General features: G+C 45.9%; 4 protein-coding genes across 10 annotated transcripts; 3 read left to right on the forward strand and 1 right to left on the reverse strand.

The window, feature by feature from the left end:
- Positions 1-4,371: 4,371 nt before the first annotated feature.
- On the forward strand, positions 4,372-14,628 carry trim105 (tripartite motif containing 105). Of its 5 annotated transcripts, none has more exons than XM_035411246.1 (7): positions 4,372-4,481; positions 5,095-5,394; positions 8,121-8,216; positions 8,633-8,866; positions 10,811-10,830; positions 11,885-12,000; positions 12,365-14,628. In XM_035411246.1, exons 2-7 carry the CDS (start codon positions 5,122-5,124, stop codon positions 12,916-12,918), a joined length of 1,293 nt encoding a protein of 430 aa, XP_035267137.1. In that variant the 5' UTR covers positions 4,372-4,481; positions 5,095-5,121; the 3' UTR covers positions 12,919-14,628. The 5 variants fall into 5 exon arrangements, with proteins under 5 accessions (XP_035267137.1, XP_035267138.1, XP_035267139.1 ...); XM_035411247.1 differs by having other exon boundaries at positions 4,387-4,481; positions 5,114-5,394; XM_035411248.1 differs by having other exon boundaries at positions 4,411-4,500.
- Positions 14,629-22,046: 7,418 nt separating this feature from the next.
- On the forward strand, positions 22,047-77,395 carry flt4 (fms related receptor tyrosine kinase 4). Of its 2 annotated transcripts, XM_035409390.1 has the most exons (30): positions 22,047-22,483; positions 50,692-50,788; positions 51,974-52,251; positions 57,484-57,605; positions 58,214-58,385; positions 60,544-60,683; positions 60,830-61,001; positions 61,526-61,643; positions 61,733-61,908; positions 62,733-62,901; positions 65,762-65,903; positions 66,602-66,710; positions 67,346-67,705; positions 68,205-68,351; positions 70,084-70,215; positions 70,997-71,103; positions 71,660-71,795; positions 72,028-72,132; positions 72,222-72,335; positions 72,489-72,577; positions 72,905-73,037; positions 73,240-73,334; positions 73,741-73,863; positions 73,987-74,098; positions 74,330-74,429; positions 75,005-75,110; positions 75,441-75,565; positions 75,898-76,018; positions 76,162-76,247; positions 76,876-77,395. In XM_035409390.1, exons 1-30 carry the CDS (start codon positions 22,426-22,428, stop codon positions 77,069-77,071), a joined length of 4,140 nt encoding a protein of 1,379 aa, XP_035265281.1. In that variant the 5' UTR covers positions 22,047-22,425; the 3' UTR covers positions 77,072-77,395. The 2 variants fall into 2 exon arrangements, with proteins under 2 accessions (XP_035265281.1, XP_035265282.1); XM_035409391.1 differs by lacking the exon at positions 70,084-70,215.
- A 1,091-nt stretch (positions 77,396-78,486) lies between these two features.
- On the reverse strand, positions 78,487-104,024 carry ergic1 (endoplasmic reticulum-golgi intermediate compartment 1). 2 transcript variants are annotated; one of them, XM_035409394.1, is made up of 10 exons: positions 103,949-104,024; positions 95,555-95,616; positions 91,472-91,544; positions 89,213-89,307; positions 83,593-83,717; positions 82,598-82,702; positions 82,335-82,395; positions 81,732-81,832; positions 81,158-81,280; positions 78,487-80,728 (listed from the first exon to the last, which is right to left on the reverse strand). In XM_035409394.1, the coding sequence occupies exons 3-10, from the start codon at positions 91,519-91,521 to the stop codon at positions 80,621-80,623; spliced, it is 768 nt and encodes a 255-aa protein (XP_035265285.1). In that variant the 5' UTR covers positions 91,522-91,544; positions 95,555-95,616; positions 103,949-104,024; the 3' UTR covers positions 78,487-80,620. The 2 variants fall into 2 exon arrangements, with proteins under 2 accessions (XP_035265285.1, XP_035265284.1); XM_035409393.1 differs by having other exon boundaries at positions 103,833-103,985.
- Positions 104,025-110,540: 6,516 nt separating this feature from the next.
- dusp1 (dual specificity phosphatase 1) lies at positions 110,541-114,369 on the forward strand. The gene is made up of 4 exons (XM_035411449.1): positions 110,541-111,287; positions 111,604-111,752; positions 112,110-112,329; positions 113,122-114,369. The coding sequence occupies exons 1-4, from the start codon at positions 110,879-110,881 to the stop codon at positions 113,475-113,477; spliced, it is 1,134 nt and encodes a 377-aa protein (XP_035267340.1). The 5' UTR covers positions 110,541-110,878; the 3' UTR covers positions 113,478-114,369.
- The last annotated feature ends 10,051 nt before the right edge of the window (positions 114,370-124,420 follow it).

The following is a 124,420-nucleotide window of genomic DNA, read 5'->3' on the forward strand; positions in this document are numbered from 1 at the left end:
CGCAAGTGCTGATCTCTGCCATTAATTAAGCCTTGGGCTATTTCAGGCAATGAGGTGCATGAGCAAAACTAATACTGGTGATGAAAAATGCTTTGTCGGTTCTAATTATCTTCGGGGAACAGTTCCTCTCATACATACTGACTGAAGGTGAGGTTGTCAGCCTTTCGGCTCATCTCCATCTCAATGGGAGCACAAACAAAAAAACAAACAAACAACAAGCATTTACTTCCTGTTGATGGCCCTATTACAGATTTTGTTTTGTTGCATTTCATAGATTCACATTGTTTTCCTGTGGCAGTAAATATTACATATGGCACATCACAGCTTGTAGAGGATATAAAAATATTGCAAAATTGTAAAATAGGATAGAATGCAGAATTTAAAATGTCACGGCATTTCAGATAAACATTGTGAGACGTTTATTGGGACTAACTTGTGTCTCCACTACCACCTTTCACTTGTATTTACAACATATCAAGACCATCATTTTATTAATTTAGAGACATTTAGGGATGAATTGTTACTTACAGATCGCGCACAAATTATTGGAGTCTGACAAAGCTATCATAAAGTACTTGTGAAGCAGCTTTCTCATATAAAACTGAAATATTCAGAAACACCTCCTCTATGAGATAATACTTTCTTGGAAAACACCTCTATTACAAAATGAGTATTGTCCAATTTCCTAGGAAGTATACAATTACCCTTTGGCCATAACCAACCTAAACCTTTGATAACTACAAGAAAGTCACTTGAATCGATAGGTAATTGAGGTGTTTCTAAGCATTTCAACTGTAGTTTTATGTGTTTGACCCTGTTCCATTCAATTCAACCTCAACTGTCCTCTAGCACCTCTGTTCGCCATATAATGACTCTGGTGAGTTCAGGTGTGTTCCTAGGTGGACTACAAATCCTTCCATCGGGACATTGTGTTATTTTGCTTTGTTGTTTTTCCTTTGTTATTTTTGAAGGTAACTCTGGGTGAAATTTTATCTCCGTGGGATACGCTATTTCGACACTTGGTCTCAGTCAGCAGACTCAGAGCCTCGAAGCTCAGTGTTTAAAGCCGGAAAACGCAGCAAGCCTTTGAAGACTAGATAAGATTTAGATAGCTTTTGGTTAGGTAGTTAAGGACCGGAATTTCTGGCCTATTTGCAGTAGACATTTCAATGACTCATTTCCCTTTTGTTTACCTTTTTTCCTGTTATCGTCTGATCTAGACTGGGTCTTAACAACCATGAAGAAACAACAATAGGTTTTACTAAGGGACTGGGAAATGATAGGGTGAACAGGACAAAAAACAAACAAATAAAAAGCCAAACTCTGTTTAGAACCTAGCTACGCTTATACATCAGTCTTCCCCATTACTTGTTCCTAGATCCAGCAAACAGTACAAACGAAAAGTCTAACAGAGTCAGGCACCCAGGCTAACTTGTCAATTCAATTGGCTGCACCTACAGGCAAGGTCTAAACCCAAATGGGCAGTCAGCCAAAATAGTATGTCAACAAAAGCACAGATACTTCCCTTTCTCTCAGCTGCTAAGACCCTTTCCCTGTCTCTCTATTCCTCAAAATGCTACTAGGCCCTGAGGTGAGACAGGTGAATCTTTATGCTGGGCTCCTCAACTGTAGCTAAGCCTCTTTTACTTCAGAATAAATTTAGAACTCCCGTAACACTTTCTATGAATTTGTAACTATAATATTCATTAGGTGTTTGAAAGTAAATTCTGTTAAAACCAAAATAATTGAATATAGCCATTGGGGGATTTTTTGTTATTTTATAATACAGACAAATGCAAGCTCTAAACACAAGGTTATCCACAATTTTCAGTTAAAGCACATGCATCAAAACGAATACAATATAAAACATTTCTAGATTCTGCCTGAAACAGGTCATGATCATTGAACGTCACTGTCAACAGACACCAACCCCATCACTTCAGATCCAGACAAAATATCAGTGGTACAGTTCTCCTGGCATAGGAGGTGATTTAAAACCCAACACCATTTGCTGTGAAAAGCCTTATTCACTTGGGACCAACAGCCAGGAGGCGGTCTGAGTTTTTCCAGACATATACAGAGTTTATTTCTGACGCAGTTTTATTTATAAGGCGAACAGGCGATCAATGGTTTGTCCCATCCTCTGTAGCGCTTTGGCAAATAACTTTCCAAATGCTGGTTGTCACACATCGGTGACGCCCCAGGGAGAGAATAGCTAGACACGGAGAGATGTGGGAATTCTGTTCTTCGTCAGAGTTTTATTAGAGAGAGTCAGTTCTTAACACAAATAAACAAACAAACTCAAATCTTCACCGTTCACCCACATGGGATCCTGACAAACGTAGTGAGCTAAAATAAGAAAGACAGAACAAATCAAAGCTTTTCAGCAACATTATTTGGGTTGGTCTTAATCTTTCTCAGCACAGGGATTCCTCAGTCTCAGACACCGCTCCCTCATCAATATCTGAATCACCATGGCGTGGGTCACAGAATTGCTTGTCGCATCTTGAAAAGGGAATAATGACAACCCTGCCATACCTGAACCCCTTTCTTAAGCAGTCAGGCCTAATCTGTGACCGTGACCCATTCACACACCTGCATTGTCTGCGTACAGTCAGAACTGCATGGGGCGCCAGGATAGGAGAAGACAGGAGAAAAAAGGAGAAGGCATGCTGAGATGGACACACAAGAATGGAGGGGGAAGCAGAACTGCAAATGCCAGCTGCTGCCCCAGTAACTCCGCCAATCGAGCGGAGCATTTCAATAAGGCCAGTTCCCCCGCATCGGAGAAATCACAAAGAGAAAGTTGCTCCAGGAAATGGGAAATTTATGTTTTCAATAAGTGGGATTTATTGGGGGGTATGAGGGGAAAATCTTAGTAGCACAAGTAGTTTAGCTTAGGCGCCCTAGGGAGAAGAAGTGAAAGGTCTAATAATGGCCTGATAAGACAGGTCCCCAAATCCAACAGCTGGCTCTTCTGATTCGTGCTCTGTTAAGGCTGGTCTCCTCCAAGAGCAGTATACGAATCAATCCCATAAATATAGGGATTACGCTTCCTTATCAGACACAGTGCTTGGGTTTAATGCCCCTAGTGCCCTTAGTTCAAAATGCAGGCCAGGCATATTGAGGCTGAGCCATGCATTTCCTTCACTGCCACAGCAGCTTGTGACTGACTGGCTGACTGTCTAGCTCACTCAACCGGTCAACTGTGATGTTTCCGTGGTTCCCATACACAGTAGTCAACCAGTGGACCATGGTCTGTAGTCTGAGGTTATACACGTGCACATTCTTTCAAACGCATGCATGCACACACAATCTCACACACACACACACACACACAAGCATGCATGCACGCACGCACACATGCACGCACGCACGCACACACACACACACACACACACACACACATTCCAAAGCAAGGCACTAAATGGTCAGGCTCCAAGCTAAATAATATTAGTTCCACATGTTGGGAAAACTTTCTGAACAAATATTTTAAAATGTTATCCACATTTGTTATTTTTAGTCTAACAAATTTCTTTCAGACTTGAATCGCTTGCTCATGTAAAGAAAAGTTTTGACAATTTTCAGACCGCTCTAAGTACTTAACATTTTCACCTAATAAATTGGGCTTGCCGTGAAGGATGATTCACTGGGGAGTAAATGTAATGAATTGTGGAATGCAATTTAATGCACCAAAGCTTAGATGACATATTTGTCCACTCACTTTGGAGAGATGTAAATGCTGACATACTCTCTCAAGGAACAGAGCCTGTTTTCACAATGTGTCTCATTATTTGCTGGCTGGATTGTTTTCAGTGGCTGTCGGCTGTAGCAAGAGGTAATGTAATTGTGTAATCATGCAGTCACAATTATTCTTTAACAGTCTGCCCAAGTTTTTCTCTTTTCTGCAAACACTAAATGACCCGTTGAACAGGTTTTAGCACAGCAGCGTCCTCTGCAAATTCATGAGAGCACAGCCAAGCGTTGTCTCACAGTGTGTGCCTCTAGACGCCACTTCTTTTTACTCCACAGTCTAAGACCCTTGTACTATCAAGTTTTATTATGTTTTATTATGAGTCTTTTCATAATGTGACCATGTCTTGACAAAACACTTTCTAAGTGTTATTCCTACAGGCTACTGTGTAATATATGGATTATTATTATTATTATTCTTGTTGTTACTTAGTAGTATACGACCAAGTAGTAGTAGCAGCAGCAGCAGCAGCATTTACGGCACACCTTGTAAAAAAATGAAAGAACAGTGCCTATATCCCCATGATCACAAGCCTGCCTTACATAAGCGGGACAAAGGTATCCGAGCCGTAGTCCAATAAATACGAAGCAGGCAGATAACGCAGCTTCTTATTGGCTCTGAGGTTTGTCAATCCTGCTAAATTCAGACTTCCGGAAGTAAAGTAGATTGGAGTAAAAACACAGGGCAGGGTGCTGGACCTGAACTTTCTCCTGTGGATAAAAATAAGGTATCGAAGTCAAAATAACATAAGTATACAGAGATGAGTAGATAACTTAGTAGATCACCAGGCGTATCTTTTATATTTAAAAACATGCAATTGTTGTCGGTATGGCAGGCTATTTTGTTTTTAGGCTATGTTTGCGCTTGCCAATAGCATGTCCGCGTCAAACGGGTTGAAACGTCAGGTAACTTTGGAAAAAAGTAGTTAGCTTGCTAGCTGGAACGACTAGCGAGCTGCATAGTTAACCTTGGCTGTGGTGTTTACGAAGGATAAATTAAATGTTGGGAGAACCACGCTGAAACTCTCAGTCAGTGCGGGCCTTGTAGTTCGTTATTGTAGGCTATTCAAACAATGTGATTTGGTGTGACATTATACTGGTGTGACATTTTATTAAAACTGCCTAACACACGAACAGCAACTTCGTTCTTGCCAAGTGCAAATTCTGATTACAGCTGTTGGCAGTCAAGTGGGCTCTCAGACCAGTCTACTCTTAAGCAAAATGTTAATTAAAATAAATGCAAATTTTGTGTTAATGTAAATGCCATTTATCAGACATGATGCATGTCTTAAACTTGTAACTTGTTGGTCCTATGCCGACACCGACCTCGACGCCTGACAGGATTCGTGGGTTGACGCAGGGTCCACCATGGCGAGCGATAACAAGAAGCCGTCGCTTAAAGAAGACCTGACCTGTTCCATCTGCTACGAGCTCTTCAGCGACCCCGTCATGCTGGCATGCATGCATCACTTCTGTCGGGCTTGCATCTCCACATACTGGAGGGGTATCCGGGGTACCGTGTCCTGCCCGCAGTGCAGGCATGAGTTCCCCGACCGGCAGCTCCAGACCAACTTCCTCGTGTCGGGCATGGTGGAGAAAGTGAGGGCAAGCTCCGGCGAAGGCTACCAGAAGAACCTACAGGTGAGCTCCGTGCCCTTGCTGGTTAAAAAGGTTGCCTATCGACTTCTCCAATTCATTTCAGATATTCATCAGTCTGGCCAGACGCAGACATGGTTTTTTTTTTCTTTTTTATGTGCTTGATATTTGTGGGTTCAGGCCTGGTTTTTGCTATGCTTTTGCTGTTTTTGGGCTACCGTGTAAAGCGTCTTTGTGACAGTTTTCTGTAAAAAGCGCGATACAAATAGAAATGGATTTGATTGGATTTGACAAAGACATGTACCGCAAAATGTACTTAAAATATGTGTGGATGGAAACAACTGAATATGCTGAGGCCAAATATTTTAAGTACTTTCCTGTGCCATCTGTTTGGAATCCCCCATCAACCAATGTACTATATATATGTTCCTACGAATGTTTGCACAGAGATTTTTCAAAATCCCCACTTTCATGGAACTTAAAAATCGGTAACTGGTAAAATTCTTATCCATCTGAAATTTCTGTAATTTTTTTTTTTTTTAATTGTTTTTTTTTTTGTTATTCCCAAGAAAGTATTTTGTGTCTATGCTGATGTAGTTTGCTAGTTGACACTGGCCATTAACGGGAGTCTGGGTTTCTTTTGAAGTACAAAGTAAACCAAAGCAGGTGAAAGGAATAAAGTCTATCACCACGTAAATATTAAAGTAGCTATTTCATAACAATTTCAGTCACCAAAACAGTGGTGTACTGCCTAAAATTTAGATAAATTGTGCCTTTTAGGGAGTGTGTTTTTACAGTGCGATTGTCCATGTCCAGCACAGGGTCTGTGGGCTGAGGTCACCGAATAGCTCTGTCTGTTTACAAAGGACACAACTCAGTAATACCTATTTGGCACGGAATGATGGGAAAATCTACGAAAAAAGAAAGGGTTTATGTGGCTCTCTTTTTAACATAGTGTTAAGCATCGTCAGGAGGTCCTCTTCACAATAAATCTGGCAGTATTTCAGCATTTCAAATGTATGCAAGTTTTCACAACCACTGATGTAATAATTAATTATTTGTGTTTCACTGAATTTCTCAAAAAATTATTGGGTGTAATCCTTTAGCTTGGCTATTTGGTTTCACTTGTTTTTAACTGGCCTTCATTAAAAAGTTGGAAAAACTCCACAGGATTTAGAAGCTTTTAACCCCCGTCACCAGTTGGTAAAGCTCTTAAAATGCAAATCAGATGTGTAAATAGCAGGAGGGCTCTGGCTTGTAGGCAGTCCCCTAACATTAGCAAGCCCGATAGCCACTCTGTTAAAAGGAGAGATTTGTGGTTCTTTAAACCCTTGCTACAGGCTGCAAGCTGTATTAAAAGCTCAGAAGTGAGTGTTCATGTGTTTTTCTCACTGCTCAGAATTCAGGAGATGGTCAGCTGTCTGCGATGTAGCTTGAAAGAACATTCCAGCTGCTGGAATTTTTATTACTGCGAGGAGTGAGCCGAACAGTCAAGGTCTTGGATGACCACAGGGCCGCTTCCACTTCTGATTGGCCTGTCCAGTGGCTAATGGCTTGCCTTATTGATCTGAGTGGACATTTTCCACCAGATCTCAAACTGTGGATTCATACCACATGACACCACTGAAAAGCAAGTTCAGGGTTATTTCAGTAATTACTCTGTGAAAGGGAGCCATGTGTGTTTTGAATGAAATGTAAAGCCTCATTCGGATCTGTTTGAGTTCTGCATAATTTTAAGTGCATGTGGCACATATTTACTTGTAAAGAGTCATGTTTGGGGAATCTCTACCACATCTAGACTATTCCGTCCAAGCTTCTCGGGTTAGGATAGTTCCGCAGATTTTTTTTGGCTTATCACATGCCACGCAAATTCAAAGGAATGCTGTTGTTCAGATTTTTTGTGCACGCAGTAATTGTGGCTCTAGTTAACGTTTAGCAGGTCTTGGCATTTCTGTATTACTTGCTGTGTAAATGAGTTCCTGGTAAAGTCAATATAGACTTTGGTTTATATTGGTGTGTAACTAGATTCTTGCCTGTTTTTAGTAAATGGTGTTGCCTCATTGTTATCATATGACAGAAATTGGCTGGTTCCCTTTTTGGATAGCCGAAGGCAGTAGCTGACTCATCGACTTTCAGGTCACCCGCAGTGGAGTCAAGCCAATTGTGGCATGACCCTCTCGGGTTTTCTGGGAAATGGGTCCTGGAATCACCGCCGCCGGCCTGCATTTGTGTCACCGTAATCATTTTCGGTTCATGTCAAAACTGCGAACACCTCAGATGTAACTTTTTTTACCGGGCCTAATTCAGATCAATAAATAAAATTTGTTACGGCATCATCTGTAACTGGGGAGTGCTGAGCTGCTCAAATTGTCCTGTTTACATAGAATTTTATGTGTGAAACTGGATGTGCGAGGTCCCATTTGCCCTCAGGGATATGTTGTATGTACAGTAAGCAGCAGCACGCTCTCCTGTGTGAGCCTAATTTCACATACGAAGCTTTCATCTGCGTCTGCGCTCTGCTGTACTCTTCGGGTCTCTGAGGGCTGAAATGAGGAGCGTTTCACGCTTTTTCTCCAGGTGCGCGCACTTCAAACGGAGACCTCGAGCGGCACCGCGACCGAGAAGCGCTCGCGTCCCGCGGGTAACTGCTGGTGACTGTCCAAACCGCAGGAAATGGCGCGAAGCCCAGCCGGTCGCCCCTGGGAAACGCGGTGCAGATGTAGCCGTTTGAGAGGCTCCAGAATTCACGCGCGATCCCACTCTGATTTCAGAATCAGCTGAAGGATTCCCTGGAGTCCCACTGCGCCAAGCGGGAGGAGTACCTGAACATGATTCGCCAGGACAAAGAGCAGGTGGACACCATAAAGGTCTGTTCCATAGGGCTACTCCAGAGCATTAAGAGCCGTAGCGACTCGCTGTACTCTTGGCTTATGTGACAGGAGCTCTTAAAGTGTGGGTGTGCGTTAGTAAATGTTCCACGGGTTCAGTTTGGCTTTCTAAATCACTGGACTGTTCAGCTGCTGCTTGCATTCTCTAGGTGAACACATGATGTGCGTATTGTTAAAGGAGTCATTTTGAATTAAAATCATGAAAATTGGTGTCAGGAGTACTTCGCCTGGATTTCGTTGACGTTTCTCTCCCTCTATCTCTTTCTGGCTCTCTCTCTCTCTCTCACTCACGCCCACACACACTCTCTCTCTCACACTCACATTTACACACACACTCTCTCTCACTCGTGCTCTCACACACTCTCCCTCTCTCTCTCTCTCTCTCGCACACACAGAGGGTGGGTGCGGAGCTCCAGGCGCGGGTGCAGGCTGAGTTCCGGGCTCTGCGGGAGCTCCTGCAGCAGGAGGAGCAGGAGGTGCTGGGGGAGCTGCGGCGCGAGCAGGAGGAGCTGCTGGAGCGGGCGGAGCGGAGGCTGGAGCAGCTGCGGGCGGCCGTGCGCGAGGCGGAGGAGAGCGTGCGCGTGCTGCAGCAGGCTGCTGACGCCGTGGAGACCAGCGTGCTGCTGGAGGTGACCGCCCGCCTCTCAGAGAGGGCTCTGATTAAAGGACAGACCAGTGCTAAAGCGCATGTCAGCGCAGTGCGGCATCTGTGAAGACTGCGCGAAATCATACATGGCCATGTGAATGCACACACACACGCACACACGCACACACACACGCCTTACCACCCAGGATTTCTGATTCAGTCGCCTGTGACTTTGTGACTGTTTTACATCTTATAGTTCACACAGTACTACCGGAGAGCCGGTGACAATTTTACGACCTACAGGGCACACAGCACTACAGGAGAGGCAGTGACTATTTTACACCCTACAAGCTACACAACACTACAGGAGAGCCAGGGACTATTTTACACCCGACAGGCTGCACAGTACTACAGGAGAGCCAGTGGCCTTTCTACACCGTACAGACTGTACACGGCGCTACAGGAATTGGGAGGAAAGGTATCTCTCACTGATGACATTGGATACCTGGTAAATTGCTTGGAGGTAGAAAGGGATGTAAAGCCACCCACACCTGGCAGGATGTTATGTCCCTCCCGCTCTGGAGTCCAGCTCCGAAATGGCTCATGGACTGGTATAGGACACAGTAATCTGTGGCCATAGGACACATTGGGCACAACTGGCACATGCTCAGGAGCCAATGTACAACGTGCTCCGCGCTTTCATACTTTCTTTCATGCAAAGTCCAGGCAGACATTCTTGCAGGCAGCCCCCTCCCTCCTGGGTATCGGCAGATACTGTAAACCCACTTAAAATTCATAGGTGCGCAGACCCCCGGGGAGGCGGGGAAACGCTTAGACTATTAATGCCCCGCTAAAGATATGAAAGCCGTCGTCCATTATCTGCGTGGAGGCGCTTTGTGTGTGCGAGGGACAGCCTCAGGGTGGGGGGCGGCGGGGGGGGGGGGGGGAGCACCGGGCCAGTCTCCCCGCTTCGGTGGCCCACTTCTCCTCCTGCCTGGTTTACCTCCGCTTCACCCGACCGCACGGTAGCCTCACTGTGTGTGTGTGTGTGTGTGTGTGTGTGTGCGCGTGTGTGTGTGTGTGTGTGTGTGTGTGCGCGTGCGTGTGTGTGTGTGCGTGCGTGCGTGTGTGTGTGCGCGCGTGTATGTGTGCGTGCGTGTGTGCGCGCGTGACCATGCTCGGAGGGAGTCGGTTCAGTGGGAAACGGTTACATAAAAGAGAGCTTTTCGCACCGAGGGGTAAATTGGATGCCGCCACTGTGCGAAAATGCGCCTGAAAAATGTCAATTATCCCCGTTTTTATTCTGTAATGTTTTTGCACTTTAATTTCTCTGAGCTCTTCACCTGGAGCGATGTTTATTCAGTAGAGCAGGATGTTTGCTGTAAGATCAACGTTTGCTTCTCCTGCAGCCTAATATTCCTGGAGCCTTCAGCAGTGCTGACAGCTGGTGAAGCTCTTCAGAGCCAAAGAGACACATTAGTGTGTGTGTGTGTGTGTATCTGACTGTGTGTATGTTGATGTGTGAGCATATGTGAGGGGGTGTGTGAGCATGTGTGTATGTGTGTGCGTGTGTGAGCACGTGTGTGTTCGTGTGAGCATGTATGTGTGAGAGAGCTTGTGTATGTGTGTGCATGCGTGTGTGTGCAGGTGTGTGGGTTTGTGTGTTTGTGTGTGTGTAATATCCCTGTGTTGGGACAGTGTCTCAGATTCTAGGCCCATTGGCACGAGCTGTGACCACATCTCAGGACCCACTCGGGGTCAGTTTGGGTCTCCTCTCTCATGCTGCTGGCCTGTTTATCGAGCCGCAGTGCATTGTGGGGAAACTCAGTGTGCCGCTGCCTTCATGAATTTATCATATGGCAGCTCTCGATTCTGAAGCGAGTATGAACAGTGTGCAGTTACATAACGATTCTTTTCATAAATATGGCATGAATGCACGTTTATTGTATGAATGTTTGTTTAATCAGTTTTTTCCCTTCCCTTTTAGCTTCCGGAGGTGAATTTCAGGTGGGTGTCTCACGCAGTGGGGTGTGTAATTGTGGTGACACTATTTACAGCGGGAGAGAGAAAACAATAATAATCCTGAAAATATTTGTAATTGGAAAGCATGTAGCATGAAACCAGATTATTTTGTTGGGAAGTGGGGATAACTGGTAAGGTGGAGGGGGGTGGGGGGTTGGGGGGGTAGGGGCGGCTGTTTATTTTCCTGCTTTGTCGCCACGGTTTTGATTGTTTATGTACGCAGTGTGTTTTTCGCAAGATGGCAGCCGCTGGTCGATTGCACTTTGGACGTCTTTCTCTGGGAAACCTTTCTTTTCGCTTCTCAGTCTTCTTGTGTTCACCAAACGGGATGTGTTCGTTCACCGGATTAAATATAAAACATTTCTATCGGTTCCGTCTGTCAGCGCGCTGCCAAAACCGAGGCTGGCCTCGCTGTAGCGCTCAGACCGTGGCGCTCGGCGCTGTTTTTGGCGGAGGCTAATCGTTCCTTCTGCGTAAAACTGTTCATTACACCAGGAGAGACGCGAGAGGGAGATCCACGCGCCCGCACACGTCCTCAGTTAAACTCCCCGCGCGGAGGCGCGGAGTGTCGTAGCCGCCCGTTAGCCTTTCCAGAAAGTCTGTCTCGTCTCTGAAGTACCTTCAGTGATGGAAAATGGCGCTGCTTGGTCAGTGCCCCCCCCCCCCCAGCTCAAGCCTTTCAGACACAGAGCAGAGAGCAGCCTTTTTCGATTTGTGCGACCGCGGCGGACGCAGAAGCCATTTGCGGCGCCGCAGGACGCCTCCTTTATGATGCAGAGCGCGGCGGCGGCGGCGAGCGCGATCCCAGCGCGCGATAAGCTATCGCTCTTAAAGCCGCCGGTGGCGCCAAATGTCACCGTAACCTTTTTTACGGAGGCATTGAAAAGGCACCTCAGCGAAGCGGTTGCCCCGTTGCCGAGGGCGACGTTCGTTGGGGTATTTCTCCCGACGGCTGCCGTATGTGAGATCTGTGTCCAGCGCACGGGGAGGTTCGCTTTGTTTGATCTTTTTAAATTATTTTTTGTGGTCTTTTCTCCAGGCCCTCCCTGCAGGTGGAGAAGGGGGCGGAGTTTGACGTGAGCGCCTTCGCCGGCAGGTACTCCGGCCCCCTGCAGTACATCACCTGGAGGAGGATGTACCGGCTGCTCAGACCAGGTAAGTGGGTGTGTGGGTGTGCGGGTGTGCTGGTATCCTGGTGTCAGGTATACGGGCATGCAGGTATGCAGGCTCCACCCAGTACGGGCTTTATCACTCTCCCATGATTGTCAAACGCCCCCATTCAACCCACTGTTTCAAAATGCTGATGGAATCTTTATTTGTTTGTTCAGTCTATACTGAACATGAAAAACTGTAATGTGTGCAGCATTAGACAGATGCGGTCTTCAGTTCAAGTGAGCAATTCTGGGAAAGCACGTCTGTGGAAGTGGCATTGAGTCATTTGCATTGTGAGAAAGCAGCTCGGTTTTTAACAGGAAGTGAGTTTCTCGATGGTTTTGTTCTTTCGCCTCCTCGCCCTCAGCCCCCGCTGCTCTGACCTTTGACCCGGAAACGGCTCACCCGAGCCTGTGCCTGTCCCGGGACAAGACCAGCGTGGTGGAGTGCCAGGAGATGCTGCCGTACAAGCGGAACCCCAAGCGCTTCACGCAGTGCGTCAACGTCCTGGCGGCGCAGGGCTTCCCCTCCGGCCGCCACTACTGGGAGGTGGGCGTGGCCGGGAACGCCAAGTGGGACCTGGGCGTGGCGCTGGAGGCGGTGGACCGGCGTGCCCGGGCCAAGCTGAGCCCGGAGAACGGGTACTGGACGCTGCGCCTGCGCGACGGCGGGCGCTACTGGGCCGGCACGCAGCCCTGGACCCCGCTGCGGGTGGACCCGCCGCCCCGCGCCGTGGGCGTGTTCCTGGACTGCGAGGAGCGCCTGGTGTCCTTCTACAACGCCGAGAGCATGCGGCTCATCTACAGCTTCCGCCGCGGCCCCCGCGGCCGCGCCTACCCCTTCTTCAGCACCTGCGTGAGCGAGCGTGGGCAGAAGCCTCAGCCAATCAAGCTGCTCCATTTCCCCCAAGACCCCCTCTGAGCACCTCGCCTGACTGGCACGTCACCATATTCCAGACTGCTGTTTAAGCCCCCTACAGGCGCTTTCCTGCATTACATGCATTACACAGAGCTCCTGCGAGCCCCCTACAGGCGCTTCCATGTATTACACCGAGCTCCTGTGTGCCCCTACAGGCGCTTCCCTGTATTACACAGAGCTCCTGCAAGCCCCCTACAGGCGCTTCCCTGTATTACACCGAGCTCCTGTGTGCCCCTACAGGCGCTTCCCTGTATTACACAGAGCTCCAGTGAGCCCCCTACAGGCGCTTCCCTGCATTACATGCATTACACAGAGCTCCTGCGAGCCCCCTACAGACGCTTCCCTGTATTACACTGACCTCCCATGTGCCCCCTACAGGCACTTCCCTGTATTACACAGAGCTCCTGTGAGCCCCCTACTGGCACTTTGCTGTATTACACAGAGCTCCCGTGAGCCCCATACTGGTGTTTCCCTGTATTACACAGAGCTCCAATGAGCCCCCTAGAGGTGCTTTCCTGTATTATACAGAGCTCCTGTGAGCCCCCTACAGGCGCTTCCCTGTATTCTATAGCTCTGCTCATAGTGCCATCTAGTGGCACGTCTCTGGATAACACAGCGCTGGGGAGTGCACCTTAGCGTCTTTGTATTCTGCGGTTTCATGGAGGGTTTTCTGCCAGTCACGTCCTCCTCTCTTCCACTGCTTAACTGAGTTAAATAGCCAAGTGCATGTCTGTGCCAGCATGCCTCTCAGTTTACCTTGTGGTCAAATCTTTATTTATTTACAGCAAAAGCCACTGTTCTAATCCCTGGCAAGCGCTTCCTTGTTTGTTGAAAATATTTGAATATGCCAAATGGAGAAAATAATTGTTTTAATTAGCGAAGTTGATGTGACTGTTAGAGCAGTACACGTGTCTCTGCAGAGCTGAGTTGGAGTCCATCCAGTGATTCTCCACATCAACACCTCCCCCACACCTGCCCTTGGCAGGCATGCAGTAGTATGGATGTATGCGGGAGTTGTAGTCTTTTCCTTTACCATGCATCCATCATGTGGTGTGTAATACTACATGAGAGGTAGCATGGCTCAAGTGTGTTAGCGTCATAAATCTGAGGTAGATACCTGAAGTGCGTTAGCGACGTAGCTCACAGTATGGGCGATTGAGTGGGTTGTTCTCCTCACTGCAAAGCACTCTGGGGCTGTGTATCTACAGGTCAGACAAACATAGAGGTTATGGTTTATAGACTGTCGCTATGTTTCAAGACATTTAAGATGCATGTATGTGTGATGTACTTCTTGCACTTTGAAACCACTTTATGACTGGAAAATTCTTCGCTTTTATTCTCCGTAGTACACACACACTCGTTTGAGTCAAGCTGGTCTGCACTACACATTTTCCTACAGGAACAGCTTGATTCAGATTGGCCTTGCTGTAGTATAATTGCTTTTCTCAGTTAATCTCCCAGGTGAACTGTTCAACCATGGAAGTAGGGTTTATATTCAAGCAAGACCTCTATTTTTAAAAAATTGCTGATTTAATTTTCTGTAAAATAAATCTTACTGGGATCTTACTTTTAAATCAGATAATCTTGTTTTAACTGCACTTTTCTGAAAATAAATCAGTTATTCAATTATGCTCAGTACTCCCATGTGATCGATTAGAGAATGGTTGTAGTTTCAGAAAATAAACGAAAATAAACTACCTTCTGATGACTCAATTACTGTTTTTTTTTTACTTGAAAAGAAAATAGTGTGTGTGTGTGTGTGTGTGTGTGTGCATGCTCTCAGTAAAACAACAAAATTCAACACAAGTGGGCAGTGTTTCTGTGCTCACACACACACACACACACACGCACACACACACACACACACACTCCAGTCCAATAGCACCCTGTATGGCTCTGTCTGCCTCCACCCCTGTGACTCCAGGGCTGGGGTGACGATGGCATTAATGGCATGTCCTCTGATTCTCCACACCTGGAAGGACTTGAGCCTCACCCCATTAAGTATTTAAAAAAAAAAAAAATGTAATCATTTGAAAAGTAGGTCACAATAATGAGCATTTTAAATGCGGCCGTGCAGATCCCTTTGAGATTTCTTTGTCATCAAAGGGCTGCATTTCTTGGTGTTGCTTTAAATGTGATTTAAAACAGCATAAAACATCTGAGCTTCCACAGGTTTGTGTGCATCTCAGGAAATTTGTATATATTATACCACTTCTGATCCAGGGATCCCTATTCCAGGCTCAGATGCATCCAGGGGGGCTTCCATCATATGTTAAAAAGGGTCATATTAAAAATGGAGGTTTTATAAGGATTGGCAGATTGGAGGGGGAGCGGTTTTGAACATTGCAACCGCAGACCTGGGAGATTGAGATTGCGGACATGGGGGTGGGGGTGGGGGTGCGGGTGGGGAATGGGGGGAGGTTGTGCACAGACATCATAGGAGTTTGTCGATCGCCGGAGGGGAAAACGGTGGCAGTGGCCTGATTTTTACCCATCATGGAGGACAATTACATATTGCCACTATAGATTCTGTGAACGCGTAGTACTTGAGGTTGCATTTCTTTTCGCACACAGACTTTGAGTTCCTTCCTGCCTGATGATCAGCTGTGCATCAGAATATCTCTGGGCTCATGCTTGCTTAATGTGGGATGTTATTTGCTAGTATAATATTGGTGACAGGAGAAGACATTCTTCACCATAAAATCTTTTGCTGAGCTAGACCGCGTCCCGAGGTAGTTTCGATCAGATAAGGCCAACGCAAAATCCATCTGCGATTTCCTTTGTGTTCAGCTCGCAGTCATCAGCGTAGCCCGTGTCTGATTTGCTAAGGAAATGAGATACACATCCCATACAGAAGTGCGAATGGGGCCTTTGCCTCATAACACAAAGGAGAGGTATGTCAGCGTTCGGCTCCAGACGTGTCTCTGACCCTTCGCCCTGCCCCCCAACGACGGCGCGGGGGTGATGCGGTTACCGACGACCGAACCCTGCCCTCTAAGCCGTCAGCTCGGAGGAACGGCGGGCTAGCGGTTTGGGTGTCGTGGCTGGGGACCTGGAGTCGAGCCATGAGGCGATGGGTTCCAGTCCCGGGAGGAGCGCTGCTGGGGTGTCCTTGGGTGAAGCGCCGGACCGCTGTTTCCTTAGCGTATATCCAGCTGTTTGGCTGGGCAGCGCGCCAGGCCCAGCTCGAACCCGGCCTGGAACACGCCGTCTGCACAGCAGATGATGATGTAATGTCGTCACTGGGGCTGCATCTGCGGAACCTCCCGGAGGAACGCTATTGTCCGGCTATTAATAGTTTTGTTTAGATAATTGATTCGTTGAGTAGAAGTATTTACTGTACACGGAGAACCGTGAAGTGCTGTACTCCTTTTAAGCCTTGCTGTGTGGGTTTTGGGTCTTAATGAGTCTGTGTGAATTGTGTGGTGTGTGTGTGTGTGTGTGTTCATTCATCACTCCCTTAATGGTATATGATTATTTCCTGATGAAAAACATTTTTGTTCCCATGTGATCACTGCATGTGGGTTGCTGATGCTAAAAAAAGTGGTATTCTTGTCCCTTCCTATTCAATTTCATGGTGGTTCCTGTTCTCTTCATGCTGTACCTTACAGACCTTACACCTGCACCTGCTGGCACCACCCCCAAGACAGCATAAAAAAGGGGCGGAGCCATGTATAGATATATCGCAGTCTTTGGTCCTCCCCCACTGTCAGCGTAGCCCTCAGGCCCAGTGCCCTTGGCTTCTCTGCTGCCCCCTTGTGTCAGCTCCAGGTTGCATGCTGGCTGTGCCTGAGGGAGGCCTTGGCGGGTGTTTTTGTTTTCACTTGTTCGTTGTTGATGCGTTCTGGCAGGTCCTCTCCGGCGCGAGCTGCAAGGCCATCGGGGGAAGAGAACGGTGCACGTCATAACGGCACAAGGGAACTGGGGCACTGGAGCTGAACAACGAGCAACAGAAATGGCTACATCATATAAAACTATTATATCAGAATGTATGAAGGCAAAGCAACACCGGCAAAACAAGCGCGATCCCTGGCTCAGCGGCCTCAGGCTTGCTTTGATGTCAAAGGGAGGGAGGGACTAAGTATATCTCTGCACAGGTTGGTCTTGCGCTCCATGGGGAGGGTCAGGCTAAGGCACATCCTGTTGACGGTGGTCTTCAGGGGGCCAGGGACAGGACAGGGGGCTTAGGGGGGTGGGGGGGTTATTCACAGATCTTGCCTGTGCAGCCATGGTGACACCAGTGCATCCCCCCTGACACCACTCAGCACATCCATGCACAAACTCCACCACCCCCAACCGCCACCATTCACACGCCACTCTAAAACACACACACCACTCATATAATATACAGTTCTCACACAAGCCATACACACACAAACACAAACAAACACTGTTCATAGACCACTCACAAACACACACACCACTCACAAATATACACATCCATCCACGCACGTACACTCACATACTACCCCATGCCATCTCCAATGCTTTCTTTGACAGTTCCATCACTGACTATATGAACTGTTCCGCTATCCCTGAAATATCAGTTTAAGGCTTTAGGATTGGTAATACATAACACAGTTAAATACCAGCTGTCAGAAACTATGGAGACTTTCATCCACAGAATTATGTAATCGATGTTGAACAGATCATTTATTTGTTCAAACCGGTCTGAATCTCAAAAAGATTGTCACTGAATGTCCTATCTGAGATCTTGAACTGTAATTTCCCATGGTGATGATAACGTAAAACCCCCAAACCTCCACTGGCTCAATATGAATCAAACCTACGTTATTAATTCATAATTACATGAAAATTGTTTTATCGTGTTACAGATGATAGCTAGAGACAGCACTTTCCATTTTACATTTCAATTAGAGAAAAACAAATGGGAGGGTTGGGAATTCTGAAAAGAAATTAAATTGAAAACTTGAATTTAACCAAGTCAGACCTGCAGCTCATGTATGACCTGTAATAAATAATATGTGCATGCTGCCAGGAAAGGATTCTTACAAGAATAACAAAGCTGACACCACTGAGCCTTTTCTCTGTGTGGAAGGAAACCGCATACTGCTCAGCTTCCACATCAGTGATGTGGAGACACGCGGGATGTCCCCCCTTTCTTTTCAGCCATAAAAACGCAGAGGGGTAACACTCCATATTCATATCCCATGTATTAATCATTAAATAAGTTAATAAAACAGAATCAAAATGTATTCCAGTGCCTGTTCTGAGGTGGACACCATCAGTGCTAAATGGCTTTAGGACAAGCACTGGTGAGCTAATGCCAAAATAAGGTTGGGTCATGGATAAGAGCACTAAAACCTGGTTTTATGAGCATTCATTAGTCATTTATAGCACTCAATTTAGAACAGGGATGGCAATGCAGTGCATTCATCTGACAGGCAATGAAAACACAATAACAAAAATATATTGTATGTTAGCCATGGCTAATGAATGGTTAAACCTGGTTGTGAAATATGACCAATAAATGCATGCATTATTTTTCTTTTTTCTTTTAATGGTGGGTGTCCACTGCAGTCTAGAGCCTCTTCAAAGAGTCAAGTGGTCACACCTGGAGCTCAAGAGCAAGGCAATATGGGAGGGCAAGGACATGAACTGTGCAAAACTCCTGTTATCTCTGACACACATCCACTCTCACACACACATACTCACATACACACACACACACACATACATGCACACACACGCTCACACAGAGAATCACATATTCACGCACACACACGCTCACATGCACGCACTCACACACACAAACACACATTCATGCAGTGACATCTTCCTTCCTCATCCTAAGGAGGGGTCAGACAAACATAGTGCTGTTTATGCCTCTGAGCTGGTTTACTGCCCCCATGAGGGGGCGCTGGTCAGGATGCCGTGACACCCCGCTGATCGACCACTGTCACCCCCGCGAACCCCGCCTCCCTGCTGGAACAGGAACCGCTACCCCCCACCCTCCTGGCTTTGATCACTGTCAAGGGAATGTAAATCACACCACTAACTTCCACTATTAATATTCTGTCATCATGTGAGAAATAGCAGAAAAATGTAAAAACATATCTTTAACCAGATCCGTTTGGGTTAGATCTGCCTTGACTCGAATTTCAGAAAGCTGTCCAAAGATTCAATGGGAGATTTTATTTTTCTTCTCACTATTATCATAATGATCTCTTTTGTACATTCTAGAAAGCGATAAGGACAACACTCATCACGGGGTTCCATGTAGTGCGGAGTGAGAGTAGATCTTATGTCTTGTCGCGATAACAGAAATGCTTGAGCTTGACAGGAATTTATCTGAGAGCTTAAGAACAGTGCTTTATATTCCCAGGCCTGCTTATCTGGGCCATTTTAACATGGCTTAACTGGCTGCAAATGTGCCAAAGCTGTCTGCATAAAGCATCTCGCTCACAGGTCATGCTTCTTCTTCCAGGGATTGACTGTGCCTTTCTTTGTTACACGGCTCCAGAACCTTCCATCCCTCATAGGTTTTTACCAGACCGGAGAGAAGCCCCTTTGATAAGAGTTACAGTGTTTTTGAGTCGGAAAGCGTGAGTTGAGTCAACACAAGGTCAAAGGGAGATCAGTTATTTTTGCAATGTGATGCATTACAACCTTCATGTCCAAAAAGGAGAACATTTGTTAGGCATGCAGTTCAGGCACAAAACTTTTTTTAGAAGGTGCAGTTACTCCAGAAACCTGGGGCTAAAGTTTTATAGCCAGAGGGTTCATTGGTTTATTAGGAGAAAGAACCAGAGGTTTGACTCAGTTTGAATGATTCAAAATGAGAAAACTCCATGTTTGTGATATTATCCTGAAACCTCTATCACCCATCACTCCCATACCACACACTAGCCCCTATAATAATAATAATAATAATAATAATAATAATAATAATCCTCATCATCATCAAAATGGTCTGTGTATTATATTTATATATTTACTGGCCATGGGGTATATTCCAAAATATTATTATTATTGTTATTATTATTATTATATTATTATTATTACTTGCAATTGTCGTTGCTCTGGTCATGGTAGTAGAAGTAATAATAATAACAATATCCACTCCTGGCTGACACTTGAAAGGGGGCCATTTCCTACCCCCCAAGCCGAGCTCAAGGACGAGGCACTGAAACACTGCTGCTCCATCCGGCAGGTCCTGGGGTCAGGAAACACATTACAGGCTGACTCCACCCCCACCGCGGCAGCCTGGCCTGTTATCTGAGACTCCGCCCCCTCCATTAGACTCTGCCTCCTGCAGCCAGTCCTGCTGTGTGTGACCACCCCCCCCCCCCCCCCCTTCATGCACTCCGCCCCCTGCAACTGAGACCAATGTTGGTGACACCGCAGAAATCAAAATCTTATTGGTTTTCAGGCTAGGTTATGTCCATAACCAAACAAGAGGTTATAATAACTCAGTGTTGGGGTGGTGAACATTTATCCAGTACACACCCTTCAGGTTTAGTTATCATAAGCATCTGAACTGCAGTAGTTCAATACACACACTGCATTCTGGGGACTGTGTTTGTACCAGGGGGCAGAATGAAAGCTGTTTCAGTGACACCTGGAGAAACACTGGAAGGCTGTGGACTGATTTCTCTGAATACAAAAATGTCAGACCTTAAATTGGGAACCCTGGTGGGGCCAGAATGGAAGGTTCAGATTTCAGTCTGCCCTGTATGCCCACCCGTGGAATGTATTCAAAACTTACTCAGGGTTGTTATGTAATGTCACTAATTGAAATAGACCTGTATGTGGTCCGCACTTCCTGTAGGAATGTCAGACATGAAAATGCAACGCTTTCTTTTCACCTGAGTAACCTCCCTCGTGTGTTTGAAGTTTGTCGGAGAGGAACATGGCCTCCGACAGCTTAAAGAAACACCAAATTTATGAATTAGCCTGTGGCCCTGCAGGTCCACTGCCCACAAAAACACCCCACCAATGAACGCGGCCGGGGCCCAAATCAAATATGGACCTTGGGGGGCTTTTCTGAGAAAACATACAAATAGCTGTGGAATTACAGGGCTTGGTGGGAATCTGATCATTAGGTTCCCCAAAGCCTGTTGGGAAGATATCCGCAGAATCCTCCCCACACAAAGTAATAAAAAATAAAAAATAAATAAAATAGTTTATTCCAAGTTCCAAAACGGCCTGTTGTTTTTAAAAACATCAATAAAAAATTATTGAAGTAAACCAAAGGCTTTCTTTATGGGAGTCCTTGGTCTCCACATGGTTCTCATTCCGACCGTTTTTGAAGTCTCTGAAGAAGCGGGGAAGCCAGAGGGTTGAAGGCTGGGTTGGACAACCCTCCCACCCCCCATTTCTGTAGATTTGCTGGAAACGTCCGCTGCAAAGCCGGAGCTGAGCACGATGGTTCATCTTTCCTGTTGATAATTAGAAGTTTTTAGATGGAAGTGACAACAGATGACAGTTCCCCTTGAGGGACTCCATTGTTTCAAACGCGCTTTAACTTTTTTTAACTCGCGCCAAATGGGTGCCCTTCTGCGCCATACCCTCTGTTTCGAGGCAGCATACAGAACGTGCATGCACAAAATATGTATTTTTATTTATTTTATTTAAAGTATGATTAAGTATTTAAAAACTTAATTTTCGTAATGATGCGCTTTTCATAATTAGCCAATGGTTCTTGTTTCCTTTTCACAGACGTTTAATCAAATTCAAATTAACTACACAGTCTTCTCTGTAGACGCAGTCAAAGCTATTAACAAAAGTGTTTTCTTGGTTCTTAATTACTTATAAATGTGAACTGAGCTCGTGCACTCTTGTTAACTCCAAAACACGTACTGATTAAAATCCAAGCGTTTTATTTGTATTTAATTACATGTATTTATTTAGTACCAATTAATACACGTACATTTCAGTTTAAATTATTTACTTTGCTGTCCTCTTCCTCGCGTTGTTCATTTAGCCAACGTAGGCTACATACATTATCTTTTAACTGAATTTTGCACCATCACTTTATTTTTTATTGTGAAAATGGGACGATTTTCCAACGGTAGTCCAATATAAGTTGTCACCTAAAGCATTCTGACACTTGTTTTGGGTGTGTTTCGGCATAGTTTTACAAAAGTGAAGGAGGGATATGTTTTTCCTGTGGCGAGGAGGGAGGTTTGACATGGGTCTTTTAGGCAGTCCTTGAAATCCGCCCTGAGTTTTCTATACGTAAAGGGTGGATGTACGCCTCAGTCACGAGTAGTTAAAAAGGGGAAAAGGAAATCATTGTAAATCCATTCTGATCTTTAAAAAAAACATTTCCTTTTAACAGGAAAAGCGCTTTTCTTTTCGTTGACATTTCACACATCCTCTGCAAGGCTGCCGAGCAGACAGTCGCGTCTCCGAAGCTCACCTGAGTTTGGCGTCCGTCTGGGACAGTTACTTTTCATTTGCTTTCCCGCGTCTGACTTCATCAATAACAGAAACAGACGAGTTTAATATAAGATTTAAAAACATCCGAGGACTGGAAATCTGGAAATGAAGAGAGATTTTACGTTTTTCTGTCGGATTTGGATTGGGATCGCGTGTGTTTCAGGTTAGAGTGATTGTTTGCTATAGAGTATAAGGCTTCTTCATTTAAAATGCACGGGCAGTTTGGTGGGATATGTCCTGGCGCTCAGAAATGTGCTGAACTTCATTTAACTCTTTCGCGTAAGGCTGTATGCAACTTTTTTACAACTATATTTTCTACCATTTTAATACTGCTTGCTTGCTTGATAGTGATTATAGCTGCTGTTGTTCACTGTTCCGCTGGCAGGTACTAGTTTGATTTTACATGACGCAAAGAAGCTCATCCGTCTGTAAAAAGTGGTGATTAGATGAGTGAACAAGTCCACGTTTTGTTCCTCTTCCTTCTGTGATCCGTCTGTTGCGCGCTGGGTATATCACAAACCTATCAACTAGGAACTGATGTAATTACCAGCACTGCTTGTAGCATAATTTGACGTATTATTTAAAATAATAATTATGATCTTTTCCTTATTGTAATAACATTTTATACAGTTTGGCTCGAACAACTACCCTTAACGCTGCGAAAACGTTTATCATAGATCACACCAAGCTTTGTTTACGTTTAATTATTACAGACGTATGGGCAACTGGAAAACGGTTAACTAACGTGTAACAGTGGGAAAGTTATTACTTGTAATATAATATATTGCTCACATAAACTGACACGCACCAAATACGATCGAGCCACCGGGACTATTAGTTTATCAGAACTTTCTGAAATGAATAGATTTGATGCTGCAGAAAACTTAATGTGTCGGAATTAAAACATTTGAGATGGAACTGTTGATGGTCATTACATCTGTATGAATACATTGTTTGTATCCAAGCTTTGTCGTTCTGCCTTCACGTGCACTTGTTTATCAGTCTTTATGAACCTATGATTGATGATGAATGCGTTCATAAATAAGCCTACCCGTAGGCCTGTGTTACGAAGGTTAATGTTAGAGATATTCTTATTGATACACAAAGTGTGATACTCCTACGACGTAATTCCATATCTATGCCTGGAATGCCGTGTTTTCTAAAACGGCATGAAAAAATGCATATTAGCATCCATATCCAGTTGACTGTAACTCCCGCCACTGCTTGATAGTCCGGAGGAAGACACGGCTGCGTTAGGACAGCAGACAACGCCTAACTGTCAGGTGTCGCGTACAGTCAGCCGCTAGAGGGAGCCTTCACTTTATTCAAGTATTAGAAATGAATCTAATAAAGTACTAATTAGATTTTAGTAACTACGATATTACTGCTCAAAATTCTGAAAAGGACTGCTCAGGCGTACTAATTACATAGCACCTGTGATGCATATGTGATTTCAAAGCTTATTTAATTCAATATCTAGGTTTTGTGTGACAGCCCCGAATTAATTAATTGCCTCGGCATGTGGGAAACACTATATACATACACACACACACACACACACACACATATATATATACAGGTGCTTTAAACTGTCACATTCTATCTGTTCAACTGTAGCAATTCTGGGAAACAGTGTGGTCTAAAGCATTCGTAATTGTTTAAACATAAAAACTGGTTTTAAAAAATTGAGGTTATCTTAAAGCTGCCCCATTATTTCCACAACGCCCTCTCATCCTACAGAGGCGTCGATTTATCCCTGGCCTTGCCCATTTCAGTTGTTGCAACGACACTTATAGCTTACAGATCTTATGGCGCTCCTGTACCTGTCCACATACCTATTTTTCGCTTACATTTATCATCCCCCGAAATTATACCAGACCTAGTAAACATGTCGAAGAATATACCAACTACCATTACCAAATGCAGTCCATTTACCATTTACCATTTACCATTTGAGAGTGTGCATTTGATTTATTCGGCGCAACTCCATGGCAACTGCTTTTAGCACAAGAAGGACAATTATATTTAATCGAGAGATTCGCGTGATTTTTATTTAATGAGCAGACAACGATTGCAGCATTTCACAACTACTGTGTAATTAGCTGAACGTTGGACGCTTTTCCAATATCGGTTTTAAATGGAAACTGTGTTGAACTGTATTTACTGTGCTCTCGAAGGTAGACATCGAGCAGTAGCCTATTTTAAACTATACTATTCGATAAATGCTTTCGGGAACAAAACCTAATTAAGATATTCATCGCATAATCCCACGGAATACGCCTTGTCTGTTCGTGATTGCCGAGAAGCTGTTTTGTTTTCTGACGAGCAGTTGACAGGACAGTCGATGGAAGAATAACCAAGTCCAACGGCAACGCACCTGATTTCCTCTTTGAATAATCAGCTCTGGCAGGTGCGATTGATTCTTTGTAATTGGCTGTTTTTAAAAAAGCATGTCGTATTGGAAATGGGTAAATAACCATAAGACTTGCTTAGATTCCTCACTCAGCCAAGGCACGGAGCATAGATTGAAGGGACGCACTTGAAATCCGTTTACGCAGGTTTCGCTGTCTGTGTAACATGCGCAGCTCCTTTGCTGGATTGTAGCGGCAGCTGCGTTCACGCTTTCCGGAGGGCGATGCAGTGTACGTGCGTAACCCCGACGCAGGACACAGAACACAGAACACAGGACGCATTAGCCAAACGACGCACCTATAATTGAGATCAGCAGTTGCTTATTGGGGATCAAAGATAACATTGAGATCAACGTTTATTGAAAAAAAAAAAAACAATGACTTTTTTGCTGAAGTATGTACCAGAGGTGGAATGTCCGGGGGTAACAAAGTAAAAGTCCTGTCATGTGTTTTTTCCACCCATGAACAACTGATCAGACAGCTGATTTTACTAATTAGTTCTACCTCCTGGCTGAATAATTGTGCTAGTTAGAAAATCCAGGCGATTAGAACAAAATGCTGGGGAGGTCTTTTACTTCCTGTACCTGGATGTTCCACCTCTGAATGAACAGCTGTAGTTAATGAATGAGTAATGCAAAAAGAGCAACACCTTCTTTAAAGCAGTGTTCCTGCACATTTGAATAGGTTTGCTCTGACCTTTATATTGGCCTAAACATAGATTGAGTGTGGAAGTGAATTTCTGATATTCTGGTATATTCACCGCTGGTTATTTATTTCCAGGCCTAGGCTACTGAAGATTGATGATCCTTTTCGGATTTGATTCTTTTTGGATTTGAGAGATGTCGTTCTGAATGGTTATCCACTTACCCTCATACGATTTTAGAATGATGGGTGGAAAAACCGAAAGGATATAATTTGACTGATGGAAGCAGAATGCTAAAATATTTAAACGTTTCAACCTCATCTATATTCTGAGGGCTGACATTTTCATTATTGCGTTTACTAAATTACTTTGGTTTACAAACCATTTTCTACTTATCGGGCAACTTTTCACCGAAACTAGATTTTTGTACTGACTGTTGTTTGCATTTATGGAACAGTGATTTGTAATCAGAATTTGCTTCTGGTCAAGAAGCAGCTTTTACTGAAAATATGGATGGAAATGCAGGCATAATTTCTACATTTGAATTGAATAATTGGAGAGTCATTCTTCTATACTGTGTGTATGACAATGCAGCTGGCTGGTTAAAGGAGATGCAGTGGTTTCAGTCAATTTCTTGTGATGGCAAGAACTCATTATACAGTTAATGGATAGCATTGTGTTGACTGGAGGGCCAGTATGGCATAGTGGTAGTTACGTGTTCACATTCCAAATGGGGAATGGTATTGGTGGCACTGGATCCTGTACTTAAATTCTCTTTCTCCCTTTCCCCCCCAACACACACACACACACACACACACACACACATTGTACCCCACCACACTCCCAGCATACTATAGTAGGCTCTGTAGTACATATGTTCAGTTTTCAGTACACTCCCCAAATCTGTGCAGTGTTCAGTGTATTCCCTGGATCTGTTATGTGTTTAGTACTTTTCCTAGATCAGTGCGGTGTCCAGTGTGTCTCAGCAGCTGGACTGCAGTGTTTTTTATTTAACCAAAGCCCACATGGCGGAGTCTAGCAGCACAGAAATGACCTCACTGAGCTGGACTAGCACTCTGCACACGAGAGAACCACAAACACACACATACATGCACACGTGCGCAGACACAACCACACACTTCACATGGGGGTTCACCTCACCTGAGTTGCAGATGTGTTTGATTGGCAGGTGTGTATGAGTTACAGATGTGCAGAAGTGTTTGATTGGCAGGTCTGTTTGATTGGCAGTTTGCTGACAGGTACCTGTCCCTCCCCGATCTCCCTGATGTCAGTGCGTGAGTATTCAGTGGTGTGAGTGGGGGACCACTCGGCTCAGTCCGGGTCCCCATATCCCATCGGCAGAACTAGACCCCCTCTTACAGAGCCCAGAGACATGGCAGGGCAGGTGCCTCATTAACACAGCTGTCAATCAGAGCATCCTGGGGGGTGGGGGGGGGGGGGGGGTTGCCTGGGGTGACGCAGTAGGATTGCTGGTGGGGCCATATAGCCTCTGTCTATCACAGCTCCAGGGTTCTATAGCTATCAGATCTACAGCTATGCATCTGTGTCAAGATAGCTTTGCTGATTAAATCCATATGGGGGTTGCTCCATTTGTCTTGACCCAACCCCCCCACCTCCCCACACATACACACTTTCAGACTGTGCACAATTACATGTCTTTAATGATTCCTGTTACCTGTTACAACCCAGGAATTTGCGCAAGCAGACAATGCTAGTCCCAACTGTGCCCAGCAGCCACACAGGGTAATACACAATTAGGTCAGCCATAACGTAAGGTTGGGAGGGTTTCATTTACCCAGAACAACAGCATCTCTTCATGCAGCAGCACCTTCTGCTTGTTGATGGGGTGCCCACAAATTCCCATGTGGAGCATGTGGAGCGTCTTTCTCCTACTTATGTCTGTACAGCTAAGCTGGTTCCTGATCATCAGAGCCAGTAGCCTTACAGCACCACAGCCAGACCGGTCCAGGGGTACCTCCTGCTCCAGTCTGGGTTCCTGGTGTAGCATTTGGAAGTGCAGCAGACTTCAGCGTCCTGCCCCCCAAAACTGAAACCACCCCCTGCACCTTCATCTGCAGGGCACTGTATGAATACTGTGACTGAGGCATTTCTGCAGTGCTGAATGATCAAACATTTATTTCACAAGTGGAAAAAAAGAAATATGGAAACAACCGAGAGGAGATGAGCGCTAGCCGCGTAGCCGCCGCCGCGTCTCTGAGGCCGCTCGTGTGTTATCGCCACGGCTTGCTGGCGGTATTCCCCGGTGGGCTCTCCGCCCGCGGGCACGCCCTCTCAGCTTCGCCGCCACGATTAACGGTAATCTGCCACGCGGGGCCAGGGCGTCGCCTCCATTAAACGAGCCGCCCTGAGCGGAGCTCTGCCCTGAGCCGCGCAGATAAAGGCCGGCGTGGCGTTGATGCATCTGTGACCGCTGAGCCTGGGCCCACAGGGCTTCAAGGCTGCCACCATCCAGCCTGCTCTTACTGGGGGAAGGGCGGGCGAATGAAAGCCTCTTCCGGTTTATGGCTTTTTTGACACATTCAGTGCACGGCTCTTTTCCCTTATATACTGCCTTACGCTGGCAGCTTTGGAAAGAATTGTGTGTTCAATAATGGGGCAGAACGGGGGGGGGGGGGGTGTGTGGGGGGGCAGAGGCCTCAGGTCTCCTTAGCTGCCAGTTTGAGTTATCCGCTCAGCGCCAGGAAAGGAAGTAAAGGGGTGCCGGTGTGAAAATAAGAGGGTGCTGAGACGAGCTCCACCCGTCGGGGGTTCAGACAGGACGGCTAGTACGCCGCGCGCGGAGCCGGCCCGACGGGTGAGGACACGGCACGTACAGCGTGTTCCCGTGTAAAACACGTGGCTCTGCGTTAATGGAAAATCGGACGTGACTCACCCGAGAGTGAAGCCTCTAAAAACCGGAGCCCTGTGCTTTCCGTTGCTATGGCGCCAATCTGCAGGAAGTGACCGGGCCGGCGGTGTGCCTCTCGGCAAGGTCCGGCAGGGCGCTCTTGGTACAGCTGCCACGGGCTGCGCTGAAACGCTGACACTCTGTGACCCTTAAGCCTCACACACTGTTACCCATAAGGCCACTGAAATCGCATAATTAATAAGCGTAAATAACCGCTGAGGGCAAGCTACTTCCTGTTCTCTGATCTACGTGTAAGTGTAAGCACGTGCATTCAGGTCCGCTAAGGCGGGAAGGGAAGGGAGAAGGGGGAGGGGAGTCCTCCTGTCATACTGAATTAGTTTATGAGTGAGCTGTTCGGTTCCGAAAGAATATTTTTTTAAAAAGAAACTGCGAAAGTACATTTTTCTTGTTGACCACCGTGTCAACAGTAATGTTTCTCGATGGCGATCCATAAAAGAGCACAGAGGCTGTTGAAATACTGCAGTTTTTGTTCAGGAGCAAGGGTCCTAAATTATCAGTGATAGTGGCACATATTGCGTGTAATTACCCTGAGTTTCAGGGCTCGGGTTACACGGCCTCCGCTGTGAGTGAGAGGTAGGCCGCTTTTTCATCCTGGAGGCCCGCTGTGGGAGTGCCCAGTGTGTGGTGAGGGGGAGCTGGGGGGCCTGGCATCGGGGTGGTCCCTCTTTAGAAGGGGTCATGAGGTCTCTCCTGGCAGGGCCTGTCCGTGGAGGATTCCCATTTGGGTAAAACAGGGCCGGCTGAAATCTCCAGAACGGGTTTTGAGCTGCGAAATACAACCCGTTACGAACTGGCAGGGAAACGAAACATGATCTGTGGGGAATGAAAATTAAAAACACCGTTTCTGCCTTCTCTTTCTTATTTGGCTCATATTGTCAACATACGGACCTCAGAACTGATTGTTCCTCTGCTGGCTATTGGAGGTTAGTGTGTGCTGTTTCTCTACCTGTATTTAGATGTGAGTGTGTGTGGTTTCTCTACCTGTATTTTGAGGTGAGTGTGTGTGGTTTCTCTACCTGTATTTAGATGTGAGTGTGTGTGGTTTCTCTACCCGTATTTGGAGGTGAGTGTGTGTGGTTTCCCTACCTGTATTTTGAGGTGAGTGTGTGTGGTTTCTCTACCTGTATTTTGAGGTGAGTGTGTGTGGTTTCTCTACCCGTATTTGGAGGTGAGTGTGTGTGGTTTCCCTACCTGTATTGGGCTGATCACCGCAGACCGCAGGATGGACTGTGGCCATGCTGCATTGCGGGGGGAGGGGGGGGGGTGCATGGTGGGGTGTTGGGTTTCTCCAGTCAGTGATACTGCTCAATCTGTGAGGGGAGGGGTCAGTGGGGGTTCATGGGAAAGTGAGCGTTGGACAAGGCTGCGGAAATTGCCGGTTTCCCTGCGCCGCCCCCCTCCAATTCTCCCTCCTGGTGACCTCCTTCGAGAACGGACACAACACCCACACACCCCCCGCCCCCCCGCCCTCCCAGACTTTATTTGCTCCTCTTCAGAACTCTGCCGCAATCTCCAAAGTCGCTGACCAGCAATACTCCCACGTGCAGTCGGTCGCCCATTCACAGTTATCTGATCACAGGCCGAGGCCTTTCAGAAGCTTCACGCTCTTTATAATTGCACTTCCAGACTGAATTTATTTATTTATATGTTTCTTATCCCCAAGATCTTTCAATTCCATGGGCACTCTGAGCAGTGCAGAAAGGCAAGCAGAAAGCATTTAACTGGCCAGTCGATAAATAAATCAGTTCCATCTTTGTTTTGGTTCGCCCTGATTACTACCACATTGTCGCACCCCAAATCACATTGGGTGTTTTACAGAGGAAATATTAAAAATGTATTGTTTAAAATAAAGAGTGAACAATGTGGTGAACAACATTATTATCTGACCCTGTTGTGGGCAACTGAATAGAAGTCCTGCAAAATACTGGGATACTAATGACGTGAGAAAAAGGGATATCATGAGTTCTGGTGCCATTTCTGGCTGTCGGCCTGGTGCTTTGCAGACTGATTTGTAAGCCATGTACCATGTACAGACCGGTACAGAGCGTCTTTAGTCTCCCAACTTTTGTCAATGAGGGGCATGCCTCTCCTCCAGTCAGCACAAGCACTTGTACTATATAGTCTGTTGTGTGTAAAATAGTCACTGGCTCTCCTGTAGTAGTGTGTGCCCTGTAGGGTGTAAAATAGTCACTGGCTCTCCTGTAGTACTGTGTGGCCTGTAGGGTGTAAAATAGTCACTGGCTCTCCTGTAGTATTGTGAGGGTCGTAGGGTGTGAAATAGTCACTGGCTCTCCTGTAGTACTGTGCGGCCTGTAGGGTGTAAAATAGTCACTGGCTGTCCTGTAGTACTGTGTGGCCTGTAGGGTGTAAAATAGTCACTGGCTCTCCTGTAGTATTGTGAGGCTTGTAGGGTGTGAAACAGTCATTAACACTCCTGTAGTACTGTGTGGCCTGTAGGGTGTAAATTAGTCACCGGCTCTGGTGGGGAAGGTTGTGATGAGGTTAAGAGCTTGCAACTGCAGAGCTAAAGGTTTAAATCCCAGTTGGAATATTGTGCCCCTGTGCCTGGTATCTCAATTACTTCAGTAGTCTATGTAAGGATATAAACCTGCATGAGATATTGCAAATGAGAACTTCTGCTTAAGATTATACATATAGAATTATATACTTCAAATCTTAAATGTAAATGAAGAGTAAATTTAAATTAAATCTGCGCAAATTATGAATGTCATACAGTAAATGTTAAAGGTAGTGGTTGCACTCAAAAAATGTAAAACTGTTTAGTATTTTCATAGGGTGTCTGACATTTTCAGAAATCTGTTTTGGCAGTTCTGTCTCACACAAAAATGACCTCCCTGCTGTCTGTGAAAACCTTCCTTGGCAGAATTCCAGGCCTTGCTTTGACATGAATGTGTGTGAAAAGGTGTTTGACTTTATGAAGACAAGAGCTTTTAATAGCAGTGCCTACGGTCTGCACAGTATAGGCAGGTTTTAAATAGCCGGTGTGAAGGTCCAGCAGACTCAGGGCTCTGGCGCCAGGAAGTCCAGGTTCATCTCCAGCTGTCATTGTCACCTCCAGCGCCGCTCAAGGTCATTTACCATTATCCTCTGCGCTGTCCGTCACATCGTGCATAAGCAGGGTGACCCTCAACCTCCTCCCCCGCCCCATCCCAAGCCGGGAATTTTCACCGCCGCAGGTCGTCGGCCATGACTGGTGAGAGGAAATGATTTGGGGATAAATGTGATGACGTGTGAACAGTGCCAGTAGGGATGAAGACGACAGGAACAGGACGCTGTAGTCGATGGTGGGGGGGTGTGTAGTGAGGGGGGGGGGGGTCGTAGGAAACCCAACACAGATGGTCCCAGCCACATCCTCGCGCGCTTCAGAGAGGAAAGAGGAAGAGAATGAGGAGTGGGAACGACAGAGAGGCCCGCTTGCGTTTTGGAGCCGTCGCGGGAACGACGAGAGAGACCATCAAAGCCAGGGGGCCGCCTCTGTCCAGGTCTCTGTCCGAGAGGAGGGAAGTGGGGCCTTGTGGCTTTTATTTTAACTGCCCCAGCGTGCGATGGCAGGAGAGGGACCGTCCCCCCGCCCCCCCTCCCCCCCCTTAGGGCCAGAGGATGCTGACACTGCGCTTTAGGAGGTGTGCAGCGTGCCCTGTCTGCCCCCAACTGCTGACCGGACACACTCACTCACACACACACACACACACACACACATGCACGCACGCAGACTCACTCACACACGCGTGCGTGCACGCATACTGACAAACACACGCACTCTCATACACACACACACACACACATGCACGCACGCAGACTCACACACGCACACACACTCACACACACATGCATGCACACTCACACACACACGCACACGCACGCACGCAGACTCATGCACACACACACACACACACACACACACACATTCACACACACACTCACACACACACACACACACACACACACATACAAACACACGCACACACACACACACGCATGCAGGTACACACATGCACGCACGCATCCGGTCTGGTCTTAGTGCCTTTCATCTTCACCAAGGTGAATGTTACCCATCTCCCTGATCTCCCCTGGAATTACATACACTCATCTCCCCTGGAATTACATATACACTCATCTCTCCTGGAATTACATACACTCATCTCCCCTGAACGTTCTGGCTCAGCGGATATCCACCAATGGCCCGCTGTCTTTAAATCAACAAGATCTCGGGTGATGCAAACCAACCCCCTAACTCCATAACATGGGTGTCATTAAACTTTTTTCTTCCAGAGCTTAAATCCAAAGGGATCAGTGGGAAGAAACTATGGGGTGTTTCATGAACTGTGTTTATTTCCCTTTACTTTATTAACTCATTTAAACCGTTCTGTGCCTACTCTTAAGGGAATGACAAAGTAGCCCTGTGCAGCTAGATAGTCAACTAAAACAAGCCACACAATTAGGCCGGAGTTAAATCTAAACACTCCCCTACTCCATCTCAATTCAGGCAAGTGCCACTTTCTCATTGCATAAATATACAAGTTTGCAAAGTCATACATTTTCCATTTCCTGACTGAAATCTTAAGTAACAACCAAAAGAGCATTTTTTAAAATTTAAAAAGAAAGGTCTGTTCAAAAGCAGAGACAAACCATATCATATTTTGATTTAAGAGATTTTTTGGTGAAGTTTAGGGCTCAGACTATTCTGGATGGTGAATTTTTGTGTCCTGCCCGTCAGAACAAAAGGAAATGCTCCCACAACATTTTTCTGTCTGTGAAAGGAGGAAATGAAAAGCCAGAGAGGTTAACAGGAAAGCAGGAAATTTGCCAGGATGAGGGATATCTGCGTGTATGAAAGCCTTCACATTTCCTGTGGCAAAAAAGGCAAGTTTAAAAAAAAAAAAGACTTTATGTTTTTGAAGGCCCAGTTCAGTGTTTTTTGACGAAAGCGGGAACAGTCCAGTCAGGCATGTCTTCGAAATGTCCACAAGACACATTCTTAATTTGTCCTCAGAGTGCATGAAGATAATGTGTCGTCTGGCTGACCACCAGTGTGACGGCATGATTAATCTAATGTCTACAGGGGTCCTCTTAAAGCAGAGTAGGCGGGGCAGCTTGACTCCGGTTCTCACTGACTATGACAAATCGAGCAGCTTAAGCATGTTCAGCAAAGAGAATTCATCTCAGACCAGATGTATACTGTACCCTGAGACCAGGGTTATTTTTTTCAACGCATCATTAAGCTTTCTGCCCAGTGTGGTGTCCACAGTTCCATGCATTACCGCGGCAACCGTGGCAGCCATATGCTCTGGTGAAAGCCGCCATCCCAAACAGGAAATGAGGATTGATGGCGACTCTTCGTTTGAATAACGCGACTCAACTAAAACCAGCGCTCCTGCCATTAAATGTCCACACAGGTCCATTCCATGTGGTGGTCAACCCAGTGGAGCTTGGTGTATACGAATCTATATTTTGATGTTTTTTTAAATATAATTGTGCGTTTTATTTAGCTAAAAATCAAGTGTCATGGACAGACCAGGCAAACTGAAGATCTCTGAAACTGCCTCTGAAACATTGTGGCCATAGTTCTGCAGACATAGCTTCTATAACTTGGATTCTTGGAGAAGGTTCCAGAGTGTGAAATGATCCGATAACACTTGAAACAGACGTCAAATCAGTGATCCATGCACAAACTTTCTCAGGCTGTTGTGAAAACCCCAATGCTCCCTGACGCAGGCTGTTATGTCGGACCGCCTTCATTATCCTCTGAGAAAACCCCCCCCCCGCCCCCCTTCTTGCACTGCTGTTGATTCAGGGCCAAAAACACTGCAGCTGAGCTCGTCTGAGGTTAGAGAAGGTGCCATCTAGTCCAAAAACCCAAAGGCCCCCCAAAAAATGCATCTCTCTCTGCTTCATCCATCTTATCCGGTCTTCACATTCCGGAACAAATTGGACTCCGTTTGGGGCTCCTGTCTCTGTGCTTTGGGCAAACACGTTACCCCGCTGGGGAGATATTATGTTTGTCTTCAAATGTTTGGCCAAAAGCAGCAGAATTTGCATGAGGTCTGGGATTACAAATCTGTTATTTATATGAAAAAAGAACTTTGGCCCAGACAGTAATGGAGGCAGTGCATGATATCCTTGCGTATTGCTCTCAGAATACCACATTAATTTGTGACAGAATGTTCTGGGCTGCTCCTGAAAGCTCCTTCGCCCTACAGGAAATAAGATTAACATGTATGTAGTAAAAGGTTGCATTAGGTCATCCATAAACTTGACACCATTTATTTTGAGACAAGGTCTCAAAACTATGTCATTTTCATTTGAGAATTAAAAGGAATGAACAGATCTGGGATGTTCCTCGTTTAGCCTTTTGGGGAAAAGGTGCACTCTCAGCTGGAGTAATAACAAATTAAAATCAGGAGGCAGGAAATTGGATTTGTTTGCACTTGAATTACGTATTTGTGAGGGGGACACACCTGTTGACTACAACCCTTCCTCTGTGGTTGAAGCTGCAGCAAGTTATGTGGCTGCTGACCACAGTTGGCTCTGGCGTGGTTAGGATTTGATACCAAACTGTGGAGTCAGTTGTTTAGCTTGATAAGGTGCCAGTGAGCCCGTTGTTGCCACATTCGCCTATAATATTCTCCACATTTGATGAAATTTAAGACTCAAATATGAGTCACTGGCAAAGTAAACAAACGGTACTGTTTAAACATGGCTTAAGAGTGAGCTGATAATGATCTGATGCTTATCATTTGATTATGGACTCATTAAGGACTTGCAGGTTTCTCAGCTCAGAAGCAGTGTTGGCCCTAATGGAAGGCCAGGTTTGCGGGTCACTGATGCCCATCATAGCAAACCAGAGGCTGCCAATTAAATCTGCCAATCACATATCCTGTTGTGTCCTGGAAAGAAACCTTACGCAAACCTCTCCAGTGTTCTTCCAGATTAGAGGAGTGTGCATGCTGGGTAAAGGAAGAGTTAAGTATGTGAGATTGTTGGCCCTATTTCCATATCTGTACAAAGATGCTTTGTCTTCTTTGTGCTTTACTGTCATGTTGCATCTGTGAGTGTGAGCAACATAACTGGATGTTTTAGATCAGTGCACACTTCCCTGTTGCTTCTTTGTTTCCATAACAACTTAAATGTGTTTTCTCCAAGTTATAGAAGTTCATCATTAATCTCCACAATAACTCCTTTAGTGTAAAACGGGTGTGTAGTTTGATCATCTCTTCTATGGCTGTGAGACACATATACAAAATTGAAAAAATGGAAAAAAAGTTACCCATGGTTATTAATGTCAGAATTTTATCTTTGCACTGTATCCACCATTCTGAACATTTCATCATGAATAAAGATGATCGGTTGCAGAAAATGTATTGCAGCACTTAACCCTGCTTTTGGTGAGTCTGGATGAAGGAAAAGTCATTATTCAGCCTTTTTAAAAACCTTATGTTCCTGACCCTGAAAAATCTGGTTCATGTCTGGAGAATGAAAACTGTACTTCGTGCAGCTTTAACTCCTGTTACTGTAAGGAGGCCAGTGTGTTTTAATGCACTACCAGCGCTGAGTCATTGTTCACTGTCTGATTTAATCAGCTGACTTTGCACTGGTGAACAGTACAATACTGACTGATTGATTTAACCGGTTGACTCAGTGGTGAACAGTGTATTGTAACTTTAATCTGATATAACACAGCTCCTCAGATTCAAAATACCATTCCTCCCTGATATCTGATAGCATAATATAATACAATTATCGAATTATGTGTTGGCAGGAGAATTGCGTAGTTCGAGCAGCATTGGGTGGGTCAGTAAAAGTAGAAATCACCCAGGCACATGGTGAAAATGCCAGTCTGGACATTAGCTAAAGAGGGGGGAACATCTAGGATGTCTCTGACTGCAATGGAATGCACCTTTTAACAGACCCATTTAAAATCATTTGTCCTTTGGTGTAGAAAGCATGGAATCCTGGGATATGGAGTTTTTTTCCAGGGTGATTAGTGATACAAAAGTATGCCAAAAAATCTTCTGCAGCAAATTTCACAAATGTGCCAGGCACCTGCTCTCCTTATTTACCATTCAAAATGTAAATCATAGGTATTTGGAGGCTGAGTAAATTATGGTTTTCTTAGTTGGATGACAGAAGCCCGTTTGGGGGGGGGGGGGGGGGGGGGATTTTTAATCAGAATTTAAGACACAAGTGAAACTTGAGCGGCATATGCAGCCATCCACTGAGGGTCGGCACTGGAGAGCACCACCCTCGAGCGGAGTTACGCTACGCCGCCAAATCAATTTCCAGGCTGTCTTCACAATAAATGTGCCATCGTTTTTTCTAGAGATGTGTAATACGATTTGCTCCAAGGGAGTCGTATCTTTTGGTCTTCCCAGTCTGGGCTACTGCAACTCCCTCCTCACTGGTCTCCCTGTCTCCTCCATAAGACCTCTGCTGCTTATCCAGAATGCTGCTGTTCACCTGAACTGCTCCCTCCCCAGGTTCAGCCATTTCACTTCCCTCTGCTGGCCACCTATATTGACTGGCATCAAATTGGTGACAGCCTATTGGGCAGCTACTGCAACCATTCAGTTATATCATGCGTGCTTGCTCTTCTTGGTCTGTATAAGAGCTGCTTATTAATTGTAACGAGGTCCAGCACAAAGCTTTCTGATGGGTCGATGAGTCTACACGACCGTATGACCAGTCATTTCTGTTCTGCTCAAAAAACTCTGAGAATAACCATGGCAACAACTCAAACACAGGACTGTGAGAGCACATTGTTGAGTTTCGCCCTTCCCTAGACCAAGTGCTTTGGTCACATCGCAGCACCACTGCCACTGGGGTCGTCTTGTTGTAACACCTGAAAGCGGAAAGCTGTGCGTTTTCAGGAAGCCATTTTGAAGGACCCCACTTAAAACACTTCAGCGGAGCAGCGGTAAGGCCAGCCGAGGCCCAGCCGAGCACTAAACCTGTCTCATTTATCTGCGTTAGAGGCCCCCGGGGCCAGCGCGTAGCCGTGGCAACGTTCCCACAATGCTGTGAGAGCGTTGCGCTTCTGCCCGGGGCGGGGAGCGTTCGTATCTTCCTTATCAGCGCGCTGGAATTCGTCAGTCTGACAGCGCTCACCCTACACTCGCCTCGTTCACTCGGACGACCTGCCCATTCTGGGGCCAGGAAGTACCAGGATGAGGAATCTCTCTCCCTCGCCCGCATAGCTGAGAAGCACACTCGTTGGTCCAAAAACGGGTTTTTCTTTTACACATTCTGTTTCTTTGAAAGCTCCCAGGTGAACCCGATTTTTAGTAGATGTAAGAGCAATGTTGAGAACATCAACTCGTGTTTACGAGTCTTCAGATCTACATGGTGGTAAAATCATTATGTATGACGGGAGGAATGGATTAAGAGGTTGAAGCTGTGAGAGGTCGCATTACACTATATTTTCTCCGCAGTGAATTCTCAGCCCCAACCTACATCACCCCACACCCACACCCACCACCCCCCCGTCAATAATATTATGACATTCACAAGTTATTAAGACCATTTCGGAATTATCATCTGATCCAGACATGGGAAAACATTCATTTTGAGGAACAGAGTGCCTGGTGAAACTAGATCCTGTGTGCATGCTTGGCTGGGAAGCAGTACATCGAGGCCTAATACCACGGCACATTTTTATATTCAGTTAAATTGTCTTGATACCAAAGATGCCTTTAAACCACTTCCAAATGTGTAGCAACTTTTAGGCCCAGGGACCATGCAAATCAGACCGTGTCAGGCTCTCCACACACACCACAACCCGTTTCCCTGCAATGAGCTTAACCTAGAACACTCTGCTTTTAAAATAAGCCTCCTGTTCCAGAGCTGATGTAATGGCTCAAGAAACAAGATCCTGCGGTTCAGGATCAAATATACCGGACGGGGAATTCTAAGTTAGCGTGGATTAATATCATCAGTTTGGAGTTAGGAGTTTAGGCAGAGGGGAAATGGGGGCGGGTAGAAGTACCTGGCGAATCTGTTTTCAATTGCGCAAAATCAGGAAACTTTCCTGGGCACTGTCAGCGGGGGCGCAGGTGCTGCTAATAAAGTCCCTGCCGCGATGACTGATTACCTGACATACGCGTACAGCAACGCTTGACCGCTGCAGTCCGACCCAGCGGTGGTACTATGCTGGCTGTCGGCACTCTGTCCCACACTCCGCGTCATCTGAAGTTTCTTTGTTTTCCCGCGTGGCACTGGCGGCGTGTATGTGTGCCGGGACAGTGAACTTCTCCTTTCTGTGGAGGGGTTTTGAGCGGTTATGGAACGTCGGGTCTCAGCGAGGCGAGGAACCTGCTACTCAGCAGTCACATGACAGACTATAACGGACCCTAAATTTGGTTGGCAGGTATGCCATCCCGCCAAGTTACGGCTTGGGGGGGGCGGCACGCCCCGTGCCTGTACGTTACATTATACACAAAAAGGTGTAAATAAAAGCAAGGAGGGTGAAGAAGTAAGTTGCCTTTGGGTGTCAGTGACTGGATAGATGGACGGTTTGGAACTACCAGGAAGATTTTTGGTTGTTGCTGTTCATTTTTGAAGAGGCAAGTGTTTTCAATGGATGTCAGAGAATGCGCAGACAGGCTGTAGATATGCGCAGACATGCTGTGGATATGTGCACACAGGCTGTGGATATGCACAGACAGGCTGTAGATATGCACAGACATGCTGTGGATATGTGCACACAGGCTGTGGATATGCGCAGACAAGCTGTAGATATGCGCAGACAGGCTGTGGATATGCGCAGACAGGCTGTAAAGGTGTGTGTGAATTTGTTCCACCTCCTCCTTAAATTAGATTTGTTCTCCATGTTTTTGACATGAAGTAAGACATCGCTACCTGTTTCACAGAAGCAGAGACCCCATGAAAACACTTGTGAGGAGAGAGTGCTGATTTACCCATTGAACTATTATCAGCAAAATGTGAAAGTTGCATTTTTGAACATAAAGTACGATTAGTTTGGTCTGACTGAGGGAAAAAGGAGCAACATGCAGTGGAATGAGAGAAAGAGTGAAATAACTCATTTGTAATAGTGCACTCACTGATAACAGGTAGGGCTTGGCAATGTGGAGAGAGAGATAGGGGAGAGAGAAAAAAAGATGACAGAAAGGAGAGTGAATGAAAGGGAACAGAGGGAGACTGAAAGAGAGGCCAGAGATTGAGGGAGGCGAACGAGGAGGAAAGAAAGAGAGAGGGGAGAGAAATTGAAAGGTTGCTTTTGTAAGGCTGGGCAACTCTTGTCATGCCATTAAAAACGACTGCTTCAGTCGATGAATCGCACAAAGAGAGGAAGGGAGACAAAGAGAGTGGGAGAGAGGGGAAGATTTAAAGAGCGTGTGAGAGAGAAAGAGAGGTTGAAAGAAAGAGACAGGGAGAGAGATTAAAAGAGAGGGACGGGCTCTCGCCCTCTTTATGAGCCCTTGGTTGGCCTGTAGCATGTGTAAACCTTGGTGGGGATTGGGAGGATCAGATTGGCTGCAAGATTTATGAGGGGGCCAACTGGGGTCTGCATGGTCTCAGCAGGGGCCACAACACAGTGGGGCCCACTGAGGAGCCGAGGGTTTGCTTTGATTTATCCGGGTAAAAACAAACCGACTCAACCCCAGTGTCATTGCACACAAGCCATTGAGTGCATGAGGAGCCTTTGGTGTGTTTGGACTAATTCATTTACACACGGAGACCAACAGCATGTGTTTTTCACGTGGATAAGTTTGTTTGAGGTTCTGGATTCTTTTCACCAGACGTAAGGTCCACATGTCTGACATCTTACCCATACCCATAATTTTGTTGTATTTATTTTACAGTTTCTCATTTTCATTCATTCATTTGTTGGGTGCAGTGTCCAGTTTGCAATGTGGATTTTATATTTGCTCAAAAGCAAGTTTTCATCTGCAATCACAGGGAAGATCAGAACCATTCCACAACATCATACAAAGCCTTCAAATATAAAATGCTAAGCACGCAGCATAAACATAAATACAGTTTGTGTTTTACAGTTGCATAGGTCACATCCAAATTTAAGTCTACAGCAAATAGTTAATTTACAGACAATGAATAACTCCATTGAAGGAATTTTCAGGCTTTAAATGTAGAGTTGGTTGGTTGCAATCGTGCTACTAATTTCATGTGCTGGTATTTTCATGGACACATACTGCAGTGTGCTGATCGGAGAGGCTCGGTGCTGTTAATTCCATCCCCAGTGTTTGTGTTCGGTGCCTGAAGGCACACAGTTCTGCAATGTGTGACCACAGGCCTTCTGGGTGTGTGAGGCGTAGGTCTGTAGTTCTAGACATCATGTCCGCTTTAATAAAGAAGTGGTGTCTGAGAGTTAGCGCTTCTTCCTATTTGCTGACACTCTGAACCTCACAGAGCATAATAAATGGCCTGTTTAATTGGTATAACAGCCTAGCCACACAGAGCATAACCAGTCATATTCTTAATTGCTAAAACTCTGAACCACACTGTGCATAACATATTATCCGATTAATTGGTAGCACACGGGCGTGTGGAGAGTAGATATGTTTCCCTCTGGGTCTTAATACATCTCATTCAGTGCAACTGCCTCTGCGCCCCCATTCTCCACTCCCCCCCCCATTCCATAGACATACACACACATACACACACACAAGCACATGCACACGCACGCAAACATCATACACTCACAAGCACACATACACGCACATGCACACACACGTACACACACAAACACACACACATGCGCTCACATTCAGGCGCAGTCAGCTCCAGAATCACATGTCCATATGGAAAATATTGATATCTGGCAGGAATCTCTTCCATTGCTGTCATACGCTCACTCCACACTCCCAGCTAAACAGAAATATAAAAAACAGGAAAGATCTCAAAGGCCCTCATCAAACAAGCCGTCACCTGAAGCCAGACAGCGGTAAGCGATAGGATTGAGAATCCAGGCAAGGAGGGAGCGGGCGGGGGGGGGGGGGGGGGCTCTCTCGACGGTGGACATCTAGCACAGTGCCTTAAGTGGCTCCTTGCGCTTTCTTCCGGAAAAAAACTGGCGGAAGAGCTCTCCTCTGTCAGCACGTTCAGAAGCGAAAGAAGAAGAAAGAAAAATCAGAATTCCACGGGCCATTAATCATCCTGTGCCTTTGGGCGACCGGCAGGGGCGGCTCAGCGGGGGGTTTTATGTGGGCGCGGAATCCTCTCGTGAAGGTAAATGGCGCGGACCGACTAACGCGTGGGTCAACGGAACGGAGATCAGTCGCTCCAAGGGCCCTACTGTGCACACAACTGGGCTCTTAAACACTGGCGCATGGAACTCAAAGCTGATATCATGTCAGTATGTAACAGCGTACGAATGGCTGTAATGCCTTTGGCTGGCTTCAGGCACCTGAAGAATTTTCTGGCCCACTCCAGTTTCCTGTTGTAGCAGGTATGGAAAGCTTGAAGCTAAATAGCTTGTGCGGTAGCGAGCCAGTTTAGCTGTAAACAGCACAGTCTGTGAGCCGTATATAAGAGCCGGCGTCCAAAGGGCAAATGGCCTTCCTTCCTTAACGGTGAATGCTTTACGTTTAGGGAAGAAAGCCATCAAGTGGTTGCTAGGGAAATTTTTTCTCAGTGTTAAGTGTATGTTACCTCATGTGTGTCATATTGTTCTTCAGTGCTAAAGGGCCAAGACTGTTTCAGTCACCTGTAAGGCTTAATTGAACTGAATATGTTTTATATGTGTGTTTTCTTTTGCCAAATGAATACTCTGTTACATACATTATACAGCATGTGGGTGGAATTTTATGAAATCTGAAATCTGAGTGGTTCCCGGAGTGGGTGGAATCCCGCTATCTTGCCCCCTCCCTCATGGCCTGATTAGCTGCCATGTTGCTGAACAGAGGAAGTTTATGATGTTAGCCTGCTCTGTGCTTGCATATCTCATTTCTAGGTCTGGTGGGTTTTTGTTTTCTTTATTATTGCATACTCCAGAACAGAGTGCAGGAATAGTAACAGTAAAAAAAAAATGAGTTGTATTATGGCTTCACGACACAGATAATGAAAGCAGATTATAAAATATTGGAACACCGAAAAAGCATCATAAACAAGCGATGTTTTTTGATTGCTTATGCATAAGCATGCTGTGCACAAAGCAGTTCTTGAACAACTAAGAGAGGTATTACAGTCATCCAGCCAGGCAGCTGTAGCGAAATTTAGATCCTGAGGGAAGCTATTTAAACTGAAATGATAAAACCATCATTTGCCGGCTTAGACTGATACATATAGAGGAAGCACTTGCTCTGTTCCGATACGTATCTATAATTATGGGCTCTCTGACCCTGCAGGTTCCAGAGTTTGACCTTCATTGCTCAGATCATGACATTCAGAAATCAGATTGTGTGTTAAACAGGTCTGATGCCTCACCATGGACTATAGTTGATGACCTTTAACCACGGAGAGCATATTTAACTCCCTGGAGTAAGCTTGTTCTGAGGGGTACATTCTTGTCCTTTCCTGGGTGCACCCATGGAATAGACAACAATCGGAACCAGCATTGATTTTGGGGTGGCCCCTCTCAGCGAGGAAGCCTGGGGCAGTGCGTGGTTTTGGAAACGGCCTCCCGAGGTGCAGGAAGCCGACGCCATGGAGGACGGCCCCTCTGGGAATTACAGCGGCGATGAGTCCGCCGTGAGTCATGCAGCAGGAACAATCGAGTGAAGTCACTTTTGTCTCAGTGGAGAGAAGGGATAAGCCACTGCACTGCGGTCAGGGAGTCAGGCGTGGGGGAGGGCCACAGTGGCCCTGTGGCTGTCTGACTCACCGGGGGGCTGGGTTTCAGGAAAGGAACCCTGGGGGATCTCTGACAGGGGACGTAGTAACCAGGAAAGGCCCCAGTATGGCTTATTCCCCTGGCTGTTAGCCGTGTGTCGCGTTCTTGCTTGACTGCTCCGGTAATCTTTTGAATGCCAGTGAAGGTTGCATACCAACGCACTGATTCGAGGTTTGAAGAGCTTCAGTACTGAATTGACCTATGTCAAAGTGTGTTTTTTTCTTATTCCACTGATTCAAAGTAAAATGAGCTAGCAAACCAGCTAGGTGCATTAGACTGCTCGTCCTGAAAACCTGATTAGAGTAGGGTTGCCAGACATCCAGTTTTTCCCTGGAATGTCTGGGTTTCAAATGATTTGTACAGGACCGGGTTGTGGACCCCTACTGGACCAAGTAATTTATGGAAGAAATGTAATTGTCTCAATGCTCTGGATTGTGCATATACAGTATGACAAATAAAATTGAATTGAACAGGATAGAATTATCAGGTGGAACAAATGTGTGAGGGGATGTGTCTGCTGAATTAGAACAAGAAGACTCTCAAAGTTTTTTAACAGTTGCTTTTTGCTTTTCATTGTTTCCACAAGAAACCATCCAACAGAATAAAAATGACTGAAAATACAATTCCCATATCCAACTCCCAACACCCCCCTCTCTTCAGTGGTACAGTTACAAGTCGCCACCAACACATACAACCATATACACTCAGCTGTAGAATCAACTTTTGCCTCCAGAACAGTCTGAATTATTCACGACATGGATGCTGGAAACATTCTTTAGGGATTTTAGTCCATGTGGACACAATAGCATACTGTAAATTCTGCAGATTTCCTGCACATTTTTCAGCCACACATCATGCTGTGAACCTCCCACTCCATCTCATCCTAAAAGGTTCTATTGGGTTGAGATCTGGGGACTGTGCAGGCCATTGGAGTAAACTGAAGTCACAGGCATGTTCTTGGAACTAGAATGAGATAATGTGTGCTTTGTGGTGCATAATCTTGCTGGACATATCCATTTGAAAAAGGGTGGACTGTGGTGGGAAAGGCGTGCGTATAGTCAGCAACAATTTGGCATTCAAATGATATTCAATCGATATTAAGGAGCATAATACCAAGGAAATATTCCTCACACCATTACACCACTGTGAAAATGTTTGTGGTGAAGTCTGTGAAAAGTCAGAGCAAGTTGCACCATTGACCCAAGGCAGGATGGACCAGTGGATTCATGCTGTTTACACCAAATTCTAACCCTACCCCCCGCATGTCACGACAGAATTAAAGATTTGTCAAACCAGGCAACCTTTTTCCTGCCATCAGTCATCCAGTTTTGGTGATTATGCCTCATATTCCTGTCCTTAACTGACATCATTGGAATCCAACATGGTCTTCTGCTGCTGTTGCCCACCTACTTTAAGGTTTTATGCACAGTGCCCTTCTGCACACCACTGTGGCCTTTCTGTTAGATTGAACAAGTCATCCCCTTGTCGTCTGACCTCAGACCACAGAACTGCATCTCCCTGGATGTTTTTTATTCATCATATCATTCTCTGTAAACTCTAGAGACTGTAATACATGAAAATTCCAGGAGTGCAGCTGTTTCTGAGATGCTGTAACCACCACATCTGGCGCCAACAATCATACCACGGTCAATATGGCTTTGATCATCCTTAGATCACCCATTCTAATATTTGATCAAATGACAACTAAACCTCTTCACCATTTCTGCATGCATATTGAGTTGCAGCCTCATGATTCACTGTTTGGAGGAGCAGACTATTTGCATTAACGAGCAGGTGTAACTAATTAAGTGGCCACTGAGAGTCGTTAGATGGCTACCATCAAATCTAAGAAGACTCTCAATGTTGAGGGGTAATGAATCTCAATCCTTCAGTCCCATCTTGATTAATACCCCGCATCCAAGCTATTCTTCTGTTATGAATTAAATGTGTTAAATGACCTTGTTCTGGAGGATGTGCTGTTGGGTGTGGGATTATGTTATATTCACTGGCCTTGTTGAAATCTAAAATAATCCAACACCAATACAAAAAATGCCTGAAGTCTTCCACAGCTCCCCGAGGGCATTGGGCGTAATTCGTTTTTATTGATCTTTACGAAACGCCCTTGCAGGCTGTGGAAGACTTTGGACGTTTCTGTATTGGTGTTGGATCGTCGAAGGTTTCTGCAGTATGTCACATTTTGCTCTCTTTCTTCAAAATGTCCTGCAGACTCATGCTTGCTCAGCCATTCTTCAGGGTTTAGCTGTTGATTAAAAAAAAAAAAAAAAAAAAACGTTTGTTTATCAGATTCGGGTTGAAATTAGATTCCCACACACTCCAGTGCCAGGCCCGGCATTAATGACTCAGTCACAGTCGGCCATGCTCGTTCCAGAGGAATTGCTATCGGCTTAGCCAAAGCCTGGAATTTCACAGCCTGGAGACTGAGAGGGGTTCGAAGAAATGTGCGCACAAACCACAAGCATAGAAGGGTGTCCAATCTTGGCAAACGGGCGCAGGAGCATCTCAAATAAGATGAATGTGGAATGTGGACAAACGGAGTAATCGTTCGATGGCAGGTTTCCAGTGCGGGTGCTGGCGATTTGTTTCCATAATTGCAGGGAGGATCCGAAAACGTGAGTGGGTTTTAGGACAGGGCTCTGAGGCTCCCCCGGTCCCATGCTGCCAAGTGGAGCTAATCCATAATAGAGGCCATTCTCACTGAGGCCACTGCTCTCTGCTGGAGTGGGGGGGGGGGGGGGGGGGGGGGGGCAGGCGGGGGGGGCAGGCGGTCTGTGTAAATGACCTCATGGCAGTTTTTTGGGGTGAGTGGATCCTGCTGTTACCTTAATGGAAGCCAGAGTCGGCCGCGTGATTTGGTGTCAATCAGCCCAGCTCTTGCTACTGTGACATCAGCACTCAGCACTTGGCTAGTCTGCCACACTGTAGATATCCACAAATCCACATTGTACAGCTGAAAAAAAATCATGTAACCTGTCAGAAAATAAAGACAGCAAATATATGGAAAATTCAGCTGTAATAAACAAACCACAGCAGTAAGAGGACAGTTAAATTGCTATGGAATTTATGAAGGCACGCATGAGCAGCCTGCCACTGGGGTACTGCACCATACCGCTGGGTAACCATGGTACCCTGACGCTGTCACCACCCAGGGCTTCCCTCGAGACCATACAGCCGGGCATATTGTCCCGGGCCCTGGAGGAGGGGGGCCCAATGTTCTGTGAACTTGTGGTAAATGTTTTTGAATGATACACGCAGACAAAATTTTTGTCCTGGGCGCCACATGATTTTCACCCTGCTGTGTACTTGTGTGCCTGGTTTAGAGATCTGTCGCAGATCTGTCGGATTTCTACCACCTGAATCTGTCTGCAGCCCTCGGTACTCACCTAAAAACTTCCCACTCGCTTTGTGTGATAGTTAAGTGAATGGCCGTAGGTTGTCGGGTTTGGTTGGGAAGTGGTGCTATAGACCCTGTGAAGGAAATGGTTTTGGTGAAGTCTGGGACAATGAGGGGTAGGAAGGGGGGTGGGGAGGAGGAGGCCCTGGTGAGATGGGGACGAGCTTTTCCAGGGTGAGAGAGAGCGCCCCAGCGCTCCGGGAGGAACGCTGTCGTTTCCCCCTGTGTTTCGGAAGGGTCGGAAATCTGCTGTTCCTGAAATAGAGGAGGTGTGATCCATCCTTGGGGGGGGGGGGGGATTTCCTGTCTCACTGTCTTGCAGAAGGACGCTGTTTATTTAACCAGTCCCCAAGGCAGGCAGCCAGTGGACGAGGACAGAGATGGGGACAGGGATGGGGGGCCGGGGGGAGGGGGTGGTTTGATTTTGTTCATACTCCAAAGGACCCACTGTCATGGCAGAGTTCAGACAGCAGCTACCCATGTGCCTTTAAATGGGGAGGGGGTTGCTTCTTAAAAATCCCTACTGAGGTTGCTTCTAAAAAAGTTCTATGGAGAGCGGCCATTATTCTACACTGGCCTGTTTGTTTTCTGTCCAGAAACAAACAGTGGACGTGATGTATTGTCATGCACCCAGCTGTGGTTAGCCTTTGTTGTTCTAAATGGTTTCTTCTAAACTTTCATTTTTGTTCTGTGTGTTTCTTTTCTGTGTCACATACCAGAAATATCCCAGCTGTCTTAATCAAGCTGGAAAACACAAAATAATCTCACATTTCCAACAGAACAACTTGTGGCATTCCTGAACAAACACACTTGTCACTTGTGTAATTCGCTTTATAATAATGGTCAAATACATCATCCTTAAAATAAACCGCTTTCTCCTTTGGTTTGGTTCTCAGATATAAATGAGGACAAAAAACATAAGAAATTGAGGGAAACTGAAGAAGTTGTCTTGGCCGGCACATGATTCAAAAAAGAGAGGCCAGTGCAAGGTAGAATTCTGGGCAGAGCGCAGACTATTCACAGGCACGGTCTCCTGGACACCACCCAGCAACAGAGGCCCCGCCCCCCTGTGTCACCACATTGTCCTTTCTTAAGAACAGGGTGTTCTGAGGGCATTCTCTAATGGCTGCCCTGCTACCGGGGGTGCTATGATATGGAGGGTTGTCCTGCTAGAGCAAGAGGGAGCTGTGCTACTGGAGGTGACTGAGCCTCAGAAAGGTGTTTACTCATGGGAAGGAGCTCTCCTCCTGAGACTTGTGTTCCACTCCTTGAGGTAGAGGTAAATCAGATGTAAGTTTGGTATCCATTCAACTTAAATTCTGCTGGCCAAACAGTGTAACCAGGGTGGAGGTGCCACGATGACAGTTTTTCATCTTTCACACTAATATTTTATATTTATATGCACATAGTACTGAGCTTCTAAGCACTAAATGACAACCAGCTGCTCATAATTTGTTTTGGTAGTTGACAGTTATATTTTGGGCGCTAATGCTTGTTTCTAAGGAGATGCCAGTTTTGAGTAAACCGTAATTGAAATGAAAATAAGAATAGAATCCCAATTACGAGTATATAAAGGATTCATTTAATGAGAATGATAATGTTACTTGGAAGGCACTGAAACATGGAAGAGACCGTTTTGTGTTTTCATCTCTCAGGAAGGGCTTCTGTGCTTCTGTGTGAGCGCGGCAAGATAGCCTCAGTAAACACAGTCCGTACGCCCCCGCACTCTATTTTTACCTGTTTGATGTCTTCCGCCTTCCAGTGAATGTGACGGCTGTTTGAATGGGCTCAGGACAAAGAAAAAGAAAAAGCAGGAGAGGAAGAATAAAAGGTGATGCGTGGGCGGCTGCCGGCGGGGTGTTGGAGAAGGGCTGCCCCCCAATTGGCCCGGGCTCTACTGTAAACACAGGTCTGGGATCTGTGGCCGCGCACCAAATATTTACAGAATGGTGAGGAGCCTTCTATTGTGCGAGTGCCAGCAGGATGCATCTGAAGAATTTGGACCGCTCTGGTCCAAGGCCTCCGCACGTGATGGACGGTGCGGTCCAGCTGGGTCACGCTCGGTTGTTGTTAAATTGTCCTTGGTCCTGGCGTGCCGTCAGGGGAGAGGCGGGGTCGGGGGCTCCAGCTCTGAGCTTTGACGGCAGATGCCTCGTTGTTGGCCTGGCCGCCCAGCCGTCCGCCGATGTGGGCTCACTCGTAGAGTCACAGGATCAGTCAGGTTGGGGAAGGGGTGAGGTTTGTGATGTCACTTCCTATTGAGAAAGGTCTTGTTTTTCCACTTTTCCTAGTTCAAGAGCCAGCACAATCCACATACCTTTATAGCTGATTAGGTTTAAGTGTGCGTAAAATATGTTTTAAAAATGTGTATTTACAGTACATGTGTATCTATAGTACTGGGAGAAAGTACCAGTTTTGCATCCGACAGGCAGTTTCTCCTCTTTACGCACATCTATGGAACACTGTACATAGCTTATGGGCAAGGGAAATCACTCTTGCCCTTGTAGAACTGCAGGGATTGCTGGTATTTGTAGTTACTCAGCGCTTAATTGATCATTTAAAGCCGCTGAGTACACTGTAAACTCAACACACCGGGTTTCATGTTTTTTGGTTTTGAGGTGAAAACAGAAAGCAGCCACTTTGCAGATCTCCATAGGCATCACTTTTCTCGTAAGACCTGGAATGGCTCAAACAGCTGTGCAGCGGGAGAGCTTTTGCCAAGTCTTTAGTCGCCTGTCGAGTGGTGTGTTGTAAAGATGTTGCATCGCTGTAATATGTGCAGGTACTATGCATCTGCAGCAAGCATAACTTCAACAGATGTGCTGGGCTAAAATAAGTTTAGCAGAATGGAAAATGAATGTTAGATTACTGGAGCTTACAACCGTGACATCACTCAATCCCAGAAGGACTAGAGTTTGGAATTCGTCACCAAAAATGAAAATAAATGCATAGACATATTCCTACAAATCAGTGTACATGAACGAAAGATTAAAAACTGTGCATACAATGACAGCAAAGGCATTATTTTTTCCAGCCTGAAATTGTGAGTTAATGCATATCTTGCGGTAGTTGTCATTATTCAGTGCAGTTCACTGCTTTGGGGGAAAGGTAGGGTTCAACTATTGGATGGATCATATAATATTTGAATATCGTTTTGAAATTTACACCTCCTAGACTTGTAGCTGTAGTGGGTTGGAGTCTGCGATGCGATCACTTGCTGAACGGCAAATTGATCTCCGGGGGTTCGTTTTCACCAACCTTAAAACAGGACACGACTTTATTCGTTTTCATTCCGTCCTGGTGTGCACGTCGCCACATTTTTCCGTGTGCCCCGAAGATGCTTGAAAACCGGCTGACTGAGTTTTATTCATGGGTTTGTAACGGGATCAAGATGGTGGGGGGTGGAGGGGGGGGGGGGCATTGTCGGGGCTCGGAGTGCTTGTTGGCGCTTCGGCAGCGCGGCCTGCGCTTAAACCCCTTTACTATCGCTCATTTTCACTTGTTAAACAAAGCGGGGTTAAGCGGAGAGGCACGCTGCCTCTCGCTCTCCACACGGCCTCTTTCCCTCTGACTGCCGCGCCCCAGCCCCTAATGATCTCCAGGTGTGGCATAAGCCGGGGCGACATTTTTATAAACTCAGGGGCGCAGCTCGACGAAGCCTAATGACACCCGGCGGGGGTTTTAAACGCGGGTAATTATGTCGCCAAGTTGCTGCATTCGCAGATATGAGTCGAGGCAGCGTAGCGGCAGTGAATCAGGTGTTAGGCAAAGCCTTAATGAACAGGTTTTTTTATCGATGAAGAACAAGCCCACCAAAATATAAAAAACACATGCACACACACACATGCACACACATATACACACACATCCATACAGGCACGCATGCACATACACACACACAAACTGGGTGGATAATTACAGTGTATGCCCATGAGGGGTAATTACCTGAAGCACAGATTACCTGATCAGCAAATGCAAAGCCATCATACGAGCAATAACCAGAAATGCAAAAAAAAAACTTTTCTCTTTCTGTCTCTCCTCCTGTTCTTTATTTCCATTTCTGTCTCTCTGCCTTACTCTTTCTACCCTCCTCGCCCAATCCCGATTAAACTATTCTTCTCTCTGCAGGCCTGGTGATTGGATATTCTATGACTCCACCCACCCTCGACAGCCCGAAAGAAGACCTTGTGATTCATGCCAATGACACATTGACTATTACATGCAGGTACTGGAAGTGATTAATTCTAAGCTTATTAGACTGTTTAATAAAAACAGAAATTTAATACAGACATTGTAAGGTCTACAGAAGTAATGTAATTCACAATGCCTTAACATTTAACTCCCACTGGGGTAAATGATATATTCCTGTTAGACTTTGTCAAGGATATGAATATGTTAAAGCTACAGCCATCACCAAATAAAGTGCTAACGATGTGTTTTGAAGGCTGGGGGCAAAAAGGTGAACATAACTTTATTTGTCTCAGATCCCGGAGAATTCTCCATGGATGTCCTTGCCAAGAATCCTGTGGATAAATTGTTTTGTAGCAGTAGCAAGTACATGCCTTTTGGAAGGAAAATAATGTTTTTGGCTGCTCGTCCAGAGCCGTTCGTTGAAGACTGTTACGCATTTCAAAAACCCCATGGCTCTTGTTCAGGGTGTCATTGTGGTTCAAAATCTTGTTACTGAGGAAATCATATTATTTCTCATATTCTGCTTTACGCCAAGTGCAATCTGATGGATAGACCTTGCTCTAACAGTAATTAATATAGGACAGTTCGGTCATTTTATCCTCCCAGTTGAATTTGGGAAAGAGTGACTTCAGAGATTGTGCTGTGGAGAAAAATTTCAGGAACGCACAATGTTATTCCACTGAAAGGGCTGGGCATAGAAAATCATGCATCATGTTTGCATGTTTTACATCGTATGTAAACATCATTAGAAGTGTGTTGGGAAGTTATAATGTTGGTTAATTAAGCTGCTGCATCTTGGACTCCTTAAACCAGCAGTACTGGTGGTGGATGCCAGACTTCTTCTGGCATCCGCAACCAGTACATATAACTGAAATGCAGCTTATTTATGTTGAATACCTGCCTATGAGTCACCGGGTCACGGATAGGGGATTTCAATGATAATATCAAACTCCGCAGGAGAGGCTTAAAGGGTTTCACTATACCCAGCAAGGTCTCCGTTTCTGAATAACAGGACAGATGGAAAGAGGAAGAGAGGCAACAGGGTGTGAAATGAATCTCCCCCCCGCGCCCCGGTTTCATATCAGGGATCAGTATCAGAACCCAGGCTCCGGGCCCAACATTTACAAAATTGCGACCGTTACTCATATCTGGTCCGACTGCGTTTCTCGGGCTGCGTGTTGACGTTGGCCGCGGCGTTTGTCTGGTTCCCATCGCCTAGGGGACAGCGCACTCTGGACTGGGCGTGGCCTGAGAGCTCGCTGACCAGACAGGAGGCGACGGACCGGCAGGAGCTGCCGCCGCGGCGGGCGGAGACGCCGGGGCAGCGCTCGGTCCAGGTGCGGGAGTGCCAGGGCGAGCCCGGCAGGCCGTACTGCAAGACCCTGGTGCTGACGGGCGCCTGCGGCAATGACACCGGCTACTACCGCTGCTTCTACCAGGACATCAAGGCCATCATCGACGGCACCACCGCCGCCAGCGTCTACGTCTTCGTTAGGGGTGAGCGTTTCCTCCCAACTTCCCCTGATCACTGGCCCGCCCTCCCCCTTCCCCATTCCCTGACCTGTGCTGTGGCCCCTTAACGGAATGTTGGTGTACGCCTTTGACTCACTTAACCTCCGACCGTTACCTATTAACCTCAGCCTTAATGACCTAACAGCCTAACAGCCTGAAGCTTAGACTTCTGCAAGCAGACGTTTGGGGTCTCCAGTAGCTCTAGAAGAAGAAAAAAAAATTGAAATTTCAGTTTTGCAGGTTAAGCCTAGAAACAGTATTGGAGAGTATCTGGAAACTATGGGCATAGAGTCAAACATGCCAGGGAGGAGCTTAGAGCAAGGGGTTCTGAGGTAACACCCACCCACCCCCATCCCTACTAATCTCCCCTGCACCCCTAACCCTGTGTAGGTAGAGGAAGCACACAGGTGACACACTTCAAGGTCACTCTCAAACAGAGAGGTGAATTGTGGTTTGTGACAACAAAGTAAGTCCTTGAACTTTCTCCGAAAGTGACCTGCTGGTTCTGATTTAATCCAGGTTTGATTTGCGCCTTGGTTAACAGCTGTCTTACATGGTGCCATTTTAATGCATGGAATTAACAACCAAGAAAGCCGTTATTTGATTGTCATTAAAAAATAGTGGCACATATCTGTGAGGCCAGATTCAATCCCTTTGGCTAGAAAAGAAAAGTTAATCTATTTGCCACGTCAGCAAATTGCTGTGACAGCCACGTGGGACACCCTACTTTCATTAGCCCTCCTACACATGTCCCTTCCCCTCCACCCCGACCCCCCACACCCCCACCCCCCTCTGCCTGGCTGTCCAACACTAAGTTTTCTCTTTTCTTTGGGACAAGTACAAGACAATTACAGACATTTAGCTGAAAATTGATCTCTTGTTTAAGAGATAGTTTTACATCAAAGAGGGCCCGGTGCGTTTGGCTGCTATGGCCTTGGGGCTATTTGCTTTGCCTCTGGAGTTGGCTAATGCTTGTAAAGGATCCTAATATTAATAAACCGTAGATTTAATAAAGGGGTAGAAGCACACATGCCCCCTGTTTTTCGCCATGATTAAAACCTGCCAGCGCTCTGCCTATGGCTCGGATGTCTGACTCCCATGTGGAAGTTCATGCTCATTACACACTATTCATTAGAGTACACCCATTTAGTATTAAAGCACTAAACACTGTAGTTCCAGCACTGTTCCACGGCCTGCTCCCTGACAGAGATGACATCACTGTCAGGGCCAGGGTGTTGGCCATGTTGTTTTGTACACCGGCAGCCCACTGATCCCTCCAGCGAAGTCCAAGCTCATTGTGTGCTAAGCATTGCCGTAAGGAGGCTTTAAGGATTACGAGTTGCTCAGCGGCAGATTTGGGTTTTGTTTAGACACAGAGACAGTCCAGAGAGACACTGCAGGCTACAGGGTGTGTTGTGGAGGGGGGTTCAGATAATCTTTCTGGGATAAGAGATTGCCTCTTCGGATTTCTCTCTATCCCTTCCAAATCAAGCATGACCCATCATTTAGCTCTTTCCTCAGATGCTAAAGGCCCGAAGCCAGAAATTCATCTTAGCAGCCCCCCATGTGCTGTACAGATGAAGTGTTTCCTTAGCACCCAGTCTGCTGGATACAGTATTTATCATGTATGTATGATATTATCAGTGGTTGGGCGAAACGGCAGTTTTACAGTATTTCCACGTAACCTGCAGTCAGGTTACGACAAATAGCTGACCAGGAAAATGGATTAAACAGGGAAGGTTTTCATACTCAGCGAATAATCGTTTTATGTACAGGGGATTGGAGACAGATTTCCTGGACTTGGATATTCAGTTGCCAGAAATATTTTGCATGTGTTGCTTGTCCTGGTTATTGGTTTGACCAATAAGCAGCCAGGAAACAGGATCTCAGCGTTTAGTCTTCCACTCTGACACACAGAGGTTATGCCATGTTTGTGCACTGCCATTTGATCAACAATGAGTTGAACCCCAGCTCTCGTTCTGAAAGTCCAAACTGTGCTGTGGAGGGCGTGCTGACTGCAATGTGGTTCCAACAGAAACACTTAATTTATTTATTTTTTTAATTCAAAGGCATTTGGTTATGTTTTGTATGGGAAATTATAAAATAACATTGATTACCATATCACGTTCATCATATTGCCATCACAGCTGGAACCAGGCTGGCTCTACCTTTTTCCTACTGTAAAGCTAGAACCAACCTGGCTCATTATACCCCTTTTCCTCTGTAGAGCTGGCTAGCTCATTGTACCCCTTTCCAATTGCATAGCTAGAACCAGGCTGGCTCATCATAGCCCTTTCCCACTGTAGAGCTTAAGACCTGAAACACGAGTTAAAGGAGCCGGTATGGGTTTGACTACAGAAGGGAAGATTGGAAAGCTGGAGCCAGGGTCTCTCCGCAGGGTCAGAGACACTGACCCTTGGGACCAAAAAACATCTGTGTTTGAGGTTTCAATTAGCAGCATGCCAGAGGGCCCGACCTCTGACTCTCTGTGTCCAAACATCTTAATGGCCTGTCTGCTTATTTATACTGCAGCAAATGCAAACAAGACGGGAGGAGGGAAAAATATTTTGAAATGTATCTGAATTAAAGACATTCAGTCTGATACCATTCGGCAAGTGCACTTCTGTGTGATCAGTCTCTGGGCACTGTTTGTTTCCACTGCTGACCTGTCATTAATCAACAGAAACCTCAGACTTACAGGCATCTGACAGCGGAACTTTCAGAGTTCGGTCCTGACATTTTAACCTCGGGATGGTTAGATTCTTTGCTTTGTATTAAGGGGTATTCCAGCTTTAAGGAAAAGGCCAGATTTATGGCTAACGGAATCTCGTTTAATGAGGGCTGTGGTTCTCTTCCTGTTTCTCTTTGTGAGGAAGGGTTCCGTTTATTCTGAATTGTCCCGCATGAAGTGTCATTCATTACATTTATCCTGGTGCCAGGTGCGCTGCACCACAGATTTTTCAGACTCACCAGATACTAAGCTGTTGCATTCCTTCCATCCTCCCTGCTTCTTAATTACAGAACCAGACATCTCTTGTGATGTCATATGTTACCACACATAGAACATGTATCAACAAAATGGAACACTTTGACATCAACAGTTGGCAGTAGGAATATGGAGCTGAGTATCTGGTCAGACTAAAGAACCTGTGACTGCACTCTGCCGTGACATCACCACTGACATCACATTGGAGTCATAACCCCAGTGTCAGAGCTGGTCAGAAAGGGTCAAACGCATTCTCAAGTTTCTTCTCTGAGCACTTACTGGCCCAGTGGGATTCCTGCCTTCAGATGGTAGTGCGTCTCTTTGTTTTTTGAATGCAAGTGTTTGGGACAGTGGTTAAAGTAAATTGGAAGGGGTTGTGCTATCTAATACACAGCATGGGAGGCTTGTACTTGCATCTTGAAATAGTTTCTCCAAAAATGATAACTCATGCACGGTCAAATCCAGAGGTTTATAGTGTGACCAATTACTCCTGTCTTACAGAACACATTCATATGACTTCAAAAAGCCATCAGCAATCAAGGGGTCTCAAATAGGCAAATAAAAAAAAATTGAGATTTTAGACCCATTATTTTTTAACAAGATTTGCCATGAAACGTAGTGAAACATTACAGTTCTATGTGTCCAGCGGCTCCCTGTAGTAAAACAGCATTTTTATTGGATGGCACTGACCCCACCGCTTATCTATATGAGACACACCTGGTTGTTTGTGCGAGTGTGTGTGTGTGTGTGTGTGTGTGTAAGTCAGAGGGCTTCTCCAAGGGTCACCATGAGTTCAAGTTGCAGTGGGTCTGTTGTACCTACCCAGAATCCCAGTTCAGTCTGTGAGCTAAAGTAGAAGTGGTGGTGGGACATAGGACCCACTCAAGCACTCTTATGAATCAGTCCTAATCAGTCCCGACAAGGTGCCAAAACAGTTTCCCCAGATCTCCCTGAGGGGAAGGAGGTGGGGCGAGCAGTCCAGCTGTGATCAGAGCCGTAAAGGGTAGTGAAAGTATCCAACGCCGGACCCTCTGCACACATGTGGCTCCGGTTAGCCCACCGGTGGTCTCTGGGGCAGTTACCCTGCCCACCACTCTGCTATGGACCAAGTGGAGAGGTCCCAAAATTATCCAGCACAAACATACGCACGTACACAAACACACACATACCCACACCCACATGCACACACGCACACCCACACACACATACCTGTACGCACACGCATATACACACACACACACAACAGCTGCCTTTTACAGAAGATATTTATGGTGAAATACTGTTATCCAGTATGTTTTTCAGTCACATCTTCAGGGGTGGTGGCAGTCCACGAGTCTGATGTTTCGCTCGTGTGAAAAGAATCCAGCGACAACGTTCACTAATGTTTCTTCAACACAGAGGCCATTAAAGTGCTATTCAGACACAACCAAACCTTTTCACAACTTTTCTCAATACAGAGACCATGAAAGTTGCATCCAATCCAGACATCACATTACGTTCACACAATCTTTCTTTAGCACAAAGACCATGAAAGTGGAGGGTTGCAGTATGGTGAATGACCTCGCTGTCCCTGTGCTGTTAGTCGGGGATGGGGGGGTTGGGTGGGGGGCGGGGGGATCTGAGTGAGTGAAATTAAATTACCTGTGAAAACCCTCATCCACCCAGTCCAGTGGTTGAACTGTTTTCTGAACTACAATTAAAGCCCTGTCAGTGAGCATGGCCGGTCCGTCATGGTCCGTCAGCTGTCCTCGCACATGTTAGGAACAGGCTGGAACCCCATGCTTACTCTCCTCTGTCTAAAAAAAATGTTCCCGAAAAAGAGAAACCAAATCCTTGCTTGTGACATTTTTCAAACCGCAAAAGTAACACCATTGGACAGCACATTTGTGTTTTGCATTTTGTAGACACTTATTTTACTCAAACCATGCATTTTCTTTACATACAATCCATTTATACAGCTGGATAATTTGCTGAAGCAAGGTTATGCTTACTACATTGCTAAAGGCTAGAATGGTAGTGCCCCACCTGGGAATCAAACTTGCAACCTCCTCGGTGCTCGTCCAGTTCCATAACCATTAGACTGTGCTGCTTTGCATAGTGACCGACTGGGAATGTTGGAAACTGTGGGGATCAGTCAACTGTGCAATACATCAATCTGAGTGATGGAAATGATTAAACAGGAAAATGGGTGAACAGGTAGGAATGTGAACAGGTGTGTTTACCTCTTCTAGATGTGGAGCACCCGTTCGTCAGAAGGACGGATCTGGAGACGATCTTTGTCACGCGGTCTACCACGTACATAGAGGTGCCCTGTCTGGTGGCTGTGCCCGACCTGAATGTTACCCTCCATCCGGTAAATGGCCCACACGTGTGTGAGTGCAGGCATTGTGTGTATGCGTGTGTGTATGCATGTATTGTGAGTGTGTGTGTGTGTGTGTTTGTGTATGTGTCTCTGTGTGAGTGAGAGTGAGAGTAAGGATGTGAGTGTATGCATGCATGTGTGTGGGCATGAGTGTGTGTATGCATGTATTGTGTGTGTGTTTATGTATGTGTCTCTGTGTGCATGAGAGTGAGAGAAAGGATGTGAGTATATGCATACATGTGTGTGTGTATGAGTATGTGTTTGCATGTTTTGTGTGTGCGTGTTTGTGTGTGTGAGTATGTTTATGCATGTTTGGTGTGTGTTAGTGTGTGTCTGTGTGTGTGAGAGTAAGGGTATGACTGCGTGCATGCATGTGTGTGTATGAGTATGTTTATGCATGTTTGTTTTTGTGTGCATATGGGTGTGAGTGTTTGCAGGCATCCATGTGTATTTTGTGTGTGTATGCGTGCGTGCGTGCGGGTGTGTGTGTGTGTGTGTGAGTATGTGTGCACACATGTGCTTGTGTGTGTGTATATGCGTGTATGAGAGAGTGTGTATGTATTTGTGCCCTATGTGACTTTTGGCTTTTTCCCCTATAGATCCCCTCTCCCGTCCCACTGGTGGATAAGAATCTGACCTGGAGCAGTAAGAGGGGCTGGTCTGTGCCGAGCCAGGCTGTGCTGAGTCACCCCAACCTCATGGGCTTCTTCTGCAGAGCTGTGCTCCACAACAGGGAGTTCCAGTCCACCGTCTACCTGATCCACCACTCAGGTAGGGCCCGGTCACCCACTCGCTTCGGTCAGTGTTTGAATGTGCTCCTCTTCCTCTGTGTGTCCCAGTTCAGCTTCGTCACCTTTAAAGGTGTTCAGTTAATATTCCAGTTTCACCCACAGTGACACAAAAGGTTTTTTTTTCCTTTTCTTTTTTTTCACTCCATCTAGAAAATGTTTGTTGGGATTTGTGAAGCACTGTGTGATAGCATGATTGTATGTGGAACTATAGAAAGTAATGATTGATCGATTGATTGACTGCAGGAGGAGCTGACAGTGTGTCTTTTTGGGTGTCACCCTTCCCACCTCAATGTACAGGATCCAGATCCAAGGATCCAGAAAATGTTAATTGCTCAGAACCCGTGAAAAATAAATACACAAGAAATTCAAGCAGGCTAAAAGCCAAGATGGTCTTTGCATGTTGGATGAGATTCTGGGACTCCGGGTAACAGTACACCACTTGTTGCTTCATTTTTTCTTGGAATGTAGTAATCTTCCTGGTACAGATGTTTTTAGTGGCAAGGCTCGAAACATAGCCTATTAAACTGATGCAATAAATATTTACTTTCACTCCATAATATGAGCAGTCCTCAAGGGAGGGAATATCAGCAGTTCCGTCAGCTCCACATTTGATTTTAGCAATTGCATCTCAAGTTTCAGTCCGTAGAAAATCTGATTATCCTGTAAACCTTTAGTAAAACAGGCTAAGAGCTGCCTCTGAGTGCACTTGAAATCAGCGTGTGCCTTCTCTTTGAAGGCAGCTTCCTGCCAACTGAAGGGCAGTTCACTCTGACCTGAGGCTGAGGGGTCATTGACTGAGAGCTGAGTGGTGGTAACAACAGTAATAAAAGTGGCTTTCATTCATGACATTTTTTAATACCTCACACTGCCTCAGAGTAAATGGGGGCAACTCTCTCACTGAGCTAAGCCAGTATAGATGGATGGATGGATGGATGGATGAGATGATTGGCTCTGAGCTCTAAGATGACAGGTGACTTACTCTTAACTGAGAGGTGATTGGCTCTGAGCGTTTGAGGTGAATGGCTCTGAGAAGAGAGGTGATTGGTTTTGAGCTGCGGATGAGAGGTGATTGGATTTGTGGGTTGGAGAAGAGAAAGGAATGGGGGGGGGGCTCTTGTCTGCTCACTGTTCATTTTCAATGAACTATGAAGGACCTTGTGAGGCAGTGATGTTGAATGAGGTCACTCTCGCACTCCCTCTCTCCCTGCCTCTCCTTCCTCGTTATTAATCTGAAGATACCGTGCCCTGTTAGCATCCGAGAGCCAAGATCAACACTCTCAATCATGTCGCCTTCTGGAGAGCCATAAAAGTGACTCATTCTCGGCGTTCAGCGTTGACATGGGCCGCAGACAGGGAAAATAAACATGGGTCCACATTGTGATCGAATGTCACATTAATGTCAGCATGCACTCTATAACGGTCTGCTTCTCACTTAACTTTTTTCACCAGCAGGCTGGCCATTTTCATTTAGGCTCCTTTAACTGAGATTGATTTATAAAGGCCAACTTTCCCCAAAAATAAAAAAATATATATGGCAAACAAAATATTAGAACACAATTTAGAGGCAGCCTAGGTCACGTTAAGTGTGTTTCTTGGAAATTACGTGATTTGAGAAAGCCACTCAGGGAACAGGTAAGAAAATGCATTTGCTGCAGTTGCCTTTCTGTTTTACTAGTTCATTCAGCATCTCTTGGCATGTGCGTGTGGTTGTTAAGATCTTTACATCGCAATGTTAACATCTCTGTTTAACTAGAGTTCACACAAGACGTAGGGTGATCCACACTTCAGCTATATTCCTTACTGCTTCTCTAACCAAGACTACAGTGCTTGGTTTTGCATTGTTGAGGCCAGCAGAGAAAGATACATCATGAGAGATGAGATCTTCAGTTAGCTGAACTGGAAGTTGCAAAGAAAATGTTTTATTTTAACTTTAATAACTATATTTGCAAAAAAACATATCTAATTGTATTTGTACTAAAGCAAGAATGCATGACAACATTGTTTGATTTATGGATTGATTGTTTAATCGATTGAGTTGTTGGTTGATTATTGGTTGGCTGTATGATTGGTTGACATGTGGATTGATGGTTTGATTGACTGATGATGTTCACTCTAACTCCTCTTTCCCCACGCCACAGGATGGTTGTTTTATGGTCTGAAGCTGTTTCCTGAGAAGTCGGTGGAGCTGATGGCAGGAGAGGCACTGGTGTTAAACTGCACAGCGCTGGTGGAGTTCAACACAGGCGTGAACTTCATGTGGCTGTACCAGGGCAAACCGGTAAAGAACCTGCTGGGGGGGTTGGAGGAGGTGTGCGGGGGGAGCTCTGTGCGATTTTTTGGAGATGTCGGGGATGTTGCATACAGAAGTAGTGTCTTAGATTTGGTGTCTGTGTTTTTGACCGTGTTTTGACCATGCCCTGGCAGATTAACCGGACCGTGAATGTTCAGCACGAACGCAACCTGCTGTCGCACAGCACCGAAGCCGCCAGCATCCTCACCATCCAGCACGTTGACATCTCCGACACTGGCTCTTACACCTGCCAAGCCTACACTGTGGAGAAGTCCCTGCAGCTGTCCACTCAGGTCATAGTGCATGGTACGGTACCACTGAACACGGGCCATAATGCTCAGTACAATATGACCACACACAGGCCATAAGGACCACACACAGGTCATAGTGCACAATGCAATATTACCACACACAAGCCATAAAGACCGCACATAAATCATAGTGCACAGTACAATATGACCACACACAGGCCATAAAGACCACACACAGATCATAGAGGTCTGCTCTGTATCAGCTAATGTGTGGATAAGTCAGTCATTTTTCAGATACAGGATGACTTGAGTGCTTCTTTCCTGGAGTGGTGTAATCTTACTCCGCGTGCATAGACTGACAGTAATGAGATCCACATTTGGGGCATGGCTTTATCAAAAAAAAACGAGGAATGGAATAGAATTTTTTCAGAATTTTTTTTCAATGCAGTTTCTTTGGGATAGTATCAGAGGAATTCATTGCGTTGATGGATATGTTTGCCACCCACTCACTCCTGCGTGTCAGAGTGATTGACAGGCACAGTGAGGATGTCTGATGCAGTCAATCTGTTGGCGTTTCAGAAAAGCCCTTCATCAGTCTGGATTACAAGGACAGGCCAGTGATTGAAGCCACTGTGGGTCAGAAGACCTTCCGGCTGTCCGTCAAAGTCTCAGCCTACCCGACCCCAGAAACACAATGGTGAGGCGGAGCAAATTGCCGCTGTGCATTCATTGGTGCAGGACAGCTGGTAACGATGTAAATAAAAAAAATCTAAAATTTTTTTCAAGGTTTAAAGATGGAAAGCTCATCACCAAACGTCCTGAGTTCAACCGGATGAAGTACCAGCATCATGCCCTGGAGATCAAGGAGGTGTCTCAGCAGGACGCAGGGAACTACACCATCGTTCTGAGGAACACTGCCGCCCTGCTGGAGAGGAGGCTCAGCATCACTCTGGTCGTCAATGGTAATCAGTAGCCCAGCCTATTTGGGCAATCACACTCTAACCAACATAGGGCTTTGTACTTATTTTGTCAAACAGCATAGCTTTGTCCTTGTTTTATCTCTTTACCAACATAAGACTATTCTTTCCTGTTTTAATGAACTTATAGTGCTATGTTGTGCTTTGCCATTATTTATCAGTGATGAATAAGGACACTAATGACAAGGACAGTACAACACAGAAGCAGTGCTCTTCCAACTGATCTGTGTAAATTCTCGTTGTCACTGTTAACCTTAATAGTCTGCTGAATTGAACAGCCAATGTAAATGTGAAACGCACATATTGAGGGTGGCAGCATGCCAGTGTGTGAGCGTGAAGTTGGCATTATGCACTTGTATAGTTGGCATGACATGCATGTGTTGTTGGTGTGATGTGTGTATAGTTGCCGTGGCATATGGGTGTAGTCGCCATGGTGTGTGTATATAGTTGCAATGGGATACACGTGTAGTTGGCGTGATGTGTGTTTACAGTTTCTGTGGCATACGTGTGTAGTCATTAGTTGGATGCCTTGATTTTTATATTGTTGAATCATTATTGGTTTTTAGTTCTTTGGGTTGTTAGGTCACTTGTTGGATTGTCATACCATTATATAAAGTTGACATGATGTGTGTTTACAGTTTCTGAAGCATACGTGTGTAGTTGGCGTGATGTCTTCTACTTACTTCTTATTTGTCAGGGTCAGTACACATGGACATTGTTACAGTTTAAAACCAGATGCACTGCACATGGGTCTCTAGCCAGAGCTAACGTGTGTGTACAGTTGGTGTGACATGTGCGTCTGTCTGCAGTTCCCCCTCAGATCCACGAGAAGGAGGCGGCGGCGCCGACCAACCCGTACCGGAGAGGCAGCCGGCAGACCATCACCTGCACCGCGTACGGCATCCCCGCCCCCACCACCATCGCCTGGCAGTGGAGGCCCTGGGGGCCATGCGGGCTCAACTTTTCCCGCCCAAACCTGTAAGGACCCTGGCTGGCCACGCCCACTATTTCACTCACTCATGCCGTGTTATGACGCCGTTGTTTAAACTCTATAGAGATCCTCCACTGCCACCACTGTCCCTGCTGATTGGTGGATAATCAGATTAATCTTCCAATCGGCTCTGCAGGCAGGCCTGTGGGAAAGTAAGAGAGGAAATGTACCGCCTGTTAGCGCTCCAGCCTCTTTAAAGCCACACCCTGTTAGCGCTCCAGCCTCTTTAAAGCCACACCCTGTTAGCGCTCCAGCCTCTTTAAAGCCACACCCTGTTAGCGCTCCAGCCTCTTTAAAGCCACACCCTGTTAGCGCTCCAGCCTCTTTAAAGCCACACCCTGTTAGCGCTCCAGTCTCTTTAAAGCCACACCCTGTTAGCGCTCCAGTCTCTTTAAAGCCACACCCTGTTAGCGCTCCAGTCTCTTTAAAGCCACGCCCCTTTTTACCACCCAGTACTCTTTAAAGCCACGCCTTCCTAAAGCGTGGCGGGCCAGTCAGTCAGTTGTCATGAGGCTGTGAGGTCGGTGTGAGGCCGCGCGGTTCATGCTGAGTTCAGCACCGATGCTCTCTCCCTGTCCATCTTGGCTTAGTGCCGACACTGGTGGCTGGCAGGGGGCCGGGGCTCCGGCGGGTTTGCAGAGGAGGCCTGTTTGTTTTCTCAGTAGTAAAGGTCCTCCCACTCCCTACAACAGCTAGACTGGGTGTTAAGAAGGAGTGGTGGGGCAGGGGGTGGAGCACAGGTTTGGTCCACCCTGACAGGCGGGGGGAGGGGAGGGGAGGGCAAAGGGGGTGGCACTAGTGTAGAGGAAAGAGGGTAATAGTGAGTGATGCATCGTTCCAACAACAGGAAGTGTGGGGCCAAAGGGCTTGGTGACATCCTTTGGTTGTGGGGGAGGGGGGGTCAGGCTGAACTGTCAGTGTTGACATCTCCCAGCCCAACCTGTTTCCTTTCCCAAAACACCATGGTCCTTCCGTCCTATCTTCTCCAAAATGAATAACCTTCACGCGCAAAGCCGCACCCTGTCCCAGCAGTAGGGGGCTTCCTCCTCCCCCCCAACACCCCAAACTGGACACCTCTTACTCACACAGACCAGTCCTGCTTCACATCCAGGTCTTTCCAACAGCCACATCCTAATGACACTCACACACGCAAGCCACGATTATGAAATTGAATTTTCGGATTGTTGGGTCATTAGGTCATTAGATTTTTGGACTGTTTGACCGCTGGATAGTTTCTAGGTTGTTGGCTCATTAGTTGGATGGCTGGAATTTTATTTTGTTGAATCATTATTGGTTTTTAGCTCTTTGGATTGTTAGGTCAATTGTTGTAATAATGTACCATTATTACATTATTATTTCAGTTACATAGAATTTTAAATTTTTAGTTAAAATATGAGATTATTGGATCATTAGATGATTAAATTGATGAATTGTTGATTTATGTGATTGTTGGATCATTTCATTATTAGATTACTGGAATATTGAATCATTGGATTGTTGAAGCGTAAATTTCTTAAATTATGAGATTATTAGATGATTAGATCTTTTGTTTGTTAATATGTGAGCTAAGCGAATTGTTAGGTGGTCAGACTGTTGGATAGTTGGAGTATTAGATCCTTCGATTTTTGGATTCCTATGTGGAATCTTTGGATTTTTTTATGGAGTCCCTTCAGATGAGCATGAAGAAGGGCCCCCATTTCACCCCACGGCATAACTCTCCACTCCTCACGGACTGGGGTACGCGGCAACCGCATTGCCCAATCACAGGCTCCCCATCTGCCCCCCCCCCACCCCCCCGCTCCAAAACGTACCTCCACTCTTAAGCCCCCTCTGGGTTGCATGCATTTTTCATTTCAAACACTTTATCACTTTATCCTACTTTCCCTCTTCCTGCTCTCCCTACTCCCTGCTTTCCTCTTTTTTTATTTTGCTCAGCTCTTCCTCCTTTTTTTGGTGACGGGAGGAGGTGTTTAAGGTTTAATGAGCGAAGGTCCGCTCTCCGTGCGTATCCTTAGTTACCCCTAGTCAAACACAGGAAGCTGCTGTTCCTCTGGAAGTCGCTTCCTCGTCGGGGGGCTATCAATCAGTGCGTCCTGACAGGCGTGGCCACGCCCGCCGCTCAGGGAGGATGCCACCTCTCGGGGGCGTCGTATTTTCCCCCAAACCTTCCCAAATGCTGAATTGTCTTATTCAGCGTAGACACAGGGGACAGGTTAGGTTGTCTGGTCTTAGTCCGAGGCGGGGCCGCAGTCAGAAATTCTCCTTCCTGTTGCACTATCTATAGAGACGCAGCTGTGACAAGGTGGTCACAGGAAGCTGGCCATATTCACTGGGGGCCAAGCCTGACGGTTGAATGGGGCAGAGTTAAGGGGCGGAGCTAACCTGCTTTCTGTAATGCAAAGCAGCTCATTGCACAAGTGACCCCCTGGACTGGACCTGACCTGTCACATGACCATTACCCACAGTCCACCTCTTCCATGGCTTTAAGGCTGAAAGGCAGAGTCTACTGTTTGATATATTAGATTCTAAATGCGTATGATATTCATATATAATAAATATATACTGCCTACAATAGAGCTCGTAATGTCCTAGCTGCTAATTGGAGTGAAATAACATTTCATGTTCTTGTTCTTTTTTAGCTGCACATCATTGTTAATAAAAAAAAATGTAATATGAAAATGTGCTTACAAAGGTCTTTAAAGTTTTCAAAATAAAAAAAATCAAGTGGTATTCTTTGTGCTTTTCCTGGTCTAGCAGATTGATTGGATGTAATCAACCTGAAAGAGAACAGCCTGAAATAGATTTTAACGGCTTTGTGTGTGTGTGTGTGTGTGTGTGTGATTGTAGATCTCGCAGAGGAGAGCTCGGTCGCCAACGCAGGGATCCAATCCCGGAGTGTCAGAACTGGCAGGACATGGACTCGGACAACGCGGTGAACACCATCGAGAGCATCGACACCTGGACAGAGATGGTCGACGGCCGAAATAAGGTGCCCTTTGCATGCCACCCAACATCTAAACCCAACATCCTGCTATGCAGTGTTAATGTCCTACTTATGCTGCTAGGTTGCGGTAATACTGTGGAAGTGTTTGTGTGTGTTGGCTTAGGAGGCTGTTGGTTGTGTGTAGTGAGTAAAATTTCTGTTGTAGCTTTGGTTGAGAAACTTGGTTGGAGTGCACTTTTATAAGTGCCCCACCCAGCCTAAAACTGAGACAGCTTTATGTAAGTGTCCCAGATGCAGAGTTTCTGCACAGCGTTTGTCAATCAGAAGAGAGAGGGGCCGAGCGGGCGGCCATTTCCACATGAGAAATATTTAAAACCCTCTTCCTCTCCACACTTCCTGCAGCGAGAGGGAATAAACACATAAGGAGAGAGCACTCACTTCCTGTTTTCAGGCACACCTGTGAGGTCATTTCCTGCAGTGTGTGAAGGGGACAGGAGGAGGGGAGGGATGGCGGGGGTGGAGGAGGAGGAGGTGAGGGTTGACTCAAACGACCACCAGGACAGGGCTGTCTGTTGAGGTCCACGAAGATAGGCCTAATTCCTATTAAAAACCATTTTAAACCCGTTTTTTCCAACCACCAGAAAATGAGGTCAGATTTTGCTTAGCCTAAGACCAGCTGTCATGTAAACGCAGACCAGGTGAGCTGTGAGCCGATCTGAGAATAGGTGTTTGTTCTTCGGCAGACGGTGAGCAAACTGGTGATTCAGAACGCGAGCGAGTCCACCATGTACAAGTGCTCTGCATACAACAAGGTGGGCAAAGACGAGAGACTCATCTACTTCTACGTGACCAGTGAGTATCTCCAAGATCATGCCTCCCTCCCTGCTGCAACACCCGTGTGTTTATAGTGCCTTTGCTAATGTTCCATTAGATCAATAAAATACAAATAGGCTTTTATTTGGCTTGAGACGCTCATCTTTCTGCCCGGGAAAAGGAGGAGTGGGTGGGGGGGGGGGGGGGGGGGGGGTCTCCCAGGCGACCAGAAATATTAGTCCTTAATCCGTGCCATTTTTATACTCCAGATACACTTGGGCTTCGTGAGGAAGCTGCTGGCCTACTTCCATTACAGCGGCTCATGATGTGCCAACCCTTCAAAAATACAGCTGCTTGTTTCATTTAACATTTTACGCTATATTATTTTTTAATATCTCAGTGGGATTTCACCGGTGGGGGAAGGGTAATGTTATGCCTGCAGTTTCCTGCACCGGTGGAAAGGGTGCGTGGGGGGGTATAGTGGCTGTGGTCTTTGGTATTCCGTACCAAGGCCATTATGATGGTGGTCTCTTTCCTCGCTGGGTTTATTTTGCATGCCGATCTAGCTACACTCTCATTGTACTGGATCTCAGGTTTCACTCAGATCTGTGACACTGTAGTTAGGCTGCAATAATGGAGGTTTTACTCATTCCCTGTGGCCCCTCCACCTGCAGCTATCCCAGAAGGCTTCGGGATCGAGCTGCAGCCCACCGAGGAGCCGCTGGAGCAGGACCTGGTGCAGCTGAAGTGCAGCGCCGATAACTACACCTACGAAAGCCTGCAGTGGTACCGGCTGGACCCGCGGGCTCTGCAGGACGAGGCGGGGAAGCCGCAGTTCCTGGACTGCCGGAGCCTGCACCTGTACGCCACGCGGCTGGACGGGCGGTTGTCCTTCGACGGCGCCAGCAACAGCTGGGTCCTGGAGCTTAGCATCCCAAACATCCAGCTGCAGCACGAGGGCAACTACGTGTGCGAGGTGCAGAACCGGCGCTCGGGGGAGAAACACTGCCACCGCAAGTACATACCCGTCAGAGGTGAGGGACACCGACGCCAGCCAATCACGGACAGCCGTCAATGACGCACGCCTGCCAATCACGCGCCCCTGCCAATCGCAGGCCACTGTCGTTCATACATGCCTGCCAATTAGAGAACTGTCAATCACAAACCCCTGCCAATCACAGACCACGGTCGTTCATACATGCCTGCCAATTAGAGAACTGGAAATCACACACCCCTGCCAATCACAGACCTGATAGACACACATGCCTGTCAGTCAGAGAGGCCTGTCAATTTTACATGCAGAGACCTGTCCTCCGCACGTCAATCCCAATCACTGAGACCTGTCAGTCACACATCAGTACCAATCACTGAGACCTGTCAACCATACATGTCTGCCACTTACACAAACTCTCCATCGAGTGAGAGGGTTCAGACAACACCATGTGCTTCTAGAAAAGGAGAAAGTGACTTGAATGCAGATGCGGTATGTGGTATGTGGTAGTTTTCTGATTTAACAGTCTCTGTCCCTCCCAGCCCTGGAGCCCCCTCGCTACAAACACGGCCCCACCAATCAGACGGTGAACGTCAGCGAGTCCCTGCTGATGAAGTGCGAAGTGGAAGGCACGCCGACCCCCCAGCTGTCCTGGCTGAAGGACAACCAGCCCCTGCACCCCATGTCCGGTGAGTCTCTCCAGCCCCTGCTGTCCTGATCTCTGACCCCCCAGCTCCCTCCCTGAATGACCTCTGCCTGTTCTCCCAAAATCTCTGTGACTTTTGTCAAATGACAGAGAATGCGAGGCTTTATGTACCCCAAAAATGAGATGATGGCATAGCCTTTTCAATCACTCATGATGTTGTGTCATTTATTCATTGATGTGAAGCAATGGTTATTGGCCATTTTTTGGAAATCAGGTATGGCCATTTTTGATTGATACCGGAATCAGTGATTGGGTGGGACATGGCACCGCCCGTTACGGGGTTCATGACACCTCATTCTCACAGAGTGTGTTGGGAGTCTTTGGACAATTTTTTATTTTTCTTCTGTGAAAATGCTGGCGATATTTTCCAGTGGTGTAACGCCTGATGCCAGATTGTGCTGGATTTCCTATTCCCCTGACAGTGGGGTAAACAGGAAGACCCTGTTAAATTTTAATTGAGATTGAGCCAGAAAAACTCAATAAAAGCGGAGACGTGTGTGTATGTGTGTTTTTGGAGTTCTGGTCTCTGTTTTGACCAGTGGAAAAGGACAGACCATACACATTGAGACTGACTAATGATACATATTCATGAAAGTTCCCGGTGTTTGTCCTTCCAGGGTATAAATATTAATAAAAGCCGCAGACGGCTGCAGTGGCACTCTCCCCTCATTGTTTGTGTCGGCGTTTGGCTGGTGTCTGTCCTCTCTGTTTTCCGTTTCGCGGTTTGATGCTGAGGAATGAACAGAAAAAAATCGCAGTGGTAGTGACGACTTTACAAAACCAAATATGCACTTAATGTGAATGTAAAACTTTTAAGGGAAAGGCAGTTCAATTAGCCTTTGACTCTCTTCTCTGTCGCTCTCTGGCATACGCATATACTCTCCAACTCCTTTCTCTGTCTCTCAATACATTATAAGGAACGTCCGTGACAAGCTAACACAAACACCTCTGACAACGTGTCAGCATTTTGAAAAGATCGGCTCCAGGAACACTTAGCTCTCCAAGTCACCCTGAACGCACACACTCACACATATGTACACGTGCACACACACGCATTCACACGGTGATTGAAAGACATATCTCACCTGACAGTTGCTGTGTTATCATATGGAATTCTGTTGAATGACATCCGTGGGGAGCTCTGTGGGTTTGGGGCACGGATGGAATGTGCGTGTGTGTGTGTGTGTGTGTGTGTGTGTGTGTGTGCGTACGTAGGTATGTGTGTATATGTTATGGGGCTGTGTTAAGTTGGGTCCCTGCTGACAGAGTGGTTTGGTTTCTGGGTGGAATATGATGCCGCCCCACTCACTTTTCCAAGGCCTGCTCATTCTTTGAGAGTGTTACCTGATTTTTAGGTCCTAAGAAAGTCTCTATTAAGCCACCATGAAAACATAGTTACCAAAATTCATATGACTTTACCTTATTTATTTGCATTATTTATTTGTTTTATTTTTGTTTTCGGTAATTTTGAAGAAGGTGGATTAAATGATGCAATGCTGAATGACTTTAAATTTGCTCAGCATTGGTGAAGCCACAGGCTGTCATACATTGTTTGAGGAACAGATTCGGCATTCGCTGTGCAGCAGGGGGCGTTGTAGGCCTGACAGGCAGGTGAGTGGATGTGTACAGAGCTGGCTGACAGGTGAGTAAGTATGGCTGGCGTGGGCGTGTCTGCAGGCGAGTGGGGTGATTGACAGCTGTCTGAATGTGTGCAGGGATTCTGCTGCAAGACTCCAATCGGACGCTCAGTATCCAGCGCGTGAGAGAGGAGGATGCTGGACACTACACCTGCACCGCCTGCAACAAGAAGGGCTGCATCCACACTTCCGCTATCGTCTCTGTCATGGGTAAGATACATACACACTCACCATATACACAAACATACATACATACATATATACATACATACATCCACACCTCCACTACTTTCTCTGTCATGGGTAAGATGCACACACACGCACACATATACACACACTACACACATACACACACTCACACAAATTTCATAACTGCAGCCACATTGCTTTAAGTACTACTGTATCTTCCTCCTTTCTCTAAATTGTTCAAACTTGCAGTACTAATCAAACATACAGGGAAAGTTTATTTCATTAGACATATTTGGGAAAGCAAAGTCGTCACTATTCCTTATTTACAGTTTGTGATGTTTGCTGTGGCAATGGTTTTTCTACAACTATTCAGCTTTCTGTAATTAGCGTGGACCTTATTTACATGTAAAATGTGTAGGGCTTTTGTGATCAATATTGCTGCTTTATGGATATTGTGTTGTAGCTCCCCCTAGAGCTGCTTTTGCAAAAGGCCGTGTTTTTTGCTAATGGATTTCGAAAGCTCATCTTTTAATAAAGCCGTGTGCAGTGCTTTTGTGTTGAGTGGAGTGTGATTTGGGTGTGGTTGTGTGATCACAAACTCTGACATGGTTGTGAGCTTTGCGGGGGAGCGCTCTGGCCGTTTGTGCTGGGTTATGGTTCTGCTCTTGTTGGGGGCAGATTGGGGGGGGATTTGCGGGGGCAGTCTTCTAAACGAGGGGGGTCATTTGAATGCGTTAGTGTGGACAGGATTGTACTAATGAGGCTAAAGGAGACTCTCTGATGTGTTGCCTTTCTCCTGCAGGCTCGGACGACAAGACCAATGTGGAAATTGTGATACTCATCGGCACAGGGGTCATTGCGATCTTCTTCTGGGCCCTCCTCATCCTCATTTTCTGCAATGTCAAGAGGGTGAGCACCGCCCCTTTTCTGTACACCCCAAATCTTCCCCTCAGGTTGGCTAGCAAGGAGAAAAGGCCTCTTGAACCATATAATGGGTGGTTGTGACTGTGACTGTGACTGACCTGTTTGAACCAATTAAACATTCCTGAGCCCACATCACTCTCCCCTGTCCTCTGATTGGTCAGTGGTACAGATTGGCAACGGAGGTTTACTTTATTCCCTGCTGCTGTTCACAGCTGTGTAGACTGCCTGTGTTTGCACCTCTGTAGATGAGTGTGTTTGATGTTAGAGATGAGAAAGCCACTGAGGCAAGCTTTACTACAGTATCTATCACTCTACATCTGTCAAATGAATTGCCCCTCGGGGATAAATAAAGTTCATTGAATTGAATAGTCACTCAGTCAGTATTGCTCTCGCTCTCTTTCACCTTCTTTAGTGTCTTCCATTGCCACTTTATAATAAACAAACATAAAATACTCATCTACTGTCTCATCTTTGACTTGAAATAACAGAAGTTATTTTAGCCCCTGCCCCTCTGCTCTAACCCCTGCCCCGTCCCCACCAGGTGAACCCAGCTGACATAAAGACAGGCTACCTGTCCATCATCATGGACCCAGGAGAGGTGCCACTGGAGGATCAGTGTGAATACCTGTCTTACGACTCCAGCCAATGGGAGATCCCACGTGAAAGACTGAGGCTTGGTGAGGCCTAGCGCCCTCTGCTGGGGCTGTGGATCAGTGCACCTAGTTTACCAAACTCATACTTTGCACATGCTTCATCAATATGCCCAGAACATCTAGAGGGGAAAATGAGACAGAAAATATTCAAATGTTCAAAAATGAATGCAAAAAATACATGCTGCACTGTCCAGTCATATTCTCATCATCCCTGCCCTGTCCAATCACATGCTCTCACTGGCCTGCCATTCCCCAGGGAAGGTTCTGGGCCATGGGGCTTTTGGGAAGGTGATAGAAGCTTCCACTGTCAGCCTCAACAAAACCCACAGCCTGGACACAGTGGCAGTCAAGATGCTGAAAGGTGAGCAGGGACGTTTTAAATAATGGGAGAGACTGGCCACTAGAGAGAAGACCTCACAATGTGTGTGTGTATGTGCGTGTGTGAGACAGAGGGAGCCACAGCCAGTGAGCACAAAGCCTTGATGTCAGAGCTGAAGATTCTCATCCACATCGGTCATCATCTGAATGTGGTCAACCTCCTCGGAGCCTGCACCAAACCCAACGGTAAGCTCGGTCACCTCGACCGCGACCATGACCGTGACCGCAACTTGTAAACTTTCCCACAGTAATATTAAAATAGTTTGTTTGAAGGGAGACACCACTTCTTTGTGAGTTTTTCCTGTTTTTATCACTGAACTCCATTGTTTCTGCTTCCAGGCCCCCTAATGGTGATTGTGGAGTACTGCAAGTACGGAAACCTATCTAACTACTTGCGAGCCAAGAGAGAGTTCTTTTTGCCTTACAGAGTAAGAGTTTCCCTCATGCCGTTCTCATGATTTTAATTTAAGACCATAGCAACAGGAAGGAAACCTCCCATGACTGCTGGACAAACAGGTACTTTTGTCTCACGGAAGTGGCTATTTATAGCACGGGATTGCTTGAGTTAGGTCAGTCAGTCGGATCCTCAACATTAAAGATGCTGCTCTCTGCATCTTTAATGTCGCTAAGAGCTTTGAGTGCTGATTTTAGCAGAGGGAGGGGGACTGAGGGTGTTTAGTGTTGGGTAGAGGCGAGTGAGGTTCTCTGGTGGGTTTGGCAGTCAGCCCTCAATCCTGTGATGACTGCCACCACAGGACCGCTCCCCCAAGACACGGAACCAGGTCCGGCGCATGATGGAGGCCGTACAGGTGGAGCAGAGCGGCCAAGCCCCCACGTCCACAGCCAGCGGCAAGCAGGAACAAGAATCCCCACCCACTCTGGAGAAAGGTCAGTCCCTGTGTGTGTGTGTGTGTGTGTGTGTGTGTAAGACTCGTCCTTGCATAGAAAACCGCACAGTTTAATTAACCCATACCCTCTCCATCCCTCTTCCTCTTTTTCTGTTGCTCTCTGCCTCTCTCTTTCTGCCTCTCCCTCTTCTCCCATCTCTTTTTTCTTGCCCCTCTCTCTTCCTCGCTCTCGCTTTCTGTAGTGGATGACCTGTGGAAGACACCTCTGACTATAGAGGACCTCATATGCTACAGTTATCAGGTGGCAAGAGGGATGGAGTTCCTGGCCTCTCGGAAGGTAAGAAGCCTGCAGCAGGGGAGTGGAGCCCCTCTGTGGACCACAGGAGAACTGCACACACTGTCACAGTAGCAGAGCAGGGTGACATCTGAACTGGTCAATTTTAAATAGACAACTGTGCCACCCAGGTTACTGCTGTACCACCTGCATCTGAGTAAGGAGCATTGCAACTCCTCTGATACTCTCACCTGTGAGTCTGCAGCTGCATAGGTACCACTCTGCAGGCCTGCTGTCTGCTATGCCTGAGCTACATGGCACAGCCTGTGCTTACTCCTGGAGGGTTGCAGGTTTGAATCCAGAGCCAGGTGCCACTGTTCGACCAATCCGGTTATGGAAGCTTTGATGAGAAAAGCAGGACAAACTTCAAAGTCAACAATTTCACTCACCGTCATTCTGTACCCTGCAGTGTATCCATAGAGACCTGGCGGCACGCAACATCCTCCTGTCTGAGAATAACGTGGTGAAAATCTGCGACTTCGGGCTGGCGAGAGACATCTACAAGGACCCTGACTACGTGCGCAAAGGCAACGTAAGAGAGCAAGGAACAACAGCTGACTCAAACACTGAAACACACTCACTGTTTCCCTTGAGAACTTACTATAAAAGGTAATAACACATCAAACGTGTGATTGGTTCCCCCGTGGTTCCGTAGGCTCGTCTGCCTCTGAAGTGGATGGCTCCAGAAAGCATCTTTGACAAGGTCTACACCAGCCAGAGCGATGTGTGGTCCTTTGGAGTCCTGCTCTGGGAAATATTCTCATTGGGTAAGAGATGGGGGCAGGGCCATGGGGTCCAGGGTCATGGGTCAGGCTGAGATGACCTTACAGCTTCCTAACAAACATAAAACATTAAAGCACTGCGCATGGATTATCACAACACTGCATATCTGCCACCACACATATCATCAGAGCATTGTAGACAACTCAAACACAGGTCACTCAGCACACGTGGTGTGCTTCTGACCTTCTGTGTGTGACTCTCTTCCTCCTCCTCAGGTGCATCGCCGTATCCCGGTGTTCAGATCGATGAGGATTTCTGCAAGCGGCTGAAAGATGGCACGCGCATGCGGGCTCCAGAGAACGCCTCTCCTGGGATGTGAGTCCGCAGCCCCTGAATGACTCTTGTATCTATATAGACTGTATATCTGTGACCCCTTAATGATCCTTGTGTCTATACCTTGACCCCTGATTGGCACTTACATCTAGACTGTAACCCTTCATTAACTTCTGTGCCCAGACTGTGACCCCTGATTGACCCTTATATCTAGTCTGTGACCCTTCAATCACCCTTACATTCAAATGTACTGAGATGCTACCCTAGCAAGTACTCCTCCACATCCTGTACCACTTTAAAACGGACCAACTGGCAGACTCATTTTTCCGTAATCAGAGCCAGGTCGCCGAAGGCACAGATGAATTTATTTGCTGTGACTTGAGTGATTAATAACAATAAACCGCCAGTTTCACCCGCCAGCTTGCGAGAGGGTACGGAAACACGTGGAATCCACTGCGAACGGGGCGGGAAGTAAAACAAGCCCAGCCTTTGGGGGGGAAAGTAAAACAAAGCTTGAACGAGTGAAAAGGAATGCAGAGAGCCCTGGTTGGTCGGAGGCGGTTTTGGTTTGAGTTTTGAGTGGATGTGAAACGTTCCCCCCGCCCCGTCGTTGGCAGATACCGGATAATGCTGGCCTGCTGGCAAGGCGAGCCAAGAGAGAGACCCACATTCCCTGCCCTCGTGGAAATTCTGGGAGACCTGCTGCAGGACAACGGCTTACCGGTAGGGGGAGCTATACTGACACATCAATGCCTCTTCAGACTACACAGCTGACACTTTCATTGTTTATTTGTCCTAGTTGACAACAACATTGTGTAAATTTCCATAGACGTACGGTACTCTGGTGCTTGCAGTTTACCCATTGCATTTTACATTTAGTGTTGTGTGACAAGATGACTTGAATATAAAGCATCTATTAAATGAATGTCCAAATGTAAGAACATCAGTATGTGCTTAATCAACAGACTTGGCCTATAGCCAAGAAGAACAGTAAGAAGGCCCAACTCATTCCTACCCTTCCTTTTCTCCCTCCCTCCCCTGTCCCCCCTCCAGGATGGTAAGGACTACGTCCCCTTGGACGTGTCTCAGAGCTCGGAGGATGATGGATTCTCTCAGGCTTCGTCCCGACCGCCATCAGAGGAGGAGCTGAGGCTGGCCTGCAATACCCTGCCAATCAGGTACGCCCTGCCCTTAAAAAAAGCTCCCTGCCAATCAGGTATACCCCGCCTATCAAACAGCTCCCTCCCAATCAGGTACGCCCTGCCCTTAAAAAAAAGCTCCCTGCCAATCAGGTAAGCCCTGCCCTTCAAAAAGCTCCCTGCCAATCAGGTATACCCCGCCTATCAAACAGCTCCATGCCAATCAGGTACGCCCTGCCCTTCAAACAGCTCCTTGCCAATCAGGTATACCACGCCTATCAAACAGCACCCTGCTGAGAGTGGGAGAGGCGGGCGTGGTTTGGATGTTGAGTGATGATGGTGATCCTGTGGTACTGCTCTCCTCCCTGTAGATACTATAACTGTGTGCCGTTCGCTGGCTGCGTGACGGCAGGGCCCTCCAGGGTCTGCCACAACAGAGTGAAGACGTTCGAGGAGTTACCGCTGGAGCTCACCTCGATCAAAACGCACCACGTGAGTGAGGGTTTCTCACCAAACCGCTGCGGTCGCGTCTGTACCTCCCTGTACCACTGCAGTGGAGTTCATATGGCTCACTCTCGTGATGTTTAGACCGTTTATTAGACGGTTTAGACGCGTTTATTCATTTCCCTCTGCAGGACAGTCAGACAGACAGTGGCATGGTCCTGGCCTCGGAGGAGTTTGAGAGAATTGAACACAAACACAGAGGAGCGCTTTCCAGAAGGTAAGCGGACCCCTTTCCTGACATTTACACATTCTCAAGTTTCGTCTTCTCTGCTTGCTGAACTTTGACACGGCATTTTGATATTTGTCTTGTTTAAATGGCAAATTAAGGACCGCTGAAATTTAAAGTTAGTTCGCCCACTCAACTCTCTCCTCTCCATTCACTTCGTCATCCCTCACTCTCCCCCTTTCTCTCCCCATTGCTGTCCTTCCCTTTCTCTCCCTATCTGTCCTTCTCTTTCTCTCCTCATCTCGGTCCTTCCCTTTCTCTCCCCATCACTGTCCTTCCCTTTCTCTCCCCATCACTGTCCTTCCCTTCCTCTCCCCATCTCTGTCCTTCCCTTCCTCTCCCCCTCTTTTTCTGTCTACCTGTCCTTCCCTTTCTCTCCCCATCGCTGTTCTTCCCTTTCTCTCCCCATCTGTTCTTCCCTTTCTCTCCCCATCTCTGTCCTTCTCTTCCTCTCCCCATCTCTGTCCTTCCCTTCCTCTCCCCATCTCTGTCCTTCCCTTTCTCTCCCCATCTCTGTTCTTCACTTCCTCTCCCCATCTCTGTCCTTCCCTTTCTCTCCCCATCACTGTCCTTCCCTTCCTCTCCCCATCTCTGTCCTTCCCTTCCTCCCCCCGTGCAGTCAGCAGCTGAGCCGGTGTCCGGAGCAGGCGGAGGGCAGCGCGGGGCAGAGCGGCAGGCACCGGCCTCCCTTCCTCAGCCAGCTCTCCGGCCAGACCTTCTACAACAACGAGTACGGCCAGCTGTCCGAGGAGGGGCTGTGCGACTTCTTCTCCTCCCCGAGCGAGGGCGGGTCCGACGGGTCCGCCAGCCCGTAGACCCCCCCACCCCCCCAACCCTGAGCCCAGCGGAGCAGAAGAGAGCCACGCCCGGTTTTTAACCACTGTACTCATCAACACCGTGTGCCCGCCCCCTGCTCTCCAACGGGTTCTCTGCAGCACTGAACTGAGTCGGAAAAAAAATAAACACATTCATCAATAACAGTACTCCTCCCGGTCACTGGGTGGCGCATTTATGTCAAACCAAAACTCTCATGCATTTTATCGCACATCTTTTACGTTTATCTATCCCGAGAGTAAGCTTCCTTTGTTTTGTATTTGTACAAAAAAGCAAATAAATAAAGCAATATATCTGTTTCTTAATTTTGTTTTTGTCAAGTTTTACTTTTGAGACCTGGACAGTGAAGAGAAGCTTAAAATCCAGAGAACTAATGACCCGCATTCACTGTAGCATTTGGAAACATTTGGTGAAAGAAAATTGCAAAAATAATTTGATAAAAAATATAACAAACACTTCAACTGTATGGCAATGGAACATCAGCTCTGCAGTCCATTTTGAATATGAAATTTGAGACCCGAGTTTCACTGCTGCAATGCTAAACTCCATTCTCCACATGACAGATTGTGGATGACAGATATGGCAGGTGCTCTGAGGGCTATTTTGCCACTTTGAGAGTCTGAGATATATAAAGCGAGTTGGAGAGCTAAAGAGAGCTGACACTGGCAATGAACAGGAAGTGGAAAATAAACATCACCGAGTTCTCTGAGTTACTTTACCAACATTTTAATACCACACAATCACAGTATTCCTCAAAAATTACAAAACAAAAATGACTTGGCATGTTTGCATTCCCTTCAAATTTTTTGGGTCAGAAAAAACGCTGTTCTGTGGCTGCACGTGACACTGATTCTTTCACTTCTGAAAGGATTTTATTAAAGAGCGGGAGTTGCATCGATTCCATGCTAAATTCCCTGTTTGCCCAGTTCCTTACTGAAAGGCTTCTTTAAGGTGGCCGCAGATGGCAGTCGGCAGTCCGTAAGAGGAAAAGCAATCAATGTCGGCAGCGTTTCTCTGTGACGTGCAGTGCACCACAGCTGCCCAATCCGTACCAGATGCCCCAGAAACACACAGTAACCTGACCTTTCATGGCCCAGCCAGTGCAAACACACAACAAGAGCTACAACAGACAACAGTATACTCCCATTGCAAATAATTCTCGTTTTGGCTATCATTTTCTCATTTTAAAAAATTAGCAATTTACAATTAAAAACAAAAGCAATCATTTTTTTTATTTTCCTTCCCTTGCAGTAATCCTGTTCCAAAGTAACAAACCTTCAAAGAGAATGCTGATGACTAGACTAAAGACTTTCAATATAGCCACCACATATGAAAAAAAACAATAACGCTATAAAAAATAAGATAAATGTACGCATGTCGGATGGGCAGTGGCGGGGGGCGGGGGGCGGGGGGCGGGGAGGGGGGAGGCGTTCAGTCTCTCGGCCCTCGTTGGCGAGACGAGGCGCACTGTTGGGAGGGAGGAAGGCCAGCGCAGAATCACAGAAAAGTAGGGACCTTTGCACGCGGCGACACGTTCGCCGTCCCTGAACCTTGAACACTACTGCTTCATTGGCACAATTTCCCTCCCAGTCAGAGAGAGGTTAATGCACGCGGGGTGAACGAAAAGAGGAAATTCAGTCGCCAAAAACTTCCCTTAAAACTCTCATTCTGAACTGTATCCATGTGAGAATATTCTCAATTGTAGAACAGTGGGTTACTCACAAATTATTCTGAGAAAATGACATAGGTATTCATGTGTGTGTGTAACTATATATATATATACACACACAAACCTATAGTCAATAGGTACCATCTTTAAGTTCATTAACTTGCACTTTCTCAGGGATGGGTTTTATATTACACTGCTAAGGGGCATATACAGGTCTCAGCTGTGTAATGTGTGCCCTTCTATAATGTATGCATTTCATACATTTTAGTTGGTCGCTATTCATGTCAAATAAATCTTTCATCTGCACCCAAAACCCACAAACGAGAGCAGAAGGGACAGTTTCAAGGCCTAAAAAAATGATCAGTAGTTCTCAAAAAATATTTTAAAAGGAGAAGAAAAAAATCATGGGACACAGTCAATACAGATTTCGTGAATAAAAATAAAGGTTGGTCCAAAAAAGTAATTTTGCCTGTGGTTTCAACTCCTAATGATTCGACATTGATATTACTATAAAAATCCAGAGGATTTACACAAACGTGATAAGAAAAACCGAACGGTTCTACACTGATGCAATTACACGGTACTCAGTACAGCAGAGTATGTGACCGAGCGATAGCTAAGCAAGCCCTCCTAACCATGGCATAGGCAGACACCTCCATTTGCCATGCCGTTCGAAAACTACAAAATTCAAAACTTCAGCCATCTCTGAATCGTGCCTGTCTGCAGAATCTCTGCCTAGCCTCCTTGAAGGCAGGATCAAGGATGGAATCACTTGTCTGTATGGGGGGTGGCACATATTTTACAGTTATATAAATCAGATATCCATTCAGTCTTTTCTTTGCAAATTTCAGGGGTATTTGTAATACAAATAGAAATACAAATTGCGTGTTGTTATTTGCTTTGAGTCAGTCTCTTCTGAAAGTGGCAGGTATTTAGCTTCTCTTTAAAAAGAACAATGAGAAAGTCCTTCATTCATAGTGGAGGCTCATAACACAATATACAGGAAATGGCGGCTTGGGACGAGGACGCTGAAAAATTGGAGAGCAAAAGCACGTGCAGTTCTCATCACAAACACCTGGCGTAAAAGTACAGGCTCTGATAATTCGGACTGGGCAATAAACCATCGTGATACTCAAAGTATTTTTTGAACGCGGTAACAATCATTGTCTCTATGCGGCATTTCAGGTTGCTTTTCTAATTTAAAAAAATGTAATCATACCTGATATGCTAGTGAATCTCCAAACTTCTGAGGCCATGTCTAATGATTCTGGAAAAACATCTCTCCTTATATACTGGGTGTTGATATGACAGCCAATCAGGAGCGCGGCCATGCAGGCGTCATGCAATCATGTGATACGTGTTCGTAGATCACATGGATGCTGCATGGCCGCGCTCCTGATTGGCTGTCACATGAACACCAAACAGATAGGAGTGGTGATGATTGTTATTGAGCATGAAGGAGTTCTACACTCCAGCACAATCACAGACAGACTGAATGCACTTGAACAATCTGTACAGCCAACGGATTTGTCACAGGTTAATGCGGCTTTACTTTGGCAAATTACAATCTTGAGGACCATGACACAAACAGACAGGACTATTGCATCTGCATGGATGAGAAATTCTCAATACAATGATTTCAGTCAGAAACACATTTAGATGACAAAAGACGATGACAAGAATGTCTCAGCATTTTCTCTCCCCCAACGTACCCCCACTTTAACGGAAAATAAAAGAAGGTGGGGAGGCGGGGGGGAGAGAGAGGGACAGGGAGGAGGGGGGTGTCAGTCGGACAGGTCCCAATGATATAAATAAGGAGGGTCGAGTGTGAGCTCGCCGGGGCCCCCAGTGGAAGGGAGGCTCATGACATCTTCCCCAGCTGTATCTTTTTCCAGGCCTCAGAGGCTGTGAATATGCAGGAGTCGATGATACCGGCCACCGTGAACGTTCCACCGATGATGGCGCAGATCTAAAAGCACGAGGGGGAGATCATCAGCGATGGGAATCACAGGGAGTCTAATTAGCATCACGCTAAGAGTGAGAGAGTTTCATTAGTGGCGCTAATCGCTGACAGGCTCTCGTCATTGTCGAGAATTACTGTCAGAAAGTCTTGATAGTGTCTGTGCAGATTACAGATACTTGTTTGTGTCATGGCCTAGGTCACTGTCAGAAAGTAACCTTTATGACCACTGTGAGGTCACACATCGTCATGGACACTGAGAAAATGACCACTGAAAGGTTACACGTGGTCATGGTCACTGTGAGAGTCTCAGTAGTGTAGCAGACCTCCTCACTGCATAGCTCCAAAGCAACAGCCCCAAACTGGTTTATGGCTGGCCTGGTAAAGTTTGGGGGTCCATCAGAGCGGGGTAAGAGCAGGTTGCCCTCGGTTACTCACCGTGGTGATGAAGCGATAGAGGGGCTGTCGTCTCTCCGTGTACTTGACGGTGATGGGACTCAGGTCGTAGCGGAACCAGATGGCGGGGATGATCCGGCCCGTGTGGCTGTAGGCCACGTACTCCTGCTCAGGGCGACAAAACGGCGACGAGCCACGGTCAGCTCAACCAGACAGGAAGCCACAATCAGCCGCTACATGACAGCACAGGAAATTGCAATCAGCCTGGAGAACACATCCACGCAGGAACAAAGCCGACACTCACTTTCTCTAACTGGAAACAGCTGAGGACTCAAAAGGTGTCTCAGATTTTCCGAGGAATAATTATCATTATTTGTGATTACCAGAATCAGTATTACTATTATTTTATTTTAATAGACACCACAGGTTGTTGTGCGAGAAAATAAAACACAAGGGAAGAGTTTGGCTGGCTGACGAAAAACGAAAACAGAAGCGAGGGAAGTGAAAACAGCAGTAGATAGCGTGTCCCTCTAAAATAAGAACGTTCATGACATCACTGAGTGTACAATCCGCGTACTTTAGCGTCTCAGACTTGCTGGTGAAGTGGCTCTCTCACCTTGTTGGCCACAGTGTACTGGTAGGAAAACCTCTGCCTCCCGCTCATGTCCTCGTACACGGTGGGAACGATCTTCAAGATGTAGTCATGGGAAGCCAGAGCTGCAGGGACCAACACAAACGGTCAGCTTCTCTTTCTGAAAGCTTCTCTCGGGCCTGTCTACACCCACCATCGTTTGTTTTGTTGACCGTTCACTTAATTGAGATACGTACGGCCGGGACAAGCATTGCTTCCCAGCTGCCCTCAGTAAACAGAAGCACAGGCTAGCAAAACCCTTTGACCGAGTCATACCAGTGTGTAACTCCATCTGTTAGGTGAAGTCTCACTCAGCCCTCACTGGTATTGACTGTGAGAACAGTGTCTGTTCTGCAACTGAGGACTGCTGTGACGAAGGTTGACCACTAGGTGTCTCCAACTGCCAGGGTCCAGATGCAGTGTCTGCGCTGAGACGGTCTACCACTGACCCTGCGGCACAGAGCAGCACTGCATGCGAGCAGACCTGCGTGTGGCAGTGGGAGCAGGGGCATGCGTGTGTGTGTGTGTGTGTGTGTTTGTTTGTGTGTTTGTTTATGTGTGTGTGTGTGCGTGTCTGTGTGGACGTACGGTTTGACTCCAGCTTGCTCGCTCCTCCTAAAGCATTGAAGGCTCCTTGAACATTCTGAACCTGGAAGACAAAAAAAAAAAAAAAACACAGGAAAGATGAGGAAAGATGCAACATCAGAGGGAGTTTAACAGAAATGTACATTACTTCATAAATACATGCAGCTTCTGAGGCACACATTATAAAAAGAGTATTATTATTATCATTATTATTATTATGTATCTTCAGTTAGAAAGTTAGGAATTGGATGGTTATTTTTTTGGACCTGTAGTTTGTCCCCAAAGGCCAGTTTGTGGATGACGTGCGTCATGTCAGGGCTCTGTGGCTGGGCGGTGGCGCTGTGCGTTGACACATGGAAGTTTCCAGGCACCTGGAGATGAGACAGGAGAGGTAGGTCAAATGCTTAAATAAAGATTTGTACAGCGCAGCATATTCTCCCCCTTCCTGATTTCCTCCATAACTGCGTATGTGTCATACTGAATGGTTTCAGATCTTTAGACAAAATGTAATATTAGACAAAGAGGGTAAACGCAAGGCACATTTTAAAATGTATTATTTCGTTTATTTAATGAAAAAAAAGTTATCAAACATAAATGCCCCCTTAGTTACTCAATCGACAAGTAACCAAGTTTGATGAATAGATTCAGCTGGACACAGCCAGTCTTGATTGAATTTAAACCTAATCCAATCAAATTGAGCCTTACCATCAGAGTGAAGTAGTCAGCACAAAGTTTCTACAACCACACTATGCCATAAACAAAGGGAATTCCAGGAGAGATGAGAAATAATCTGTTGAAATATATCAGTCTGGAAAAGGCCACAAAGCCATTTCTATGCCAAGGCTCTGGGACTCCACCGAACCACAGTGAGAGTCATTATTCTCAAAGTCCTGACTTGAACCCAATAGAGATTCTGTGGCAGAACCTGAGACAACCAGTTTATGCTCAAAAATCTACCAATTTGTCAGAATTAAAGCAGTTCTGCAGAGAAGAAGAGAGGGCTAAAATTCCTCCACAGCGATGTGAAAGGCTGATATCAAATTATAGAGGATGAGGAGAAGCAGGAGGAGGAAGAGGTGGGGATGATAATAATGATGCAGAAAAATCAGGCCTCTAATCTACACAGTGCTTTCTAGGCCATTCTGAATGGATGTGTTTTTGTTATTTTTTAAAAAGCCGTTTGTACCACACTTAGGGTAAAAGGCAGAGGTAACGGTTAACTGTAACTGTGTTTGTTTTTTTTGCGGTCATTGGCCCTTACCTTGTTGATGCTAAACTTCCCTTCGAAGCGGCAGCCGTAGCCACTGTTCAGGGGAAGCTTCATCGAGTTATCAATGTGGCCAACCTCATGACGGCCCATTTCATCCTGAATATCCAACCCCACCACTGCACAGAAGAGGGATACAGAGGGAGGGGGAGAGAGAGGGAGACAGGGGAGAGAGGGATGAGATTCTTCACAGTTTGGAAATCCATCGCTGCAGAAGAACTGACAAAAGGCAGGATGGAGACATACAGTCACCATGATTACACCCATTATAAACACGGCGCGTCTCCATGGAGACGCCTCAATACAAACTAGCTTGAATCCCGCTTACGTCTGGTGAAAACAGGGCCAATCAAAGGAGCAGAGAGGGGGAATCGAGGATGTAGATCTTAATTCTTCTTATAGGGAGCTGAGATGTATAAATATTATATCGTGATCCTTCTCATTTGCTTGTGAGATGGCCTCATCCAAGATGGCTGCCATTTAACACATTTAGCCAAGGCGGCAGGGTACTGGCTCAAACCAGCGTACTGGACAGGCACACTGCCAAAGGTGCTAACTGCTTGTGAGGAGTCAAATCCGCTGGCCAGAGAGCCAACCCAAATACGGCATGGCAGTTCAGTTAGCACCCCCAACTCACACAGCCTACAGACAGGCTGCACTAATGCCCCTCATCGGCCCCCCGAGACACCCAAAAGCAGCTGTAAACCCTGCCCTCCCCCCAACTGCTGCCCCCTGGCAAACAGGGCACATACACCCTGGCAGATACAGTTTCATTTTTGAGCAGGGGGGGGGTCGGTTGGTTAGGTCTGGACCCGGCCTCCGGTCAGGCCCAATCCGTACCCGATTTCCAAGGGCCGAAATGGCAGCTATTTTTGGGTGGGGCCTATTTCTGAAGCCTCCCCGCGGCGTGTGCGTGCTCCGATGGCGGCTTGGCAGGCTGCGCGTCGACCTTTGACATTAAGCGCTGGATGCTTAATGACAACACCCCATCCTGCCCCCCACCCCACCCCACCCCCCCTCCCAAAATGGCCTCAAAATAAACTTGTGGACACATTTGCTGGAAGGAAGAATACATGCCACCCTTTTTAAAAGCGTGCACACGCAGGCCGCTTCCACTTCCTGTCTGATAAGGAGCGGGTGGTCGGGGGGCAGACAGGGAGGCCTTATTCCGCAGCATTACATAAGCGGGCTGAAACACTCGACACCATGCTACTGCCTTCTCAGGCCCCAAACTGTAAAAGACACCCTGAGCCCTCTGGAAGGCAAAATATAGTTACACATGAAACAAAGCAAGAAAGTAAAAAGAGAACTAACTAAACGGCTGCTTATGGAAAGGGAAAAAAGTACAAAAGTTACATACGGGGTTCATAACACATGTGCTTCATCGACTGTGAATGTAAACAAGTACATTAAAAACATTTTAAACACAACATTGCAATATACTGCAGGGGTGACAGAGTAGCATAACGGCAAGTGAACTGGGAGTAGAACTGCTTCCCAGGTACCCATTGTACTCTTGAGTAGGGTACCTGAAATGTTTCGGTACATATCCAGCTGTATAAATGGACACGTGTGTTAAAAAAAGAAGAAAAGAAAAAGTAAGCCGTCTTAGCTCGGGATAGGAGCGTCTCCTAAATGCCAGAACTATAAAAGAGAACACGCATACACCACATTAGGTCATTGTTGAGCTTTAATGTGAAGCTGGTTACTTACTGTCATAAGGCTATAAAAAAAGAGAAAAAACCCACTTTGTGTTTTCCCCGAGAATGTATTCTCCCTCGAACAACGGCTTCTGATACGTTCATGTGGAGCGTAAGTGTTACGCAAACAGCTATGTCAGTTGGACCCATTTTACAGTAACGAGTGACTAAACCTTCTCGACATTTATCACAGCACAGGGCGGGGAAAAAAAAGGGAAAGAAAGAGAAGGAAAGAGAGAAAAAAGGTCAGCCTTGGTTCCACTTTCTCTATGACTAAAGATCCAATGGATCAGTAAAGACAAGAGGGCAGGACGTCCTCAGAGACTTAAATGGCAGCATTTTCACATGGGATGGAAAAAAAAAACATATATAGTCCGATTTTAAGAGGAAGGCAGGGTTGTCAGAACGCTGCGATATTGTGGTAATGGAAGCGAGCATCCCACAATCGAGGAGCTGAATGCAAACAGAGAGGCTGATGGGAAATAAACTCCGCGAAAGCGTCCCTCCGGGCAGGGCCGTGGAAAAGTCCACGCGACCAACCAATCCCTTTCCCTGGGGTTTGTTTTCAAAACATGACACTTTCCTCCTCAGAAATAGACGGGCAATTCCTCTCGGGTTCAAGTGAAAAGCACACACTGAAGAATAAGGGAAGAGGAGGGCCTGCAGCGCATTCTGAGCGTGGGAAGAAGGAAGTGTCGATTAGACGAGACGGAACGCGGCGCTGTGGCGAAACGGCGACGACGCGGCGGGATTGTCCCCGCAGAGCGCTTACGCAGGGCGGCCGCCAATCGCTCCCCGGGTTACGACAACCTCGCGGAGGCTCGCTCACCGGCGGCGCACAGACGTGACCTCCGCGACCTCGCTGATGTCGCCACGCCGGCCCGGTGTGTCGAAAAAGGACGCCCGCGTAGCAAACGCCATCCGGCATTCCGCCGCGGTGTCGCTAGGCGACGCGCGGCACACGCCCCACAAGGGAGGGGAAGGCCAGAGCGGGGCTCGGTCAAGGTCAAGAGAAGGTCGGCAGGCAGTGAGCGCACGGTGTGTGCGGTCATGGCGCATAATTATGAAAACAAAACCTCCCGGTCTGGCAGAGAAGCTGCCTTTCAGGGCCTTCACTCGTACAGTTCGTGAGTCAGGACGGCAGAAAAACAAAAACGCGAGCGGTAGCCTCACCCGCGGGCTGCGCGCTCTTTCGCCCTGGCATTCTTGCCATTTTTGGCCTCGGAGCGAGCGAGCAGGTTTTTTTTTTTACGATTTCCTGGGTTCTGGGCGGGGCCGCGGCCGCGCTCGTCACGGGGGAATGCTTTCTGCGCTCCGTAATCCGCCCCGGACGGGCCGCTGCGCCTCGGTGCCAGGGCCCGGACCGCCGGACCCGCCGCGTCCCGACTGCGTCAGGAACCGCCGTGCAGGAGAGAGAGAGAGAGAGGGAGAGAGAGGGAGGGAGAGAGGGAGAGAGAGGGAGGGAGAGAGGGAGAGGGAGGGAGAGAGAGAGAGAGGGGGAGAGGGGGAGAGAGAGAGAGAGAGAGAGGGGGAGAGAGAGAGAGAGAGGGAGAGAGAGAGGGAAAGAGGGAAGAGAGAGGGAGAGAGGTAAGAGAGAGGGAGAGAGGGGAAAGAGGGAAGAGAGACGGAATAGAGGGAGAAAGAAAGGGAAGGGAGAGGGAGAGAGGGAATAGAGAGAGAGAGAAAAGAGAGAGAGGAAGAGGGAAGAGAGAGGGAGAGAGGAAAGAGAGAGGGACAGAGGAAAGAGAGAGAGAGAGGGAAGAGAGGGAGAAAAGGAATAGAGGGAGAGACGGAGAAAAGGAAGAGAGGTAGAGAGGGAAGAGAGAAGACAGAAACTCACTGGGCTCAAGGGGGGGGACTATATTTTTTTCTTTGCCTTAATTTGCCTTAAATACCATATATTTTTACATTTTTGGCCACTAAATGCCATGTATCATTCAGCCATGGGATAATGACACTTGGCTCTTTCCTAAGTGCAGGGGAACAGGAATGTACACCGCATGCCAATGAAGCAAACCGTAACTGAATACAGAAAACTGAGAGCGGGACTCGATCACATCCTGTCGAAAAGTGAGCAGAGAGTGACGCTACATGACGGCAGTACAGAAAGCCGAGAGCGGGAGAGAGAGACTCGATCACGTCCCGCTGAAAGGTGAGCAGAGCGACGCGACGTGACGGCACCACGCGGCCCCGTAGCAACCGGAGGCGTGTCCTGTCGCCGTAGAACACGGCGGGGTGTCACAGGAAGCCGCACAGACCGCTGGCGTGGGACCAGAGTAAAACGATAGCGTGGGGTCATCTCGCGGGCCAAAGATTCACCTCGATCAGCAGTACACTAAGCCCCATAGAAATGCACTCCTGCACCCCTGCCACTCATCCACCATGCTGCAACCGTCCATGAGGCAACAGTCATTTCACAAGCGATTTAGCCATCGCTTTACTTTACGCCATCGATTCGTAATGACCAATCGGTTTCGGCCTTCGTTTGTGGGAGCGCCTTGGGAGACAGAGAGTGTGATTTTACAATCGCGTAAACTCCCCAGCAGCTGACCCCCCGATCGATGACCCTGGATCAGTTTTCATTTAGCTATTAAGATTTACATTGCAGTTAGTTAAGATGATCCAAGATCAGTAGTCAAAGGCTGAAAACATAACAATGGCTTCAGAACAGAATATGTTAAGTTTCCCCTCCTATCTGTGTGCGTATGTCACACATGCCAAATATAATGGCAAAACCACAAAGCTTTAATGTGGTTTTGCCATTATATTAAAGCTCTTCACAGTAGCTTCAGTAAGACCTGAGCTCGGGCCTGTGAGGACCTACCATCACTGTTCTCATTTCACGACTTAACCCTAACCTTGTAGTAAAAAAGCTAAAATTTTCGACCATAAAAGCCACTCTAAAGTCCACAGTCTTCCTGCCTTTACTGTAAAAGCAGCATATTCAAAAGATTTTCTTGAAGCACGTATACAATATTGCAGTTAAAGTTTTAAAGGGGAAAGAGTGTGTGTGTGTGTGTGTGTGTGCGTGCGTGCGTGCATCCGTGCACATGTTTTAGTTCCGGATGCCCGCTTCAAGTAAATCTGGAGGTCTGGAAACAATTCAAATCAAATAGCATACTTTCCTGCTGACACATGCACGAAATGGAGAGAACAGTATCAGGCTGAGTTTCCGTATCAATGTAAGGATATCAAAAGTGACACTCAGAAAAACAACGAGGAAAAACTACAGATACGGTCCATTAGCATCTCAGTGATAACACACCTAAAATATCCTGGCAGCCACACTGGAAAAATACCACAAGTGAAATTACATATTGTTTATATTATGTGGAAAAAACATTACCTATCCAACAACCATAGATGTTATTAGATTGCGGAGTAACCTTTCCAGGAAACAAATATGATATCACCGGGGTCCCCTGAAGTTTTCAATGTACTGTGCCATAAGGTGGAAGGGACACAATCCACCACAGGGAATTATGGGATTTGTAAGTGGACAGTGGATCTGAAAATTTTTCATGGATGAGCCGTTCATAATCTCAAAGTGCTTTCACAGAAAACAGCACTTAAAATGGCGTTTGAAGACTCCAGCACAAGGACCATCCAATAGGACTTGCATAATGTTGCATAATGTTGCAGCTACACTACAGAAATGTTACCTGTTAACCAGAGGAATTCATAATTGATCAGTTTATATGGAAGATTAACATGAAAACACACGCACAACCTGTTGGGGAGAACACAGACCAGTCTAGTCTTTGAGAAAGACAGAAGCAGGACATTTAAAATGGCCACTTGCTATAAAACACAACATAATGTGGAAAGACTTGGAAGGAAAGACACAGAGAGTCACTGAGATGTAATGAAGGAAAGTGAGAGGTGTATTTATATATATGTATATATATACTCACGATCACAGTTCAAGTTTGCCAAAGTGATGTTTAAACTCACATCAATCTTCCCCCCGCTGTCTTTGTCAGGGTCATCCACATAGAGCTCATTCACTCTGCAAACAAAGAGAGGGGTCAGGACACAAGCGCTCACTCACACACACACATATGCACACACATGCACATATACACTTGCTTGCGTACACACACACACTTATTCACTCACATGTATACACACACATATTCACTCACATGCGTGCACACATACACGCACAAACACACACACAGACACAGACACACGCACACGCACACACTTTTCATTTGCGTACACACACACACACACACTTTGTTCACTCCGCAAACAGATCCGTTACAGGGCGCCTGAACCCATGAACACACTGGCACGTAACCCACGCACACAAACAGCACACACAAAAGCGCACGTGCAGGCAGGCACAGAACAGGTTGGGCAATGCTTTTGTTTTTCGCCGTAGGAGACAAACTGAACTGAGCCACCTTAACATTTCCCCTCATGGTGTTATGACAGCATTAATTCCCCTTGACTGATCCAGATGAACAATACAAATGACTGTTGGACAGTCAGTGCAGAATCGCAGTTCTGGGCCACAGTGACTAGTCACTATTGGGTTTATGGTGAATAGTCAGAATTGGGTTTATAGTGAATAGTAAGTATTGGGTTTATGGTGAATAGTCAGTATTGGGTTTATGGTGAATAGTCAGCATTGGGTTTATGGTGAATAGACTGTATTGGGTTTATGGTGAATAGTCAGCATTGGGTTTATGGTGAATAGACAGTATTGGATCAGGTTAAATGGTGATTACAGGAAACATTTTTATCACCTTGATGAAAAGCTAACCCCTGTTCTCAGTGGCTATATTCAATCATCCCAATATCACTTTTCACAGGTCCTCTGGTCTTGCATTAGCCTAACTTATAGATGATTCCACTCAGGATACCGCTTTCACCCCAATAAAAAATACTTTTGTTAGGTTCTAACAATAAATTCAGAGCGGCATAGTGTTCATTCTGACATTTAGAAAGAAGATGAGGAAGATCTTCTTGTTTTCTAAATATTGCCACATTTTCCTTCCCGTCACATTTTCACCCAGACACCACCGCGGTCACGCCGCGCTTTCAGGTCTGATACAGCAGGTTTTCCAAAACAGAACGTCACTTATCTATCTGGGATCTTTCAGAATGATTTACCCTGGAAAGTAGGCCGCACCTTCAGAGCCGGAATGGTGGCGTCTGGGAATGCGGGCGAGTTGATGAACAGGGCCAGGAGGCCGGCCACTCGTAGGCCTCGCATCAAAAAATAACGACTTCACCTGCGTCACTCTGGCAACGGAGAGCGGGGCCCCGGACGAGGAGTAATGCCGGCAGACGCTTCCTTCCTGTCTCTCGTTTCTTAATCAAATAACAGAGCGCTATCCAGTTCTCACCCAAAACCATTACCCTCACGGAAAAAAAGCCATCGAATCTGCCTCATCGGTGCACCGGAATTACATCATTCTTACAGGAGCCAAGCCCACAATGCCTCTGGATACAGGATCCATTTGTTCGCTCTGTGCTAAACAAGGTGTCTGGAAGGGTCACATCTTCATATTCTTCATCTCATTCTTTGTTATGTTCTTTGTCTTATTCTTCGCCTTCTTGGTCTTCTTCACCTTCTTTGTCCTCCTGTTCTTGGAGGTTGAGCAGGAAAAGGTGACTTTCACCTTTCAAGGCCAACTCGGAGAGGTTATTTTCGACATTCGGTCGTGAGAACGGCGTTTTGGAAAAAAAAAACAAGAGGAAAGGCCAGACCTCATCGACATCCACTGAACCCCTGCTCATCTTGTTGCCAGAAACACTGAAGCTAAATATTTACAGGGAAAAAGGCAGCACACTGGCAACGGGCACCTGTGGAAGCTCAGACTGTGTCCTGTTTCCTATAAACAGCTTCCCCACTTCACCGGGAGCTCTGCGGTTTATGACCGCTGCAGCTAATTCATCACCAGAGCTCTGCACGCGGTTAGCGGCTTTTTACATACATGCGCATATACGGCCTTGCGTTCGCTACAAAGGACAGGCAGCACGCTAAAGGCTTTCCCCGGTCAGTCGCTGGATAAACTCACACGTGGAGTCAACAGATCAGGAGTTTACCCCGTGAGCCCCCTGCCCCAAGCACTGAAATCCACAGAGCTCAAAAGCAGAGTGAAAAGAATGCGCGTGCGCTCAATAACACACATGGATGGCTGAGTGACGGGTGTACTTACATTTCTGTCGCTATGAATCCGGTGAGCTCAGACAGGAAGAGGAAGAGCATGAAAACACAGCAGCAGACGGAGACTGTGGAAAGACCCATTACAGCCCGTTACTTGAGTTCCATTCATACAGCCAACATGCACACCTGCTACACCAGGCTGGCTCATAATAGCCCTTTCCCACTATAGAGCTGGAACCAGGCTGGCTCATTGTACCCCTTTCCCACTGTATAGCTGGAACCAGGCTGGTTCCTTATACCCCTCACCTACTATAGACCTGGAACCAGGCTGGCTCATTATACCCCTTCTCCACTGTAGAGCTGGAACCAGGCTGGCTCATTATACCCCTTTTCCACTGTAGAGCTGGAATCAGGCTGGTTCATTATAGCCCTCTCCTACTATACACCTGGAACCAAGCTGGCTCATTATACCCCTTTTTCACTGTAGAGCTGGAATCAGGCTGGTTCATCAGCCCCTTGCCCACCAAAGAGTTGGAACCAGGCTGTCTAATTATATTAAATGAAAGGTGAAACTCAGCTGTATGATCATTTAAGTTTACTTTATTATTAAAAATGTGGCTTTCCCAGTGTAAAAGCCATACTTATTGTAAGGGCCTTGGGTTAAGGCCCAATTAAGACGTCTTGTATGTCATGCCACACAGTAGAAATATTGTGCAAAGAAAAAGCACATTAAACCATTAAATGATCCACATCTTTCAAAGAAAAAGAAAGGTGGGGGGCTTGTTCAGAGGAAACAATATATTTTTATTTCTGGGCCCTGTTTCATGAAGCATGATTACAGAGTTAGCTGGATAGCGGCACTGATTAAAACCCAGTACCCTCCCAAACCTGGAACATGGACTGAAGAAAAAAAAGAAGCTGTTCCAGGTTTTACTCACTGCAGTTACCAAGCTAACTCAGCAATCCTGCTTTATGAAATACTCGGCTGATTTTCAGATAAGCGTGATCTTCGCCCCCAGCACGGACGCATAATTAAATCTTTTTCCAAAACAACCCAGCAGGTATTAATGTACTTAGGGAACACGCAATATAAACTTGGGATATAACCGGTTCTAAAAAGGAAGGACTTTCAAAAAGAACAACCCCCCCCGCCCCCCCCCCCCCCCCCAACCCCCACCTTCCCTGCCCCCACCCCCTCCAAAATGTTCTAGATTCTGAAATTAATAATCCAGCTCATGCTGGTTTCGGGGGGGGGGGGGGGGGGGGGGTTTGTTCCTCACTTTATTAAAACTATTGTCAGATGTTAGTTTGTAATTCGTCTGGAATGCCCCCCCGCGGCTAAACACTGAAACTCAATCCCCCTCCTTGATAGGCAGGACAGCGATAAGCGCTGGCGTGTTGTGCAACCGTTGCCGCAGCGACGGCGTGACGCTAGTTCGTTGTGCGCCGTACGTGGACGCTGAGCGTGACGGGGTGTACTCTCCGCGCTGCGCTGCGCTGCGGTTTCTCGGCTTCCTCTGCGTAATGTTCAGCACAGGTCTTCGCAGCTCAGTGTCGGACAGCATGATGCAAGACAGCCCCGTCACAAGTGCAGAACAGGACATAATGCTCCTCAACACTGCACACGCTCACTGCACGGTTAAAAAAAGCTTCTGTGATTTTCCTTTCTACTATTTTACTTTATATATGTATCAGCGCACATTCGTCTAGCTATCTTTCTATCTGTCTATCTATAAACAAATGCATATATCTTTTAATGTTTATTTATGTATTCCCCAATTTTTTTGCTTGTTCATCACATTGTGTTTTGAATTATTATTATTATTGTTATTTTTGTTAACAATATTTTCCCTCGTCCTGACTTCCTCTATTACTGCACATTTGCCACACTGAATGGTTTAGACAAAGTGTAATATTAGACAAAGGGAAACTGAGTAAACACATATTTCATATTCTTATTTAATGAACGTTCAAGTTAAGGTTATCAAACGAGAAAAAGTAGGTGAAAAAAAGTAATTGTCCCCTTAGTCATTCAACCAACCAATTAACCAAATTTAACTGATAATTAGATTCAGCTGATTGAACACAACTAGGCTTGATTGCTGCCATTCCTGTTGAATTTAAACCTCACTCATATTGAACCTTTATTTAAAGATCTGAAACCATCAATAGAGGAACTCAGGAAGGGGGTAAATACTTTTTCACAGCACTGTGTGTATATATACATATATATGGAGTATAGTGAGCATTATATTTTTTGGGACAAAGACATATTTTCTTTGATTTGGCTGTGTACTCCACAATTTTAAATTTGTATTCAAACAACTGTGGTTAAAGTACAAATTCTCAGCTTTTATTTAAGATCATTTTTTGTATACCTAGTTAATTGCCTTTGGAGTCAGTTATTTGTATTTGTCAACATAGGGACCAGAGTTCTGCCAATGAAAGTCAATGAAGCAAAAAAAAAAAAAACTGTGTGACTTAGGCCAAACCTTTGGTTTACCAAAGCCAAATGTTTGGAACATAATTAAGAAAGAGAGTCCTGGGAAGCTCAGAAATCAAGCAATAGCTTGTAACTCTAAACCCAGAAATGATGAATGTTCCAGAGGCCCCGGATGGAGAAGCATTCCTTGGTTGATCCATCACATGTCCTCATGTGACAAACGGTCATATTGACCAATCTATGCCCAGGTAGACAACTCATCCGTTATGCCACCCAATTGATTACTCTGGTGCAAGATTTCCCGCAAGCTTTAGCTGGTGGGACATGCCCCATTGCATCATCCCAGAAGGATTGTGACTCACCAAAAGCTACAAAATTGGTAAACAACATGTACCGCATCTTCTGTGATCTTTTAGGTGGAAACCAGCCTCGCCCGTTCACTTTTGCTTTTGGATTATTTTCCGCAAAGTTTTACACTTGGGCACCTTAAGAGCCGTGGCTGCTTTGGGTTCACTTTAAGATTCAATGGCATTTTTCTTCAACAGAAAAAACCTTCCTTCAGTCCGCAATTTTGAAGAACAGACACTTATTTCATGTGATCTTGTTTACGTAAACATTCTACTCGCGGCCACAAGCTATTAGGTAGGCAAAAGGACACACATACAACTAAAAACGTATTTCTCTTATTAGCTCAGTAATTACATTGAAAAGTAAAATACAACAATTACATGGTATTAATGGATGAATTATGCCAGGAATAAGAGGAATATATTTGAACCGACCCAAAAAAATCATGATAGTGCTTGATTATTACGTGTGAACTATTTAAATAACATTTGCATAGGGAAAAATAGCATCCTGTTGTTATCACTACTTCTGGGTTAATCCTACATGTGGTAAGCTTACAAGTGGGCTGCGCTGTATTAGAATATAAGGACCATTTTGTACACTACGGCTGAATGAATGTCATAATATTCAAATCATGTCCATTTTGGTTTTTTGTGAAGCAATTTGAGAGCTTGAATGGTGCTGAATTTAAGAGCTCTCGCTACCTGAGACTTAGCCTCCAGGTAGGTGTCATTCCTGCAGGCTGACGTGGTCAAACATGTGAGCGTGCGTGTTACTGCATTACTGGAACCACACCCAGAGCGCGGGGGGTGGGGGGGAGGAGTTGGCGCAATCACATGACCACCACAGCTGGTGAGACATTTCCACAAACAAACAAAAGGAGGGGGAAAGAAAAAAAAAAACCTGACCAGCGAGGAATGTGTCAAGCACATTGTGCTTGTGTAACAGCCAAACTAGGTCCTGATCACTTGATGTGTCATCGGAGGTCTAAATGGACACTGAATCAATGCGGTTTAGCGTTAGGAAATGGGAACAATGACATGGAATGGTTTGTGACATATTAACCAGTGATTAATCAACAATGGGGGTGATGGTTTTGCTGGTCATCAAGAGGTGTGTCCCTTTGCTTCAGGCAATGGAGTGACAAAGTTGTTGAATAACAACTGGAGAATGGTAAACAGTGATTTATCTGTATAAACTTCAGTGTGTGTGGGGGGGAGGGGCGGTAATCACCTCTATTCATACCCACACAACACCATGGTGCTTATTAGCCGGATGTTAGTGTCGTGGGGGGTGTTACTGTAGCAGGGAATGGTGGTCGGTTTGGGGGGGGGGCGCACTTACTGAAGGCTCCTGTGTATGTGGGCTGCGTCAGGTCTTTAGGTACCTTCCGGTAAATATCAAACCTGAGGAGAGAAAAAAAAAACACAAGGTAATGGAGGGAGGGCCAAAAGTAAAGAAAAACAAAGAAAAGAGAAAGGTAAGAGAGAAGAAAAAGTAAACAGATCGCGCGGCTGCGAGGGCCCTGTGAGAAAGCACAGCCTGTTCCCAGCATTCTGAGGGGCATTACGGCAGCGCTCTAGAATGTTCCTCCTGGAATGCTGCCACCAAAAAATCTGGCCTGAAGGCTGAGCAGTGTCGGCCCGCCCCAACATTCCTGCCTCCCCCCAAGAAGGCCTCCGCCTCTGACCTTTAGAAAAATGAACACTTAACCCTTTCTGGCCTGACGTTGGGGGGTGGGGTGAAAGGGGCTTTGGGTGACCACCCTTCATTCATTTTTCCTGAAAGGTTTTCTGGGTTTGGCCGAAGCTTCGGAGCAGTGCAGTTTGGGAACAGTCTTTCCAACAAAAGAAAAATGTATAAAAATATGCGAAGGTCACAGTGTGGCCACGTTTGTTTTGGCTTGGTGAAATCCACCCCAAAAAAGGGGGCTGGGTGTTAAAAGCCTGGGGCCCTTTGAGGGGGGGAGGTGGGCATGGTTCTGCCTTCTCTTGGGCAACAGTTCCAGATTTTCAAAAGTACAAGATGTCCAGTTTCTCAGAGGGGTTACAGCAAAACAACACGTTTCTGCAGGCTTGGCATTTACAAAAGTGTGATTAACATATCAGTAGGTTTCCACACCCTGACTTCCTCTAGGCCTATACTCTAATATCAGCAGCTAACCAAACAACGATTAGGCCTAGGCTACTTCCTTCAAGATGCTTTATCATCCCAGTTTCAAAAGATAACCATTTTAATTCAGATATAAACACTTTCCGATACAAACAATTCAGATTACATACCATAGCTTTGTTTGTAGGGAAATGCACAAAAATAAAGAAATTTGGGCCAATTATGACATTTTAACTTATTATCACGTAAACTGGATCCAAACATAACTTGATTTTAAATTTTCACAATGTAACCCAGATGTACATACCAAAGTCAAGGAAAGTCGGACATGAATCATCATAAATCGGCAGAAACAAATTTGAATATTGGATTCTATACTTGTGACTTAGCAGTGGTGAAATTTTCCAACCATCTTCCGCTGCAGACTGAAGATGTGTCTATTTAAACTACATCTTGGCTCATCTAATTTTGAACACTCAGCATTTTGTACTATTTAAACTGCCTCTTGGGTCATGTAATGCTGAACTCTGAGCATTTGGCACCTATTCAAACTGTGTCTTGGATGTCCCTACCTATGCTACACATAAAACTAGTCTATACCCCATAATCCATTTGTTTCCTAATAATACTATATTCTCATTTCCTACTTGAACCTACTTTGGCATCTGACTTCATGTTGTAAGATTTTGTACTGCCTACTACTGTCAGTTGTGATCCTCATCACTTAGCATCTGTCGTCTAATCCTAAATGCCTAAATGTCAGAACACAATATTCGGTTTCTGAAACTCTCTCATGAAGCGATTTGCCAGTGTTGTGACGGTAAATGACTGAAACGCCACGACGACCCTCCCAGGGGCTAGCGTCCTAGCGCTTCGCCCATTTACTCATCCTTCTTTAAAAAGTTCCGAAAGCGTAAATATTTAAGACCGCGGCTGGACAGGCGCTGACTTTCCGCGTCGAGCCATTCCGCTTGCTCAACGGCAGAACTATTCTGGCTCGCGAGCTGCCAGGGCTCCAGTTTAATGCCTTTTTCGGCTTTAAATCTTCTCCGCTGAACTCCAGCCCGCCTCCCCCAAGCATCCGCCCCCACCCCGTCTCCATCCCCATCCCCATCCAAGCCCTCTCAGCACCCCTCCCTCTCGTAGGCCTCCACATCTGTGCGGCCTCCCTCCAGCAATTAGATAATCTTGGCTGACGCAAGCCCAGGAGGATGTGAGGGAGACTTTCCCATTCGTTCCCCCTCTGGCAGGGATCGCGGCGTCCAAACAGCCGGGCTAGGCGCACGCTCACGGGAAGTGAAACGCGCCCCGCCCCCCTCGATGTTACCTGGGACGGCGGTGGTGTGCGCGGCACGCTAGGCCTTCATCAGCGAGCCCTGGGTAGTCAGAGCGTTCGGTCATGACACAGGGCGAGGTGCCCAGTGACACCAGCGGGCACCACTGAGGGTAAGAGTGACAGGGCTAACAGGAGATGCGCTGGAGAAACTACACCTACAACCACACAGCGCAACTACAACCACTCAGCCCTGCTACAAGCACACAGGCATGCTACAACCACTCAGCCCTGCTACAACCACACAGGCATGCTACAACCACTCAGCCCTGCTACAAGCACACAGGCATGCTACAACCACTCAGCCCTGCTACAAGCACACATCTGCAAGTACAACCGCACAGCCAAACAACAACCAAACAGCCTAAACACAAAAACAAAGTTTAACTACAAGTATGCTAACTGCAACCAGCCAGGCATAAGTGTAAGAATCTTTTCCCAGCACAATGACATAACATTTCACCACCGCTGTGTGGATTTGGCAAGAGCAACACAGAGCTCACTGGACTGGACACATTCAACCCACTCCTCAGCTGCTAAAGACAAACACTGTTCCCACACTGCAGTCCTGCTGAAGACAAACACTCTACCCACAGTGGAGTCCAACTAAAGACAAATACTGTACTCATACCAGAGTCCCGCTAAAGACAAACCCACAGTAACAGAGCCACACTAACAGAGCCTACAGGTGCTACACCTGGAGAACTCATATTCACCCACCCAGCAGCAAGCAAAGCTTCTCCTTTCCAATCATCTGCAATAATGCAGTTAATGAAATAACCAATGACCTTTCCATGCTGTACTGCAACTCAAAAGCCACCCTATGAAATTCACTCAGACCCGTGATGCAGATCAAATGCAACTGGAATCGAGCTTTTCTGGAAGAAAGAACGCAGAAGGGCAGAGAGCAGGCAATCTGTCTTTGACGCAGAGTGAGAAGGAGGCTTGGCCCCGGCAGAGGACTAATGCCACTAATGCTGTAACGCTGTTTGTAAACAATGATTTGTGAATGCATAATTATGACCTGAAGTCCCTTTCTGCCAAGTCGCTGTTATCGGAAAATGTTTCATTTAGGCTATGTTTAGCCTGCCAGGAAATAAATAAAAGCTGCCATTCCGAAAACGCACGCACACAAACACACACACACACACACACACACATGCACACACTCACACACGCGCGCACACACACACACACACACACACGCGCGCACACACAGGAGGGATCTCACACTATGGGTGTACGCAGAGGGGTACAATTTTCCTGATGCACAAAGGCTGACTGCTGGACGACCGCCAGAGTCTGTCCGTCCGTCCGTCCACACACACATCGCTCTGCTTAATGCGCAGCTCAGAGCCCACAACTGTAACCATCATAATATTTCCCCGCGTAGCCTAGGCAACCATTCAGAAATAACCCGTAGGAGGTCTGGCAGTGGGTTTCAAATCTCCATTCTCTGCAAACACAGCCATGTCACTTCACACCTGTTTGAGCCAGGACCTTATCTTTGAACATACCCCCAAAATTCCAACTTGCGCCTTAAATGTGATCAAGCTTAATGCAATGCAATGTAATGTAATATAATTAATTATATTACATGAATCAGCTAGGTCAGCTTCCTCACTCTTGCTCATTCTCACTCCCTCCTCTCTATGAGAAATTACCCAAATTCCACAATGATATATCAGCAACTGGCAAGGCCTCTTTCTGGCCATTATTAAGAACAGAAATTAATGATTTGGAGTGACAGGCCAGGGAAAACATCATTTGAATCACGCTTTAAGCATTTCCTCTCCAAACCCCAAAGCATTAGCATAACGCTCAATGGCATGCACGGCTTTACCGTGTTCCAGGCGGGCGGGGCTTAGCTGGCCTGTGTTCAGGCCTGCTTCAGGTGCGATGAGTTCAGCGCGCCATAGCAACGCTTAGCTGTAAAGCCTGAAGGCGGAGCCTCGAATGCCACGCCTCCCGCCCCAGTAACTGACAGCGGCGAAAGCATTTTGGGGGGAAGTGACACTGCCGATGAGGATCTTCAGAGCCCTTCCACCCCAGGGCTTTGGTTTGGTTTTACCGCAAAGGGGATGCCGCAATCTCTCAGAGGAAGCGGGGCAAAAACAAAAGGGCAAACGCATTCAGCCGGCAGAAGGAGAGAAGGCGAAGCGGGGCAGCGAAGGCGCGCGGCCCGTCACGGGCGTGCGACATTCCTCCCCTCGGTGCCCGCGGTTCGCCCCCGCGGCCGTAACTCACCCACAGCAGGGCCAGGAATGCGGGGTCTGCTTGAAGAGCCGCTCTGACCTGCAACCTTTCTGTCACAACACAGATGAAACACTGGAGGAACACTGAACTCCGAACTGAACTCAAGCCTCATACTCCTTTCTATTTTCTAGGTTATATCTGCACAACACAGACAACAGATAGCCTATATGCTCTCACTCTCTCTCAATTTAATTCAATTCAATTCAATTCAATAATGCTTTATTGGCATAACGGTATATTGCCTATATTGCCAAAGCAATTCTCAAACAAATACCAATGACACATAAGACATATAACTAATACAGTGGAATAAAACGTAGAAATAAAAAATTTTTTTTAAAGTTATATTATCTCCCTCTCTCTCTCACTGTAGTTTTCAGTTTTCTGGGGAGATGCACATAAAGCCACAGATGAGCTGGTGTCTAAAACACACGCTTTCAGTTGAACTGCGCACATAAGAAACACGAGCCATTTCTGAAGGGCTCAAAGGCGATGTTTCCACACCATCGAACAAGCAGCCAGACCTCTGAGAGCCTGTGCATTGCAGCTCCGCAGCGGCCTGAGGAAGTCTCCCCAGACCAAACAACTCAGCACTCTAATTCCGGGGCTCTTAGAGAGATCTAGACGCCATCATGTGAACTACGGTGGCAGCCCACGCTTACCCACCCCAACATACACAGCACATTTTTACACACAAGCCACTTATACAGCTGGAGATTCAATGAAGCAATTCAGGTCCAAAGTTACAGCAACAGTGAGCCACCAGGGCATTGGAAACTGTTGCTTTACAAGCCCTGCTCCATAACCATTAGCTACATGACACTGCCAACCAAAATTAAGAAATGAAGGCGAGTTGGCCTGCAAGGGGGATACAATGGTATTTCCAGAATTCCAAACCACATCTGAGGGCTCTGAATATGTGCCAGAGCAAAAGGTTCAACCAAAACATTCAGGCCTATCAATCAACATTTTACAACAAGGCATTTCAGGTCCAACTGGATATTTTTTTGACATTGCCATACATCATAATTACTCAAAGAGAAATGATGTCAGGCCTCAGCGAATGAGCAGCATTGTTGTGACATGACATTTTGGTTGCTTTGGTTACCACACTTCAGTGTTTGTTCTGACTTCCTTGCCTGCCTACCAAAAGATAATGAGTGGTGGTAAACCATAAGTGACAGCTCAGATGCGGAAATCCACAAGTCACGCAAGGCAGAAAAAAACACTTTGCATTTCTGTCTGTTTGTTTTGGTAACTGATGAGTTTTGCTTTCTTCATTTCTAACACCTCGCACGCACAAAAAAATTTTCACCACAACGCCTACGGACAGGTCCATCTCTGACTGGCCGTGTCTAGGGTCACACAAGTAAAACAGTCCCAAAATTGTTTGAACAATTCACTGTATATTGTAGTTACTGTACTATTATTCAAAGTGCAATTTAAACATTAAAATACTGCCCACTGTGCACCACTTCCTGTCAAACCTCAACCAAAGTATTCATCTCAGGGACAGAGAGATTTAATTGAATTTCAGAAGAGTGTCTTAGGGGTACAATGAATTCAATTAAAAGGAACAGGCAACAATGTAGCCTGCATACCTTAAGCTCTTCTGCCCTTTGATGTCAGGATTACCTGCCTGATTGAATCTCGCTGCCAGATGTCTGCGCCTGTTGTTTGGAGGGTCCGCAGCTTACGTTAGCCGAAAGGAATTTCGCTAAACCCATTCCGTTCAGGAAGCCAGATTCTATGTGCAGTTATACAGTCTCTGTCAGTGCACATTACCTGAGCTGAAGAGGGGGGGGGGGGGGTCGGGGGGGACGTGGTTACCTAACCTGCCCTTCCTGACAGACCATCATCACACATGCCCGGCTGAACACCAGGCCAAGAAGCTCACCGGCTCCAAAACCTGACAAACACCCCAATGAACTCTACAACTTGGACCTAGGCTATGGACACAGTTTTCTATCCTAAGAAGTTTTTAGGGAGGAAAAAAACAGCAAAAACAAAACACACACACACACACACAGGTTATCACTGATAAGAGATGCCCGTCCTCTCTAGTCATCTACAGATGTGACAAAGTCACTCAGACCATCGTGTTAGAACCAATCTACTGAAGTACTGGCTCTAATCAGTTGGACACTCACTGTCTTTCTTCAATCTGTATGGTTCCATTGATTTAATTTGCTTTGCAATTTATCTGATGCATTCTATACCAACTCACCAAGAAACTTAACATCTTGTAGTCTGGCCCAATCAAATTATGTGGGGATGGTTTCAGGTATGCAGTTCAAAACATTCACTGCTCTCCCCCACGTTAGAAAAAGTTTTGAAATGACATTTTGGCCATGACAGAAAGCATGGCTGAGCTTGTGTGGGAGGAGCCTATTTGTTTTTTTTCCCTCTGCTTAATGGATACTGTTACACAGCCAGATGTATGCTATTCACTTCAGTAAATCAGGGTTAGTACACAGCTCGCTGGTACAACCACACAACAAAAACCAGTGTGTCAGACCTGGAAGCTCCTCATTACAATTACAATTCCACCAGCCTAAACAGATTTTAACAGCATATTTTTTGTTGGACTCACTGTTCCCTGAGAGATGCATCGAACAGACAACAATCGCCTTCATTACTGTGATATCAGGGCATATATCCCAGTGCTCCGGGATATTAAGTGCAGAAAAAAATATTTTTATTTTATTTCACCTTTATATCACCAGGCAAGTCATTAAGAACAAATTCTTATTTACAATGGCGGCCCTGTGTTTGATTTTAATTCACATTGCCAACCACCTTGGACAGGAGGGGAATCAAGATAATCTGCAGTATCTCCTGAGCTGATTGACCCAAAGCAGGACAAATTCTGTTTCCTCACCAAACCCAGCAGACAGCTCCGCATGTAAAGGGGCTGGTGGGAAATGAAGTGCAGATTTAGGGGTGGCAGAGTGTTTTTAGAGTAGGGGACTTCCATCAGCCCAGTTAACCCCATATAACCCTTTTCCTCTATAGAACATTAGGCCTGACAGCCAGAATGATCCTGTATCCTGTTTGCATCCTGGTGGTGTGATGAGCTGGCAGTGACCTGATTTCAGCATTATTCAAAAGGGAGACACACCTTCAGTGAAACCTGCAGTCTGAAAGCCATTGACATACAATCCACTATGCTCTGATCGAAGACACAATAGTGTCCATTTTCATTGTTAGTATGAAAATTAACCAAATCAACAAGTTCTATTTTCATTCCCATTGATAAACCACATTTAAAACTTAAAGCAGAATCGATTTCCAAAAAACTGATTAATAGCAGTATTGCGGCAACGTGTATCTCCTCGCACTGGTGCATTAAAGACCTTATGATTTAATATATTGCAATGTAAAATGGGGGTAACAAAGCACAGAAAAAAAACATGCAAGCAAAAAGCTCTATTTGAAATATCTCACTAAAAATATCACTAAACCACAATATTATCAATTGATAACGCCGCAGCTAAAATGAAAGCGACAGATCACGCGGTTTCTACAGCTAACTTACAAGGTAACTAGATAGGATAGTATTCAATCATTTCATTCAATCTTTGTTCACAAGCTAACTGAGCTTCAATTGTAATCCAATTGCCATGCCATGGCGTGAATGGAGCTAAACGTCACGAGCCATTTGCAGTACATGCATTCTGCCAAAGGCTCGTTGTATCATACATTAAAACAAATACACATGCCCGTAGTTAATATAAATATATACGATTTCTTGATCATTAGTTAGCAAGAAGCTAACGATGCATTCTTCAAGTTAGCCAGTGAGCCAGTTACCGTTACAGCATCAATGCTAGGTAGCTAGCTTGATTATGGGGCTGGCTAAAATGGATCGACACGTTTAGGCACAATGGGAAAACTAAGCGAGCATGATCCGATTCTTACCTCCTGACATCGAAAGTCATTGTATTTGCAAGTAGTTTTTAAAAGGCTATTTGAAAATACAAAGTGGTGAAGAAGACAACTCAAGACTTCACTTCAATACTGCCGGCTATGCTCACCGGGGGTGACGTCAGCTTAGGACGCTTTGCAAAAGCGGATTGGCTGGTCGCGGTGCCCGACTCGGTTCCATTTCCGTCCCCCCCTTTAAAGTAGGAGGAACACGTTTACAGTTTCTGCTCACAGAAAGTTGTTCATACTTCCCTTGATTTAAGTAAGATAATGAAAACAATTGAAGAAAGGAATGGGCTTTAAAATGTATTAACATCCCTATATTTTGGAATGATTGTGTTATTCCCTCTTGCTTTTACTTTTGGTATGTTATACCTTTATTTGCTGGCCTATTCCCATGTTGTTCGGTGTATTTCATTTCTTGTTTAATTCCAATGTTTAAATGACTCCCTTGTATATTATTGTTTATGTTGATCATTTAAAATGTATGTTTCATGTTTTATATGTATGTCACGAAAATGATTGTGATCAATAAAAAAAGACATTTTGCACATCACATGAATATCCATTTGGCATTCCAGCAGTTGTGTTTGGCTGTAAGGAGCTGTGGCACAGTGTACTACACACTTTGGGGATGTTCGTAGTATTGATGTTCGTAGTATTATATCATCTAAATTACTTGTCGCTGATTTCAGCCTGGTTATAGCCTATGATAGAAGCGCCAGCGGAGGTCCAGTCTGTAATCATTGTTTCTTTTTATTTGATACTGGGCAAAGTGACTAGCTTCCTGTCATTCGAAAATGTCTTGAGTTTCTGTCTCTCTTCCCTGTGAGCCCAACGGGATCATCATCAGTTGCTATGTGTGACATGCATGCTGCTGATCTCAAGCCCTGAAGGCTTGCCCTTTCTTCCACAGATCAGCAGATCTACAGCTGATGGGCAGGTGAGATATATATGGCAGAAGCCTGACCTAGTCAATGGGCCCTTTCCAACACTCTGGGGTAGCTTAAAGGGAAATGTGATTTTAGACCATTCATACACACCAGTCATCTTGAGTACAACCTTATAACTGGTTAAATGTATTTCATAGTTTTAGCAATAGCATATTCTATAGCCTAACCTAGTGGGTCAGGTCTAATTCCAGCCAGAAGTCCAACAGACTTAACGTAGTGGGTGACATGGGGGCGACATAGCTCAGGAGGTAAGAGCAGTTGTCTTTCAGTCGGAGGGTTGCCGGTTCGATCCCAGCCCTCGGCGTGTCGAAGTGTCCCTGAGCAAGTCACCTAACCCCTAACTGCTCTGGTGAATGAGATGTATCAATTGTAAAGTGCTTTGGATAAAAGCGCTATAAAAATGCAGTCCATTTACCATAGTGATAAAAAATTGCTTGGTTCTGTTAAATTTAATAGAAAAGAGGGGGGGAAATCCTCACTTTAGCATTAGCTTGTCGTTGTCGTTTTACTTTACTTTTACGTTTGGACAGCTTCAGAATTTATTGTTGAATGTAGGCTAGTCTACATTCTTCTGCAGTTTAAATCTCACTGTCGGCCTATAGGTCTACTAAACATACATGATAGCTACATTTTAATAAATTAATAAACTACTGTATTTGATTTGTAATGATTTACGCGTCGATCCGGTCATGGCCTGCACGAATTATTCCATCCGTTTCACATGTGCAGAAATCCGAGCTATGACTTTTTCTGAATACTGTATAGGTTATTCTTGCGGTGACTTAGGAATCTCAGAACTTTCCGTGCTGAAACAATTACCTTTAGCACAATGGATCGTATTGGGGCACATTAATAGTAGCCTAATTTATGCAAAAACAATCAGCCACCAGATTTCGAGAGCCACTGTTATGTAACAAGTTATCGTGAGCCCTTGTGTTCTGTTCACCCCGGTTCAAACCTGACAGTTTTGCTTTTCCAGTATATTAAAAGAGAAACAGCCAAGTGAAAGGGTAAAGTTAATTTTATAGGACAGACAATGATCGCACTCGTTCAAATGTTGAAACGTTTGGGATGACCAACAGTGCGTCTTTATCCAGGTCCACAATGGCATATCTGCCAAAGCCCATTTGAATAACGTAGAATAAAGCTGTGTTTGTTCTCCAAAGATAAGGCTGAATTTGTAGGCTACATATGGAATGACTGTGAGCGAGCACACAGCATTTATTACCCCATAGGCGAGTTGCCACATAGGCTACGTGCTGTTTGCACGTATGCCATCCGCAGAATTCACGTATCTTATTGTGTAGTGCGCTACACGTTTAGTGCGATTCCATGTTTTTTAAAAAGCCATTACATATATTCGGCTGAAATTATGAAAACATGATAGGGCTGGCCGGTTATGCCTTGGCAGTGCCATGACGGTAAACTAGTCTGTAAAGATATGACAGAAAGCCGGTGCCAGGCACTGTCAGAGACAGAGTTTCAGTTCTATTTCATTCTTCAACGCATTGGGGAAGAGGTATTAAACAGTCACAGTGTGTTCTGTCTGAGGTCATCGCAGCAGTTTATGACACATGCACGCGGACGCAGCCTCAATGAAATTCATCATTTGCTGTTTGCACTTCATTTCAGCAATCAGAGGGTTTGTCAGGGTGACACAACACAGTTTTTAGTCCATGGAACAGAAAACGTGAAACCAAGAGTGACTCATTTTTAATGGTATTTCCGTCAGTTTCCCATAATTTTGTTTATTTTCGTCGTTTTATAGAACAACTATGCGTATGACAGTTCAGGCTGAATTTAGTTATATTTGCACAAAGTCACAATGTAAATAAATGTAAGGGTTGGCACTCCTTTTAAGCATACAGGCGGGTCAGTAATCCACCCTTTGCTGTCGGGACTGTCCACTTAAAGGGATACCAATGTTGTATAATGAAAAGTATCAATATATTACATTATCCATCCAAATAAATATTCTAGATTTATTATAAACACACCTGACCAGTGTAAAATCTCTTCTCAGAAGGTTATGACCTTACATAACCTTAATAATATGCAAATGAGGAGACGCATTCCTGGTGAACTGATGGTAATGGTTTGTTTTCTTACAGAACCAGATTTGGGTGCATGGAGATTTTTTGGGTCTAACTGCCCTGTGCTGTGTATTCCAAGAAGTTTTTTGACTTGTAGAGAACGCTCATTCTTTCCCTTAATTAAATGCACATGCACAGTCACTGCTCTTCACTTCAACAAACTCAACCCGCCCCCCTCTTCGTGTACAGGAAACACATGTGAGTACATACTGTATCCACCCCATAACCCTCCCCCCAAAGTGACGTTACCACCGTGTGGCTCGAGTTTTCGGACTGATTCATCCGAGCTCTGACAGTAAGAACTGACCGCAGGTTCCCCTAGAACCTCCAGTACTGTGTTGCAAGCCACAACTTTGTGTTGTTGCTCGTTTCTTTCTCTCTCTCTCTCTCTCTCTCTCTCTCTGTTTTGTTTCTCACTTTGTTTTGGAGAAACAAAGAATGCAAACTTTTTTCTGACACCGCACTCCTGTGCTTTTAGATACACTTGAGTCAGAGCAACAAAAATGCAGGGCTGACGTCATGACCTATATATGCTTTCCTGTTTCACATTCAAAATCCAGGCTGCATTTTCTGGGTGGGGGAAAAGTGTCCTAATTTTTTTAAAAGAAGAAAAAAAAAAAGATTTACTAGCAGTAGACTCTGAGGCACATTTTAGATCAAGTATTGGTGCCAGTCAAATGAATATGTATTTTACACCAGCTCATTTTATCACAATGTATCTTCCAATAAGGTGCGGTGTAGAATATTACAGCTCTATTTACCCTGAATATTTCATACATGTCGATAATGGCAAAAAAGATAAGCAAAATAAACAATGAATTTTGCCCATTATAATGTTTGGGGTCATTGTCTTGGTGCATGGTGAAGTGCTGTCAAATGAGTTTTGAGGCATTTGGTTGGATCTGAGAAGGTGTTTCTGTACACTTCACAATTCACCCTGCTACTGTGATCATCAGTCACATCATCTAAGACAAGTGCACAATTTTCAGTGTCAGCCATACATGCCCAAGCCATAATGCTACCTCCACCATGTTTCACAGAAGAGCGGGGGATGCTTTGGATCATGAGCAGTCCCTTTCTTCCTTCACATTTTATTCTTTCCATCACTGTATTACCGGTTAATACTTGTCTCTTAGGTCCTTAAGACTTTGTTCCAGAACTCTATGTTTTGTTTAGTTTTTTTTTTTTTACAGTAAATGTACTTTTGCGCAACCTCTATTGTGATGTTCTGTTCTTGAAGCTTACCAGTGATTTGCATCTTGTGGTGAACCCTCTGAGGTTATTCTGGCGTAGTCTTCTCTTTGCCTACGTATGTGTTCTTGATTGGTTTGATAGCTGAAATTGTTTTTTTCTGACAACTGAAAGTATTCTTCGGTCTTCCACTACAGTGGTCTTTCACGGTCTACCAGGTCATTTGCTATATCTGGGCCCACCAATGCATTCTTGCTTCTTAACAATGTACCAAACAGTTGATTTTGACACCCAATGTTTAGCTATGTCTCTGATTGATGTAGACTGATTTTCCAGCCTCATGATGGCCTGATTTACTGACACTTCTTTGGTCCCCGTTTTGAGAGACAACAGCAATAGACTCCAGATGCAAATTCCACACCTAGAATCAACTCTAGATCTTTTGTTAGCTTTCTTGTGCATGTGCTCATGATGGAAATACACAAAACTCCCAAAGAAACAGCTGCACAGCCAATTATCCAATTAATGTTTCCTCCTAAAATGGGGTAACTATTTATAAAAAGGGCTGTAATTCTCACCTGATATGGTTGTAAATACCTGCACTCTAAACTCATATTCATTGTTTTATTTCAAATACAATGTGCTGGAGTACAGCGCCAAAACAAAAAAATATATATAGGTACCACTGTCTCAATACATTTGTATTTAACTACATATAAATATACATACACTGGTGTAATATATTTTATATCAAAAAGTCCCTTATTATCAGTCTCAAACCTGCTTGCCTGAGTTTGCTTTTTAACCCGTAAATCACATGCACAAGCTGAAGTGATACAAGCAGTGACCAAAGGTCAGCATCTCATAAACTCTACACACCTGTAGCCTGCAAACAAGCACTTTTTCTGTCACTGTCCATTAACCAGAGAAGAGGGAAACAGGGAGGATTAGGCCTATATGATGAGTCAACTGCTGGAGTTATCTCAGAAGCTGATGGGAGAATATTGTCATGATTTACAGCAAGAATTTGTTAAGCATAAGCAGCTTGGACTCGCTCCACTCAGGTTTGTGAATGTAACATCTTTTACTGCCCCACAATGACTGGACTTGTTTAGCATAAAACATGATTTAAGTGGAATACACACACACACACACACACACACACAGGCATTTTTAACAGGCATGGACAAAACTGAGGGCATGTTATAGAAAAACTGATACAAAACTCAGGTGTGTTTCTGTGGTTTTCAGGACCTCCTGTTGTTGCTGGGCACAATGCACGGGTGGGTCGCCTGGCTGCCCTGCCTTTTTGTGTATTGTGCCACTTAAAATAAAAAAGAAGAAGTGTCCTACATGTTTACAACAGCCTACTGAGCCTGCCCCAAATGGCAGCGATTATGTTGACTTTGTCACCATACTGTAAGCATGATGGAGGTGTGCTTAAAAACCTGCCAAACTGGATCTTTGAGGAGTAAACAAACACCCAGATATCCCTGGAAGCAGAGCTTCCACCCGCCCGTGGGCAGGTACGGCATGGCGGGGGCCTGTCCTCACGGCGCGGTGGAAATCTACCAGAGCTCCGGCTGTTGTACGGTGATTAACCTTTATGACTCACCTTCGCTCGGCCTCTCCTCGGTCGCACCGTACTGGCGCCCAATAAAAACAACGCATAAACTTTTATTGCGGCCGTGATAGGAATTTGCTTATTGTCTCGATATTTGTCAGCTCTCATCTGAAGAAGAGGGATAAAACGCACAACAAACAATAACATCACGGAATTTTCCTTCGGATATTCTGCGAGATTCCTCCTTTGATCCAGCCCTGGGGCAGTGCGGGTTTTCATAACTGAAGAGGGGTCCACTTTGTTAAAAACTTGCACATGTGAATGCAAACGTATTAAATGGAACTTATTTTCTCATACAAACCAAAAACAGTGATCACACACACGTGTGTGTGTGTGTGCATACAGTATATGTTTTTACTTTTCTAAAATGTAATTTTATACACATAAACACATGTATGTAAGCATGTATATGCACACACACACACACACATATACATATACACATGTATATATATAGCACATTACCTTTTATCATATATATATTCAAATAACAATAAGAAAATGACTATTTTCTTGCATTCATGTGAGTATCTTTATTTGAGATTTGCTTCTGCGCCCATTTCAGATATCCTTTTTTTCAAAATACCATGCGGCCTTCAAAGAGAGAATTTTAAAGGAAAATAATATTAAAAATAAATGCAACAAAACATTAAAGGCCGTCTGGAATTGAGCTTGCCTCGGGTCCCTGTAACACCAGCAAGACCTCAGTTTTGTTTCGTTTGTGCGATCTCTGGTAGAAGGGCTTGACTCAAGCTTACGCATGACGTCTGTGCAAATTCACTCTGGCGGAGATCCAAGAAGGGCGGGGACTCAACGTCATCAATTCCTCATTCATAAAAGAGGACATACAGCCCACTGAGATAAGGTAGTTTGAAGTTGCGAACGTTAGAGCTCTATAAACGAGAAACTCCAAAACTTACAAAAGGAAAGGGGGCACTGTTAGCTCTGAAGACACGGATACCTATTGAAACCAATAGATATTTTTTTACAAAGGCACCGCTTTTTCTTTCGGAAACTGAACGAGTTAGGTTACTTATCCGTCGTAGGAACAAAGCAGAAATCGACTGAATACGACACTACACTATCTAAAAGGAGACTTCGGAAACCGTTTTCGAGAAGGCGATTAACAACAACACAGGAAGGATCTTTGTCCTACTTTTGTGAACGTTCAGTTTTTTTATGTATTTAGATCTGCCGTTTTCCGCACGTCGCCCTACTATGGTCATAATGGAAGTCCCCAGTATCGACTGCGCCACCTTCCGAAATCTGTTGGAGGGGGACGGAGCGGGCTGCCTTGTCCTGGACTGCCGCTCTTTCTTTTCGTTCAACTCCTGTCACATACCCGGTTCAACTAATGTGCGTTTTAGCACTATAGTGCGCCGGAGAGCAAGAGGGGGTTTGGGTTTGGAACATATTGTTCCCAACGAGCAAACCAGGAACAGACTCCTATCTGGGGAGTACCAGGCGGTTGTGTTTCTGGATGACCGGAGCTTTGACTTTGATCAAGTGAAAAAGGATGGCACGTTAATGCTCGCGGTGAACGCCTTGTGCCGCGACCCATGTGGCGCCAGTATATTTTTGCTGAAAGGTAAGCTTTAATTTTGTACTTCGAGGTTAAAGTGGTTCTTAGTTTACGAAATTGCAAGCATAACTTGCAAATTGGTCGTATAGGCCTATCATTTAAATGCTGCTAAAGTCTTACCGTATGCTCCGATAACGTCGACGCTACATGGGACAGAAATTGCCTGTTTAAGGCGACAAACAAATGCTGTCTAGCAGCTGTCAGCCAACTGGCTTCGTGCATCTTGGTGACATATTGAATGCAAAAATAGCCACTCAACAAGACAGCTGTCACTTGTTTTTGTTTGGGAGTTGGATTGTAAATGTTTGCGATTGTTGCTTAGGTGGATTCGAGACTTTTTCCTCCGAGTTCCCCGATATGTGCACCAAGCCGGCTCCCCCCCAGGGTTTGTGCCTGCCGCTGAGCGCCAATTCCCAGCCCAACAGTGCGGAATCCGGCTGCAGCTCGTGCAACACCCCCCTCTACGACCAGGTAAGATTTGAATGCGTTACATAGGCTAAAATTTTATATTCGATTATGTGTTTTTTATTTTTTAAACTTATTACAAATATGCCTAAAGGCCTGCTCATTGTCCTGAAAAAATGACCGAATGGAGATTCACATGGTGTGGGGGTAGTAATCCTATTTAATTCAGAGTTAAACAGTGACCTGTCACGCATCTCCTTAATGGGCGGGAATGAATAGGTTCTATTCTTGCCGACGATGAAGCCTTAACTTGTATTAATCCATAGCAACAGGCTTTACAAGAATAAATGAAGGATAATGCCTTTTTCTGTGCCTATTTTCGTTAAACGGAAAAGTAAAGTTTTATTTTGTCGTCATTCTCAGGGTGGGCCGGTAGAGATCCTGCCATTTCTGTACCTGGGCAGTGCATATCACGCATCCAGAAAAGACATGTTGGACACCCTGGGCATCACGGCCCTCGTCAACGTCTCTGCCAACTGCCCGAATCACTTTGATGGCCACTACCAATACAAGAGCATTCCGGTGGAGGACAACCACAAAGCTGACATCAGCTCCTGGTTCAACGAAGCTATTGAATTTATTGGTGAGTTTCTTTACAAATTTCCCCCTAAAACCAACCTCCCTCCCTTTCCCTCCATACTGACAAATACCCCCACCCCCTATAGTTCTGCACAGATGCTTCCACGGAAATGACCCCCCCCCCACACACACACAGGCAACCTGTTCCCTGGAGTGGCTTGAATTAAATTTAAATCCAGAGTTTCCCTCCAAATTGACCAGCTGTCCAGCCAGGCTCCCCTCTGTACCACTGTATAATGGGAACAGGGCTTACATCACCACTGCTCCCCCCTCTCCCTCGTTGAAGGAGGGTGCCCCCTTTTTCATGTTAAGCATGGGGCCACGACCTGGGCTGAGCATGCTGTGTTTGAATGATCTCCAGGCTCTTTGTTCTGGCTGAACAAAAGGCAGTCTTCCCCCAGCCCTCCACTGCTTTCCTACTCTACAACCCCCATCCCCCCCCCACCACCCCACCCCCTTCCCCCACCAGCGGGGGAACCCTCCGCCCCCTTTTGTGTCCACTTTGTGAGCTGACCCCGTGGGGAGCCCCACCCATCCCCCCCACTCTTACCTCCTCTTCCTGTTCCCCCAAATGAGATGCGAGACCACCACCACTAACGGTTCAATTTGCCTCTGAAAGAGGCCAGGAGAGGAGGGATACAATCCGTTTCCTGCCGTTCACACTCACTCCCCATTCAGCCCTGCCCCCCATTCAGGCTCACCTACGTGACCTCAGTAGCTGTGACATCATCGATACATGACCGTTGAATGTGCTCTGTACTGACCTGCTCTCTCTCTCTCTCTCTCTCTCTCTCAGACTCGGTGCGGAACGCCGGTGGGCGCGTTTTCGTGCACTGCCAGGCGGGCATCTCTCGCTCCGCCACCATCTGCCTGGCGTACCTGATGCGGACCAACCGCGTGCGCCTGGACGAGGCCTTTGAGTTCGTCAAGCAGCGGCGGAGCATCATCTCGCCCAACTTCAGCTTCATGGGGCAGCTGCTGCAGTTCGAGTCGCAGGTGCTGGCCTCCTCCACCTGCTCGGCCGAGGCGGGCAGCCCCGCCCTGGGCCAGAGCGCCACCGTCTTCAACTTCCCCGTCTCCATCCCCGTCCTCCCCAACGCCAGCCCCCTGGCCTTCCTGCAGAGTCCCATCACCACCTCTCCCAGCTGCTGAGGGGCCGAGGGGGCGGGCCGCGTCGCTGTGGCGCTCTCCGGGTCCCCGGACGCCGCAAGGAGGACTCTGCAACGCTTGGGACTTAGACCCCCCCCCCCCCCCCCCGGCTCGGGCCGAGGTTGTGCATTCGGGCCGCTTTGCAGAAGCACTAGACCCCTCCCCCCTAATGCCACAGGGGCCAATGGCGTTCGTCCGTACGTCCCTGTGGGCAGTAGACCTGAATTTGAAGCGTTGTGACTGACTGCCATTGAAGGAAATGCTGGACTTGCGCTGAAAAGCTCACCCCCCACCCCCACCCTCAAGCCGAAGACAAGATGCAAGTGTTCGGCATGTGACAGAAGTGGAGTGCAAGGGGAGGGGGGGCTTGAGCATTTACCCCCCACTTCTTCTGTGTATTCAGACAGGGTCCGGTTTAGAACTGCCATGACCAGGGTGCATGGGGAGGGGGGGGGGTTCTTCTTAAATAACCAGGCTTGTGTTCCACCCTATAAGCTGATGGAGAAGGGGATGACATCCCTTTTGCCTCATAAGACAGGAGTATTTAATGCTTCTGTTCTCTCAGGTGAATATTTATATGTATTTGGTAGCTTAAGTTGCTTTCGAAGCGGCCTGTTTTATTTCACAGCAGTGGGGATTTTTCGTCGCTATGGCTAGTGGCTAGATACCGGGTCACGCCCCTCCCCCACGCGGGTTCAGTTCAGTGAATGTATTACCCTTTTATTAGAAAAATCTGAATTGCCTGCAGGAGATTGCTGTCACAATCAAGACCGGCCCTCATCTCTGCAATGCCAATAGTTGCCTTTTTTTGGAACGTTCCCTGATCCCAACCGGAGAACGAACTGAATATGACCGCAGATTACCTCATGACTGTGTACTGCTGTGCAGTCCTGTGGCTGCTCCCCAAAAGCACGATTCAGGGGGACACCAATCGCAGGAGACTGCTGTTTGATATGTGATATTTATAAACCAAAGTAATATATTTGATATATTTTTGCATTTTCTGTTAATGTTTTTTTTTTTTTTATACCGTGAAATAAAATAATTTTTATACAAATGTGAAACCTTTTCTGTCTTTGTGTTACACTTGTCTGAAATAACCACTAAACTACAACAGTCAGCCCTGACAAAATGCATGGTTTGTATTTGTAGTGTGCATTTATTTTAGATAAATTCATTCAGAGGACTTCAGAGTAATGTAGGAAAATAAGGAAAATCTTTTGAGTGATATTTTGTTCACTTTATAGTTTCTTTAAATTTAAAAGAAACTTAAAAGTTTTAAATTAAACTTTTAATTTTGTTTCACTGTCTCTTCATGGAATACATGACCATTACTTCCCATTGGTTTTGCAAGATAAAAAATATTTTAATCTAAAAAAAGGTCCACGCACAATGTAACAAATCAACATGTATACCAATGGTAACAATGCGTAAAATGATTATTTCAAATCATTCAGTGAAATATTAAGCACTTCAATTTATTTCCACTGTCTACAATAATATCAACAGGGAGATGTTCATAAAATACAGAAGCACCATGTTTTGCTTTGCTTTGTGTGTGCTTGTTGCTACATATTTCTTGTCTCTGTCTTAGCCAAGCCGCCATAAATCAAATTGGATGTGACAAATACCGTCCGTCCACATTGGTGTGTTTCCAGCAATAAAATAACCCTTCTACAGACCAGGCATTTTCCACTGCAGGTGCCACATTCTTTCTGAAACCACAGGCATGTCGAATACACACATATTTACTTACACACGTTTACATATGTATGTAATGCGTATCAACATCCTACCAAAATCAGCTTAAAGACATTTTTGTGTTTAGTGTGCCCTAGCGATCTGCGTCTAGTTTTCATGCTTTCGTTGAAATAAGAAAGCTGTGTGTGTTCTGGACGGCCAGGCACAAAGGGGTCTTGTATCTGCCCTGAATACGTAGCAGATTCCATAGTCAGAAGGGTCCTGATCTCCATATTCAATGGGCAGAGGGCTGCGCATGGCGGAACATTCTGGACAGTCAGAGCCTGTTCTGCTGACTTCCACTGCCTTTCTCACGAAGAGAAGATCAAGAAGATTACAGTTCTAAGATTACTACTTAGCCAGATCAGCGGGACCTTGAGCAAGATCCTCATTCGAGAGAGAACTGTGCCTTGTGGGGACCTCAAGGGTTTAGAGGCCGTGTTGAAACATGCATGCTCACGGTTCGACCAATTGATGCCGTGAAAAACCCATCATTTACAAAGAAAGGGGAGAGGAAGGAGAAGTAGACGGGCGGGAAGGACATAGTTTGATACCTAACATTTAAAGAGCAGCAATTCTGGAGTGTTTCATTAAGGAAGCTCAAAGCTAGGCGTTAGCTGCTTCATTGTTAAAGGTGCCATTTACTTGCTGTCTGAATGTGTCAAGGAAGGTTGAATGTACCTTGATTGTGAAAGGTTTTAGCCTGTGTGATCTGACGAAATAGCCATCAGCTATGAAATGAGCAACCGTCCATTTCCCAAGCTTTTCTGTGTGTGTGTATGTGTGTGCTTTCATATGTGTATAAGCATGTATGAACATGTGTAGGTATTTGGAATACATATGCGTATGTGCCAGTGTGAGTGTCTGAACATGTGTCTGTGTGCTTATTTACAGCAAATGTGATAGTACGTGTGTGGGCGATTATGGAAATGTGTATTAGCATTTGAGTGAGATGAGCCGGTGTGATTGTGAAGAGTGTGAGATACTGTTTGCGTGTGAGCGTGTGTGTTTGCATGTGCGTAACTGCATACGCGTTTGATAACGTATGTGTGCGCATATGCGATAGACTGTGTGCGACAGTGTGTGTTATTATGTGTGGGTGATAGCATGTGTGCGTTTGTGCGTGTGTGATGTTGAGTGGGGTCAGGCGTGTGGTGCGGTGTAGGGTGGAGTGTGGGTATCTTGGAATCTCTAGGCTGGCTGAAGTGAATATAAAGGCATAAGGAGGTCCCCCTTTGTCCCAGCAGCACAGAGCCCTCTCTGTAAACTCCTCTTGGGAGGGAGAGGGAGGGGGGGTTAAAGGCTTGTAAATTATCCCAGTGCTCCCACATAGGCCGCACAATGGGGGCAGCTGGAAGGCGTTTGGGAAAAGTGCGACCGCGAAGGGGTCTTTCAATGCCCAGCCAGACAGCACTGTTTCCTCACCACGGCTGTTTGTGACAGGGACCGTATCAGACACGCCTACCGAACGCCGCTAAATATGTTTGTGTGGCAAATTAGCACAACACTGACACTCAACCAGCCTATGCCCCCCCAACCCGCCTATGCCCCCCCAACCCGCCTCCCAGGAAAAACAGCCGTTTAGGCCGCCATGCCTCAGCACACCCTTACATCAGCGGCTGTTACACAACTGCCCCAAATTCACAACATTTAGCACACACAACAGCACCTTCTGTCTGTGTCTCCACGTTACCTGAAAAGAATCAGTATTCATTAAAAAAAAATACATTCATAATGAAAATAAAACGTGTTTGTACCTTAGTCTCCAAAATAGTTGTCTAAATATCCAACACGTTCCAACACATGCACACACGCATTCGCTTTGTCGTTTTGGCTTCTGAAATAATTATGGGATTCAAAGAAGAAACCTGTTGAATGGTCTTTTTGTGAAGTTCCTGACTGAACAAAGGCAGTATTTTAATTTTGAGCTGGGATCTCCCTTTTGTAGCGCAGAAAGTCCATCTGTGTCTCTGCGCAGTAAGGGCGGGAGCCTGCTGCGTCAGAGGCAGACAAGGGAAAAGAACACAAACCCAACACCATCCTTCACTCATCCTCTTCCAACACAAAACACACACACACACACACATGCAGTGTGAGTGTGTGTGTGTGTGTGTGTGTGTCTGTGAGAGAGAGAAAAAACAGAGAGAGAGACAGAGAGAGTGAGAGCCCTGGATTCAATCAAATTTTTTTCATTTTTACTTACAAATAACTTACAATTTTTACTTTTTTTCACAAAAACAGTTTTTCAACTTGTGATCGCTGAACTCGCCAAACCATGTTTGTTAAAAAGACAACTAGCAGATGCGATCGCATATAACAGTTAAAGTGCAAATGTTGATTGAACCCTGGCCAGAGCGGTAGAGGGAGCGAGTAACAGAGACCCTGCATTCCAAACGAACAGCCCTTCCTTCATAAATAAACCTGCATTGTGACTTTCGTCCACCAACTTTTGTAGACACAATCAGCGCGGTTCGGAAAGCCAGGCTCCTGATAGCATCGGCTGAACAATAACAGGAATGCACAGAACAGCTTGTCTGACTCTGAATTCGTTCCTCCTCTTGTGGATTTAGGATTCTTGTTGGGCCAACAGGATTTCCCGGCTGGAATTACATCAAATAATTTAGTACCCCCCCCCCCAATACACACACACACACACACACACACACACAACTGAATTACTAATCTGATAATTATAGTGAGTTGTTTTACATTTGAGAGACATTTGAGTTTCATTTCTAACACAAGCCACAGAGCAAATTCCTCCTTCATAACATGGTGTTCACATTTTGAAACCTGGTCTGGCTGAGATTCATATAATGTATCAATCTCACTGAAGATAGAATAGAATGAAACATCTAAAAAGTACTAAAAAGGATTTCACATTTATCCCTCACAATATTCAGTGGGGTTGAAATGAATGGAGCTCAGAGAATGGTGTACATTAAGTCTTCAACTAGTAATCAACAGGCTGTTTTTTCCCTCCATTTAACCATCACCCTTCGGAAAAAGCCTCAGTATGACAGAGTTTAACACTCTGTTGGGTCTCCCTTCATCCTCAACCTAGTTGTTGGGAAGATTCGCGCAGACGGCGTGGCGCTTTCAGCAGACGTTGTGTCGCTTGCATTTACTCTAACTGTGTGAACACGGTGACACATCTACAGCTTCCTGTTGGCCTCAGCTGCATAATGCACTATTCACTTTAAGGCTGGTAATCACCCAGCACGCCACAAGACCTGCTGTGATGTCATACACTGATGTCAGTGCCGGGCCACCAGGTCTGCCAGTCTGGTGAAGGGCGCTGGCGCTAAGCTACAGTGCCACTTACTGATAATGTGTACTAAAAGGTAACGTATTAACAATGATACTGTATTATGAGGTAATGCTATCCACATGTTTATAATACATGCTCGGAGATAGCTGTGACTGGCAGACTGTAAAACCTGGCAGGGATCTGCTTTTATTGTGAACCGGACTGCAATAGCCTGTTGAAGTCTATCAGTGAGCTGAAGACCAGAAAATTCTGGCAAGACCTCAGAAACAAGACAGCAATGTTGGTAGAACTTTCCAAGTTAACACACAGCCTGCATCTAGCTATTTTTTTTCATAGCATTTTACATTGTATCCATTTATACAGCTGGATATATACTGAAGCAATTTCGGTTAAGTACCTTGCTCAAGGGTACAACGGCAGTGTCCTACCCAGGAATCGAACCTGCGACCTTTCGGTTACAAGTCTAGTTCCTTACCCACTGTGCTACACTCCGTCCTTGTTAATATTGGGTTTCATATTCTTTTTCTTTTCCCCTTTTTGTATTTTGAATTGATATATGGGGAGATTTAAAATGTTCTGTTTTCACTTTGTTGGTTAAACAGACACAGTAATGTGGTTACTCTTTAGCAAAGAGACTTGTGCTTTGTGTGACTCACAATGGAAACTAAGGATCATGGGAAATAAGCTGCTGTGCTTCGGTGCACTCGGCGTCGCCTGAACTGATGATGCACTCCGCCTGGCAGCTATACCCGGTCACTTCCTGAAAAGGTGGGGCCAGCTTCCTGTGCGTGACACGGGCTGCGCCACGGCCCTCTGGAGCTGCTGTGCAAGCACTTCCTGTCTGTCAGACGCAAGGCACTGTGCTACTCTGCTCAGTGGGCGTGCCACATCCTCTCTAACGTCCCAGAGCGATAGCGACGCTTCCTTGTTCCCGAGCCCCCGCGAGCTACTCACGCTGGTGGAGAGACAAAGCCAGGGCCATTTCCCTGGTTATCTGACCCAGGCTCACCGCAGTGTGGCCTTGGAAGCAGGCAAATCAAGCAAAAGTACAGGCCTGTTCATCCTGTGTACAGTACAAACAGAGCATCACACACGCACTTCCAGGGGGTGAAGCACTGTACTGTGGAAAGAACCTCAAAGCAAATCCCCCCAAAGTAAGTCTTGTCGTGATTCAGGAGGTGATTCAGTTGGGGATTTGGGGATTCAGCCCGGAGAATCAGTCCAAACGCAGGCCTGAGTGCTGGGTTTGTTGTGGGTAGGTGGAAATCTTCTGGAATGCAAGGTCAGTCACAGTGACCCTGCTAGCTTGAATCAGCTACACGCAGCTCACAACCCAGGACACTCTCCTCTTTCAGAGAGAACACTTATGCAACAGGATGTCTTTCTCTCCATAACTTTCCATCTGACCCAAATGAATTTGGTACACATATGAATGACTTCTGTCAAAATAGGCTGCGTGCAGTTGTGAAACTGATGGTATAGAGCAGAGGTTAAAGAAAAAACTCACAATACTTCCTGTTTTGGGACTGGTTTTCGGTGGCTCGGCATTGTGCTCGCAGGATTAAACTGGATTAGAGGAGAGGGTGACGGAATATGGATGAGTCAAGATTAGGAGGTATGATTGGGGCAAACTCTCAGCCCCCCTCCTTCTTTCCTCTGTAATTAGGGGCACATCAGAGTCAAACATTCACTTTCCATGCCACTGAAGCTCTTGCTCTGCATCCCATAATATTACCCATAATATTACACCCCACATAACCAGCATCTACACAGCATACATTCATAGAACATACAATAAGACTTGTCTGAAGAAGAGCTGTCATTTCTCGTGCAATTTAATTTGGGGAACTAATGAATGTGGAAAGGGAGAGAAATATACATCCAAAATCTCATCCAAAATTATGGGCATTAATATGGCGTTGGTCCACCCTTTTCTACTACAACAACCTCCACTCTTCTAGGAAGGTTTTATACTAGATGTTGGAGTATTGCTGGAGGGATTTGCTTCCATTCAGCCAGAAGTGCAATAGTGAGGTCGGGCACTGGTTGGACGATTGGCTTACAGTTGGTTTTCCAATTGATCCCAAAGGTGTTGGATGAGGTTGAGGGGTTGCAGGCCGGTCACGTTCTTTCACACTGTTCTTGACAAAACCATCCTTTGAGACATCACTGTGTGCCTGGGGTCATTGGCATGCTGAAACAGGAAAGGGCCTTCCCCATACTATTGGGTAAGCACGGAATCGTCTAGTATGTGATTGCATGCCGTAGCATTAAGATTATTCTTCACTGATTCTAAGGGGCCTAGCCCAAACCATGAAAAACAGCCCCAGACCAAGAGGTGCCCTGATACTTTTGGTCATATAGTGTAGATACATGAACAGGTATACACAAATATCAAATTAATATATAAATAAAAGTACATGAATATATTCAAACTTATGAATGACACCCTTGTTCTCGGGAGGAAAGAGTTTTGCACTTTGTCAGACATGCATCACATTAAGGAAATATTACATCTGCGAGTCATGGTGATTGTGTGTGATCATGCTTGATAGACTGCTTTTTTTTGATGTAGTTACATGGTGGGGTTGCCAGGTAAAAGCTGCGCTGCTCTGGTGTAATAATGCTGTTAGTTTGTCAGGACAAGGCTGTGGTGTTCCAGTATATTAAGGCTATTCATTTGTGAGATACAGACAGTCAGTTTTCATGTGATAATGTTGAGGGACTGTGGGGCATGGACTGTACTGTTCTGGAAAAAATAATGCAGTGGATTGTAGTATAAAATTTATGGTCATAAACTCTGTGTGGAAAAACACTAGACCCTTAGCAGGCTATAAAAGAGCTAATCTCAGCACTGACATCGCACCCCTGTAGTTTCCTAAAATACTTCCGACACTCAAAGGTGGGGGGACCGGGAAAGGTAGACCGATCAGAGAAAGCCTACTCTGTGGAGCTGCCTGGACAGAACACATATTGCATTACATGTCATTCATTTAGCAGATGATCTTTTCCACAGAGTCTTACCATGTAGGGAAACATAACTGTATTTACATGATTTACATGACTAATAACACCAGACCTGGGTAACAACAGACCCAGACCAGCGAGTATTAAATGCAATATCACTAATGCAAAGCTTAGCATAGTTAATAGCCTCCATCTAGACCTTAAACTGGGCAAATGACGTTGCAGTAAACATTCCAAAGATTATTGGACCCATCCCAACACCCCCTACCTGACCCCAAACAGCTTCAGTCCCACCTCTGCACTCCATCCCTCCTCCCCCACTTTACCCTCACCACACAAAGTGCAGGCAGAGTTGAACCCCAGAATAGACTACAGACAGAATATGAAAAACGTTTTTCAGGTTTAGGGAGAGTAGCAGGGTGGTGACTTCTCTGACTGACCTGAAGGTCTAAATTCCCAAACAGAAGTGGCTTGACGTTGCCTCAGAAGAGATCCTGAGATAGCCTCTGACCTATCTGGAATGGAAATGGAAATGGAAAAGTGAGTTAGGCAGGGTTGAGAATGGGGCAAAAATTGCTTCTTTTACTCAAGCAGTAGAGAGCGAAACAACCTTTCATCTTTCTGTCTCTCCTTCAGGTGCATATATATGTGACGGTACTCCCCTTTGTAAGAAAATTACTTTTCTATGATGGCCATTACCTTGTAGACATTTACCAGATATGCTTATACAGACAAACTCAGACAGCAGCAGTGCCCTACTGGGGATGTAAACAGAGAATTTTTATGGGATACGAACCCAGTTCTCTAATCATTACAGTGCACTGGTGATGCTGGCCACTGTTTGATGTGAAACAGAGGGCAGAAAGTGACATACAGAACAGGCAAACAGAAACAGTATGAATTTGGTCACGTATAAAATCTGTGGCTGGGTTTGGATTCTAGCCCTTTCTTTCACATGATTGAAGGGGAAAAAACACAACCAGCATTCAGTCCGAACATGTTCCGTGCGATGGACTGTTTCTTTACCTGAAGGGGTTGTTTACATGAATTGCACTGTTATTCATAAGCTCCAGTAATTATAGGCTTACATCCTTCTCATTGTGTTCTAAGATAGGTTTCATCATGTTGCCTGGAGTCTTAAATGTCTCTACAATACCCTGTCCCTAGGGTACCAGGAACCTTTCAGGTTTTCTGATTCTCCCTCTGTCTCATGCTTTCTGACAAATCAACTGTAAAAATCCACAATAACAAATCAATTTTGATCGACTTATTGATTTATTAAAAGTGTGCTTTCCTCTCACTAGCAACAGTCATACATACGTATGCCTAAAATTGTGACAGAGCCGGGAGAGGAGCTGCTCCTGATTGCAGGAGACAGGACGAGGCGGAGCCAAAGAGCAGAAAAGAACACCGGCATTCTCCATTTCCCGAAATCAAGGAACTGGGGTTTGACGTTGACACATTCAACAGCGTTACAGGATAAGATTAATCACCATCATTTTCGCTTGGAATCCTGTGTGCATGAGGGAACAAAACACAATAGCCTTCAACAGGGATAAGTATCACATTACAAATAATGAGAAGAAGCACATTACATAATCAGTTTGCGTAGCAGATCCCCTTCTTCAGGTTTCCTTAACACACATGGTCAAAAATATTACATTAGGACACTTTCATGTAATCTAAGGCATTTATGTGGCTAGATGTATTTGTTAGTTCAGGTTAAAGTCTTTCTCAAGAGTACATGAGCAGCGTTAGTTTAAGGGGCCTTTAGATCAAAAAGCCTGGGAACCCCCAAAGTACACTGTCAGTCAATGGAAAAACCCAATGGTGTATAAGTAGTCTTATAAAAAATTTGTTTGATCCAAATTGCTGCCAGAAGCATTAGCCTCTTCCAGCTGTAAGTCATATTTACTATTATCATGTCAGAACAACTGTCCTGAAGGCCCTATAAGCTTGCACAGTGTTCTTAAATCGCTCATCTTCTGATTCCAGTTCTTCAGACCCAGACCGACATTAACTGAAAGAGAAAAAGTGACCAATCTCTATACCCCCACATTAAAACACATTATGTAGATGTGCAATTCGTTACAGATGTAAAGACTAAATTTTGAGTTATTGCTAGGTTTTACTGAACAAAGACAAATATTTACTTGGCAATACACTCCAAGAACTATACTGAACTCTTGAAGAATCACAAAGGGCTATTATGTAACTAAGGGGGACTTTACTGAGCCTTTAAATTTCATAAAAGGGATAACAACAATGCAAAAGCTCTCAGGGTGGGTCCTGCCATCACAACCACAGGAAATGGGTGGGACTGAGTTTGTGACACATTTAACACTGATATCAGTAATTATTTATCAGAATTATGAGAAACAACTTTCCACATTACACAGCAGGAGAGGTCAAACCCCTCAGGGTGTTCAGTTCCAGGCTTCACACAAGCACCGGATACTCTCTAAATTGTAGGTAGATGATGATCGTAGATGGACTCAGTGGACTGGTCTTGTCATCGAATTCCCCTGTGTGCTTGAGTGGTTTGCCACCATAGTCTGCATGTTGTTTCAATCAGTTGTACAACGTGGAGATTAAAAAAGGAGAGCGATCGAAGCTGTGTTTGTTTTCGTTAAAGGTCACCCCCTGCCCCCCGGTACCAGGAAGACTGTGTGAACCCGCAGTTGCCTTGGGGCAAATGGACACCTGAGACACCTATGAAATGGAAGAAGCTGAGGTTGCTCATCGACAAGCATGAAACATGATATAGCTGCCAGATTTAACCCTAGCACATGTGATCCGCGCTGCTATAAATACCTCAACAGAATTTTACACTGTGCCATTAAAAAGCCTGAGCGGTAACATGCCAGACTGCAGATCTCTCCATCCAAAGTCTCATCCAGTGTTAGTGGGTTTAAATCTGCACCTGCACTGTCAGTTATGGTAAAGAGGAACTTATCCTTGTATTTTT

The sequence above is a fragment of the Anguilla anguilla genome, chromosome 3, assembly GCF_013347855.1.
Source record: "Anguilla anguilla isolate fAngAng1 chromosome 3, fAngAng1.pri, whole genome shotgun sequence".
Taxonomy (NCBI): Eukaryota; Metazoa; Chordata; class Actinopteri; order Anguilliformes; family Anguillidae; genus Anguilla; species Anguilla anguilla.

Bases quoted from the DNA above. Each gene is read 5' to 3' on its own strand.
- trim105 (XM_035411246.1), top strand. From the start codon at position 5,122: ATGGCGAGCGATAACAAGAAGCCGTCGCTTAAAGAAGACCTGACCTGT. The intron at 8,867-10,810 runs GTGACCGCCCGC...CTTCCCTTTTAG, and splicing joins AGACCAGCGTGCTGCTGGAG to CTTCCGGAGGTGAATTTCAG. The intron at 12,001-12,364 runs GTAAGTGGGTGT...CCTCGCCCTCAG, and splicing joins GTACCGGCTGCTCAGACCAG to CCCCCGCTGCTCTGACCTTT.
- ergic1 (XM_035409393.1), bottom strand. From the start codon at position 103,852: ATGACTTTCGATGTCAGGAG. The intron at 83,718-89,212 runs GTGAGTATATAT...TCTTCTGTGCAG, and splicing joins GGCAAACTTGAACTGTGATC to TGGTGGGGTTGGATATTCAG. The intron at 80,729-81,157 runs GTGAGTAACCGA...TCGTGCTTTTAG, and splicing joins TCTATCGCTTCATCACCACG to ATCTGCGCCATCATCGGTGG.
- dusp1 (XM_035411449.1), top strand. From the start codon at position 110,879: ATGTATTTAGATCTGCCGTTTTCCGCACGTCGCCCTACTATGGTCATA. The intron at 111,288-111,603 runs GTAAGCTTTAAT...ATTGTTGCTTAG, and splicing joins CAGTATATTTTTGCTGAAAG to GTGGATTCGAGACTTTTTCC. The intron at 111,753-112,109 runs GTAAGATTTGAA...CGTCATTCTCAG, and splicing joins ACACCCCCCTCTACGACCAG to GGTGGGCCGGTAGAGATCCT.
- flt4 (XM_035409390.1), top strand. From the start codon at position 22,426: ATGAAGAGAGATTTTACGTTTTTCTGTCGGATTTGGATTGGGATCGCG. The intron at 61,909-62,732 runs GTAATCAGTAGC...GTCTGTCTGCAG, and splicing joins CATCACTCTGGTCGTCAATG to TTCCCCCTCAGATCCACGAG. The intron at 76,248-76,875 runs GTAAGCGGACCC...CCCCCCGTGCAG, and splicing joins AGAGGAGCGCTTTCCAGAAG to TCAGCAGCTGAGCCGGTGTC.